General features: G+C 33.5%; 4 protein-coding genes and 1 long non-coding RNA gene across 6 annotated transcripts; 3 read left to right on the top strand and 2 right to left on the bottom strand.

Annotated features, from left to right (window-relative positions):
- Positions 1–9229: 9229 nt before the first annotated feature.
- Positions 9230–111255, bottom strand: LOC149987385 (uncharacterized). The gene is made up of 2 exons (XR_016498606.1): positions 111173–111255; positions 9230–11694 (listed from the first exon to the last, which is right to left on the bottom strand). It is a non-coding gene; the product is annotated as an uncharacterized LOC149987385 (long non-coding RNA).
- LOC112272844 (uncharacterized) lies at positions 80601–83735 on the top strand. The gene is made up of 7 exons (XM_024501000.3): positions 80601–81313; positions 81431–81547; positions 81722–81900; positions 82125–82218; positions 82378–82455; positions 82681–82782; positions 83079–83735. The coding sequence occupies exons 1-7, from the start codon at positions 80810–80812 to the stop codon at positions 83226–83228; spliced, it is 1224 nt and encodes a 407-aa protein (XP_024356768.1). The 5' UTR covers positions 80601–80809; the 3' UTR covers positions 83229–83735.
- Positions 95760–97867, top strand: LOC112272719 (caffeoylshikimate esterase). 2 transcript variants are annotated; one of them, XM_024500760.3, is made up of 3 exons: positions 95760–96497; positions 96847–97183; positions 97401–97867. In XM_024500760.3, the coding sequence occupies exons 1-3, from the start codon at positions 96180–96182 to the stop codon at positions 97463–97465; spliced, it is 720 nt and encodes a 239-aa protein (XP_024356528.1). In that variant the 5' UTR covers positions 95760–96179; the 3' UTR covers positions 97466–97867. The 2 variants fall into 2 exon arrangements, with proteins under 2 accessions (XP_024356528.1, XP_024356527.1); XM_024500759.3 differs by having other exon boundaries at positions 95769–96497; positions 97406–97867.
- LOC112272720 (uncharacterized) lies at positions 97978–100889 on the top strand. Its single transcript, XM_073529057.2, has 3 exons — positions 97978–98767; positions 98921–99236; positions 99604–100889. The coding sequence occupies exons 1-3, from the start codon at positions 98633–98635 to the stop codon at positions 100566–100568; spliced, it is 1416 nt and encodes a 471-aa protein (XP_073385158.1). The 5' UTR covers positions 97978–98632; the 3' UTR covers positions 100569–100889.
- LOC112272721 (uncharacterized) lies at positions 100866–102445 on the bottom strand. Its single transcript, XM_024500763.3, has 3 exons — positions 102005–102445; positions 101504–101567; positions 100866–101295 (listed from the first exon to the last, which is right to left on the bottom strand). The coding sequence occupies exons 1-3, from the start codon at positions 102311–102313 to the stop codon at positions 101126–101128; spliced, it is 543 nt and encodes a 180-aa protein (XP_024356531.1). The 5' UTR covers positions 102314–102445; the 3' UTR covers positions 100866–101125.
- Positions 111256–144179: the final 32924 nt, after the last annotated feature.

Consider the following 144179-nt stretch of genomic DNA (forward strand, 5'->3'; position numbering starts at 1 on the left):
ATGTCAGCACGCGTGTTGAATCGTCGTCAAGCTCGTTGGAGTATGTCTTTGTCAAGATTCGACTTCATTATCACTTATCGGCCAGGAAAACAACAAGGTTTGTCCGATGCCCTGTCTAGACGTTCTTATTTTGCACCAAAAGAAGGAGATGCAGCTTTTGAGCAACAAAGAACGGTCCTCTTGAAACCGGAGCAATTTCATCTCCGAGCAGTGAAATCAACATTGACTGTTGATTCAACTTTTCTCAAGCAAATCCAGTCCAGTATGTCCTCAGACCCTCTTGTTCATGATATCGAGAATAATTCTTCCAAGTCTCATGATTCTTCTAAGTTCGAGTTCAAGAATAATCTATTATATTTTGAAGGACGCCTATATGTTCTAGAAGGAAAAGCACGTTTGCGTGTTCTTCAAGCACGTCATGACTTTCCAGCAGCAGGGCACTTTGGATATAATAAGACTTTGGAACTCATATCAAGAGATTTTTGGTGGCCACAAATGTGGAAGTCAGTCAAAGACTTTGTACAATCATGTGATATTTGTTCAAGATCAAAAATTCCTCGACATCGACCTTACGGACTTCTTCAGCCATTACCTATACCAGAACAACCATGGTCTTCTGTTTCTATGGATTTCATCACAGATCTTCCAAACTCAAGATCTTATGATTCTATATTTGTGATAGTAGATCGTTTCACCAAGATGGCACATTTTATGCCATGTACAAAATCTATCACAGGTGAAGAAACAGCTAAGCTTTTCATTGATAATATCTATCGCTATCATGGATTACCTAAAGATATCATATCGGATAGGGAAACTCAATTTGTGTCGAGATTCTGGAGGACTCTTTTCAAGATTTTAAAAGTGGACATAAAGCTATCTTCAGCTTTCCATCCTCAAACTGATGGACAAACAGAGCGCGTAAACCAAGTCTTGGAACAGTATTTAAGGTGTACCATCAACTACCAACAAGATGATTGGACAAACCTTCTGCCATTGGCAGAGTTTGCTTATAATAATACGGTACATTCCTCCACGCAACAAACACCTTTCTTTGCCAATTATGGCTATCATCCACGACTTGATACTTTTGATTTTTCAAAAGTTGATAATCCTACAGCAGAAGATATGGCAAATCGGTTGTCAGAGTTACATGCAATAATGAAGGCGCAGTTGAAGAAAGCTCAAGAACGACAAAAGATAAATGCAGATGTATATCGTAAAGAGCAACCACAACTCAACGTGGGTGATAAGGTATGGCTACTTCGTCGCAATATCAAGACCACTCGACCTTGTGACAAATTGGACTATCGTAGGCTTGGCCCCTTTTCTGTTTCTGAACAGATCAACCCAGTTGCATATCGGTTACATCTACCGGAGTCAATGAAGATCCATCCTGTATTCCACGTGTCTCTTCTTGAACCATATAAGACAGTGGATATACAAGGAAGAAGACAAATGCCACCGCCTCCTATAGAAGTAGATAATAATGAAGAATTTGAGGTGGAAGAGATATTAGACTCAAGGCGACGCCGAAATAAGCTGGAATATCTTGTTCATTGGTGCGGATATGATATTAGTGAGCGCACATGGGAGCCATCCAAGAATCTAGCAAATGCATCAGCTAAAGTCAAAGTTTTTCATCAACGACATCCATCAAAACCAAGATGAAAACCTCTCTTATAAAAGAGACAAGATTGAGGCAAGATAACATTCAATTTCCTATCCTTGTTTGTAACTTCTTTGCATTTTGTGACGCTAATTAGATGGAGAGCCAACAACCAGCGGATTCAACTCAAGAACCTTCGTTTGCTGACTTACCGGATGAGACATTGCGATTGTCACAACCTTCAAGACGACGCAACCGAAATGAAGACCCTCAAGAACGACATGTTCTTCCTCGAATAGATGGTGAGATACAACGCGTTTGGTATCACGACCTTGGAAGAGATTCTCGATGTTTGGTGATATTATTGGAGATAGGAACGACTCCTGATGGTGTTTCGAATGTATTATTTGAAGGAAGTTATGAAGGCCTCAACAGTGATCAAATAACAGGGTGGTCTTCTCGCCCTGGAATGGGACACTATCGATGCCTAAGAAGACCCATCAACTATCTTCGAAGAGAACAAAGATCAGAGTATGTAGCAAATATAATTCGCCGCATATTAGATTTTCTCAATATATAATCACCGCTCCTCGTGGAACTCGTCCCTAGAAGGGGGGGTAATGTCACGGACATACATATAATTACCTATATGAATAGATAAAAGTATATAAAAGTAGGTTAATTGTGTAATATCTTCTAGAGAAGCTTCTTAGAAGCTTCATAGACGCTGCTTTGACTTTATAGGAGTCTATAGTTGACTTTTAGGTTAGAAACTTGGTCAACAAGTTAGCCATGTGCCACGCATGTTGGAAGCTTAAAGAACAAGCTAACTACGTGGTCCATCCATAGAAAACTTGCCTTGCAAGCAAAGGCATGTGGCCTAGAAAGTCAACATATATTGGAGGTCTTATAGAACATCGCCACGTGGCTTCTAGTTAGATAGTATATATAGAGGCAAGAGTGAAGCCCTCTTCACTCTTGTCAACTCCTTTCTTGCTTCTAGTCTAGTTTCAAGGGTCTCTAGTTTTCTTGTATTTTGGCAATAGCCATTCCAGTTTCTTTCTTAATATACATATTTCTATTTTGTCCTATTTCTTTTTGAGAAAAGTCTCACTTACTCTTTAGCTTTCATCGAGTTCTTGTCCCTGACAAAGGTAGAAGGGGCATTACAAAGCCCAAAAGACATAATTTAAAAAATAAAAGTAATCCAAAGAGTGGTAAAAGTTATTTTATGGTAATTTTTTGCAGCTGTAATAATTTGGTTATAATTCAAATATCCATCCATAAATTTATAGGTTTTGTAATCTACCACTTCATTTAAAATACTATTAATGAAAGAAATGATGGTCTTTTTGGATGTGTTTGTTGAATTTTCTATAATCTATACACATTCTTAATTTTCCATTCTTCTTCTTCACAAGGAGCATATGAAAGATTCAATCTGTTATTTCTACTAATTTAATAAAACTAGCTTGTAACAATTTTTTTAATTCTCCCTTAACAATCAATTAGAATTGAAGATTTATATGTCTTTTCTTTTGTCTAATTGCTTTAGCATCAAGAATAAGGAAAATATGGTATTAAGCCACTTTAAGTGGTATACCTTTTAAATCCTTGTAAGACCATGCTAAAACGTCTCAATATTTCATGTTCAAATCACAATATCTAGATACCTCTTCTTGATTTAAATGAACTCTAATTTTAATATTTTTGGACTCTTCTTCTTCTTCATAAAATATATCTATGAGTCTCCATTTGGATTCTCATATTAGAGATTGATTTGAAGAATTTTTATACCAATCTCTAGGTATAGGAAGATAGTTGGCAACTCCATTGCCAACCAAAATTTTTGATAAAATATTTTGAAATCTAAGAGGTGGAACTAAGTCATTATCTCTTTTAAGAACGTTAATTTCTTCTTTTAATGTCCCATCTATGTTAATGTTAAGAACTTGGATTTCTTCAACTTTTGCAATCTCCAATATACCTTTCAAAAAATTATTTATTTAAAAGTATCAAAATTAGAAAATAGATGATTATTTAGCTATTATTTAAATTTTCCTTCATCCTTCTAATGATAAAGTTTGGGACCAAGGCATTCTATTTTCTTTGAATCATAGTCAATTGAATTGACCACATTTGTTAATTTGCCTTATTTTTAAAATTATTGGATATCTTTCTAAGAGTCGATGGAATTATTTGGTCCATGATCAAATACAAGTCATATGGAGATTTTGGTTCTATATTTCTATATGCAAAAATAATATAGGATTTGTCTCTTTCCTAATTGACTATGGCTTTTGAATCCCTCAATTATGGCTTATTTAACAATAAAAATGAATCTTTTGACATATGCATTCAAATGACATGATATGTGAAGGCATATTCTTCTTTCTCAATCCAAGTCTTACAATTTTTTTATTTGGCCTATTGAGATAGATGGGCTTTGATTTGCCACCTTGATAACAAATGGAGATGGGCTAGTGACACTCAATTCTAATTTCTTCATAGTTATGAAGGGCATAATATTCACACCACTTCTACCATCTACTATAGTATAAGGTATTATTTTTTCCACAATACAACCTCAATTTTTATTGCTTTTACTTCACTTTGTTTAGTATAGGCATCTATTTTTGCCACCATCCTAATCTAATATCTTATTTGGTTTTTCATGAAAATGTGATTTTTTAATATCTTCTTATCTGTTGAAAAAGGTTCTAATTATTGAGTAAAAGTGATATTAGCCTTTAACTTGCTAAGATCATTTTATAATTTATATTCTTATATATTGGATTCTTCCACATCCTTGTATTGTTGGAGAACTTTAAATATAGAAATTTTGGAACTCTTCCAATTATGGTTGTTTGGATTAACACTTGACTTGTGTTTAACCTTTGGATTTTGGAATAATAAATTTTCTATCAAAAAATCAAATGTCATAGATTTAACTCTATTATTTTGAGTTGCTTTAATTATATCCCTAAGGCCTTGTTCTAAATCCAAGAAGCAAGGTATATTCTTTGAGACACTACTTTCTTCTTCTTGATGGACAAATAAAGATTTAGCCCTAAATCTAGTCATTATTGCTAGGATTAGTATCACAAGTAAGTTCTTTTTCTTTAATTGATTTTTTTCAAAGGTTATTATATTCAATTCAAAGATAGAGGCTTGATTGACACTAGATTGGGTGAGATTTTGAATAGTTTCCAACTCTCTTATGAGCTAAGTCACAAATCTCACAACTTGAGACTCTTAGCTATATCTTGGTTGGTTAGAAGGATTTTGACCTTATCACGTGATATGGTATCCAATGCCAAATCCTATCAAATGTATGTAGTTTAATTTACTTAATAGTTTTTCATCCATTGATAATTTTTTTGTTAATTGATTTGTTTATGTCAATTAGGGTTTGAGTACTTAAGAAGAAAAAAAACCCTTGACTTGACATTCTTGTTAAGTCAAGTCTTGTGAGTGATTTTGAGAGTGAGAGAACTTGTTGTAAGGATTTGCTTGGCTATGGTATTTTAGCCATTTTAGTAAAGCTTTAGGTTTCTCTTATTTTTACACTTGCACTCTTGGATTTCTCTTTTGTGGTGTGAGAGATAGCTTGACTTAGTTTGGTGTAAATTTCTAATCTTTTACTCTTGACAAGAATCTCTCTTCTCTTCAATTTGTGGTAGAGCAAATTAGAATGAAGTAGATTTAAAATAAATAAATAAATAAATAAAAAAATCCGGGTTGTGATTTGTGTTTTGCTATTGAGTTCTGGCTGCTGTTTTGCTGCGTGCAGGAATCCAGCCGGGATACAGTCGTTGCATTGGAGTAGCATACTGTATGCTGGGCACTAGAACCATGAGTACTAGGGCGGGATAGCAATATGGTTCGGCGCTGAGCGCGACGGCGAGACCAAGGAGTAGGAGAGCTCGTTGCTGCTGTTGCTGCGATAGGGCTAGACTAGGCGGAGTGCATCGAGGCGGAGCTGCTAGGATTCGGGTCGCGGAGCCCAGTCGCAAAGAACAGTGCGAGCTGGAGGCGATACTGGTACTGCGCAACGAGGCGGAGCTGCGAGGCGACACTGAAATCATGGCACTGGGCGATGACAAGGCGGTAGTAGAGCACAAGTGCTAGAACACAGGGTTGCGGCTCTGCGAGCCGGAACATTGCGAAACCAGAGTGGCGGCGGTGGGCGATCGCAACTGGTCTGTATCAGGTATGGGGTTGCGGTGATTGGGTTTAAGGTGCCGAGGTAGAGCTTGTGACGCGCGAGGATATTGCTGCAGAAATGCTTGGTAGTTAGCATTCGCACTTTGCGCAAGGGGTGTGACGCAGCTGTTTGAGATAAATTGTGACAAGAACAATAAGCATCGCGATGACAATCGGCGGCTAGCGGCGACCAACGACAGCTCAAGGCGTCAAGCCACAGCCTTAGGTGAGCACGGTCATAGGATTTCACGGTTACAAGGTATCTTCACGGCCATAGAATCCACGGTTACAGTGATATGCTATCCAGGGGTCGCGGTCATAGGTCCCACGATGACAGGGAGCGCAATCACAAGTTCCACGGTGGTGGGCTCTCCACAATCAAAGATCTGCGGTGATAGAAACTCTATGGTCATAGGCATCATTGCACAATTATAGGAAATAAAATCAAATAAAATAAAAACATTATCTATAATTCTTAAGTATCAAGTTTGGAAGTTCACTCCAAGTGCATATGGAGTCTAACTTTGATAATTTTTGAGTCAATTTTATGTAGAAGAGGCCTAAGATATTCATTGTCATACTTAATTTTTGGAGTGGAGGTCATTTGCAGCATTTAAATGGTAATATAAATATTTGTTGCTTTCTAAGTGAGTTTTAGATTTTCTTTTACTTCTCCACATTTCATTTATTCCAATTGTCTTTTAATCACAAATTCTACAATTTGTGACCATCAATTGCACGGGAGTGCCGGTTGCTTTGATTTACTTTTGATTTACGCTTATGTGTTTTTGGAGATGAGGATCTAATATAGATTTTTGGATTTTATTTTTGATACCTTCTTCTAGTTGCAAGTATTGTTCTCGAAAGTTTTTTGTGGTTATTCTATTTTGTGTTTGTACTAATTTTTGTTGACAAGCATATTATAGAGGTGAGGTCAATTGATGGCCAACAAGATCCTTTTGTTTGTGGATATATTAAATTTGTAGTGATTCAGGGGTGATTACTGGTGAATTACAAAGCTTAGTGGTTTTGCAAACGTAAGTTGCAGTTTTAGCCTTTAGATAGTTGCAAGTATCCAAATAGTCTTTTCATGGCGCATACTACAAGTTGGTATTATTAATCTCTTTCACTAGACTACTTTTATAGTAACTATACCAAGGACTTTAGGCCACATGCTAATACTAACAAGGCTTTTTAACTTGTTTTAGCATTTGATACTACTTAGAAGCTTTGGATCTTGGGTATGGATACATTTTATAAGTTGCAAGATGATCCTTGCAATATGATAAGAGATAGATTACTAGGAAGAGTTGGAGGAATTTCTTTGCCAAATTAGAAACTCAGATTTTAAACATAAATAAAAGAGAAGCGTTGTCGGGGTAAAGAGAACTTGCTTTAAGAAAATGCTGGGCTTCTGGCTATCTGTCAAGTACAAGGACACGATAAAGATAAATAAACGAGTGAGACTTCTTTCAAAGAAAGATGACAAAATAGAAATAACTTGATATATATATTAAGAAAGAAATTGGAATGGCTATTGCCAAAAAGCCAAGAAAACTAAAGATCCTTGAAACTAGATTGGAAACAAGAAAGGAGTTGAAAAGAGTGAAGAAGGCTTCACTCTTGTCTCTATATATACTATCTAACTAGAGGCTACATGGCGATGTTCTATAGAACATCCAATATGTGTTGACTTTGTAGGACACATGTCTTGACTTACAAGGCAAGTTTTTCTATGTGTGGGCCACATAGTTAGCTTGGTCTTCAAGCTAACAATATGCGTGGCACATGGCCAACTTGTTGACCACGTTTCTAATTCCAAAAAGTCAATTAAAGACACCTATAAAGTCAAAGTAGTGTCTATGAAGTTTTTAGGAAGCTTCCATACCAAATATTATAGAATTAACTTATTTTTACCTACTTTTACTTACTTCTACCTATTAATACATGTAATTATTGGCTTACATGCATATGATTGTGACATTACCCCTCATTCTAGGGACAAGTTCCACGAGGAGCGATAATCATATGTTGAAGAAATCTATGATGCAACGAATTGTATTCGCCACATACTCTGATCTTTGTTCTCTTCGAAGATGATTGATAGGGCCTCTCAACCATCGCTAGTGTCTCCATACCACGGCAGGAAGACCATCCAGTTATTTGATCATTGTTGAGGCCTTCATAACTTTCTTTGAATAAAACATTTGGAACACCATCAAGAGTTGTTCCTACCTCTAGTAAAATCACCAAACATCAGGAGTCCCTTCCAAGGTCGTGATACATAACGTGTTGTTGTATTGTAACACGAGTATACCGTGAAAATATAAAGAAAGGGAACTTTTATTAATGTTCAATTACATCGAATATTAGGAGCAATGATCGATTCCAGTGCCAATATTCAGGGGCCAGTTTCAGACACCCCGTCACAGTCGGTCAGGGCATACTTACCATTAACGAAATGCTCCATTCGAGTCCAATAGTGGGAGACAATAGAATCGAAAGGACTAAATCGATGACTAAGCGAGCCTGACGTGAAGGACCAATTTGACCCAATTATAGGAACATCCAAGTCTTACTACGGGCCTCTTAGCCAATATGAGACCTGATTTGGTCGGGCGACTCAATATAGTCCCGATTACGGGGGTTTCGATTTTGTTTCACGCTATCCTGTTCTCTGTGCCGTTTCAGAGAATGTTGTTTCTGAAAAAAGAACCTTTTAAAAAGCAAAAAATGGAGGAGAAAGATCTGACGGCGGAGCCCATTCCGGATCCAAGACGGAAGATTGAAGAAATTCAGAGGCTAGGGTTTGAAAAGAGGGGAGAATTAGGATTAAAGGGGAGGATAGGTTAAGAAATAAAGGGGGGAGAATCAGGGTTTTAAAGAGGGGAGAGCTAGCTTCATGCTTTCAGGGGGGGGGGGAGGGGGGAAGAAAGACAAAGAATTGGGGTCTTTTTTCTTCATAGGGTTTTAGGAAGACTGAGGCAATTGTTGCTGAAAGTCAGTGTTGTACTGGTGAATCGGAGTTTTAATGAAGTGGGTGTGTTTATTCTTAACTGTTTTGTGAAATCGAAGTTACGTCTGTGATTGAAGAATTAAAAGGGTGTCTACAGGATTGAGTATGCGGAGTGAATGAAATTTTTTGGATTAATCTAACAAGACAGTCAGTGGATACAAGGTCGTGAGTATAAAGCGGTATCGGAGATTAGCAGATTGGGTTGTTCTGGGTTCTATGTAACGTCTAGAGACCTACCGACTAGAGCAAAAAGGATTTTGGTGAGCAGTCGAAGGACATTCGTATAGATTTACGGTGTATTCTTGCGATCGTGTATCTTCCAACAGTCAAAAACCAATAGACTGCTTGAATATTAGCGAATCTCCATACTACCTCCTACAGCCAGACGCCCGGTGCGTTCTTAAGCAAGAAAAGCACGTCATACGACTCAAGTCGTGAATTCGACGTGAAAACTTGAGGTGAAAGGTATTGGATTTCGTTTGATTTTATTTTTATTTTTATGGAAAACAAAAATAAAAATTTTGAAGGATCTTTGGAAGGAGTTTCTAGTGGGGGTTCTTCTAAAGGACAAGGTATGCACATGGATCCGTCTATTGCTAGTATATTTCAAACCTTCTCATTATCAATGCAGCAACAACAAAGCAATGATCGAAAGGAAGCTTTGGCAACCAAAGCATTGCAAGCAGTGGTCAATAAAATTGATCAATTTGATCGAAGAAATATTTCAAGGTATTTAAGATGTTATGTTCGTGAAATAGAATTAAATCGGATTTCTGAGAAGAAAATGGTTGAATTATTTGGACTTGCCAGGATACCTGAGATAAGAGACCATATTACATCGATTACGGATTGTTATAGGAATTCATGGGAGGTTTTTTCACATGCATTGAAAGACGAATATTTCTTGGGGGATGTTGATCGTGTTACTAAGAAGCTGTTTCTGGAATGGATTGAACGGCCTAATAAGAATTTTCAAGCAACAGAGCTACTAAGGGAATTTGAGAGGCATTACTCTCAATTATCGAAGGTAGAAAAATTGACATTGGAGCCGAAGAAAGTTGATCTATTTCTTCAAGCTGCTGATGGAGAATTACAAGTGAAATTAGAACTCCTTCTTGAAGACAAAGAAGAAGATGAAGGATTGACAACAAAGTGGAAGAACGTTGAAGATGCAGTGGAATTGCTTGCAAAAAGAGAAAGGAGGAAGGATAGGAGTAATATTCCGAAAATAGTACAAGCACTCAAAACTCCAGTACGTACAACACCACCAACAATGCCTACAATTCAACCTTTGACATCCTTATCAAAGAAAGCAGATATGGAGATGGAAGAAATTATACGAGGAATGCGAGATCTTCAAATCAAATTGGCAAGACTTGAAGAGAATACTTCTACAAAAAATTTGAAGAATGTTTCAAAACAAAGATATGTACAAAGATGCATTTGGTGTGATGACGCTTCACACATTAAGAAAGATTGCAATGAATTTAATAATATGATATGGAAAGGAATTATTTACTGGAAAGATGGGAAGATAGCATTAAAAGATAGGGGAGATCTTCTTCAAACCAATTTTGGCAAGGGAGGAATGAAAGCATTGATTCAAGATTACTTAAAAGAGCATGAAACAGCAGCACGAGAAAGTGCAAGTTATGGTGCTAGAGTAGATGATGACCTTGTTGGAAGTACAGAAACTAGTGAGTTTTGGGCTTCTGCCATTTCTACAATGCAAGAAGGGAAATTATCTCAAGAAGCATTATTGAGGATTGCAGCTACAATATGAGGTGCAATAGGTTGGGAGAATCCTGTTGAGTCTCTTTCAGTTCATACATATACTTCTAAGAGCCAACATAAAGCTTTGATGGAAGAAAAGAGACGAGGAAATTTTGATGATACGAGAGAAGGAAATTCTTCTAAGAGGCAAACTCGAGGAGACAAGGCTCGGGAGGCAACTTCACAAGAATTGTCTATAAAGGATACCTCAGCATCATTGGAAGAGAAAACAAGGGAGACAAAAGATAAGGGCAAATCAATTGCTTATAAGCTACTTTCTGACATTGAAGTGGCAACAAATTTGAAAGAGATGTTGGAAGATTGTATATTAAATGCTAAGGTGGAATTTACATTGAAAGAAGTTTTGGAAATTGCAAAGAAGGAGTTTCATGATGTTACCATTGACAACATTAAGCGAAAGAGGCAATTAATGGGCGAAACTGGAATGAGTCATGCTATTGATGCAAGAATATATAAAGATGAAGAAGAGGTTGATATTGGTTACAAGCAACTAACAAATGAAAAAAATTGGTATAATGAACGAATATGTTTCAAAGATTATAATCATAAGGAAATGGAAACTTTGAGCCATTATACTCGAAAGCATTGGGCAATGGCAACTACAGAGGTATTGGTGAAAGTAGGAGATATAGAAGAACCAATTGTTGCTTTAGTCGACTATGGTTCTGAAATAAATCTTATGTCTAAAGATCTTTATAAGAAGCAAAAATGGCCAATTGCTATGGAATATGGATGGGCAATACGAGCAGCTAATAACACACAGGGTAAATTATATGGAGCTTATCGAGATGTCAAAATTCGGATTGGGGATGTTGCGACAGAGCAAATTTCTTTATTTAAGATACAACATCTTATCCGTTGATTTTAGGACAACCTTATATTACAACAACATGGATGGAAACAAAAGTACTTGATGATGGTTCTGCTTATGCAAGGGTACGTAGCGAGGATGGGAGGAAAGCTGTACAATTTCTAACAGTACCTCCTAACCATGAACGGAATCGAGATAGGTTGAGGGAGAAACCATTGCCAAAGATTGTTGAAGGATTTAAGGATTTTTGGGAGGTACCTCTATAAAAGGAGATTATAGAGGTTCAAAAGAGGAGGTACTCTCGCGAGATGAAGGTGCCTTTGATGCGAGTTTTATTGGTATTTTAGAGAATGGAAATATTATGTATAAGAAAGTTGATGATTTTAAAAGAAAAGAAAGAAAAAGATTATATAATATTGAAGGAAAATTATGCAAGTTAGGTACATTGCAAGAAGATGAAAGTGATTTGGATAATGAAAGTGATGAAGACGAACTGAACAAAGATGTAGAGAATATATTATAAATCAAATAGCAATTGGATAAATTGGTGCATACCGGAGGATGCACAGGTTCAGAGGGGGTGGATGTCGTGTTGTAACATGAGTATACCGTGAAAATATAAAGAAAGAGGAATTTTATTAATGTTGAGTTACCTCGAATATTGGGAGGAATGACTGATTCCAATGCCAATATTCAGGGGCTAGTTCAGAGACCCCATCACAGTCAGTCAAGGCATATTGACCAGTAACGAAATGCTCCGTTCGAGTCTAATAGTGAGGTCAATAGAATCGAAAGGATTAAATTGATGACTGAGCGAGCCTGACGCGAAGGATCAATTTGATTTAATTACGGAAACATCCAGGTCTTACTACGGGTCTCTTAGCCAATATGAGACCTGAATTGCTTGGGCGACTCAATGTGGTCCCGATTACGGGGATTTCGATTCCGTTTTAGGCTGTCGTGTTCTCTGTGCCATTTCAAGGAACATTGTTTCCAGAAAAAGAACCTTTTAAAAGGCAAAAAATGGAAGAAAAAGCTCTGACGATGGAGCCAATTCTAGATCGAAGATGAAAGATTGAAGAAATTCAGAGGCTAGGGTTTAAAAGAGGGGAGAATTAGGATTAAAGGAGAGGATAGGTTAAGAAATGAAGGAGGGAGAATCAGGGTTTTAAGGGGGGTGAGCTAGCTGCATGCTTTTGCAGAAAAAAGACAGAGAATTGGGGTTTTTTTTTCTTCATAGGATTTTGGGAAGACTTTTAGCGATTAATGCTGAAAGGTCGATGTGTTGTACTGGTGAATTGGAGTTTTAATGAAGTGGGTGTGATTACTCTTCACTGTTTTGTGAAATTGAAGTTACATCTGTGATTGAAGAAATAAAAGGATGTTTATAGGATTAAGTATGCAGAGTGAATGAAATTTTTTGGGTTAATCTAACAAGACAGTCAGTGGATACAAGGTCGTGAGTATAAAGCGGTATCGGAGATTAGCAGATTGAGTTGTTTGGGGTTCTCTGTAACATCTAGAGACCTACCGGCTGGAGCAAAAAGGATTTTGGCGAGCAGTCAAAGGACATCCATATAAATTTATAATATATTCTTACAATCGTTTATATTTCAACAATCAAAAATCGATAGACTACTCGAATATTAGCGAATCTCCATACTACCTCCTACAGCCAGACGGCTAGTGCGTTCTTGAGCAGAAAAGCACGTAATACGATAGTGTTGTATCTCGCCATCTATTCAAGGAAGAATATGTCGTTCTTGAAGATCTTCATCTCGAATGTGTCATCTTGAATGTTGTGATAATCATAATATTTTGTCCAGTAGATTAACAAATAAAGGCTCTTGAGTCGAATCCCTTGGTTGTTGGTTCTCCATCTCCTGAGTGTCACAACTACAAAGAAGCTACAAACAAAGATTGAAAGTAGAATGATATCTTGCCTAGATCTTATTTCTTTTATAAGAAAGGTTTTTATTTTGATTTTAATGGATGTCGTCGATAAAAAGCCTCCACTGCCTTTGCTACATTTACAAGATTCTTTATTGGCTCTCATATGCATTCACTAATATCATATCCGCGCTAATGGACAAGATATTCTAATTTATTTCGGTACCTCCTTGAATTTAAGACTTCTTCTACCTCAAACTCTTCATTATTATCCACTTCTATAGGAGGAGGTGAAGCTTGTCTTCTTCTTGGTATGTCCACTATCTTGTATGGTTCAAGAAAAAACACGTGGAATATTAGATGAATTTTCATTGACTCCAATAGATGTAAACGATATGCAACTAGATTGATTTGTATAGAAATAAAAACTGATCCAAGCCTTTGATAGTCCAACTTGTCACAAGGACGAGTGGTCTTGATGTTGCGATGAAGTAGTCATACCTTATCACCCATGTGGAATGGTGGTTGTTCCTTTTGATCAACATTTGCATTGACCTTTTGTTGTTCTTGAGCTTCTTTTAATTGTGCCTTCATCGTTGCATGTAGCTCTAATAAATGAATTGCCAAATCTTTTGCAATAGGATTATCCACTTTTGAAAAGTCAAAAGTATCAAGTCTTGGATGATAACCATAATTAGTAAAGAAAGGTGTTTGTTTTGTAGAAGAATATATTGTATTATTGTAAGCAAACTTTACCAATGGCAAAAGAGTTATATAATCATCTTGTTGGTAGTTAATAGTACATCTTAAATACTTCTCCAAAACTTGAATAACTGCTCCGTTTGTCCATCAGTTTAAGGATGGAATGCCAAAAATAGTTTTATATTCACTTTTAGAATCTTGAAAAGAGTCCACCAAAATCTTGATATAAATTGAATTCTCGTATTTGATATAATATCCTTGGATAATCCATGATAGTGATAGATATTGTCAAGAAAGAGCTTAGTTGTTTCTTCATCCGTGATAGATTTTATACATAGTACAAAATGTGCCATCTTGGTAAAATGATCTACTATCACGAATATAGAGTCATAAGAACGTGAGATTGGAAGGTTTGTAATGAAATCCATAGAAATAGAAGACCATGGTTGTTCTGGAATAGGTAATGGCTGAAGAAGTTCATAAGGTCGATGACGAGGAGTTTTTGAGCTTGAGCAAATATCTCAAGATTGTACAAAATCTTTAACTGCTTTCCACATTTGAGGCCACCAAAAGTCCTTGGATATTAGTTCCAAAGTTTTATTGTACCCAAAATGTCCTGCTGTTGGAAAGTCATGACGAACTTGAAGAATATGTAATCGAGCTTCACCATCTAGAACATATAGGCATCCTTCAAAATATTGTAGATTCTTCTTGAATTCAAACTTGGAAGTATCATGAAACTTTGAAGGATTTTTCTTGATATCATGAATAAGAAGATTAGAAGACATACTTGACTGAACTTGCTTAATGAAAGTTGAATCAACAATTAGTGTTGATTTCATTGCTCGAAGATGAAGATGCTCAAGCTTTAAGAGAATTATCTGTTATTGATCAAAAAAAGTATCTCCTTCTTTTGGTGCAAGATAAGATCGTCTAAAGAGTGCATCTAAAAAACCTTGTTGTTTTTCTAGTCGATAAGTGATCTTAAATTCAAATCTTGACAAAGACATACTTTAACGGACTTGGCCATGATTCAAAACATGTGCTGACATAAAATATTCAAGGTTCTTGTGATCCATATACACTGTGTCTGGGCTAGAAGGACCTTCTAGATAATGGCGCCATTCTTGAAACGAATCCATGATTGCAAGAAGTTCTTTGTCGTGGATCTCGTAGTTGATCTCGATTGCTAAAAATTTTCTAGAATGAAAAGCTATTAGGTGAAGTTTATCATCTGTTTCCATTTGTAACAATACGACACCCAAAGCAAAATCTGATGCGTCTGTTTTCATAAAAAATGGCTTAAAAAAATCGACGCTATACAAGATTGGTGCAGAAACAAAGGCTCTCTTTAAAGCTTCAAATGCTACTTTTGCTTCTTGATTCTATTGAAGTTTATTTTTACAAGTCAAACATGTAAGTGGAGTTGCAACTTGAGAGAAGTCTTTGATGAAGATCCGATAGTAGTTGGCAAATTCCAAAAAGCATTGGACATCTCTTACCATTTTTGGAATCTTTCAATCTATAATAGTTTGAACTTTCTTAGGATCCATCATAAGTGCATCATTTGAAATGATGTATCTTAAGAAGTCGATTTGAGTGGTGTGAAATACACACTTTTCTATCTTGGTAAAGAGTCCTGCATTTTTTAGTTTTTGTAATACTTGACGAACATGAAGTTCCTGTTCTGCTGGGTTTTTAGAATAGATTAAGATATCGTCTAGGTAACAGACACCATAATCATTTAAAAACTCGCAAAAGACATCATTCATTAGATGTTCGAATGCTACTAGTGCATTTGTAAGTCCAAAAGGCATGACGTTGTATTTAAAATGTCCATACCTTGTTCGAAACATAGTCTTCCATTCATCTCTTTCTTTGATGCATACCAAATTGTATTCTTCCCATAGATCTATTTTGTATAGATCTTAGCTTGATTCAATTAATCAAGAAGTCCAGATATCAAAGGTAGTGGGTACCTATTTTTTATAGTGATTTTGTTGAGTCCTCGATAATCAATACACATCCACAATGATCCATCTTTTTTCTTTACAAATAAAATTGGAGTTCCTTCTGGAGATTTGGAATGGTGTATGAAGTTCTTGGCCAAATTCTCTTTAATATACTCTTTGAGTTCAGCCAACTCATTTTGAGATAAATTGTAGATTGGTCCAAATGCCAGTTGTGCTCCTTCTTGAAGGTCAATTGAGTAGTCATAGGAACGATGTTCTGGAAGAGTAGCTGCATTTTTTTTCTCAAATACATCTTGAAAATCTTAATATTGGCTTGGAATGTCACTTGAAGTCTTTCCCCCAATAGAAACAGATGTGGCATAAATGACACAAGGTGATCCTTCTTTTGCATCATACAAGAAAGCACTTGTACCTACAAATATAGGTTTAATTACACTAAACTTATGACTTTTTATTTAATTAAGTACACTCTTAGTTATACTTTCAGAAAAGTCAAGACTAAGAGAAGTCCAATTTATTTTAAGATTATATTTTTCTAGCCATGATAAACCTAAAATGACTGCATTAGAAGAAGATCTAATGATATTAAATATTATAAAGCTATTATGACCATTAGTTGCTATTTCTATAAGAAGGGTTTTATGAGTAACATCTCCTGAAGACAACGGATGACCATCTATGACTTCTACATGAACAGGTTTAGTTTTCTTTATAAAAAATATGCTATATCTTTTAGCAATTTTTTCATCCAAGAAACATGCTGAGGCTCCTAAATCTAGCAAGGGAAAGGCTTTGAGATGTTTAGGTCCTAGAATAACATTCATCGTAAAACATGGAGAAGGTTTTGAGGAGAGGATAGGACCTTCACTAGGCATTGTACAAGGTTCCAGCCGCACGGTTCCTATTGTAACTTGACAAATTCGTTTTCCAACATGCTATCTTCTTTAATCGCCGTACTTCTTATTTTATGGTTGCGTTGCTTATTTGGACAATGTTGAGTATTATACTTAGGTTCTCCATAATATAAGTACAATCTTTCTTGACGATGACAAGTCTTTTCTTGCTTAGTAAGAAGTTTGAAATGTACTACATCAATTTACATATCTTCTACTTTGAAATGTATGTTTTGAAGAGGTGTTGGTGTTGTCATTGAATTATAGTAACGTTGAGGTCCACTTGTACGGTTCTCAGATCGAAATTCAAAAAGACGATTGTTGCAGTTCACAGCAAAGTCAATTGCTTGACTTAATGTTTGAGGATCAAGTAATTTGAGCATTAATTTTTTTTATCTCATATTGTAATTCGTAGAGAAATTTGCTAATGAGTGCAGCATCATCTCACTTGATATCAGTTGCAAGTTGTCAAAATTATGAAGCATATAACATTACTAGTCGATTTCCTTGTCATTAAATACAGATCTTATTAGTTGCAACACAAATTGCATCATGTTCTCCATACATGGATCAAAATTCTACCAAAAAAGCCTCTAGATTATCCAATATTGGATCTCATCATTCAAAAAAAGATGAAAATCATGATAATACTGAATCTGAAAGAAGCGTACCAATGAATCTAATTTGCAATCCTGGAGTTGAATAGCTTTGGGGTTGAAGTTCAATCACTAGTTGTACTTGATTGATAAATCCTCTAAACTTTGATCTGGTGCCATCAAACTTCTCAGGTAGGGTAATTCTTGGTTCCCTAAGACTGGAAGGGCTTTCCACCATAGAAGAAGGGACATGATTTGGTACAGATATTGAAGCAGCTCTAATAATTTCTATATCTTCACTTCTTGTCAATCTTGTTGCTTCTTGCGGTGGTAAATTGAATTGATGCATTGCAAGCATTAACTCCCTCAATTGCTCTTACATTTGTACCATTGCACTCTTCATTTGAGTAAGTTCTGCCATGATAACACTTAGAAAAGAGAAGATGTCTAACATCGCTCAAGACAAATAGAAGAGAGGACTTGAGAACAAAAAAAAACTAAGGACAATACCAGTTTAGAAGAAGGTAATCCGTAACTTTTAATATACTTATGTCTTATCAAAAAAAAGTGGTAATCTACTCTTAATCAAGATTAGACAAAGCTCTGATATTGTAAGTGTACTCTTGTCAATCTGTCAAGGACAAGAACATGATAAAGAAAAATAAACAAGTGAGACTTTTCTCAAAGAAAGATGACAAAATAGAAATAACTTGATATATATATTAAAAAAAAAAACTGGAATGGCTATTGCCAAAAGCCAAGAAAACTAGAGACCCTTGAAACTAGACTAGAAGCAAGAAAGGAGTTGATAAGAGTAAGAGGGCTTCACTCTTGTCTCTATATATACTATCCAACTAGGGGCTACATGGTGAAGTTCTATAGGACCTCCAATATGTGTTGACTTTGTAGGACACATGCCTTGACTTACAAGGCAAGTTTTTCTATGTAATGGCTACATAATTAGCTTGGTCTTCAAGCTAACAATATGTGTGGCATATGGCCAACTTGTTGACCATGTTTCTAATTCCAAAAATTCAATTAAAGATACTTATAAAGTCAAAGCAACATCTATGAAGCTTCTAAGAAGCTACCATATCAAATACTATAGAATTAATTTATTTTTATCTACTTTTACTTACTTCTATCTATTTATACATGTTATTATTGGCTTACATGCATATATCCATGACATTGTCACTAATTGCTCAATCAAGTCTCATGATTAAAAAAATATCAATTTTATATATAAAATTATCTGTGTAGGATCAATTACATCAATATGTAAGCCCTAAGTACCAAAGATCATAAAAAATATCATAAAAATATTATAAAACCTTATATATCCTTAAAGTTAATTTTTTCTCAAATTTCAATAGATCATATTTCACGATTGGAACTTCTAAACAAATCATAAAGTATTGATGTACTTTTAAAAACTATCACAATAAATTTTAACTGCAAATTCATTATGGATCTTGAGATTTTGCCAAAATCTTAACAATAGCGTGAAACCCTTGTGTATATACACTCGTATGCAAATTTCTTCATATCTCACAAACTAAGTATTCAAATACCATAAAATTTTGATATATAGATTTTTAACCTAATAACATGTACTTTTAGAAAATTTGAGCTGAAAATTCATTTGGAAACTCAAGATATGGCTCCAATCATTACTATCAACAAAATGACTAACTTACTGCCTTTGAATTACATGTATTGTCTTTAACACTCTATAACTTCTTCATAAAAACTTCAAATGTAAAAATTATTTTATAATAGATATAGATCTTGAAATCACCTTTATGCTTGCTTCTTTTAATCTCCAAAATCTATCATAAAACTCCTTGTATATTCAAAAGAACAATAGTATGTCTTAAAAATTCATCTTAACTTCAAACGGCTATAACTTCATCACCTTAATTCCAAATCCTCTAAAATTTGTATATAATTTATAATCTAAATTCTTAAACTTATAGCCTTTGATTTTTATTATTTTATGTCTCTCTAAAGTTGCCAAAATCCTTATTACGATCACAAACACCTTGCTGAATGTCTATTGGACATGACCTTTGACCAATAGGGATGAAGATCTTTATATTTTGCCTTCATCCATCCATGTCTTTCTTTTATTCCTCCATATAAGTTTTTTAGAGGTTTGAATCTTCATCTTTGAATTCCAATCTTTTTCTTAAATTTTATATTATATATCTAAATCTCATATAATTTAAATATTATAATCAACATAAGTAAATTTTAATATAAATTTTCTTATATCAAATCCTTTTAAATTAACTTACTAACTACTTTAATATATATTAATATTTATAAATATATTATAAATTTTAATTAATTTTTACATATTATAATTAATTATAATACAACAGCATTAAAGATCTCGTACTTCAATGAGTGGTATGCCTTTGAGTTCTCATTACAACACTTGGAGCATAAGACACTCCAAACCTATAAAAAATAGAGTGAAGGATACTCACTTGAGTTGCATGAAGTAGAGCATTATTGAGAGGTTGGCATAGAGTTTATTTTGATTCTTAAAGAAGGTACTACTTTAAATTTTATGCTTATAGTCAAAGAAGAAGTTTCAATCTAATAAGAAGTTGATACGTCTATGGAAGATATCAAAGAAAAAAGAGTAGCTACTTCTTTTATCAACACTCTAATTACTTTGTCTAACATGGCTTAAGTAGTGAAGGCAACTTTATTTATAGTAGAAGAGCTACCATCATTTGAACCATTCCAAATATTTATTAAGTACTTAGAGAATAAGTATGGAGATTTTAGATATAATAAAATGCAATGCATTCAATACTTCTATTGTGAAAAAGAAGATATTCCACGTACTATGTATACTTGTTTGACTTGATTTATGATAGAGTCAAGAGATGTATTTGCTCAAAGTCAATTTATTAAGATTTTCTTGTCTAATATTGACACAACATTCATGGATTTAGCTACACCGAGAATTATTCTTAACTATAACGGCAAGGCTACATTGACACAAGTTTTTGATAAAGTTGAAAGATGTAGTAAAGCATTTTATCAATATGATGCTATCGACATAGTAGCTTAAATGACAAATATTTCTAAGCCCAAGAAGATGGCAATTGCCATAAGTACCTTGGCAAAAATCCAACTTGAAAAGACTATGCATTGTTAGAAGTGTGGTAAATTTGGTCACACCAAAAATGATTCCAAATATCCCAAGAAGAAAAAAACCTTACATGTGGAGAAATCTAAGCTAAAAATTGAGATGACTAAAATAAGAGATAAATCTAAGAAGAAGCAATTGAAGTATATTCATTGTGATAATTTTAACTATAGTAAAAATAATTGCTTCATATTACATCTACACAAATGGCCTACTTTGGATAAACAAAAAACTTTTGAAGCAAAAATTGTTGAGTTAGAAAAGAGATTTCATAGTATGACTTCATTAGGCCAAGTCATCAAATCTCATGTAGCTTCTAGAAGTAGAATAAGTTTCTTTTCACCAAAAAATTATATGTTTGGTACATCGAAACAAATGGTGGTTGTAATTATGACATGTACCTAAACAACAAATAAGAATATGGTACATATGATAAGTGAGATATTAGAATCCTTGTCTAGTTGTCCAAGCAATTATAAAAATTATAATACTTATGTGAAATTATTTTTATCATTTAGATTTGTAAATATTAATTCTACAAGCAAGCCTTCTATTTCAACTTCAACACAAGATAAAGATATTAGTTTTGAAAACTCAATGTATACTTTGGCTTATAAAGTATAGAATATGCTTATATTTTTTAATGTTGACATATTAGCTTTAGAATTTAAATCAACAAGAATATTTTATTTGGCTAATAAAATGATAGAAGGCAAAGTACTTATGCCATTGTTATAGGAGGCCAAAGCAATAACAAAGCCTTCAATACAAGAAGATTTAGCTAAGTTATAAGTAAAACTTATAACTAAAGCTATTAGTATATTTGATGTAGATTAAAGATTACTTGAAGATTATAAACATAAATTCTATAAGTGAGGTGCCATTGACTACAAAGATAGTATTTTTATTTGATGTTGTAACTAAACTTACTTGAAAACATCAAAATTTATATCTAAGAGTTATATAATTAATTAATGATAGTAATATTGTCATGATATAACAAGACTAATAGGTGAAAAGGATAAAGAAATTATTATATTATAGAAGATCTTACTTCAAATATTATAGAAAATTATCTTAGAAAATAGACAATAATCTAAACGAAAGTAAAATTAAAAGTGTAAATACTACTTTTTTATAAAGTAGACTTTTACTTACTTTGTAAGGCCATAAATTAGGCAAAAAAATATAGATTATAAAAATAAAGAATATAAACATATGTAAAAAGAAGTTGAGAGTTGATCTTATTAACAATCAATTCAAAAGGAAAAAATTTGATATCCAAAGAGGACTAGTTATCAATCTGGATTGAAATCAGATCCCAAGGCACAAAACCAAGTACCTATAGAAACTTAGAGATTCTTTTGCAAATCAAAGAGTAAGATAAGAGAGAAAACTTAATAAGATTTATTTAAACTTTAAGTTTCAGTGATTTGAAAGTATAATAACTTTGCAAGAGTTTTACAAAGCCACAATTATTTTGGGTGATTCTAGAATTTATAAAATAAAAAAGATATTATGTTTTGGAGAATTTTATAAGTTTGATAGTAGATCTATAATTCAAATTTTGAAAACTTATAAAAATAATTATTTTAAGTATATATTATAAGTTTGAGCTTGATTAAATGGTTGAATTAAAGGTTATTGAATTTCAAGTAGGTTGAGGTCTTGGAAATTGGATTTGGAGAGGTAGTTAGGATTTCTAAGTTCTTTAATATTCTACTAATAGGATTGAAGTAAAACTTATGTATAAGAATAATAGACTTTATTTGCTAGATATATGTGAAATTTGAGAATAATTGAATAGTATAAAAAAGAGATGTTGGTGCTAGAATTCAACATTGAGATTGGAGTAGGAGGCCAGCCAACATCCAAGTGGATTTTAGGATTTTTTTTCCATTTGATAAGTGTGATTATCTTCAAATTTTGTATGCTTGTTGTTAACTAAATTTCTAAGAAGTTTGTAAATAATTAAGTAAAATCAATGATTTGATTGATAGATATTAAAGTTCTAATTAGTACTAAGTTTAAATTGAATTGGTTAAGATTTGGTTAGGATTTGATTTAAGATTAGGATTTGGTTTAGGATTTAGTTTAGGATTTAAAATTTATATAGGATTTTATTTAGGATATAAGATTTTTTTAAGATTTTATTTGAGATTTGATTAAATATTTAGGATTTGTTTAGGATTTGGTTTAGGATTTAGGATTTTTTTTAGGATTTAATTTAGGATTTAAGCTTTGTTTAGGATTTGATTTAGGATTTAGAATTTATTTAAGATTTAATTAAAATTTATTAGGATTTCAATGAGAGTTAAATTAGAACTTAGTTAAAATTTATTTAAAATATATTTGTGATTATTCTAATATTTTTAAAGATTTCTTAAGGATTCTTTTAAGATTTATTGTAGATTTTTTTTCAACTCCTTTAAGATTTCTTGTTGTTTTTCTTATAATTTATTTTTAATTTGATTAAAGCTTATTGAACATTATTAAAGTTTAATTAAATTTTATTTAGTATTCTTTTAGAGTTAAGATTTTGTTGTAGCAATTTCTATTCTACCTTCCATACCTAGGTTCCCGATGCACTCTCAAGCAAGACTTCATATAATACGACAACATGTTGGTTGTTACCTATATTAGTGGTAATATCACTTGTGCTATATCTTTGCATGTTATGCTAGATTTTGAGACTCAGCTAATTATGATTAATAAGCAACCTGCTTAAGAATTAGATCTCATTTCTACAAACTTAGAACCTTATTCTTTTATCATTGTTACTTCAATATAAGGCATGAAGTAAGTTATTGGCTACATTAGACAACCTTTGCAATTAATACTTTATACTAGATTTGATTTTTTTTATTTATACTTATCTCTAAAATATACAATAATTAGTGTAATCAACTATAATATTTTAATAAGTCAACAAGTCTTTTATCCATCTGATTTTGGCCTAGATAATTAGAGTGAAGAAGCATGGATTTGACTAAGATGGTCTATTGGTGATAAAAGAAAATAATTCATTTCAGCCACATTTGCAGTGACTACTTTGATTATGTCAATAAAAACCTTATTTGATTGTAGTACATTAGCATCTGATTTTTCTTATAGAATAGTTCTATTAAAAAAACATTAGTGTTTATGTCCTATTATATAGGACTAACTAATCTACCATCTTTAGAAGTTTATACAAAGGATAGAAAGAATCCATCTCTTCTTTAGAAAACACATGCAAATTTTTTTTACCAATGTGAAGAGATTGTATCTTCATTGGATATATTGAAGATATCAAAATTAACTTCCTTATCTTTCTTTGTCGAACCTATTCATTAGAATTTATCAAATGATGGTATTACCTTTAAAGAACTCATTGTAGGCATTGATATAAGTTTGGCAACAATATTTAAGGCTAGGCTTATGTCAAGGACAAGAACTCGATGAAAGCTAAAGAGTAAGTGAGACTTTTCTCAAAAAGAAATAGGACAAAATAGAAATATGTATATTAAGAAAGAAACTGGAATGGCTATTGCCAAAATACAAGAAAACTAGAGACCCTTGAAACTTAGACTAGAAGCAAGAAAGGAGTTGACAAGAGTGAAGAGGGCTTCACTCTTGCCTCTATATATACTATCTAACTAGAAGCCACGTGGCGATGTTCTATAAGACCTCCAATATATGTTGACTTTCTAGGCCACATGCCTTTGCTTGCAAGGCAAGTTTTCTATGGATGGACCACGTAGTTAGCTTGTTCTTTAAGCTTCCAACATGTGTGGCACATGGCTAACTTGTTGACCAAGTTTCTAACCTAAAAGTCAACTATAGACTCCTATAAAGTCAAAGCAGCGTCTATGAAGCTTCTAAGAAGCTTCTCTAGAAGATATTACACAATTAACCTACTTTTATCTACTTTTACATACTTTTATCTATTCATATAGGTAATTATATGTATGTCCGTGACATTACCCCCCCTTCTAGGGACGAGTTCCACGAGGAGCGGTGATTATATATTGAGAAAATCTAATATGCGGCGAATTGTATTTGCTACATACTCTGATCTTTGTTCTCTTCGAAGATAGTTGATGGGTCCTCTTAGCCATCGATAGTGTCCCATTCCAGGGCGAGAAGACCACCCTGTTATTTGATCACTGTTGAGGCCTTCATAACTTCCTTCAAATAATACATTTGAAACACCATCAGGAGTCGTTTCTATCTCCAATAATATCACCAAACATCGAGAATCTCTTCCAAGGTCGTGATACCAAACGCGTTGTATCTCACCATCTATTCGAGGAAGAACATGTCGTTCTTGAGGATCTTCATCTCGGTTGCGTCGTCTTGAAGGTTGTGACAATCGTAATGTCTCATCCGGTAAGTCAACAAACGAAGGTTCTTGAGTTGAATCCGCTGGTTGTTGGCTCTCCATCTAATTAGCGTCACAAATGCAAAGAAGTTACAAACAAGGATAGGAATTTGAATGTTATCTTGCCTCAATCTTGTCTCTTTTATAAGAGAGGTTTTCATCTTGGTTTTGATGGATGTCGTTGATGAAAAACTTTGACTTTAGCTGATGCATTTGCTAGATTCCTGGATGGCTCCCATGTGCGCTCACTAATATCATATCCGCGCCAATGAACAAGATATTCTAGCTTATTTCGGCACCGCCTTGAGTCTAATATCTCTTCCACCTCAAATTCTTCATTATTATCTACTTCTATAGGAGGCGGTGGCATTTGTCTTCTTCCTTGTATATCCACTGTCTTATATGGTTCAAGAAGAGACACGTGGAATACAGGATGGATCTTCATTGACTCCGGTAGATGTAACCGATATGCAACTGGGTTGATCTGTTCAGAAACAGAAAAGGGGCCAAGCCTACGATAGTCCAATTTGTCACAAGGTCGAGTGGTCTTGATATTGCGACGAAGTAGCCATACCTTATCACCCACGTTGAGTTGTGGTTGCTCTTTACGATATACATCTGCATTTATCTTTTGTCGTTCTTGAGCTTTCTTCAACTGCGCCTTCATTATTGCATGTAACTCTGACAACCGATTTGCCATATCTTCTGCTGCAGGATTATCAACTTTTGAAAAATCAAAAGTATCAAGTCGTGGATGATAGCCATAATTGGCAAAGAAAGGTGTTTGTTGCGTGGAGGAATGTACCGTATTATTATAAGCAAACTCTGCCAATGGCAGAAGGTTTGTCCAATCATCTTGTTGGTAGTTGATGGTACACCTTAAATACTGTTCCAAGACTTGGTTTACGCGCTCTGTTTGTCCATCAGTTTGAGGATGGAAAGCTGAAGATAGCTTTATGTCCACTTTTAAAATCTTGAAAAGAGTCCTCCAGAATCTCGACACAAATTGAGTTCCCCTATCCGATATGATATCTTTAGGTAATCCATGATAGCGATAGATATTATCAATGAAAAGCTTAGCTGTTTCTTCACCTGTGATAGATTTTGTACATGGCATAAAATGTGCCATCTTGGTGAAACGATCTACTATCACAAATATAGAATCATAAGATCTTGAGTTTGGAAGATCTGTGATGAAATCCATAGAAACAGAAGACCATGGTTGTTCTGGTATAGGTAATGGCTGAAGAAGTCCGTAAGGTCGATGTCGAGGAATTTTTGATCTTGAACAAATATCACATGATTGTACAAAGTCTTTGACTGACTTCCACATTTGTGGCCACCAAAAATCTCTTGATATGAGTTCCAGAGTCTTATTATATCCAAAGTGCCCTGCTGCTGGAAAGTCATGACGTGCTTGAAGAACACGCAAACGTGCTTTTCCTTCTGGAACATATAGGCGTCCTTCAAAATATAATAGATTATTCTTGAACTCGAACTTAGAAGAATCATGAGACTTGGAAGAATTATTCTCGATATCATGAACAAGAGGGTCTGAGGACATACTGGACTGGATTTGCTTGAGAAAAGTTGAATCAACAGTCAATGTTGATTTCACTGCTCGGAGATGAAATTGCTCCGGTTTCAAGAGGACCGTTCTTTGTTGCTCAAAAGCTGCATCTCCTTCTTTTGGTGCAAAATAAGAACGTCTAGACAGGGCATCGGACAAACCTTGTTGTTTTCCTGGCCGATAAGTGATAATGAAGTCGAATCTTGACAAAGACATACTCCAACGAGCTTGACGACGATTCAACACGCGTGCTGACATGAAATACTCGAGGTTCTTGTGATCTGTATACACAGTGACTGGACTAGAAGCGCCTTCTAGATAATGACGCCATTCTTGAAAGGAATCCACGATCGCAAGAAGTTCTTTATCGTGGATCTCATAATTGATCTCGGCTGCTGAGAATTTTCTTGAATGAAAAGCTATCGGATGAAGTTTGTCATCTGTTCCCATTTGTGATAAAACTGCACCCAAGGCAAAATCCGATGCGTCTGTTTCCATAAAAAATACCTTGGAAAAGTCAACACGATATAAGACTGGTGCAGAGACAAACGATGTCTTCAAGGCTTCAAATGCTGCTTCCGCTTCTTGATTCCATTGAAATTTATCTTTACTAGTCAAGCGTGTAAGTGGAGCTGCAACTCGTGAGAAGTCTTTGATGAAGATCCGATAGTAATTGGCAAATCCCAAGAAACATTGGACATCTCTTACAGTCTTTGGAATCTTCCAATCCATGATTGTTTGGACTTTCTTAGAATCCATCATGAGACCATCATTTGAAATGATGTATCCTAAAAAGTCAACTTGAGTAGTGTGAAATACACACTTTTCCATCTTGGCGTACAATCCTGCATCTCTAAGTTTTTGTAATACTTGACGAACATGTATTTCATGTTCTTCAACGTTCTTGGAATAGATCAGGATATCGTCTAGATAGCAGACGACAAAATTGTCTAAGAATTCACGAAATACATCATTCATGAGATGTTGAAAAGCAGCTGGTGCATTCGTGAGTCCAAAAGGCATGACATTGTATTCAAAGTGTCCGTACCTGGTTCGAAACGCAGTCTTCCATTCATCTCCTTCTTTGATCCGTACTAGATTATATGCTCCTCTTAGATCTATTTTTGTATAGATCTTAGCTTGATTTAACTGGTCAAGGAGTCCTGATATCAAAGGTAATGGATACCTGTTCTTGATTGTGATCTTGTTGAGTCCTCGATAGTCAACACACATTCGTAAAGATCCATCTTTTTTCTTTACGAATAAAATTGGAGCTCCTGCTGGAGATTTTGAATGACGTATGAAATTCTTCGCTAAATTCTCGTCAATATATGTCTTGAGTTCAGCCAACTCATCTTGCGATAAACTGTAAATTGGTCCAAATGGTGGCTGAGTTCCTTCCTTGAGATCGATTGAACAATCGTATGGGCGATGCTCAGGAAGAATATCTGCATTCTTTTTCTCAAAAACGTCTTGATAATCCTGATATTGACTTGGAATGCCACTTGAAGTCTTTACGCTTTCAGAAATAGGTGCAGCATAAATAGCAAAAGTTGATCCTTCTTTTGCTGCGTGTATAAATGCTTTTGCACCTATAGGTGCGAGTTTTACTATACTAGACTCATGGTTTTTTACTTGGTTAATAGAACTGTTACTAATGCTCTGAGAAAAATCAAGTTTACGAGAAATCCAATCTATTCGAGGATTATACTTTTCTAACCATGATAAGCCTAAAATTACTGGATTAGAGGGAGATCTAATTATATTAAAAATTACGCAACTACTATGACCATTTATTACTACATCTACAGGAAGTGTTTCGTGAGTTACATCTCCAGAAGACAACGGACGACCATCTATGACTTCTACGTGTACAGGTTTAGTTTTTTGTATTAATGATATTCTATGACATCTAGCAAATTCTTCATCTAAAAAACAAGATGAGGCTCCTGAATCTACCAAGGCAGAGGCTTTGTAATTATTAGGTCCTAAACGCACATCTATTATAAAACAAGGAGATGGTTTTGAGGAGAGGATAGGACCTTTATTAGAAGTTGTACAAGATTCCAGCCGCACGGTCCCTATTGTAGCTGGACGTACTCGTTTTCTGACATACTATCTTCTTTGACAGCCGTACTCCTCATTTTGTAGTTACGTCGCTTCTTTGGACAATGTTGAGCAGTGTGCTTAGGTTCTCCACAATATAAGCACAATCCTCCTTGTCGACGACGAGACTTTTCTTGCTCAGTAAGAGGTTTGAAACGTACCGCATCAATTTGCATATCCTCTACTTCCGAAGGTATGTGTTGAGGAGACGTCGGTGTTGCCATTGAATTGTAGTAACGTTGAGGCCCACTTGTACGACTCTCGGATCGAAATTCAAAAAGTCGATTGTCGCACTTCACAGCAAAGTCAATTGCTTGACTCAATGTTTGAGGATCAGGTAAATTAAGCATCAATTTCTTTACCTCATATTGTAATCCGTAGAGAAATTGACTCACAAGTGCGGCATCATCCCACTTGATATCAGTTGCAAGTTGTCGAAATTGCGAAGCATATAATGTTACTGATCGATTGCCTTGTCGCAAAATACGGATCTTGTTGGTTGCAACACGAATTGCATCATGTTCTCCAAACATGGATCGAAACTCCGCCAAAAAAGCCTCCAGATTATCCAATATTGGATCTCGTCGTTCAAGAAAAGATGAAAACCATGACAATGCTGAACCTGAAAGGAGTGTACCAATGAATCTAACTTGTGACCCTGGAGTTGGATAGCTCTGGGGTTGAAGTTCAATTACTAGTTGGACCTGATTGATGAATCCTCGAAACTTGGATCTGGTACCATCAAACTTCTCGGGCAAGGCAACTCTCGGTTCTCTAACACTCGAAGGGTGTTCCATTCTGGGAGAAGGGACATGGTTTGGTGCAGATGTTGAAGCAGCCCCAATCATCTCTATATCTTCACTTCCTACCATTCTTGTTGCTCCTTGTGGTGGTAAATTGAGTTGATGCATCGCAAGCATTAACTCCCTCAATTGCTCTTGCATCTGTGCCATTGCACTCTTCATTTCAACAAGCTCTGCCATAGTAGCACTTAGAAAAGAGAAGATGTCTAATAACGCTCAAAACAAATAGAAGAGAGGAATTGATAACAAAGAAAATACTAAGAACAATATCAGTTTAAAAGAGGGTAATCCGCAACTTCTAATGCGCTTATGTCTTATCAAGAAAAAGGGGTAATCCACTCTTAATCAAGAAAAGACAAAGCTCTGATATTGTAAGTGTACTCTTGTCAATCTGTCAAGGACAAGAACTCGATGAAAGCTAAAGAGTAAGTGAGACTTTTCTCAAAAAGAAATAGGACAAAATAGAAATATGTATATTAAGAAAGAAACTGGAATGGCTATTGCCAAAATACAAGAAAACTAGAGACCCTTGAAACTTAGACTAGAAGCAAGAAAGGAGTTGACAAGAGTGAAGAGGGCTTCACTCTTGCCTCTATATATACTATCTAACTAGAAGCCACGTGGCGATGTTCTATAAGACCTCCAATATATGTTGACTTTCTAGGCCACATGCCTTTGCTTGCAAGGCAAGTTTTCTATGGATGGACCACGTAGTTAGCTTGTTCTTTAAGCTTCCAACATGTGTGGCACATGGCTAACTTGTTGACCAAGTTTCTAACCTAAAAGTCAACTATAGACTCCTATAAAGTCAAAGCAGCGTCTATGAAGCTTCTAAGAAGCTTCTCTAGAAGATATTACACAATTAACCTACTTTTATCTACTTTTACATACTTTTATCTATTCATATAGGTAATTATATGTATGTCCGTGACAGCTTATTATTTGATGATACATTCACATGGATATTAGAGCTGTACTTAATTGAATTGTCCAACATCATCTCCAAAGATTATTGGTTATGTATCTCAAATAACTACAACTTCTTATAATTCTTTGTTGTTTAAGTCAACCTCTTTATGATGTCATTTTCATTAATAATGAAGATTTGAGGAGTTTAGGCCTTATAGACTTATTGATTACTATATGGCCTCATCAAGATTATTCACATATTGAAATAAGTCACGAGTTAGGTGATCCTCAATCTACTTTATTTATAGATTTGTTGTGGCTTATATAGTGGTAGTTTATGCATCAAATTATATCACATATGTATATTTTTAAAAATATACTACCATCAAGTAACATTCAAACTTAATTATTGGAGAGTTATCAACATATTAACCAACTCTTTGGTCTTTCAACCTTTGTAGATATCAAGGCTTTGGGCTCCTATGTCCATCAACTTTATTTGATTTGAATTAACTCAGCTTTATTTCATATGCTTACAAAAGCACTTTCTAGAGTTAAACAACCTTTTGGATGCCATATTGATGATATCTTGGATGATAATTGAATTTCTTTGGTTGTTACTAAGATTGATGAATCTCCTCTTGCCTTGATTAATAAGATGGAAGCATCTTGTTGTACATTTCCTACATTTGTGACATTTTCAGCATCTTTTGTATTTTGAGCACGTGAACTTGGTATAGTTTGAGATGTCAATTTACAAACCTATGAAGAACCTAACATTGATAAAAAAGAATGTACCATCAACTTTTTAACTAGCACTTCAACTGCTTATGATCTTACTAAATAACAACATCATTTTTTCCAAGGCCAAGCTAGGAATTTTAACACCTTGATATGAATTTTTGGCATATTCCTTACTATTTTAAAGTATTTTTATGATCATATTTATACTTTGAGATTAAAAAAAATAGTTAAAAAGTAGTGGATCTTGACTTACTTAGATTAAAGAATCCAAGTTATTTTTTGGTTGTAGAGGCATACAATGGATGAGCTATAAGTTCAAGGTGCCTTTGTGATTTTAGTTAAAGACTTAGAAAAAATAAATGATTAAGAGGTTCTCTCATGAGATTTGTTCAGAGAAGACATTCCATGTTCTACCAACATTTCTAATTCTTATAAATATTGTAGTGATGAAACCCTTCATTTAATAAGAAGTAAAGATATTAGAAGCATAGGAGTTATTTCTTTGAAAGATTAGGAATTGAAGGTTATTTTGGTATGTAATGGTATTCCATTGGTGAAAAAAGAGACTACAAAGTTTAATGATTGACTATTGGAATTAAGGCCACATCTTACTAATATCAAGTATGAAAGTTACTAGCTTTTATCCACTCATATTGTAATTATTTTACCTTTAATTTTAAAGATCTTGAAGGTTATAAAGGCAAATATATTCACATCCAATTGAAAGATGATCATCCAAACTTTCTACAATCTTATAGACTTAACAGCTCATAGAAAGGTGGTAACCAGTTCATTGCTAAGAATTATTGGCTGCAAGTTTGATTAAAATTTCTAATGATAAATATGCTTGTGCTATAGTCATTCCTTCAAAAAATAATTTTTTTGGAAATTGGATTAAAAAAAAAATGTGTGGAGACTACCATCCAATTAACTATAAGACTTAATTTGACCAATAATTAATATTAATACCAAAAGAATTATTTGATATAGTAGGATTTTTCCAAGTATTTAATACTTAAGATTTAAAATGTCATCATAACCAAATACCATTACTTATTGAAGATCAAGTGAAGAAAATATTTTAAAAAGTTGATCAAAATAAAAAAGATCAATTCTATCATTGGAAGTTCTTTCTATTTTGCCTTAAGATTGGACCTATTGAATTTTAATGGTTGTCGGGGTAGAGAGAATTTGCCTCAAGAAAACGTTGGGCTTCTGGCTATCACTAATCGTTCAATTAAGCTTCAAAATAAGAGAAGCCCTAAGTTTATATATAAATTTTCTATTTTGAGCAATTACACCAAATACACAAGCCTCAAGTAACCAACAACACCCAAAATATGATAAATCCTTTAAAACCTTGTATATCCTTATGTAGAAATTTTTCCGAGCTTTAATAGCTCATATCTCTTAATCCGACCGTCCAAACAAACTCAAATTTTACATGAGGTATTGATGTATTCTTATTAACTTCTTCAACAAATTTCAACTGCAAATTCATTGCAGATCTTGAGATATCTTGAAAATCCTAACAATCGCTTCAAATCCTTGTCTTTATATACTTGCGTGCAATTTTCTTTATATCTCACAAAATATAAGCTTAAATTCCACGAAATTTGTATTTACAGCTTCTTAACACAAAATTTTACATTCTCCAAAATGTTTGAGCCAAAATTTCATCCGAAAACTCAAGTTATGGCTCCAACCATTACTATAAACAAAACCGCTCACTTATTGCCTTTGATTTGGAAATGCCGCCTTCAACTTCTTACAACTCCTTCATATAAACTCCAAAAGGAATAATTTTTTCACGAAAGATGTAGGTCTTAAAAGCATCGTTCCGTTCGCACCTTCCGATCTTCAACAGGTGTTGTACAACTCCTCGTATTCTCAAAAGAGTAATAGTATATCTTAAATTAATACCTTAATTTCAAACGGCTATAACTTCTTCACTCTAACTCCAAATCCTCTAATTTTTATACACAAATTGTATTCCAAATTCTAAAATTTACAATCCTAGCTTCTAATCTCCAAATGCTCTCTTTGAAGTTTCTGAAACTCTTGTTAAGGTCGCAGGCAGCCTCCTCAAAGCCCATTGGACATGGTATTCGATCAATAGGGATGAAGTTTTCCATTCCTTGCCTTCATCCGACCATGCTTTGCTTTCATCCCTCTCAATTAGCCTCCTACTATTTTAGATTTTTATCCTTAGGTTTCTACCTTCTTCCAAGGCTTCATACTAAACATTTAGATCATATATATATATTTTTAATGTCAAAATCAAAACAAGTAAAGAAACAAAGTAAAGTTTCTTATACCAACTCCTTTTAATTTAATCTATTAGCTACTCTAACACACATCTAGATTTATTAACATATAATATATTTTAACTAATTTTTACATATTGTAAGTATTTACAGTATGACAATGGATGATGGACTAAGTTTTATCTCACTTGTTATTTGTTAGATACTACATTGATGATATTATTATTTTTAGTAGCATCCTAAAAGATCATGTGAAGCATTTATAAGCAGTATTTCAGTGATTACAATAATATGGATTATGCTTACATTGTAAAAAAGATTAATTTCTTCAACAAATAATTACCATATTTGAAGATTATGATTATTCTAGAAAGTTTTGGTATACAACAAGAAAAGATAGATGTCTTATAAAAAATCTTGAAGCCAAGCGATGTTTCACAACTTTAAGCTTTTTTAAGATTGGCAAATTACTACTAAAGGTTCGTTAAAAATTTAAGTATTATTACTAAGTCTTTAATTATTTTTGCTACTACAAAATAATTATAGACTTGTGTTTATGAACAATAACATATATTCAAGATATTGAAACAAAAGTTAGATTCAACTCTAATGCTTTGAGGTCTAAATACTAATAGACCTTTCTAATTATACATAGATTGGAATGTAATAGGATGGGAAGCAGTCTTAATATAAAAAGATGATATATAATAAGAATATGTTATTGCATTTTTTTCTAAAAGTACTAACAATATAGAGTCAAATTATTCTTCTTATAAAGAAGAAGCTTTGGTTGTAGTTTGGGCCATTGTTCATTTTTGACCTTACTTATATAGTCAATATTTTATATTGATAATTGACCATGAATCTTTAAAGTGACTTATGAAATATCAAAGACAAGAATACAACGAAAGTAAATAATCAAGTCAGATTTTTTTCAAAGAAATATGAAAAAATAAAAAATAAAAATATGTATATTAAAAAAAAACTAAAATGACTATTACCAAAAGATAAGAAAACTAAAAATTTTCAAATCTAAATTAAAGCAAGAAAAAAATTGACAAGAATAAAGAAGGCTTCACTCTTGCCTCTATAAATACTATCCACCTAAGGGTTGTGTGGAGACATTTTATAAGACCTCTAACTTATGTTGACTTTGCAAGCTATATATTTTAACTTACAAGATATGTTTTCTGTGTGTTTGCTATATAGTTAGTTTGTTCTATAAGCTTCCACACATATGATACATAGCTAACTTCTTGATCAAGTTTTTAACTTAAAAATCAACTATAAATACATATAAAGTCAAAACCATATTTATGAAGCTTTTAGAAAGCTTCTTCAAAAGATATTATATAATTAATTTATTTTTACCTACTTCTTCTTAATCATATAAATATCTATTAAAGTATATATATATATATATATATATATATATATATATATATATTCTTAATATTATCTTTATTTTTAAGAAGAAGTTCAATTAGGCACAATCATCATATCTTAAAAAAAATCTAAGATGTGATGAATTATGTTTGTTTTATATTATGATTTTTGTTTTCTTGTTTGAAGATGGTTAATAGGTCTTCTTAAGTATTGATAATATCCCATATAAGGGCAAAAAAACCACCTTATTATTTAATTATTATTGAAGCCATCGTAACTTTTTTTAAATAAAATATTTAAAATATTATTAGAATATATTCTTACCTTTAATAAGATCACAAAATAATAGAAGTCTCTTTTAAGGTTGTGATACCAAATACATTGTATCTTGCTATCCATTAAAAAAAAAAAAAAAAAAAAAACACATGTAATTTTTGAGAATCTTCATTTCAATTACGTTGTCTTAAAAGTTGAAATAATCACAACTTCTCATCCAATTATTCAAAAAACATTAGCTTTTGAGTTAAATCTGCTAGTTATTAATTATCCATCTTCTTAGCACTATAATATGTATATAAGCTATAATTAAAGATAGAAGATAGAATATTATCTTCTCTTCACCTTGTTTCTTTTATAGCAAAGATTTACTATTCTTCATTTAAATTTTGATAGATGTTGTTACTAAAAAGCCTCTACCTTCTTTGCTATATTTATAAGATTCTTTGCTATCTCTCATATAATTTTACAAATATCATATCTGTACTAATGAACAAGATATTTTAACTTATTTTGGTATTGCTTTGAGTCTAAAACTTCTTCTACTTCAAATTCTTTATTATTATCCACTTCTATAAAAAGGAGTGGTATCTATTTTCTTCTATATATATTTATTATCTTGTATGGTTCAAAAAGAAATATGTAGAATATGGAATGGATCTTCATTGACTCTGATTGGTGTAATCAATAAACATGTAAATTGATTTGTTCACAAATAAAAAAAGGTTTAAGCTTACAATTATCTAATTTGTCATAAAGATGAGTAGTTTTGATATTATAATAAAATAACCATATCTTATCATCCATATTGAATTATGGTTGTTCTTTGTAATAGACATGTACATTTATCTTTTGTTACTCTTGAACTTCTTTTAATTGCATCTACATTATTGTATGTAGCTCTGATAAACAATTTGTCAAAACTTTTGATGTAGGATTATTAATTCTTAAAAAGTCAAAACTATCAAGTTATAGATGATAAATATAAAAAATAGAGAAAGATATTCAATGAATAAAAGAATGTATCATATTATTATAGGTAAATTTTTTCAATGGCAAAAGAATCATCTAATCATCTTATTGGTAGTTGATGGTAAATCTCAAATACTGCTTCAAAATTTAATTAGTATGCTTTGTTTGTCCATCAAGTCGACAATGAAAGGCCAAAGATAACTTTATATTTATCTTTAAAATCTTAAAAATTATTCTTTAAAATCTTAATACAAATTCAATCTTTTTATCTAATATAATAATTTTAAATAATCTAAAATAGCTGTAGATGTTTTTAAGAAAAATTGAATTATTTATTCACCTATGATAGATTTTTTACATGGTATAAAATGTATCATCTTACTAAAATAATCTATAATCATGAATATAGATTCATATAAACCTAAGACTAAAAGATTCATGATAAAATCCATAGAAATAAAAGACAATGGTTGTTTGGATATGGACAATGGTTGAAAAAGTCCATAGGATTAATGATGAAGAGTTTTTAATCTTGAAAAAATATCAAATGACTAAATAAAGTTTTTTACTACCTTCTACATTTGCAACTACTAAAAATTTCTAGATATAAGCTCCAAATTTTAATTGTATCTAAAATATCTAGCCATTAGAAAGCTATAACATGCTTAAAAATATATAAATGTACTTTTCTTTCTAAAATATATAGATATCTTTTGAAATACACCAGGTTTTTATTGAATTCAAACTTGAAAGTATTATGATTTAGAAGAAAGATTCTTAATATCATGAATAAAAAAATCAAAAAATATACTTAATTGGATTTGTTTGACAAAAGTTAAATCAACAATTAATATTGATTTTATTACTCAAAGATGAAAATACTCTAGCTTGAAAAAAATCATTCTTTGTTAATTAAAAAATATGTTTCTTTCTTTTAGTATAAGGTAAGAACATTTAAAAAGGGCATTTGATAAACCTTGTTATTTTTTGAATTGTTAAGTGATCTTGAAATCAAATCTTAACAAAGATATGCTTCAATAGACTTAGCAACAATTCAAAATATGTACTAACATAAAATATTTAAGATTCTTGTGGTTCATATAAATAATGACTTGATTAGAAGTGCTTTCTAAATAATGGCGGCATTCTTGAAATAAATCCATAATTGTAAGAAGTTCTTTATCGTAAATTTTAAAATTGATCTTTGCTACTAAAATATGATCTTGAATAAAAAGCTACTTGATGAAGTTTATCATCTATTTCTATTTATGATAATATGGTATTGTGTTGTAGTTTGGCTACTATGTAAAAATATTGTGTTTATATATTTGATATATAATTTACTAAATAACATGATAAAAGCCATGTTAGTGGATTTTAATTGATTATAGATTATAATTAGATTACTACTTTAAAAAGAAATTATTTTAAAAAATTATTATTAGAACTTATATAATTTTTTTTTTTTTTTGATAGTCGCTTTTAAGATTAATTTTGGTTGATAGTGGCGTTTACATATTCAAAGTCACCTTTGTTAGACATTGGTGACTCTTGAAGTTTTATTTTGTTTTTCTTATTTGATGTTTAGGACATATATTATATAAATCTTATTAGAAAAAGAGTTAGAGAAGGATCTTGGTAGCAAAAAGAAAAGTTAGGAAACTTATATGGATGAATGGAGATGGATGATAAAAATATCCATTCTTTTTGGTCAAAAATCATGACCAATGGGCTTCAAGAATGCTGCCCGAGGCCATACTAGGAATTAAGATTAATCTTTTGAGGGATTTGATCATTAGAGGCTAAGATTAGAAAGTTCAAATTTTTGGCTATGGTGTTGGTATAAATTTTGAGTCATTTAGAGTTTTTATGAAGGAGATATAGGTGCTCAAAGTTAAGATATCAATTTTGCATCTATTGTCACTCTTTTGGATATAACACATGCATATTAAAAGTAACAAAAAATCAGCAATAGGAATTAGAGAGAAATTTTTTTTGGCTATATGTGACATATATTACTTTATGAATTTTAAGCTAGAAAGAAGGAGATATTGGAAGTTGAAGTCAATGCTTGGAATCTAAGGAATAGTAAGTGATTTGAATTGTTAGTGGTTGTGTTTTGAGCTATATCTTGTATAACTTGATAAGATTTTGACTAAATATTTCTAAAAATGTGTATTTTCATGGTACTAAATTTTATACATAAGTTTTATGGTATTTAAGTTTTGGATTTGTGAAATATAAAGAAAATAGTACTTGGATACTTGTAAATTAGGATTTTAGAGTACCTGCTAGGGATTTTAAGATATAAAACGATTTGTAGTAAATTTATAGTTAAATTTTTTTATGGTAAAGCTTAAGAATAAATTCTATAATATTTGTGAATTTAAAAAAAATTAAATTTTAGGATCAAGAGATATGAATTTTTGAAGTTTGGAAAAAAAAAATCCTTTGTAGGAAAAATATGTTTTGAAGGGATTTTATTATAATTTGAAAATTTTATACAAAATAAAAGAGTTTTTTGGAATTCAAGACTTTAAATATATGTCAAAGATGGATATATAGAGATATGATTAAAATTTGATATAAAGATGAGTTTTGAGAGGAAATTATGGATTTTCTTTAGAATTATTAAAAATCTAACTTATTAGTAAATGGTTAGTTATGATTTGGTATAACCAAGAATGTTGAAGAATTTCTAGATATTTTAGAAAGCCTTATGTATAAACCTTCTTAAATATAAAAGGTTTTACTAGTGTAATATTTTTTTGATATTGTAATATTTATTTATCTTCTATCTTAAAAATTAAATAACTTATTGAAGCTTAGCCAATAAGTTTAAACTAAACTCTCTACAACTAGATACCTAGTGTATTTTTACATAGAAAATCAAACAATACAACAACAGCACCTAAAGCAAAGTTTGATGCATCTATTTTTATAAATAATGGCTTAAAATAATTAACATAATATAAGATTTTTTTTAAAAAAAAGGATATTTTTAAAGCTTCAAATGCTTCTTTTTCTTGATTCTATTAAAGTTTGTTTTTACAAGTCAAATATTGTCAAGAAGGCAAGCCTCCTCAAAAAAATATAAGGTCTTTGATTACAAGTGGATTATAAGAAGCAAAATATTATCCAAATGAAGTCAAATATAAAAGAATAGCTAAAGGCTAAGAATAGAATTTAGACTTATTTCTTTCTTGTGCCAAAATGTATCTAATTCCTAATTCAAATCTTAAATTTAAACCTCATCTTATTAAAATACCTATAATTTACTTGGAAAAAATTTATCTTCTTGATCTTAACTTAAGTCACAAACTTCAAATTGTCAAAATCCATAAATAAAGTCTTAAAAAAATGAGAGCCAAACTAAAGAAAAAAAAATTTGCTCTTTTTGTAGTAGCTATTATTAAAACCTCCATCTACAAATTCATTTGGATCTCCCTTGTCACAATTCTTCTTCTTACTTACTAAAGCTTATTGGAAAGCTAACAATACGATCTAATTTTTTTCAAAATTTTAAAATAAAAAAATAAATATTCTGTAAGTGACTTTCAAAACTCCAAACCAAGCTTGAATCTTGCTCTTTCCAAAAAATATAGTGATCTCTCTTTTCACTTCTTTCAACCTTAGCCCTTCTTGCAAAATATTAAAATCCTTGATACCAAAAATTCCTATCTTTGACTTTCTTCTAATATCCATCTTCAACCACTATAGAATTAGGTATCTATCCTAAAAGAAAATACCTTCAAGTTCAAATAATTCATTTAAGACAACAATTTTATATTCTAAACTCTATTCAAATTTATAAATGTATTAGCATTATATTCCTCTTTATCTATAAGTAAAATTAATTATCTTCTAAATATCTTTGATGTATTTAAATTAAGTGCATCACGACAATATATAAGTGGAAGTGCAACTTGAAATAAGTCATTAATGAAGATATGATAGTAGATGACAAATCTCAAAAAATATTGGACATCTCTGATTATTTTTGAGATCTTCTAATTGATAATAGTTTGAACTTTTTTAGGATCTATTATAAGTCCATCATTTGAAATAATTTATCTTAAGAAGTCAACTTGAGTAGTGTAAAATATATACTTTTCTATCTTTGCATAGAGTTTTATATTTTTTAGTTTTTGTAAGACACAACAAACATGAAGTTTATGTTTTTTTTGTATTCTTAGAATAGATTAAAATATCTTGTAGATAAAAGACAAAAAAGTCATCTAAAAATTCTTAAAAGACATCACTCATTAGATGTTGGAAAGTTGCTTGTGTATTTATAAGTCTAAAAGACATTTGAAATGTTCATACCTAATTTGAAATGTTATCTTTTATTTATCTCATTCTTTGATGCAAACCAGATTATATGCTCCTCATAGATCTATTTTTCTATAGATCTTAACTTGATTCAATTGATCAAAAAGTACAAATATCAAAGATAGAGGTTACTTCTTCTTGATGGTGATTTTATTGAGTTGTTGATAATCGACATACATCTATAATGATCTATCTTTTTTCTTTACAAATAAAATTAAAGCTCTTACTAGAGATTTGAAATAGCATATGAAGTTCTTGGCCAAGTTTTTTTCAATATACTCTTTGAATTCAACTAGCTCATTTTATAATAAACTATAGATTGGTCCAAATAATGGTTGAATTCTTTCCTAAAGGTCAATTGAGTAGTCATAGGAATGGTGTTCTAGAAGAACAATCACATTTTTTTTTTCAAATACATCATAAAAATCTTGATATTGGCTTAGAATGCCACTTGAAATCTTTTCACTATTAGAAATAAGTACACTTTAAATAACATAAGATAACCTTTTTTTTGCAGCATGCAAGAAACCTCTTGTATTTACAAATATAGGTTTAGTTGGACTAAATTTATAACTTTCTACTTGATTAATCACATTCTTAGTTATACTTTTAGAAAAATCAAAACTATAAGAAATGTAATCTATTCTATAGGATTATATTTTTCTAGCCATGATTAATTTAAAATGACTAAATTAGAAAGAGATTTAATGATATTAAATATCACAAAGCTATTATGATCATTAATTTTTATTTTTTTAGAGAGGATTTCATAAATAACATCTTCTAAACACAATAAACAACCATATATAACTTCTACGTAAACAAGTTTAGTTTTTTTTATTAAAGATATACTATATTTTTTAGCAATTTTTTTATTTGAAAAATACATTAAGGCTTTTGAATCTAATAAGGTAGAGATTTTGTGATATTTAGGTCCTAAAATAATATTTATTGTAAAATAAAGGGAGGGTTTCAAAGAGAGAATAAGACCTTTACTAGATATTGTATAAGGTTTCAATCGCATTGTCTCTATTGTAGCTAGACATACTCGTTTTTTGTACATATGATCTTCTTTGATAGTCACACTCTTTATTTTGTTATTGCATCATTTTTTTGGATAATGTTGAATAGTGTGCTTAGGTTTTCTATAATATAAGCACAATCTTTTTTAAAAACAATGAGTCTTTTTTTTCTCTCAATAAGAAGTTTAAAACATATCACATCAATTTGCATATCTTCTACTTTCAAATGTATGTGTTGAGGAGATATTGATGTTTTTGTTGAGTTATACAAATGTTAAGGCATACTTATAAAATTTTTAAATCAACATTCAAAAAATTGATTGTTATACTTCATAGCAAAGTCAATTATTTAACTCAATACTTAAAATTAAGTAAATTGAACATCAATTTTTTTACTTCATATTATAATCCATAGAAAAATTAGCTAATAAGTGCAATATCATCCTACTTGATATTAATTACAAGTTATTAAAACTATGAAGCATATAATATTATTGATCAATTATTTATTACAAAATATGGATCTTATTGGTTGCAATACGAATTTCATTATGTTCTCTATATATGGATCAAAACTTCACTAAAAAGCCTTTATATTATTCAATATTAGATCTCATTGTTCAATAAAAGTTAAAAACCATAATAATGTTGAATCTGAAAAAAATGTACTAATGAATCTAACTTGCGGTGCTAGAATTAGATAGCTTTGAAATTGAAGTTTAATCACAAATTGTATTCGATTGATAAATCCTTGAAACTTAGATTTTGTGCCATCAAACTCCTTGAGAAATACAATCCTTAGTTCTCTAATACTAGAAGGATGTTCCACTATAAGAGAAGGGATATAATTTGGTACAGATGTTGAAACAGCTCCAATCATTTCTATAACTTTGTTCCTTGCCATTCTTATTATTCCTTATGGTGATAAATTATGTTGATGCATTGCAAGTATTATTTATTTTAATTATTCTTACATTTATGCCATTTCACTCTTCATTTTAAGAAGTTCTATTATGATAACACTTAGAGAAGAAAAGATGTCTAATATTACTCAAGACAAATTGAAGAGAGGATTTAAAAACAAAAAAAAATACTAAAAATGATATCAGTTTAGAAGAGGATAATTTGTAACTTCTAATATGCTTATGTCTTATTAAAAAAAAAGAATAATCTACTTTCAATGAAAAAAAGACAAAACTTTGATATTATAAGTGTGTTCTTGTTAATTTATCAAAGACAAGAATCTAATGAAAGCAAATAATCAAATGAGAATTTTTCAAAGAAATATGATAAAATTAAAGTAAAAAATATATATATATTAAAAAGAAACTAAAATGGCTATTGTAAAAAGATCAAAAAATGAAAGACTCTTGAATCTAGACTAGAACAAGAAAGAAGTTGATAAGAGTGAAAAAGGCTTCACTTTTGCTTCTATATATACTATCTACCTAAGAGCTATGTGGTAATATTCTATAGTACCTCCAATATGTGATGACTTTGCAAGCCACATGTTTTAACTTGCAAGGCAAGTTTTCTATGTGTGCATCACATAGTTAGCTTGTTCTACAAGCTATCTATATATGTGACATGTGGCTAACTTATTGATCAAGTTTCTAATCTAAAAATCAATTATAAATACATATAAAGTCAAAATTATATCTATATAGTTTCTAAGAAGCTTTTCTAAAAGATATTATAAATTTAATTTATTTTTATTTATTTTTATCTATTTCTTTCTAATCATATAGGTAATTATTAGAATAAGTATATATGTCCATGATAATATGTCTATGACATGGAGTCAGATAAGCTTACAAACAAGCTTGCAAGATGGACTTTATTGCTTCAAAAAAACAACTTTGAAGTTGTATATTGGACAAGTATTATCAATTTAGATGCCAATGGACTTTCTTATAATCTATGTCTTTCAAAAGAAGCCTTAATCACAGGTTGGTGGCATGGCAATTGTAATTGAGAGGCAATTTTTGGATGGCATGTAGCTACATACTTGAATTTAATGTTAGATTTTGCAACTATGGTTATTGATTAGAATTCAAATGAAGAATTAAATAAGAATCAAGTAATTAGTAATATATGACAAGATCTTAAAGTCTTATTCATACTTCAATAAGGAACATTTCTTTTCACTATCTCTAATATGAAAAGAGATAGAATTAGTCACCAAATAACAAGATTTTATTGGAAGAACAATTTATTATTTTGAGTATGGTCTGATGGAACTAGGTGCATAGTTCTAAGTTCAAATCAAAGAACCTCTTTAATATGCTAAGTACATAAAGAACTTAGATATTTTTGAGTGTGTAAGATATATTCTATATTAAATAATCAATATTAGTGGAGTTTTATATATCAACAAGTGGCCACATATATTTCTTGGTATGAAATGTGAAATTGAGTTAGATTAAGCTTTAATACTATATCATCTTAGTTGAAGCCATTACTTATTATGGATTTGGATTATTTTTAGTCTCTGGACTTTGCTAGACTACTTATTATTACTTCATATGAAGCTAAATATATGTTGATAATGGTAGAGCATTTTAACAAATGGATTGAACTTGTAGCTTTATGACAAAATTCTTCAAAACTAGCAGCTATGGCTTTTCTTGATCAAATATTGATATATTTTGGAGCCCTTGTTGAAGACTTAATAAATCAAGGAATATAATTATTTGAAAGTTTTGAAGCTTTATATACAAAAGATTTGATAGATCATTGTACTACATCTAGAAATCATCTTGAGATAAATGGCCTAGTTGAACAAGTTCAAATTATCAAACATGGATTATAAAAGTATAAATTATTTTATAGCAACTATTGTGATTTAGACTTGATATTACCAAAGATTAAAATGGATTATCGCTTCAATAGATAAAACATCTTTAGTATCTTATAGTCCTTATTAGTTATTGTATAAATATGATCCAATTCTACCTAGCTCAATATGTGAGAAATTAATTCCAATTGTAGACTTAGATAATCTTGATGCTTGTACTCAATGTTTACGTAATCAAGCAAAGTGATTTAAATAAGCCATGCTTATAGTTATAGAAAACTTATCTATTGTTCAACATTGCAATACTTTGTGATATGCTTGTATTTATAGTGGAGCTTAATAATCCTAGTTGTAAAGATTTTTTAAATGAGATTATGTATATTTGCAATATGAGGTACCAACAATACTTGATGTTAAGCTTTGATGCACAATTTTACATGTAAAGAATGTGTTGTTCAATGATATTTTGTTGTTAAAAGGCAAAGATGGAGAAGAGTGTTGAAAGCATTCAAAAGATTGTGCTCTTTATTATCTTCCTATTGATGACTTTATATATCATAAATTAGCAATTGTGTTAATTAGTCTTTTTTTTTTTGTATATAGTGAAAAAAAAAAAGATGCTATCATGTTTTTATGTAATCAATGTCAATATATAAAAATCAAAAGAAAATTATAGGATGTAGTAATAGCTATGAAAAATAAAAAATATTACTTAATTGATACACAAATAGTTATAGAAATAAATTTTCTACCTTTATTAGATATAATTAAAAGTTATTTGATTCTTAATATTACTATATTAAAATAGATAGCATATATCAAATTTATGAATTTAGAATTTAAACACATTATAGAGGAAGAAATTTTAATCAAAGATATGTTATTAAGAGCAAGGTATTATAATGAAAAAAAGATGATTGATTTGTAAAATGATGTCAATATAAATTTTTATACTAATGCATTATTAAAAAAAGAAGGTGCATATTTGAATATACCATTGAAAACACTTTTAAGAGATTTATATGAAGGAGAATGGAAAGATATTGCGAATTGTGAGTGTAAATTTCACTCCTCAATCCCAATTACAAGATGGCCTCAATTAAGAGTTGCTTGTAATTGGTGGTATGAATGGAAGTAAGCAATTAACATGAACAAAAGTTTAACAACCACAAAATAATTGAAATGAATGACATGAAACAAGTACATAATCAAAAACTAAATCACAGTTTGTTCACTATATTTTTATCTAATAAAAAGTAAAAATAAAAAGTAAAAAGTAAATTTTTAGATAGATAATTTTATTATATTTCCAATGACTTAAGAAAAATATAAATCCAAATTACTATGAATAAGTTATGAAGTTTTAAAAAATAGGAAATAAATAATTAAAAAATGAAGTAAAAATATTTTACCTCAAGGATAACTTGTTTATAGATCAAGGATTCGAGCCTCACCAAGGCTCACATGTAGTGTATATCAGTTGCCTAAAGAGGCCTTGAGGCCTTAGTCTTATCTTCCTACCTACATCCAAGGTGCTACAACCCATATGGAACTTGTGCACCTCCCTTCTTATAAGGACTATACTAGCTGTTGGTCCTCCTGTTTTCTACTAGTAGAATTAATATTTTTGAATTTTTGACTTCACCATGGTGTTCAAAAACATCCAATTAGCCTAGAAACATTGATTGACCTTCAAACCTTGCTCCATTTCTTCATAATGGCTCCCCAAGTGGTAAAACTCAATTTTACCAAGGTCTTAAAAATTACCCTAAAAATTCATAGAAAATTCTAAATAAATTATAAATAAATTCTAAAAATTTCTATAATATTTTTATAATTCTAATATCCATTTAAATATATAATTCCCTATATTGATAATTTTTTATAGTAATAAAAATCAATTTGAATCTACTAAAAATTCTAAAAATTTCTATAATATTTTTATAATGTTAATAGCAATTTAAGCATATAATTTCCTATATTATTGATTTTTTATAGTAATGGAATCAATTTAAATCTACTATAAATTCTACTTTCTATATAAATAATTAAAAAGACATGAGGTTCTTTCTCATGCTTCTTTTAACTACTAACTAATATTTATAGTTTTTGTATAAGTAATATATATAGATATAAGATCAATATAAATATTGATTTTAGTAACTAATCCTTACTTCTCAATAATAAGTAAAAATACTAAATCAGCTAAAATAATTTCCTCTAAGACTTACTAAGACTCCATTTCTTCTCCACTAATACTATTCTTCTTTCTTTAATATTTTCTAAGCACATCTTTATCTAATAATTATAATTATGGCACTCTACATGCATTCTTTTGTCCTAAAACAACTAGTGATTTAATTTGATGACTCATAGGAATTATTTAAGTATATTATAGTGACAAAGGAATTGAAAAGATTAAGAATTTAAGAAAATCCATAAGAAAGCCTCTAGATATTTTTACATAGTAGATATTTATGGGAGTATCCAAAAAAAGAAAAAAATATCACAACTACTTATATTTGGTTTAGAAGCTCAATAAAAGATTATTAAGGAATTTCATAAAATTTTATGGATAAGAAATTAGAATAATTAAATAACATTTATTAAATTAAAAGAAAAATATTAGTCAAAAGATATATACAAAGCTATAGCAAATTTTGTAGGATCTTATGAAACTTGCCAAGTATATTTAAATATTTTGCATTGAGATGGATTACATCTAACATATCTTTTAACTTTATATTATAAGTTGGTCATGGATTTAGTGGCAATGCCTATAAAACTTAGACAAATGAAATATTTGGTACTTACATAAGAAGATTTATCAAATATGGTTGATAGACAAGCATTAATAAGAAAGGATACAAAAGATGTATGTTGATTTTATTGAAAGTTGTTAAGATGCTATAGTTGTATTGAAAAATTTACAACAAAAAAGAATAAATTGGATACGAGAGAAGCACAAGAATTCTTTAGTAGAATAGGAATTAAAAAATTTTTAACAATAGAATAGTAAAATTGAGCTTAGATATTTATCTATTATTAAGGCATTAATAAAAGCATGCAATAGAAAAATACATATATAGCCAAGACTACTATCATTTGTACTATGGATAGATTATACAACTCATAGTTTAGTAACAAGTTATATGCCTTTTAAATTAATGTATGGGTAAAAATCAATAATGCCAATTGAAGAAGTAATACCTATATAAGATGTATTACCTTGGAAAGATAATCTCAATAAAAAGGAATGTTTAGTATTATGGATTCAATAACTAAAAAGAAGATTAAATGATATTGAAGCCGGAATAGAGAAGATGAAAGAAGCAAGAAATAAGAATAAAAAAAAATTTGATCAAAAATATTGACTACAATCTATGGCAATTAAAGATAGCAATTGGATATTAATTTATGATAGTAGCTTAGATAATCAACATAGTACGATAAAGAAGTTTACAAAAAGATGGTTTGGACCTTATATTATCAAATAAGTATATGATAGTATGGAATAAACTTATTACAAGAACTTAATGGTAGAAAATTAAAAATACCTATAGTATGCAAGTTAATCAAGTTATTTATATAAAGAAGTGAAGATATTATTTTAATGAAGAAAAAAATCTATTGTAAGAAATTGAAATGGCAATAGAAGAGAAAATTAAAGATCAAGAATTTGATAAAGATAAAAAATAATCTACATTGATGTAATGAGGAAATTTGGCACATGCCGATGGATGCAAAGGTAATAATGTATACTGCTAATAGATAAAAGAATAAAAAAATATTATATTTTAAAAGATCTTATTTCAAAATATTATAAAAAATTATCTTAAAAATTGTCATAGATATATATATTTATTCCAAGAATTACTTATATGATTAGGTAGAAGTAGGTAAATATAGATTAATTTCATAAAGTCTTTTAGAATAGCTTCTTAGAAGCTTTATAGATGCAATTTTGACTTTAGGTATATTTGTAGATTAGAAATTTGGCCAACAAGTTAACCACGTGTTGATAGCTTGTGGAACAATTTAATTCCATATAATAACTTGTAGAAAAAACTAAATATGTGGAGCATACATAGATAACTTGTCTTGCAAGTTAAAATATGTGATTAGCAAAGTCAACACATTTTGGAGGTCTTATAGGACATTGTCACATAGCTCCTAATTAAGAACATATATGGAGGTAAGAGTGAAGCCTTCTTTACTCTTGTGAATGTCTTTCTAGTCCTTAGTCTTATTTCAAGACTTTCTAGTCTTCTTGTATTTGGCAATAGCCATTCCAGTTCAATATTTTATCACCTTTGAGTGACGTTCTAGTTCTTTTGAGTGACACAAGAGTGTATTGAGGATTTTCTTTCTTCAAGATTTATGTTCTTGATTATTTAAAAAGCATGCTAAAATATTATTTTTATCTTATTTTAGATGTAAATGGATTACTTCACTTCTATTGTTGTATTTTGAAGGTTATAGACTACTTATATTTTTTAAAAAAATCTTATTTTTTAATATTAATTTTTTTCTTAAAAAAAAGTGGATTATCCTACTTTGTGGAAATTTTTATTAGAGGTTGCGGATTGCCTTCCTCTAATTTAACTTTTTGGATTTGTTTGAGTTGTCTATAGATGCTACTTTTAGTAGAAGTGAGAATAGATTTGTAACTATTGTGGATCTTCACGAGCTTGTAAAGACTCTTAGGGTAGAAATTTCATGCATCACCAATACCAACCATAGAAGCACTACTTCTATACCTATGGAAAAATTCCAAAGTCTACAACAAGAAATTGTGTAATTGGGAGAAACAAGCTAATGAGCCTCACAACCAAATTCAAATGATCTTACTTTCACAAACTTAAGAGAGACAAGAATTAGTATGCTTGAGAATTTTGATGGAATAAGATCAAAATTTTGAGGATTTTCATAAGAAGTTAAGCTCTACTTAAGGTTATATCCTTTCCAATACATAGATGGATTTATTCAAGTTTACTTTATAGGTGTACTTCTATTTGGAAGTGCTCTTTCTGGATTTGCTCTTTAGGTAGAAAAGGATTCATGACTTTTTTATAATTTAAATTCATTCTTATAAGTGTTCATGGTTACATTTTGAAAAAGTGATCGAGAATGAGTAGTAGAAATCAAATTCTTATCTCTATGACAAAGATCAAAATCAACCATGATATATACTACTAAAATCCAAAATCCTGCTTATAACATGGAATGGAATGATAAAACACTTATCAATCAATTTCAATATATGTTAAAGAATAGCATGAAAGATTTGTTATTAACAATGCCTAAAAGTAAAATCTTTAGAATAATTTATTGCTCACACCATTGCATATGATAATTGATTATTTAAAAGGCATGAAGAATAAAAACTTGGATAGAAAGAAATAAGTCAAGTAATAGTGGTAGCTTCCAAGTTTTTTGAAACATATTCATCAAGGCCAGAATTAATGTTCTTTGATATGATGCATTTAAAATCTCTCACGAAGTAGGAAGAGATTCAACATTTTCCAAAGAAGCAATGCAATTACAAAATGAGGAGCACAATTACTAAAGAAGGTAATGTATCAAAAAACAAGTTTCTCCATCTGTAATAAGGACTGTGCAGTTGGAATTATATGCAATACCTAGTAAAGGTTCTATTCTCTCCTCAAATCCATTATATTATTTTAGAATAGATGTATGTTTAAGATCTAAAAATCACAAAGTCTTTACTTTATTAGATTCAAGAGCTTTAGCCTATTTTATTCACAAAGATTTTGTTAAAAATTAAAAATACTTTTAGTCAAGAAAACTAAACCTATATATGTAGAAGTCATAGATGATCATTCATTGTCCTTTGAAAATATTATCCATGAGATTAATCCTTTAGATATAGCAATTAAAGATCATAACATCGTAGTAGTATTTAATATAATAAGAACTTCTTCAAATATAGTTATTTTAGGATTATTATGGCTAAAAAAATATAATCTTCAAATAGATTGGATTTCTTGTAAATTTAACTTTTTTCATAATATAATCCAAGATTGAGTTAGTAAAATAGAAGTATATAAGTCTAATACATCCAAATCTTTATTGATAGATGTAAGAGCTTTCATGCATGCTATAAAAGAAGGATCAACTTTTCCTATATATCCTACGCCCATTTCTAATAGTGAAAAAACTTCAAGTAGTATTCCTAGCCAATATCAAGAACACCAAGATGTTTTTGAAAAGAAAAATGAGGATATTCTTTCACAACATTAATTTTATGATTGTTCAATTGATTTGCAAGAAAGAGCTCAACCACCATTTAGACCAATCTACAGCTTATGAGTTGGTTGCATTAAAGGAATACATTAATGAGAACTTGACAAAAAACTTCACACACATTCTAAATCTCCAATTGGGACTCCTATCTTTTTTGTGAAGAAGAAAGATAGATCTTTATAGATATATGTGGATTATTGAGGATTCAATAAGATCACCATCAAAAATAGGTATCCTTTACCTTTGATTTTAAGACTTCTTGACCAATTCAATCAAAGAAAGATCTATACCAAAATAGATCTACAAGGAGTATACAACTTAGTTCGTATAAAAAAAAAAGATGAATAGAAGATTTCTTTTCAAACAAGGTATGGATATTTTGAATAAAATATCATGTCTTTTGGACTCACCAATACACTAGCCACTTTTCTATATCTTATGAATGATGTTTTTTATGAGTTTTTAGATGATTTTGTCATTTTCTATTTAGACGATATTTTAATCTATTCTAAGAAAATAAAAGAATATGAACTTTATGTTTGCCTCATGTTAAAGAAACTTAGAGATGTAGGATTATATGCCAAGTTGAAAAAGTGTGTATTCTACACTATTTAAGTTGATTTTTTAGAATACATCATTTCCAACGAAGGCCTTATAATGGATCTAAAAAAAGTTCAAACTATCATAGATTGAAAGATTCCAAAAATAATATGAGATGTGTATTATTTTTTGGGCTTTGCTTATTACTACCAAATCTTCATCAATAACTTTTCTCAAGTTGTAGCTCCATTTACACATTTGATTTGTAAAAACAAACTTGAGTGGGCTAAAGAAGTAAAAGCATTATTTGATGCTTTAAAAAAAGAGTTTATTTCTGCACCAATCTTATATTGTGTCGACATCTTCAAGGCATTTTTTGTAGAAACAAACATGTTAGACTTTGCAATGGGTGCCGTATTGTCACAAATGGAAACAAATGACAAACTCTACTCAGTAGCTTTTCATTCCATAAAATTTTCTATAGCCAAGATTAGTTATAAGATCCATGACAAATAGCTCCTTGCAATTGTGAATTCATTTCAAGAATGGCATTGTTATATAGAAGGCACTTCAAATCCAATCACCATTATCGAGGTAGAAAAAAATTGCCTCAAAAAAAAACTAGGCTCTTGGCTATCACTAATTACTCAATCAAGTCTTGAGATAAAAAAGACCCAGTTTATAAATAAAATTTTCCTTTTTGAGCAATTACACCAAATACATAAGCTTCAAGTAACCAACAATATCTAAAATATCCTTGTGTATTATATATCTTTATATAAAAAAATTTCCGAACATCAACAATTCATATTTTTAAATCCAACTGTCTAAATAAAATCAAATTTTACATGAAATATTGATATATTCTTATTAACTTTCACAATAAATTTTAATTACAAATTCATTGCAGATCTTGAGATATCTTGAGAATCCTAATAGTCACTTTAAACCCTTGACTTTATACATCCACGTGTAATTTTCTTCATTTCTCACAAAATAAAAGCTTAAATTCTATGAAATTTGTATATATATAGCTTTTCAATACAAAATATTATATTTTCCAAAAATTTTGAACCAAAAATTTGTCCAAAAACTCAAGTTATGGCTCCAATCAATACTATAAATGAAACTGTTTACTTACTGCCTTTGATTTGGAAGCATCACCTTCAACTCCTTATAATTCCTTCATATGAACTCTAAAAGCAATAATTCTTTTATAAAAGATGTAGGCCTTAAAATCGTTGTTTCAATTACATCTTCCAATCTTCAAAAGCTGCTGTACAACTTGTTATATCTTCATAACAATATATTTTAAATTAACAACTTAATTTCAAACGGCTATATCTTCTTCATCTTAACTCCAAATCCTCTAATTTTTATATATAAATTACAGCCCAAATCCTAAACTTTACAATCTTGGCTTCTAATTTCCAAATTCCTTCTTTGAAGTCACTAAAATCCTTCTTAAGGTCACAGGCAACCTCTTCAAAGCCCATTGGGCATGATATTTGATCAATAAGAATGAAGTTCTCCATTCCTTGCCTTCATCCGACCATGCCTTGCTTTCATCCCTTCCAATTAGCTTCCTACTAGTTTAGATTTTTTTCCTTAGACTTCCACCTACTCTCAAGGCTTTATACTAAACACTTAAGTCCTATATTTTTTTTAATGCTAAAATCAAAATAAGTAAAAAAATAAAGTTAAGTTTATTATATCAATTCTTTTTAATTTAATCTACTAACCATTCTAACATATATCTAGATTAATTAACATATAATATATTTTAATTAATTTTTATATATTATAAGTATTTATAATACAAAATTATATATACGGATTATAAGAATCTCAAGTACTTTATGTCAACACATGTTTTGAACCATTGTCAAGCTTATTAGAACATATCTTTATTTAGATTCAATTTCAAGTTCACTTATCGATTCAAAAAAAAACAAGGTCTATCAGATGCCTTTTTTAGATATTCTTAACTGTAGAATAAGTAGTTATCTTCAGAATATAGATATCTAGTGTATACTGAAAACAGGGATAGATAATTGCTGAAAAGATGGTTCAGCAAGTAGAATGGATGAATAGTCAGGAAAAGTAGTATAAGAGTTAGTATCTTGGGGTAGTATAAAGAGGATGGGAGAGAGGAAGAAAATGCCAGACTATAATAGTACTGAGCTGGGATAAGCTTGGTGCTATCTCTTCTTCTTAATTTTTTTGTTTTTTTTTGTGTTAGTGTTGATTCTAGTGAAAAGAATTGATTTAATGAATCAATGTTTGATTTACGGAGTTATTTATGGATTAATGTTTATCAATTATTGTAAAAGATTGATGATGTATGAAAGTTTTCAATCACTGTTTATCGCAAGGTTGTGAGTTCAGTGGAGAGGAATTGTAATCGAAGGAATTGTCTTGATCAGATTCTGTGGATTGGAAGTTGTTCATTCCAAGGTTTGGGTTATGCTTGTGTATTTGTGAATTACATAGGGTATTGAAATTGATGTCATGGTTGTTATAATATTGATATGAGAGAGTGGATAGTAGGAGGAAAAATTAAGTGTTCTTCGGTATTGTAAGCATTCAGCAGTAGCGGTTAATTGTATCACCCTAATAATTGGAGCTCATATACATGGTCTTTCCCTATGTTCGAATTGCCTTATATGGTTTTATTCTGGGAGGTTTCTTCCAGAATAAGTAAAACGACAATCATATTAACTTACACCAAAAGAAAGAAATATATCTGTCGATCAACAAAGAATAATTTTTTTGAAATCTAAGCATTTTCATCTTTGAGGAATAAAATCAACATTGACTATTGATTCAACCTTTATCAAGCAAATTCAATCAAGTATTTCCTTTGATCTTCTTCTTCATGATATGAAGAATATTTCTTCTAAGTCCTAAGACACTTAAAAGTTTGAGTTCAAAAATAATCTGTTATATTTCAAAGATTGCCTATATATTCTAAAAAGCAAGGCACAATTACGTGTCCTTCAAGCTCATCATGATTTTTCAACACCCAAAATTTTTGGATACAAGAAGACTTTGGAGCTAAAATCAAAAGATTTTTGGTGGCCTTAAATGTGAAAGGCAGTTGAAGACCTTGTACAATCATGTAATACTTGTTGAAGATTCAAAACTCCTTGCCATTGACCTTATGAACTTCTTTAACTGTTAGTAATTCTAGAGCAACCGTGGTCTTCTGTTGTCGTATTACGTGTTTTCCTACTCGAGAACGTGCCGAGCATCTGGCTGTAGAAAGTAGTATAGAGATTCGCTAATATTCAAGCAGTCTATCAGTTTTTGACTATTGGAATACAAATAATTGCAAGAATATACCGTAAATCTATATGGATGTCTTTCGATTGCTCGCCAAAATCTTTTTTGCCCCAGCTGATAGGTCATTAGATAATACAGAGAATCCCGAACAATCTGATCTGCTAATCTCAAATACCGCTTTATACTCATGATCTTGTATCCACTGACTGTCTTGTTAGATTAACCCAATAAATTTTATTCACTCCACATACTCAATCCTATAGACACCTTTTTAATTCTTCAATCACAGACGTAACTTCGATTTCACAAAACAGTCAAGAGTAATCACACCCACTTCATTAAAACCTCGATTCACCAGTACAGCACTGACTTTAGCAACGATTGCCTCAGTCTTCCCAAAATCCTATGAAAAAAAACTCCAATTCTCTGTGTTTTTTTTTCGCTCGAAGCATGAAGCTAGCTCTCCGACCCTTAAAAAACTTATTCTCCCCTCTTCCATTTCTTAACCTATCCTCCCCTTTAATCCTAATTCTTCCCTCTTTCAAACCCTAGCCTCTGAATTTCTTCAATCTTCCATCTTGGATCCGGAATTGGCTCCTGCCGTCAGAGCTTTCTCCTCCATTTTTTGCCTTTTAAAAGGTTCTTTTTCTAAAAACAACATTCCCTGAAACGACACAGAGAACAGAACAGCCTGAAATGGAATCGAAATCCCCATAATCGGATCCACATTGAATCGCCCGACCAATTCAGGTCTCATATTGGCTAAGAGGCCCGTAGTAAGACCTGGATGTTCTCGTAATTGGACCGCATTGGGTTGCCTGACCAAGTCAGGTCTCATATTGTGTAAGAGGCTTGTAATAGGACCTGGATTGTATGTCTTGAAATTGGATCCAATTGGCTCTTCGAACGAGGCTCACTCGTCGTTGAATTAGTCCTTTTTCTTTCTGCTGACTCTTGTTATTGGAATCGAATGGAGCATTTCAGTATGCCCCAGCTGACTGTAATGGGCTGACTGAACCAAGCCTCTCAGTATTTGCACTGGAATTGGTCGTTGCTCCCAATATTTGAGGTAATTGAATATTAATAAAAGTCCTCTTTCTTTATATTTTCACGATATATTCATATTACAACACGACATCCATCCCCTCTGAACCTGTGCATCCTCCAGTATGCACCAATTTACCCAATTGCTGTTTGATTTAGAATATATTCTCTACGTCTTTGTCCAGTTCGTCTTCGTCACCTTCATTATCTAAATCACTTTCATCTTCTTGCTGTGGAATCTCTATACCTTTATTAAGGTCTTCCATATTCATCTCCGCGTGTCTTCGTTTAAATATTTTTACTCGCTTCCCTATAATTGATATTTTCAATTTTGTACTATCTAACTCTCGTAATGAATAAGTCGCATTATCATGAACAGTTGTTACTACATATGGTCCAAACCAATGTTTTAAAAATTTTCGTAAAGTGCTATATTGGTTTTCAAGACTATTATCATAAACTAGTACCCAATCACCTTCTTCAATTGCTTTAGGTCTCAATCGATGTTGCTTATCGAATCGCACCTTATTTTATAACCTTGCTCTTTTTAACCTTTTCAATATTATCTGCACATCTTTCGATCTTTGTTCCAATTATTAAATCCTAATAGCCAAAAGTTCTTCTCTTGTCAATCCATCTTCCCATGGTAGCATACTCCAAGTAAGTACCTTTTCTTCAATCGGCATAATTGATTTTCGACCTGTCATAAGTTCTACTGGCATATATCTTGTCACTGAACTATGTGTTGTTCGATCAGCCTATAATGCAAATGACAAAAGTCATGGCCACTCTTTAACTATCCCATTACAAGTTTTAAGTAATGCTTTCACAATCGGTGGGTGACCACGTTCGCTTTTTGCATTCCCTTCCAGATTATAAGTAGTAGTAAGTGATAGTTTAACTCCACATCTTTTAAAGAACATACGAGCTTCTTGTGCATTTAATTCTCCACGATCTGCAGTGATTTTTCCTACGCATCCGTAACAGCAAATGACATCTTCAAGCAAAAACCTACAAATCCCCTCTGTAGATTTTGTCCTCAATGTTCTTCCTTCTACTTGATTTGATAAATCTTCACGAGCTAAAATCAAATAACTCATCTGCCATAATCCAACTGGCATAACAACCAAATCAACAATTCATTTAAAATGAATAGCCAGAAGATACATAGGATGAAGACCATCTCAATGTCGGATATTAGAATACGATTGATAGATTTCACATGACTCTACAAATGAGAGCACATCTCGATATATATTTTTCCACCAATATCGTTCCTTGAGTTTAGCAAAAGTAGCCCAGATTCCTCTATGCCCTGCCCATAAACTATCATGGAACTCCTTTAATAATTTTAGTTTTTCTTCCTTTTTGCCTATCACTCGTTGTCGCATCTCAATTCCTTTCTTTGGTCTCTTCCATAAGAATCCATCTTGAAGCAAAAATCCACATGCTTTTTTTCTTATTTGTTTGAATTTTTCTTTAGACCAATTCCCGTGCTTAGTCAAAGTATTCAAGTAATGATCAATATCCAGTAATTCTCCTTTATAAGATTCTTCAAGAAATAGCTTGTCTTCTCTGTTGAGATTTGATATTGAATAGAATTTCAATCCGACATCATCAATGTCTTCAACTATTTCGTCCTCCCTCTTGTATCTTGCTCAAGATAGCATGTCTGCTACTAAATTGTCCTTCCCAGTAACATGCTTAAATTTTGGATTTAGTGACTTAATATAAGCAATCCATCTCAACATTACAATATCTGGCGTTGAACAGTTAGTAATCATTCCAAGCAATGGCAAGCAATCTGTTTCAATAACTACTACTGCCCCAATCAAATAGTCCTTTTCAGCTTTCATAGCCGAAAGAACTCCCCAAAGTTCTCTTTTGACTTGCGAATATACACGCTGACGAATACTTAAAACTTTAGCTCCAAATCAAACTGCAAATCTATTTCCACTTGAATCATCTTGACCCACAACCCATCCAATGGCAATTGGACTAGCGTCCATAGTAAGAATCACTGGTCTATTGCACTTATAATCAACCTTCCTCAATATTGGAGGTGACATTAATAATTTCTTCAATCTTTGCATTGCCTGAATATGCTTTTCTTTCTATTTAAATCGATAGCCCTTGCATAACAATTCATATAATGGATCCGCTATGTGAGCATAATGAGGGATTAATGTGAGCATAATGACGAATCCAGAAAAAGACTATGCCTTTTCTGGATCGGTACTAGAATCGGTCTTAGATTCCAAGGTACATGCACTATAATGAAAATAACCATAAGTGTTATAATATTTGGATCTACACACCTAATTTCATAAAATTCAAAGGCAAACGATCTACCTTGTTTAGCCAACATCTTTTTAAAGCAAGTAATTTTCTCTGGCAATAAAGAACCATCAAAACCAATCTTCAATTCTTCAAAAGTATCTTTAGTAAACTTATGTCCAATTCTCATTGGAACTCTTAAACTTGCTTCTTTTGATGCTCCTCCCATTTGTTCCTTAGAATCTTCTGGTAATGGTCCGGCAATAGGCTTTACCTTCTTATCTGCCATTTTATATCTCATATCTACAGTGACTTCTGGTGCTTGAAAAGATTCAAGTATGGTATAAATCTCTTTTGAATGAATCTCAACAATCTTATCATTATCCCCTAACCCAATAGATGTAATCAATTCCAATGAATCTTCTAGTCCATTTTCTTCATAAACACCTAAAATCCTCTCATTATCTTGCAATGTACCTAACTTGTATAATTCTCCTTCAATATTATATAATCTTTTTCTTTCTTTTCTTTTAAAATCATTAACTTTCTTATACATAATATTTCTATTCTCTAAAATACCAATAAAATTCGTATCAAAGGCACCTTCATCTCGCGAGAGTACCTCCTCTTTTGTACCTCCATAATCTCGCTTTTTAGTGGTACCTCCCCAAAATCCTTAAATCCTTCAACAATCTTTGGCAATGGTTTCTCCGTCAACCTATCTCGATTCCGTTCATGGTTAGGAGGTACTATTAGAAATTGTACAGATTTTCTTCTATCTTCGCCACGTACCCTTGCATAAGCAGAACCATCGTCAAGTACTTTTGTTTCCATCCATGTTGCCATAATATAAGGTTGTCCTAAAATCAACGGATAAGACGTTGTATCTTAAATAAAGAAATTTTGCTCCATCGCAACATCCCTAATCTAAATTTTGACATCTAGACAAGTTCCATATAATTTGCCCCATGTGTTATTAGCTGCTCATATTGTCCATCCATATTCCATATCAATTGGCCATTTTTGCTTCTCAAAAGATCTTTAGACATAAGATTTATTTCAGAACCATGGTCGACTAAAGCAACAATTGGTTCTTCTATATCTCCTACTTTCACCAATACCTCTGTAGTTGCCCTTGCCCAATGCTTTTGAGTATAATGGCTCAAAGTTTCCATTTCCTTATCACTATAATCTTCGAAACATACTCGTTGATTATATCCATTCTTTTAATTTGTTGGTTGCTTGTAACCTATATCAACCTCTTCTTCATCTTTATATATTCTTGCGTCAATAGCATGACTCATTTCAGTTTCACCCATTAATTACCTCTTTCGCTTAATGTTGTCAATGATAACATCATGAAACTCCTTCTTTGCAATTCCCAAAACTTCTTTCAATGTGAATTCCACCTTAGTGTTTAATATACATTCTTCCAACACCCCTATCAAATTTGTTGCCGCTTCAATGTCAGAAAGTAGCTTATAAGTAATTGATTTGTCCTTATCTTTTGTCTCCCTTGTTTTTTCTTCCAATGACGTTGAGGTATCCTTTATAGGCAATTCTTGTGAAGTTGCCTCCCGAGCCTTGTCTCCTCGAGTTTGCCTCTCAGAAGAATTTCCTTCTCTAGTATCATCAAAATTTCCTCGTCTCTTTTCTTTCATCAAAGCTTCATATTGGCACTTAACAATATATGCATGAACTGAAAGAGACTCAATAGGATCCTCCCAACCTGTTGCACCTCGTATTATGACTGTAGTCCTTAATAATGCTTCTCGAGGTAATTTTCCTTCTTGCATTGTAGAAATGGCAGAAGCCCAAAACTCACTAGTTTCCGTACTTCCACCAAGGTCATCATCTACTCTAGCACCATAACTTGCACTTTCTCGTGCTGCTGTTTCATGCTCTTTTAGGTAATCTTGAACCAATGCTCTCATTCCTCCCTTGCCAAAATTGGTTTGATGAAGATCCTCCCTATCTTTTAATGCTATCTTTCCATCTTTCCAGTAAATAATTCCTTGCCGTATCATATTATTAAATTCATTGCAATCTTTCCTAATGTGTGAAGCGTCATCACACCAAATGCATCTTTGTACATATCATTGTTTTGAAACATTCTTCGAATTATTTATAGAAGTATTCTCTTCAAGTCTTGGTAATTTGATTTGAAGATCTCGCATTCCTCGTATAATTTCTTCCATACCCATATCTGCTTTCTTTGACAAGGATGTCAAAGGTTGAACTGTAAGCATTGTCGGTGGTGTTGTACGTACTGGAGCTTTGGGTGCTTGTACTGTTTTCGGAATATTGCTCCTATCCTTCCTCCTTTCTTTTTTTGTAAGCAACCCCACCGCATCTTCAACGTTCTTCCACTTCGTTGTCAATCCTTCATCTTCTTCTTTGTCTTCAAGAAGGAGTTCTAATTTCACTTGTAATTCTCCATCAGCAGCTTGAAGAAATAGATCAACTTTATTTGGCTCCAATGTCAACTTTTCTACCTTCGATAATTGAGAGTACTGCCTCTCAAATTCCCTTAGTAACTCTGTTGCTTGCAAATTCTTATTAGGCCGTTTAATCCATTCCAGAAACAACTTCTTAGTAATGTAATCAGTATCTTTCAAGAAATATTCGTCTTTCAATGCATGTGAAAAAATCTCCCATGAATTCCCATAACGATTCGTAATCGATGTAATATGGTCTCTTTTTTCAGGTATCCTGGCAAGTCCAAATAATTCAACCATTTTCTTCTCAGAAATCCGATTTAATTCTATTTCACGAATATAACATCTTAAATACCTTGAAATATTTCTTCGATCAAATTGATCAATTTTATTGACCACTGCTTGCAATGCTTTGGTTGTCAAAGCTTCCTTTCGATCATTGCTTTGCTGTTGCTGCATTGATAATGAGAAGGCTTGAAACATACTAGCAATAGATGGATCCATGTGCATACCTTGTCCTTTAGAAGAACCCCCACTAGAAACTCCTTCCAAAGATCCTTCAAAATTTTTATTTTTGTTCTCCATAAAAATAAAAATAAAATCAAATGAAATCCATTACCTTCTACCTCAAGCTTTCACGTCGGGTTCACCACTTGTGTCATATTACATGCTTTCCTGCTCGAGAATGCGTCGGACGTCTGGCTATAGAAGGTAGTAAGGAGATTCACTAATATTCAAGCAATCTATCAGTTTTTGACTGTTGGAATACAAACGATTGCAAGAATATACCGTAAATCTATATGGATGTCCTTCGACTGCTCATCGAAATCTTTTTTGCCCCAGCCGGTAGGTCTCTAGACATTACAGAGAACCCCGAACAACCCGATCTGCTAATCTCCAATACCGCTTTATACTCATGACCTTGTATCCACTGACTGTCTTGTTAGATTAACCCAATAAATTTCATTCACTCCACATACTCAATCCTATAGACACCCTTTTAATTCTTCAATCATAGATGTAACTTTGATTTTACAAAACAGTCAAGAGTAATCACATCCACTTCATTAAGACCCTGATTCACCAGTACAGCACTGACTTTAGCAACGATTGCCTCAGTCTTCCCAAAACCCAATGAAAAAAAACTCCAATTCTTTGTCTTTTTTTCCCACTCGAAGCATGAAGCTAGCTCTCCGACCCTTAAAAAACTTATTCTCTCCTCTTCCATTTCTTAATTTATCCTCTCCTTTAATCCTAATTCTTCCCTCTTTCAAACCCTAGCCTCTAAATTTCTTCAATCTTCCGTCTTGGATCTGGAATTGGCTCCTGCCGTCAAAGCTTTCTCTTCCATTTTTCACCTTTTAAAAGGTTCTTTTTCTAAAAACAATGTTCCCTGAAACGGCACAGAGAACAGGACAGCCTGAAATGGAATTGAAATCCCCGTAATCAGGACCACATTGAGTCGCCCGACCAATTCAGGTCTCATATTGGCTAAGAGGCCCATAGTAAGACCTGGATGTTCTCGTAATTGGACCGCATTGGGTTGCCCAACCAAGTCAGGTCTCATATTGGATAAGAGGCCCATAATAGGACCTGGATTGGATGTCTTGAAATTGGATCCAATTGGCTCTTCGAACCAGGCTCACCCGTCGTTGAATTAGTCCTTTCTCTTTTTGTTGACTCCCATTATTGGAATCGAATGGAGCATTTCAGTATGCCCCGGCTGACTGTAATGGGGTGACTGAACCAAGCCTCTCAGTATTTGCACTGGAATTGGTCGTTGCTCCCAATATTTGAGGTAATTGAAGATTAATAAAAGTCCTCTTTCTTTATATTTTCACGGTATACTCATGTTACAACACAATACCGTGTCTATGGATTTTATCACATTATCAAGGTAGAAAGAATTTCCCTCAAAAAAACACTAAGCTCCTTACTATCACTAATTGCTCAATCAAGCATTAAGATAAGAAAGATCAAGTTTGTGTAAGTATATATATATATATATATATATATATATACATCACTTTTTGGAGCAATTATACCAAATATATAAATTTTCAGTTCCCAAAAATATCCAAAATATGATAAAAAATTCTAAACCCTTACATATCCTTGTAAGGTATTATTTTCAAACTTCAATAAGTCATAACTTTCAATCAGATTATTCAAACACATTCAAATTTAATATGAAATATAAACATACTTCTAAAAACAATCATTACAAATTTTAACAACAAATTTGTTATGGATCTTAAGATCTAGCTAAAACCCTAACAATAGCTTCAAACCCTAGTTTTTACATACTTGTGTATAATTTTCTTCATATCTCACAAATTAAGCACTTAAATGTAACAAAATTTATATATATAGCTTTTTAATACAATAATCTAACTTTTTTAAAAGTTTTGAGCTAAAAATTCATCCAAAAATTCAAGATATGGCTTCAACCATTACTATGAATAAAATCACTCACCTGTTGGCTTTGATTTGGATGTGCTGACTTCAACTCTTTAAAGCTTCTTTATTCAAACTCTAAATTTATCAAAAAATCTAGAAAATATATAGTTGAGAAAGTGCTCTCTCCAACTTTAATTGTCGATCCTTCATTACTCTCTATAAGCATATATTATATTCCAAATGATGATAGTAGATACAAAATTGATATCTTAACTTTGAGCTCAAATAATTCCTTCATAAAAAATCGAAATCACACAAAATTTGCATCCAATCCGTATCTAAAAAGCTAAACTTGCTTATCTTAGCCTCCAAAGCTTGAATGACCTCAAAAGAGAAACCCCAATCTTTTGTAAGACCTCAAGCAACCTCCTTGAAGTCCATTGGGCATGACATTCGACCAATAGGGATGAAGATCTTCATCCCTTGCCTTCATTCAACCATACCTTACTTTCATCCTTCCCAATAAGCCTCCTAATAGTTTAGACTTTCATTTTTGGGCTTCAATCTCCTCTTAAGGCTTCATATTAAATATTTAGATTCTATAATTTTTTAAATGCCATAATCAAAATAGATAAAATTTAAAATAAAGTTTCTTATATCCTCTTTTTTTAAATTAATTTATTAACCATTCTAACACACATCAAAACTTATGAAAATATTATATGTCTTAATTAATTTTTATATATTATAAGTAATTACAGTACAACAATAGATCTTCTAATTTTAGATTCATATGATTCTATATTCATAATTGTAGACTACTTCAATAAAATGATATATTTTGTACTATATACAAAATCTATTACAGATAAAGAAAAAACTAAGCTTTTTATTGATAATATCTATTGCTATTATGGATTGTCAAAAGATATTATATCAGATATGGAGACTTAATTTATATTAAGATTTTAGAGAATCCTAATTAAGATTGTAAAGATGGATATAAAGCTTTCTGTGGCTTTTCATCTTCAAATTAATGGACAAACAAGATTGGTGAATTAAGTTCTAGAGCAATATTTGAGATGTACCATCAACTATCATCAAGATGATTGGACAACTCTTTTGCCATTGACAGAGTTTATACAATAATTTGGTACATTCTTCTACTCAAACAACACTTTTTTTTGCTAATTATGGTTATCATCCATGTTTGGATATTTTTTACTTTTTAAAAATTGATAATCTTGTGGCAATAGATTTAACAAATTGTTTGTCAGAGCTACATGTAACAATAAAGACACAATTAAAGAAAGCTTAAGAACAACAAATGACCAATCCAGATGACTATTACAAAAAATAATTACAATTCAAATTAGGTATCAAGGTATGGATACTTTGTCACAATATCAAGTTTATTCGTCCTTGTGATAAGTTGGACTATCGTAAGCTGGGACCTTTTTCTATTTGTAAATAAATCAATCATGTTGCTTATTAATTACATCTACTGGAGTCTATAAAGATCCACCCTGTATTTCATGTGTCCCTTCTTAAGTCGTATAAGACAATGAATCTCTTGAGAAGAAGACAAATGCCACTTCTTCTTATAGAAGTAGATAATAATCAAGAATTTAAGGTGGAAGAAGTCTTAGACTTAAGGCAATATCGAAATAGATAAAATTATCTTGTTCATTGGCGTGGATATGATATTAGTGAATATACATGAGAGTCATCAAAGAATCTTACAAATATAGCAAAGAAAATTGAAGCCTTTCATTAATGGCATCCATCAAAACTAAGATGAAGAATAACAAATCTTTGTTATAAAAGAAACAAGATCAAAAGAAGATAACATTCCACCTTCTAACTTTCTTTGTAGCTTCTATATATTTGTAAAACTAAAGAGATAGAGAACCAACAACCAAAAAATTTAACTCAAGAGCTTTTATTTGTGGACTTACAAAATGAGACATTATGATTATCTCAATCCTCGAGACGACAAAATTGAGATGAAGATCCTCGAGAATGACATGTCTTTCTTTGAATAGATGGCAAGATATAATATGTTTGGTATCATGATCTTGAAAGAAATTTCTGATATTTGATGATTTTATTAGAGGTAAGAACAACTCCTAGTAGTGTTCTAAATATTTTATTGAAAGAAGTTACAAAAGCTTCAATAATGACCAAATAACAAGGTAATTTTCTCATCGTAGTATGAAACACTATCAATGGCTGAGAGGCCCTATCAACCATCTTTGAAGAGAACAAAGATCAAAGTATGTCGCAAATATAATTTGCTATATCTTAAACTTCTTCAACATATAAAGACTGCTCTTCATGGAACTCGTTCCTAGAAAATAAGATAATGTCACAAATATATACATTTATCCTAATATTTACTTATAAGATTAGATAGAAGTAGATAAATATAGATTAATTTCATAAAAACTTCTAGAATATCTTTTTAAAAGCTTTATAGACGCAATTTTGACTTTAGGTGTATTTGTAGCTTAGAAACTTGACCAACAAGTTAACCACATGTTGGTAGCTTGTGGAATAAGTTAACTCTGTATAGTAGCTTGTAGAACAAGCTAACTATGTGGCACATATATAGATAATTTACCTTGCAAGTTAAGATATGTGGCTAGCAAAGTCAATACATTTTAGAGGTCTTATAGGACATTGCCACATAGCTCCTAATAAAGAGTATATATGGAAACAAGAATGAAGCCTTGTTTACTCTTCTCAATGCCATTCTAGTCAATAGTCTTTATATAAATTGAAGAATGGAATTTAAAAAAAGACTTTATAGGATTTTATACAGTATTGATTTTGAATAATTTGAGTTTGTAATAACTTTATAAGACCTTTGCAAAGTTAAGGTTGTTTTGGATGACTTTGATTTTAGTGAAATAAAATATGATTTATAATTTCGGCAATTTCATGAGTTTTGTAGTAGATTTATGAATAAAATTTAGTAAATTTGTGAGTATAGTTTTGCTAAATTTATGCTATAAATTTGAACTTAGTCAAATTGTTGGATTAGAGATTATTAAAGTTCAAGTGGATTAGGATCTTAAAAATTAGATTTTTAATTATCTTCAATTTTTTTGTGCTTATTGTTAATTAAGATATTGAGAGATTTATAAAATTATAAGCAAGATCAATAATTTAATCAATAAATATTGCAGTTCTAAAATTATCTTAAGATTAATTTGAATTGGTTAGGTTTTGGTTAAGCTTAGTTTGAATTAATTCGGTTTTGATTAGGATTTATTTAAGAATTTTTTAGAATTTGATTTAAGATTTAGAATTTGATTAAGATTTAGAATTTGATTAAGATTTATTTAAGATTTAAAAACTAATTAAAGTTGGTTTAAGATTTAGAATTTAGGATTTCTTTCAAATTATTTAAAGATTATTATATATATATATATATCGATATATATATATAGATTTCTTTTAGATTTTTTTAGGATTTTTTAGGACTTTATAAGGATTTCTTTAAGATTCTTATAGATTTCTATTAGATTTCTTTAGGATTTCTTTAAAGATTGTTTTTTATTTTTTTTATTATTTTTTATTTTCTTTTAGATTTCTTTAGGTTTTTTTAAGATTTCTTTATGATTTCTTTATGATTTCGTTATAATTTCTTTAAAAATTCATTAAAATTTCTTTAAGTTTCTTTTATAATTTATTTTAAAATTTAATTACACTTAATCAATATTTAATTATATTTATTAAGCTTTAATTAAAATTTATACATGATTCTATTAGAGTTTTTAGAACTTATTATTGTAAATTTCTTTTATGTTCCATAGCCAAGTGTTTGGCATATTCTCTAATAAGACTTCATATGATACAATATTATACTATTATTATGGATAATATACAAAAATAATAGTTGATTTTATTCAAAGATTTTGTCATTGAGTTGGCTATCAATCAAGTTAGATATTAGTTGATCATGCTAGAGTAGAAGTTGTTATAGGTAGAACTTAGAATAAAACTATAGATTGGCCTATATACTATGATTGTGTTTGCAATCAACTTATAAATATGCTAAATATCTAACACTATAAAGAATCTAATATCCTACTATATACTCATATTGATGCTTGCAATGAGTAAAAGTATATACCATTTCAAAAGTATTATTCAAAAAAAGTGACCAAAAAATTAAAAAAAAATATAAAATAAATTCTCATTTTTTATTGAAATTGTAAATTCCAATAAATAAAATATTACTCATGTGACTAAAATTTCATCTATGGCCTATCTCACTATCTTAGATTCTTACAAAATAAAACTAAAAATAATATTACTTACATCATGATTTGGTGTATCTAAATGACAATTCTTTTTATATAAACAAAAATGGTAGAGTCATCAACATTGCTAAGAACCTTCAAATTTTGAGCATCAAATCTTTTGCTTGAAAAACCTTCGAGCACTTTAAAAAATAATCACTTGAAGAAAAATTCTTTGATGTTTATTAGCTCTAGAAGAATCATGCAATTGAATCCTAACAATTTCTTGAAGATTACATGTTCTAATAATGCTTCATCAATTTTAAGAATGCTTATGAAGAAATAGGTCCTTCTTTTCTTTTTGACTTGAAATTAATTCGGATTAGATCTTCATGGAGTAAAAAACTAAAAATCAATATTCCTTGCAATCATGTTAGAAAAAATTAAGTTGCTGAAGAGACTAATAGCTTTTTAATTTTCAACTTAATTCTTTTTTTTCTAAGCTTTTTTTGCATCTTCATAGGCCTTGTTCAAAGTAGGAGGTTGAAATTAGTAGATTGAAATAGCTATTTGAACTATGTATTGATAAGGAAAAACTTGCAAACTTACTTAAGCTATTTAAAAGAATGTATACAATATATCTCTAAGAAAAAATTGATTTAATTCTTAAAATGAAAAAAAATAAACACTTGATTATTGAACATGTAATTTTTAATATTTATAAAATACTAAATTTATAAGATTTTCAAAAGTTATATAAAGCCCCACAATTGAAAATACTTTTAAAATCATTTTAATGAATAAAAAACTTACATTTATCATGAAAATATCACCTTCTCATTTTTTGGATATCAAATCATGGAAAGAAAGCTCATGCATCACAACATCTAGATTTACTCTATTTTTTTCAAACTGATGAAATTACAATAATTCCAATGATAAGAACTAGAATAGCACATACAATGTATATAGTATACATCTATGCATGTTTGTCTTTTTCATAAATGGATGGATGGATAAAGGGATACATGAATGATATTGAATATATACACATATAGAGATAGATAGACAAATAAACATATCAATATATCATCACATACAATTTCATTGACAATGATGTCATCTTATATTTGGATCAAATGTGAGTCAATACTCGCTTATTGCACTCAATTGCATGATCTGATATTGGTCTTGTAGTAGAATCTAATTAAGGTTGGCATGTCTCATGTATGAGAATAAATCACATGCAAGGCAATCTACTATTATATTGGTTTTTTGGATGCATCAATGCTAATTCATCCAAAAAGTTAATACATCAAAATTAAATTGAACAAAATTAACATATAAACTCTAATTCAATTAGAGGTAAGAGTTAATTAAGAGAGTTGTTTCTTCATTGTTAACTAACTCAAGGAGAACTAAGAACTAATGAAAACTTTTGATAGAAACGTTTGACAAAAAAAATAAATGCATGCAGCCAATTATATGAGGTTTTTGTCTCTTTTAAGTTGCCTCCAAAAAACATGAAGTCTATATGAACATAAATTCTATATGAACTCCACAAAAACTCTACAAAACATAAATCTTTTTGATGAAAATGAAGGCTCATCCATATGGTGAAGGAAAACTACTACTAGTCTTCTTGAGCAATCTTAATATATAGATCTTTCTAACTAAAAGATACATTTTTATTAAGGACTTCTTTCTTTTTTCTTAACTATATATAAATACATACTTATTAATTAAATATATATATATATATATATATATATAGATATATATATATAGATATATATATAATATTTAAGACTATTTTAACATAATAATAAAAAAATTGACTACCTTAAGTAATGAAGGTGTTTGTAGAAAGAAAATAAGATAGAATAGAATAGATACTAGTATACTTGTTTCATAGGTAGATGTAATTCTTTAGAATATTTTTTTAATTATTGTATTTTGTAATAAGTATCTTTTGAATGCATCAACTATTATTTATCTAGATCATATTATGTAAGTATTTTAAGAAAAATAAGCCATATAATTTATATTTTTGGCTATTATAATCAATTTATAATAACTTGAGGTTATTTATATACTATGGTTAATGGTTAAGATACAAGATTTATTGAATTATTAAATTTGAAATTTTTCTTACATTACATATTAATAAATTATAATAGAGACCAAAACAAAAAAAAATAGAAATTATTGTTTAATTTTAAATTAATGAATTTTATAAAATTTACAAATTTTTTAAAGATGTTTATCTTATTAGAGCTACACCATTTGCTATTAGACTGATGCAATATTTATAGATTTTTCTTATTAATAAGAATATAAAATTAGCTAAAATAATCGAGTAATTTTTTATTATAGACAATAAGATCTTATATGAATTTAAATTATATTAAATTATTTAATAATACTTTTCATATCAACTATAATAATTTATAAATTTTACTTATTTCTTGTGGAAATTTGACATGATTATAAGTAAGATTTTAAAATTAGATTTTAAATAGAAAGATTTACAAGAACAAGTTCTAATGTTTTTTTTAAAGATTAGCTATACATAAGTCACAAAAGAAACCATAAAAAATTATAACTTATATGAAAAAGCTTTCTAATATTACTGTAGAGGTGATTTAAAAAAATAATATAAAATTTTTAGCTATAATTTATATATTTTAAAAAAAATTAGAATTAACTAAATAAGAAATTAATATTATTTTAAAACATAAAATTTTGATACAAGTAAAGTAGCGACTATAATAAATCTAAAAATTTACTAAATTAATATTTTTTAGATGATTTAAAAAATTGTTTGTAATTTAATTTTGGTCATAGTAATTTTAAAGTTTCTAAGAATTTTTATTGACTTTTAGAAGCTTTTACAATCATACATGACCATTCATAAACTTTTGCATTCTTCTAAGAGTTTAAATAAAATATTCTTAATACTTCTAAAATATTTCTAAATCTAAAATTTGAAAAACCTTAATCTTTTTAATATAAGATTTGAAATAGTAAAAATAAGTTTTTTTATATTTTTTTATAATCTTCTTTCTAATCTAGTTTTTTTATAATTATTATTATTTCTTGGTTTTTTATTTTCTATTATATATATATATGTATATTTTTTTAATAAAATATAGATCAATAAATTTTTCTATCTTCTAAAATAATTTTAAAAATTAATTAAGATATATTTATTAAATTCATTTATTACCATAAGAAATTACTTAAAATATTACAAATAGTAAGCATTATATATGATTTGGGACTAAAAAAAATTGACTTCAAAAATATTTTATACTAGATAAATCAATTCAATTTTTTTAAAAAAACATATACTTTAAAAGAGGTTTAAGTTGTTGAAAGACTTGTTATAATATAAAAGAGACAAAAGTTAAAATAAGTTCAATAGATAGTGCAATCTTATATAAAATAAATCAAGGATGAAGTATTTATTAAGAATAATTTATCTATATCAAAAATAATCTCTTTAATTCAATTATTATCTAAAGACTTTTTTTTATTTAGGTCTATTATCTTATAATTAGTATATACTAAGATATTATTAAAAATAAATAAATAAATAAATAAATAAACATCATCAATTTTTATATTAATTAATTATAAAGACTGTAACAAAATATAGATAAGATATTTGTATAGGAATAGATAGTTAGAACCATAGAAGTTTTTAGAATTGGAGTTAGATTAGTGGACTATGTAGGATCTATTATAGAATATTCTAAAAAGACGTTAAGGTGGTTATTTAGGTAGAATCCACCATAAAAACTTCTAGAAAAGACTTAGGGTGGTTATCTAGATAAGATCTACTACTTAGAATCATTCTAAAAAGTCTAGAATGATAGAACAAAGTATAAATAGGACTAGTCAGGGCCTTTTGGAATATCTGGTCAAATATGGCTTTGGACCCTTTTTCTTAATACAATTGGATTTTATATCTTCTTGTTTTGTTTTGTTCTATCTTAATTTTGGTTGTTCAATTTTTTCTTCTATGTCTCATTTTATTTAGTTCTATTCAGTTATATTTTGATCCAGTTTGTCCTATCTTCTGATGAGGTTTTACATTGCTATGGATTAGAAGGATTTTGGTCACTTGAGATAGACCGGTCCTATTTCATTGATATCAAAGCAAGTGTTAAACTGTTTACTTTTGGTAGTCCATGAATAGTCATCATCTAATCTAAAGTTAATTATTATGGTCACACTAGGTACTGTATTAAAGCTACCATGAACTACTCTTAAAAAGTCAATTAAGAGGTGAGAAGGAATTACAATAGTGTAGTCTAGTGGAGAAATTATAACACGGAAAATATAATATAATAATTCCAGATGAAGGCTCAAATACAACACCTTTTAAACCAAATAGCTATTTTACAAGAGCAAATAGAAGCCTTAAGGATAAGAGAGTTGACATGTGCTAGGCTGAAATTGAGTAAGCCTAGTATATACTTTGGAACTTCAAGAAAAGAAGATGTATGTCAATGGTTCTTTAACATGCGACAATACTTCCAACTATCTGGAGCAAATATCACTGAAAGAATTATATATGCAACCAACTATTTGAAAGATGCGGCAGCCATTTGGTGGTGACATGAAGTTCAAAGCTATAGAGCTCAAGGTAGATTTTGTGATTGAGAGGAGTTTTAGACCGAGTTTAAGAATCAATTTTGACCCATCAATATAGAGAAGATATTATGCGATTAGTTGGTAAGTCTTACACAATTAAGGTCAATGTAAGATTATGTCTTCCAATTCAAGTCCCTATATCTCCAAATTAGCAATATTTTGGAGGTTGAAATGATGGATTGATTCCTACAAGTTTTGAAACTTAAGATTTAGCAAGAAGTAGAGCTAAGGAATCCACAAATATTTGAAGAGTCAATTTGGATTGCATACAAGGTTGATGCTATAGATTTTAGAAATTGTAGAATATGACTTATAGCACAAAGTCCTATGCTGCTACTTTATACTATAGCACAACAACCAACACTAATGGAGATTGATATCCTACAAGGATTATTGATACTACAAAGATGACAAATATTGGTACAAAAAAAATTGTGTTTTCATTGTCGAGAGCCAAGCCATTAGATTGAAGATTTGTCGGGAGTCAAACTATCAAGTCAACCAATTTATTGCTTGACATAAAAAAAACTTGAAGAGCTATGAAAGACATTGTACAAATTCTTAGAGAAAGGCTTCATTTGAGAAAGGACATCACCATAGAGAGCACATGTATTCTTTGCGCCTAAGAAGTATGGTGGACTTTGCCTTTGTATCAACTATTAAGGCCTCAATAAGTAGATTGTTAAAAATGCATATCCACTTTCATGCGTGGATGATCTTCTTGACCAATTCAAGGTGCAATCATCTTTAATAAATTAGATCTTTGAAGCAGAATTGGCAAACACATATTGTAAAAGAGGATATAAAAAAGATAGTATTTTATACATGCTATAAACATTTTGAATGGCTTGTTTTATCTTTTGGCTTCACCAATGCTCTAACATCTTTCATGAATTATATGAACATGTTGTTTTGGGACTTTAAGATAAATATGTAGTCGTCTTCATTGATGATATCCATCTATATAGTAAAACCCTTAAAGAGTATGAACAATATCTACAAAGAGTGTTGTGTCAGCTATAAGATAGTTGCTTCTATTATAAGCAATCAAAATATGAACTTTGGAAGAAAAAAGTCATGTTTTTGGGACATGTAGTATCATCCTAAGGCATATATATATAGCAAGATAAGATGAAAGTAGTTGAGAATTAGCTAACCTCTAAAGTTTGCTTCTGAAGTTTGTTCATTTTTAGACCTTGTGAGCATAATTAAAAGCTCCAATGATTATTTATAATTCATTTTTTAATTTTTAACATATTTTTATTAATTTTAATATTAATATAATTAATTAATAGATCTAAATTAATTTTTTAGTTAATTATGACTTTAATAATATTTTTAGATTATTAATTAGATAGATACTTCTAATTAGTAGATTGATTAACTATTTTAAAACTCAAAAGAAAAAATAGTAAATTTAGAAGGTCTATGATTTCTTTTTCTTGAATTACTTTAAATCTTTCTTTTAGTGATAAAACTATAATTTTAGTAGAATTATTCTTCTAATTTTTAAGAATTATATCTTAAATTAATCCACAATCTTAATTTTCAATCCAAAAGCTAATTTCTAATTTGACTATAGTTAGAAAGTCCCTTAAACCTAATTATTCTATCTTCTTAATTAATTTTAAGATTTTTAAGTTTAAATTTTATTTTATAATTTAATTGGATTAAAAATATAAGGTCTAATTGTTAAATCAATAACGATCTTACAAGGATAGAGACAAGCTAAATTTTTTGGTGGAGTTTCCTCTCATAGTGATTTTAATCACTACTTGAAGCTAAAAAAAAGAAAAATTGGAAAAAATCACAAGCATATTAATTTAAGGCCAATTTGTAATTAGGTTTTAGATTTGTCAAGAGTTCATGCTTAAGGAAGTTTAAATTGAAGAATGGTGATTATGAAGGCTTTGACAAAAAGAATCCTTGCTGATTTCTAAGTAGACTAATTAGAATTAGAATTGTAGTTGAAATTTACAACCAAATTAGCAAATTAATTCGTTCTTCTGATTTAGAACTCAGATTTGGGCTTGTGAATAATTGGTCTAAAAATAAAAATATGTTTTAGAGATAGTAGTGGTGTTAGTTTCACCAAAAAGATGTTAGTTTTTGATTTCTAGGCATTTCCAACCGAAATTAGGTTGAGAATTATTGAGGATCCTTCATCTTCATTAGGAATTTTCCAATTTTGATGGTGGAGATGTGTCCACTACTTTTGGGCCTCTTCCCACTTGGTTGAGAGGGCTTAGGTGGCCGAGCACCCTCTTTCTCTCCATCTTCTTGTAACGAAGCCATGGCAAAATGTCCCCCCATCTTATGAATGCAAATCTTCTTCTCTAAACTTATATAGCCTTGGTTTTGACTCGCTCAGTCTATCTCTTTTTTTTTTTTCTTTTTGTAAAACTTTGTAATCAGTTTCCACTCACTCTTAGCTTTGTAACTGCATAAGGCAAGCTTGTTTTGAAGTTGTGGCAAATTTTTGGCAAGTTTTTAAGATGGCAGGGATCTACTACCTTGGCAGAGTAGGAGCATTAGCTTAAAAAAACTATTACTCGTTGACCTCTAACTCAATTTGATGTGGATTGCTGAAATAGATGCAATCTAAATTTTAGTTTACTAAAAATTTAAATCACAAATTTCCGAGCTATATCAAATTTTTAATAAATTTTTAAATTCAAAGGAATCTGCTGCCTCAACAATTTTGAACAACTAGCTTTGAAATTTTTTATCTTAGTACTTACCTACATTTTTGTGCTGAAATTTATTGGAGAAATAACCCTACTAAGTTTAGTTTTAGGAAAAATTATACTTATCAATTTTAAACTATTATCCATATTTTTAGTAAATTTTTAAGTAGAAGGGGATTTCTTGCCTAGGCAGCTCAAGTCACCTTGCTATGAAAACACATATCTCAAATGTTAAACATTGGATCACCATGAAATTTGGTAGATAGGAGCAAATCTAAGTCAACTTTAAGTACAAAAAATTTTAAGTACATAGAAGTTGTAGGAGAATGTTGGAAAATTTCCAAACGACAAGGGATGTACTGCCCTCAACTCGACATACTCTAAGTAAGTTTTCCTTCCCTAATCACCCTCTTATCACATCCTTGAGCACCTAAATTGCTATATCATCACTCATTCAATTTATTATCTTTAATTAATATTATTTAATAATTTCAAAGAACTTTTTACTTCACTCTGGAAATTAATCTTAAATTCTTATCTTTCCATCCATTTTTAGTTTTTAAGGATAAAATAAAATAAAATAAATTAATCTGATCTTTTAATTTTTTTCTTGTTTCTTTTAATCTTAACCTTTAAAATTTTACTTTTAACCTTCAAATTTTACCTCTATTACCTTTTAACTTTCACTTAACTTTTAATTATTAATTCTAACTTTAATTTTAATTTCATTTTTTACTTTTTGTTTTCAATTTTGTAATCTTCCAACTTTCATTTTTTATCTTAAAAATCTTAAAATCATGTTTTTGCTGAACTTAAATATTTAAGGCTATTTATTACTGAATTTCCAATTCTAAATGAAGTTTTGTCATCACAACTTTATATGTAGATAACTTCCTATATATAATTACAATTTACATGGTTAATACCATCTTGGAAAGCCTTAGACTAGCATTCTAGCGTGATATTCATTTTTATGATTTAATTTTATTCTAATTTGTAATTTTCAGAGTTTAAGTTTGATGGAATAAGTCTTGGAAGGTACTTTACTAAATGAATTACAAATGCTAAAAATTAAATCATAAAAATGTGTAACTAACTTGTTGTGTTGTTGGATTAATCTTGATTATTATAACATTTTTTTTCCTATCTTATATATGATTTGCATCTTCACATCAATTAATATTGGACTCTAATCTAAGTTATAATCTAATTAAATCAAATTTAAGTGAGGAGAGAAAAATCCACTTACAAACCTTGCTAGATATTATTGTTGTTTTGTTTGGCGATTTACTCTCATTACTGCCTCATTGACAAACCTATTAGAGAAGGGTACTTTATTTGAATGGAAACTAGAGAAACAAAGTGCCTTTGATAAGTTGAAGGAGGCACTTATTACTCTTCCAATATTGCAACCATATGATTCTAACATTTCTTGTATGTTTGACATTGATGTTTTTGACTTTGCTATTAGAGTGGTCCTTCAACAAGACTTTAGTAGGGGTCTTCAACTTCTAGCATATGAATCACACAAGTTCAAAAGAATAGAACACAATTACTCTACATGTCATCAAGAGCAATTAGCAATTGTACATACCACAAAGGTGTGGCGACATTATCTATTGGGAAAGCCAATGGTGGTTCAGATTGACCTTTGATCCTTGCTACATAATTTGCATTTTAAAAATATGTAAACTAGACATTATCGTTGAGAAGAATAGTTGTAGCTTTTTGATATTCAGCTTGAGTACAAACAAAAGTAATAACATATTATACCACAGAGCTTATTATGGAGACCAGACTTCAAAGGCAAATCAGAAGATAAGATAGAAGTCGCTAACCTTAGTAGTGTTATTTCAAACCTAACCAAAGAAGAAAAATGGAAGAAAGCTATGTATCGAGATGTTTATTTCAAAATAGTTAGTGATCAACTGAAGGTGAAAAATATATAGTATTAAGATTATACTCTTAATGATAATTTATTCTATTTTAAGAAAAAGATTTATATATCTAATAATGCTATACTTTGACTATACATACTTCAAGAGGGACATGACATCCCAATATTTGGACATTTGAAATGAGATAAGATTCTAAAACAGATTTCAAGGATATGATTTTGGATAAGTTTGAATCATAATTTTGAACCTTTGTACACTCCTGTAAATCATGTCAACATAATAAAGCATGCAACATAATATCTCTTAGACTATTGTAGGTAATTTTGCTACTTATAGCATGTGTCAAGGATAAGAACTCGATGAAAAAATAATTCAGACAAGTGAGCCTTCACTCAAAGAAAGGTAACAAAATATAAATAAACAAGTATGTATATTGAAAGAGAAATTGGAATGGCTATTGCCAAAAGACAAAGAAACTAGAGTCCCTTGAAACTAGACTGGAAGCAAGAAAGGAGTTGACAAGAGTGAAGAAGCCTTCATTCTTGTCTCTATATATACTATCTAACTAGGGGCTACGTGGCGACGTTCTATAGGACCTCCAATATGTGTTGACTTTGTAGAACATATGCCTTGACTTACAAGGCAAGTTTTTCTATGTGCGGACCACATAGTTAGCTTGATCTTCAAGCTAACAACATGTGTGGCACATGGCCAACTTGTTGACCACGTTTCTAATCCAAAAAGTCAATTAAAGACACCTATGAAGTCAAAGCAGCATCTATGAAGCTTCTAGGAAGCTTTCATATTAAATACTATAGAATTAACTTACTTTTATCTACTTTTACTTACTTCTACCTATTTGTATATGTAATTACTAGCTTACATGATTATATCCGTGACATCATGATAGAAGTATGTGACTATAGATCTCAATACATGTTTCTTACAAATGCTACATAATCATACTACAATTGCTATCTTTGTAGATCAATTCTTAAAGAAACTTTACTTGGCTGTAGTGTGCTTGGATATTAATGCCTCATTGCTTATACGAGTCTTTTTTGATATTGCCTTTTGTCACCATAGATTACTTTGTGTCATCATTTCAGATCCAGTTCCATTCTTTATGAGAAGTTTTAGCAAGCATTGTTCAAGATACTAAGTACACAACTTGTCATGCCTACAGCCTTCTATTTCCAAACAGATGGATAAATAAAGTGTACAAATTAGACCTTAGAGGATATATTGTGGATATTTGTGGTGGTTCATTATAATGATTGGAATGAATACTTGAGGCCCTTGGAGCTTGCTTACAATGATAGTATTCAAGCAAGTACCAGTCATTCACCATTTTTCTTTAATATGGATCAACATCTGATTACGCTAGTAATTCTTCATCATTTCATTGACACCAACAACCTGACAACAGAAGAATTTATACAACAGCCTTATTAGAAGCATGGCACTACTTCTTTATTGCATAGAATTGATAGAAGTAGTTGCGGATAATCACTGGCAATACAAGATCTTCCAAGAAGGTGATCAGGTGTTATTTTTCAATTCCATCTTGCCACTTGCTAATCCAAATCTGTAAATTAGCACCTCAATGGCTTAGACCTTTCTACATTTCTACAGTGATTTTTGATGTCGTATACCGCCTTGAGCTTCAGCTACATTTTCGGGTCCATCCAATCATCCATATTTTACAAATGAAGAAATTTTATACCAAGCCAAAGCACTTTTTGGATTGACACCAACCACTACCACCACCAATTGTAGTTGATGACCAACAAGAATATGAAGTAGACAATATTTTGGAGTATCACTACCTTTAATGTGGCAGTCGACATCCACAGCTTCAATACAAAGTTCTTTGGAAGGTTATCCCATTCACGATGCAATATGAGAACTTGCATAAAACCTCACACATTGCCAAGAAACAATTTTGGAGATACCATCAGGAGCGAAACAAGGACATTCTGCATTACTAGAAAAAGATTAACTATAACATGATATAGATAAGATAATTTAATAGGCATAGATAGTTAGAACTATAGAAGTTTTTAGAATTGGAGTTAAGTTAGTGGACTAGATAGGATCTATCATAGAACATTCTAAAAATAAATTAGGATAATTATTTAGGTGGGATCTACCATAGAACCTTCTAAAAGGAATTTAAAGTGGTTATCTAGGTGGAATCCACTACCTAAAAATATTCTAGAAAGTCTAAGGTAGTAGAACAAAATATAAATAGGACTGGCTAAGGTCTTTTGAGGTATCTAATCAAGTATGGCTTTGGACCTTTTTTCTTAATACAATTGGATTTTGTAGCTTCATGTTTTTTTTCTATTCTATCTTAATTTTGGTTGCTTAGTTTAATCTTTTGTATTCCATTCTGTTTAGTTCTATTCAGTTTTGTTTTGATTTAGTTTGTCCTACCTTACAATGAAGTTTTATATTGCTATGGATTAGAAGGATCTTAGATACTTTAGATAGACTGGTCATGTTTTAAAGACATTCTTCACTAATTAACATCCTTATATCTATTATCTAATAATCACAAGTCAAATATGCATTTATTTGATTCAACTTCTAATAGGATTGTTATAGAATTATGGCTAGATCCTTTAAAACAAATACAAGAAATTTAGTCTTAATCAAAGACAAAAACATAATCATTTTTAAAGAAAACATCATGCTTATCAAATTTCCACCTTTAATTTATATGACATACTAGTAAAGAAGATATAAAATCTAAATTAATATATTAAGATGCTAATTAAAAATGCTAATATAAATATACTTACAATCTTAAAATGTGTAATTTTTAATTATTTAAGAAAATAACTACAAATAAAAATAATAAAAAAATACTCTCTAATAAGATTTGAAGATAAAATATAAAAAAGAGCACCTCACATGTTATATTAGAATTGCTTGTAGAAGGTAAAAATAGCAAAATAAATGCACCTTCAACTAATTGTTAATTTGGATTAAGCAATCCTTATTTGCCAAATAATACTTAAAAGTGTCACAATATCATCTCAACAACACCCTTCCTAAAATTGGAATTTGCAACAAGAAATAAAATACAAATATGATACATTATACGAAAAACTGTTTGGGATTTCAGAGAAGGGTTTCAAGAGCAACTCTAGACGTTTAACAGAATCATGCATCAATCACTTAAAACTCCCTTAAAAGAGATATTTCCAATTAAAAAATAACAATAATAAAAAAGAAATCTAATTGAAACCTAATCAACCCCTTTCTAATTGTACTTAACAGCAAACACCAAGGGACAAAATGGTCATAGAATTGATACGCAATCCAAGATTGGCAATTCATATCACTACCTCACCAACAAAACACGACCGAACACATTTCTGAATTGAATCCCTTAAGGAACAACAGACATTATTCTACAAAATCATGACACTATCTACATCAACGTATACTGCAATTATCGAGGAACTACTACATCATCAAAAAATGAGACAAACAAAACAGCCATAATGAAAGGTCGAACAAAGAATCTATTTCACCTTTAAGCCCCAAAAGTACCCAACCAAGGCCCAAAAACGACACCTTCAGCACAGCACATCAGCCACCCAACAACAATAAAAAGAACTAGCCATACCAAAAGCCACCATGCACATATCTCCTGAAATGAAAACACTTCTGAACAACCGAGGATGCTCCCTACAAAAGCACAGCAAGAAAGGCAGGGCAATCTTGTGTCCAGCAAACTAGTTGGAGATCCACAAGCTAAAAACAAGTCGGATGAATTCCATTTGTCCATAACTAATACTTGCCGAATACACAAAAGCCGAGAAATTGCATAAGCGATGTCAAAAAGAGATGTTGATCTTCATCTGAAATCGGAAAAGCGAAGTTCCTGTCACAGTGCGATTCATCTACCCCACGCTGGAGTAATAAATTGCTATCAATTCTGCAAGTCCCTTTCAATTAGACGCAACATCCACACAACTCAGATCCAAGTGGGCAGGGCGAATTCTCCTGCATATCATGCACCTCAGAAGACACTCTAAACGCCAGCTTCGATGAGGCGCTGAGTCGATCTCCTGGTTGTTGCGCTGCTTGTGCTCCCACATTGCTGCATTGTCGCTGGAGGCGGTATAGCTTCTGCAACCCGCCAGATTAAGTGCTGTCGACTCGTGGCTGTGAGGTTTTGTGGAAACCCTAGTTCCGGTTGCAAGCTTGTCTTGGGTCTGCGCAATCCGTGGGTATTTCCCGCAGTTGTTCGGTAGCTAAGTGCGATTCTAGGGTGGCCAATCGCAGTGACACTGTGAATTGGATCCGCGCTCTGATGGTCAGCCCCAGGTTGGGAAGAAGCGTTAATGCTGGCCGCATTTCTTGAAAGGACCAAGACTGCCGAGTTTGTGAGCGCCAGTCTCGTGTTGGATGGCAATGTAGGCTTGTGAAACTCCAGAAGCAGGTCGCTGGGGGCGTTCTGACACTCCGCACATTGGAGTAGGGCTGGCATTGCAGCAGCATCGAGCAGTTTGGTCCCCGATGGAGGGGACTGCACCAAGCGATCGAAGTGCAAAGCGAGGTGCGATCGAATGCTGTTAGATGCAGAAGTAGGGGGACTAGATCAATCGGGGCTGGGGGGGAGCTGGAGGGAGACGGGAGTGTGTGTGGATGGGGGACAGGGGGGGTTTCAGGCGCAGATGCTGCGATCTAGAAGCAGAGGCAGGGCAGCGTGTGATTGCGCCGCGGAGAAGCCAGAGTTGAGGCTGTCGTGGGTGTCGACAGAGAAGAAGGTCGTGGGAAATCTAGAATTGTTAGAACCTTGTGAGCACGTCTCGGAGGCGGAGACGCACAGAGCACAATGCAGAACGGCAGGGGTGCTGTCGGCAGGGTTGCTCGTTCGCCTGATTCAGAGCAGGGGGGGGAAAGCATGACTCAGTCGAGTAGATCCATGAAGAAAACGAACACTGTGAAGGTGACGGATCTGTATGCGTTCGTGCTGGAGGTATCGCGAGAGGACGCTGCGGTTCTGAACCAGGTGACGGAGAGGGTGAAGGAGGCGGGTATGGTGTGGTGGGCTGTGGAAGCCAACAAGGGGTCGGACTGGTACTTGCAGTCGGACATCTCGTCTCAGTCGCAGACCGGTCTTGTGTCGCAGCTGTCAGGGTCTTTCTCCACTCTGACGGGGTCTGGGCAGTTGCGGAGTTTGATCCGGAAGGGCATTCCTCCGGCTCTGAGACCGAAGGTGTGGCGAGCTGTGTCCGGGGTGATGAAGAAGCGATCCACGGTTCCCGATACTTACTATCAGGATCTAATCGATGCTGTGTCGGGGAGAGAGACGTCTGCCACCCGGCAGATAGATCATGTACGGGGTTACTTTTGTCGTGATCGAATTGGTTTGCTGCTTCTTGTGATCGTCCCGGGCATTGTGGAGGCGTTGTGAATGGGGAGGCTGGTCTGACGAGGTTTCACTGGTTTGCAGGATTTGGGGCGCACGTTCCCAGGTCACCCGGCCATAGATTCACCTCAAGGGCAGGCAACACTTCGGCGCATTTTGACAGGATACTCGTTTCGGGATTCTCGAGTAGGGTACTGCCAAGTAAGCTCTCGAAATGACATGGTAGTCGTGGTTTTCACGAGGAGTCGTGGCGGAGCATTGCAGTGTTTGTGGGGCAGAGCGGTGAAATCCGAAGGGTGCAGAGGTGGGTGCGGTGGGCGGACCCCACGCCTGGTGGACGCGAGTCGCTAACCCATTGAGGTCGCAATTGTGCAGGGCATGAACTACGTGGCTGCGTCGTTGCTGTTGGTGATGAAGAACGAGGAGGAGGCGTTCTGGATGCTGGCGGTGCTGCTGGAAAACATTCTGCTTCACGACAGCTACTCGGAGAATTTGTATGGGTGTCATGTGGAGCAACGTGTGTTCAAGGACCTGTTCAAGAAGAAGTGCCCAAGGTTGTTACCTGGGGCTGTGTTTAGTGTGAAGCTTGTGTCTCCTACGTGATGCAATGCCTTGCGGTTGTGGCATGGGGGGGGGGGGGGATTGGGGGCAGGAATTTGAACAAGGCATGGTACTGCGAACGCGGGTGAGGTGTGGGTTGTGTGGTGGACAGACGAATTGAGCGAGGTTTGAGATGTTGTGCAGGGTTTTGAGGGTGTGGGCGGTGTGTTGTTGGCAGGCTATCTGCCCACTTGGACAGCATCGACTTCGACGTGTCGCTGGTGACAACGGAATGGTTTCTATGCCTGTTCTCGAAGAGCTTGCCATCGGAGGTAAGGACTGTGAAGCTGGATTGGTGGTTAGCAGTAGATCGCGGGTGAGGGTGGCCAGTGTGGAGGCGTGTTGAAGCGTCCATGATTGGGGAGTTTTGCGAGTGAGGGTGGTGGACTTTGGTGGGATGGGTGTGCTGACGAGAGGGCTGGTTTGTGCAGTCGACAATGCGAGTATGGGACGTTCTGTTCAATGAAGGGGCCAACACGCTGTTTCGAGTGGCGCTGGCATTTTTCATGGTATAGTCACTGTCCTTTTCCCTGGAATAGAGAAAAGTGTGGCCGCGCATGGACGAGTAACCAGAAAGCAAAGGCCGTGCGGTGTGGACGTTGTCGGGCGCGTGATGAAATGTGTGGAAATGGGGGTAGAAGGAGTTGGGTGGGAGGTGTGTTTGCTTGTAAGTGAGGGGTGGCTTCGGTGTTGGCACGGTTTTTGCGAGGTCTGAGGGTGATGTTGTGGTACAGATGAAGGAGGAGGATCTGCTGCGAGCAAGGTATGTAGGCGAAGCGATCAAGATTTTACAGGAAGCGACGCGCGTGGCTTACGACCCGGAGGAGTTTCTGAAGGTGATTCCGGCATCATGGGTTGAGGTGTTTTGGTGTGCCGAGTGGAATGATGTGTACTATGTGGTTCTCAGTCCAAGCATTGAGCAACGATGGCTTTCACGGGGTGACTCATAGGATGTTGTCGGTGCAAGCATTGAACAGCGGTGGCTGTCATGCGGTCGGTCGTGGTTTGAGTGGGCGGGCGTTGCCAAGAGAAGCAAGAAACCGGATGGCGACGGTCGGGGACAAACTGGTTGAGAGGATTTCATTTTGCATGGCGGAGAGGCTGACAGAGTTGTGAATGCGTGAACCTGCAGGTGGCGTTTGAGAAGGTTGGAGCGGTTTCTACACAGACCATATCGAAGCAGCGGAAGAAGGAGCAGCCAGCCGTGATGGCGGAGCTTTCGAGACAAATCAACCGGCTGAGCTCCTTCGAAGGGGACCTGTCTCCATCGCCGAGAAAGTAGGTGGTGCTGTGATGCGGTTGCGGAAGTCCTTGGGTGGTGAAACATGTAGGTCGACGTGACTTGGTGTTGAGGTGGTGCAACGAAGGTGTGCACTTGGACAAGCGTGGATGGGTGCATGTCGGGTGGATCAATGGAGCAGTGAGCCGTTGGGCGCGGGTATCTAGGGGTGGGGTGAAACAGGGCCGTATGGCATGGGCGTGCGTAGGTGAAGCAGGGATGGGTTTTCCTTGCGAGGAGGTCAGAGATGAAGGCACCTGACATGGACGATCGTCGATGCATGGGTTTGCAATAGTAGGTGTCGAGGAGGACTGGTAGGTTCCAGGTTGTAGTGTATAGCGTAAAGTAGGAAGACACGAATTGTGAAGCGGTAGGATAGTTAATGCGGTTGATCCTGTGAGCGGTGCTTTCAAATCAAGCGATGGTCATCGAGGTGGGATTGAATTGATCAGGTGAACAGAGTGTGTGGTGTCGTGCATAAATTGAAGTTGTGGATAGTCTTTCACAGCAGTGCACGGATTGTTGGCGAGTGTGTGAATTGTTGTGTGTGTGCGGGTGGTATGAACGTGATGAGTAGGTCCGGGTTGGAAGTGGAATGCAACACGCGGAACGGAGAAGGACGGACGTGGGATGTGGTGTGGGGGTAAAGGGGACCGTTTGGCACGCGGCAAAGTGAGGTTGGATGATGTGATGACAGATGTGGAGCACCTTGAGCGTGAGTGGTTGGGCAGAACAAGCAATGTTGGTCTGGGGTCACGTGGTGGGTGTTTGCAGATGGCGTGGCCGCATGATGTGGAAGCGTAGTGGGAAATCAGTGGTGCGGAATGTAAGCTTGTCGCAAGAGAGGGAAGTGGAGAGAATGTGATGTAATGTCTCCATTGCGCACGCATGTTTTACAGGGGATGGTGAGGACGAGGGCTCATAGTTCGGGTGAGGGGTATGTTTCACAGTTGGTGCGACTAATGCGTATTCTTGAAACCAAGTGGGCGGGTTGCATTGCGGGTGTCTGGAATTGCGGTTGAGCGTGTCGATTTGTTATTGTTGGAAGCGTGGTTTGATTTCCGGAGTGGGAAGTGAGGCATTCGGGACAGAGTGTACAAGGGAGCTAATAATCATCGATCGGCAAGCGCTGCATGGCACCTGCATGCTGTGGATGGAGCGGAACAGCAAGGGCAACTGTGAAGAATATTGGCACGGGAATTGCAAGGACGGAGGCGGGAATGGCGATGAGAGGACAAGAAAGAGTGTTCGTAAAAACCAAGGCTACGATTGCCAGTGCTACATTCACTGAGGCCTACTGCAATTTCACGTCATTGTGCTGAGAATGTCCCCGGTCGATTTTGACAGGACACACCATCATGAATCAAAACGGCGACCAGCTGGAATAACAATGGGGAAACCCAGTTGCCAGTGCAACAGTTGGTGATGGGCGTGAGAAGTGTTTAGTAGTGTGCCTTGTCTGCGTATTTGCAAACAGTCGAGGCACTTGGTCTTTGGCCAAAGCGCCTCACATGTTGGTCCACCATGGAATTGGAGGGTCGTGGATGAATTTGGTAAGATGAGGGCCGTGCGGGTTGTTTGTTGCACATCTTGCATCGGAGTTGTCCGCAGTTGAACAAACGATGATGGCAAGGTGTTTGGTTGGGCACAAGCTAGTTATGCACGTAGCTGTTGTTGGGTCCATCACATCTTGCCTGAAAAGAATTTTAGGCAGAGGAGTAGGTGATTGTGGCGACGACACCGAATGAACAGAAATGGGATGCATCCCAGACATGACTGTAACTTCCTGCAACGCAATTTCCATTCCTTTCGATTCGAAACGTAACTGAAAGCAGTGGGTGGCTGGTACTTACTACGCACACTTCGTATGACCCCGGCATACTATTTGGAGACAGCGAGGGATGCGCATTAATGGTTTCCTATGTGACTATGACTTTGGAGATAATTGGAGACTGGCTAGGACGCGTCGATGAGGTTGAGCGCGTCGAGTAAACCATCGGAAGCAGTGGAAGTCACGTAGTACTCCATAGAACGTGGCAAGCACAGTTGGGGGACTGGGGAGCTATGGATTGCGAAGGCTGCTCAACGATCACTTCGTGCGCGTCGTGACTCCTCCTAACTGTTTATCGTCGGTGAAGCGTCTGGTTTATAAACAGGCGGTGAGTGCGCCCATGGTTAGGATAGGATTCATTTGACATGGCAGTCTGTTTGTCCTTGCTGGCAATCGAACTTGGAATGCGATGGAATCGTTTTCCATTGCATCTTAGATGCGACTAGCCTAGTTCTTGAAGTCGTTGTTTGTGAACCTGTGGCAGATTTTAACTTTCACGCCAGCGTAGAGGGGTTGCTTAGTCATACCACTATCGAAATTCAATTCCGTTAATTTTCATGTCTTATTATGGAATTTGTACTTTTTAGCTTCGTAATCCAAACTTTGAATTTAAGGAACAAGAAGGCTGTGTAGGGACTGGGAATGTTAGAGTTTTGAGTTAAATTACAAAAAATGTACTTGACAAGTTTAAATGAGTTATGTCTCATATTGCAACTAAATCAGGCTATGTTGTTGCGATTGATTCAAATAATTATAGAATTTTGGTATCCAAATTTTGGGTGGCAATTTAAATCAAAGATATTTAAGATAGAAGTTGTTCGTACAATCTAATCATTGAAAGAAAGAGAAAAGAAAAAAAAAGACTTTTTTGTTTTAAAATCATAGACTACAGCCATCTACCAATTTGATTTGCTTTTCAGTGGAGAATAAAATACAAAAATATTCTGTATTAAAATTTCTAAAAAAAGCATGACTGATGATAGTGCAAGATAGAATAGTTCTTGATATTTGAACCACATAATATTCATAAAGTAGAAATGGAAAAAAGTCAATGACTAGAATTAATAATCAGATAAGGAAGTCATAGATAAAGAAAGAAAGGGTTAATATGATAATATGAAAAAGGTCAAAACAATAGTCTATATATAACATAAGCACAAAGAAGAGATCAAATTCAAATCTTACAGGTGTTGTATTAAATAAAATTATTAAAAAAAGTCAAAATAATAAATTAAATAGAATTGATACACTTTAATTGTGGTTAGATAATAATGCACAGATTAATTAAAAAGAGGTTGGATAAGAAAGAAAAGTTGTTTAATAGATGCAACTTGTATGTAAGCTGTCTCTATATAATAAACCTCATATATTGATTTTTATTTATAAAAAGATAATATAATGAGAAAAGACTTTGTAGATTATATACAAAAATAAATGCAACAATCACCAAGCACATCAATAATGATTGTATTCAAGTATTATAGACATATCAACTTTAGTAATTACTTTGATAAGATAAAAAAATAGAAGTGAAAATATGTAAATTTGATAATATCTTGTGGAGAAGCTTTATAGATACAGATTTGACTTTCATTCCACTTGATATTGGTTGCAAGTTGTCATAATTTTGAAGCATATAATAATAAGAAGCAATTGTCTTGATGCAACATATACATTTTATTAGCTGCAATACAAATTATATCATATTTTTTATATATAGATTAAAAAATTTGTTAAAAAAACCTCAAAATTATTTAATATTGGATCATGTTATTTGAAGAAAGATAAAAACCATGATAAAGTATAATTTGAAAGTAATATTCTAAAAAAACCTAACTTAAGATTTTGAAGTTAGATAACTTTGTGGTTAAAGCTAAATTATCAATTAAACTTAAATGACAAATCTTTGAAACTTTGATCTTATACCATCAATCTTCGTAAAGAAGGAAATTTTTAGTTCTCTAATACTTATAGTAATGCTTCAATGATGTTCCACTTTTATAAAAGTATTATGATTTGATGTAGATATTGAAGCAATTCCAACCACCTTTATATCTTTTGTTTCAATCTATTTTATTACTCCTTATAATAGTAAATTGAATTGATGCATTGGAAGGATTGGCTCTTTTATTTATTTTTTTATATTTCTGCTATTACATTATTTATTTTAACAAGTTGTGCCATAATAACATAATAAAAAAAATATGTCCAATATAACTTAAGATGAATAGAAGAAAATACTCAAAAATAAAGATATTTCTTAAAATAATATCAATTTAGAAGTAGATAATTCACAACTTCTAATATACTTGTATCTTAATATATATATATATATATATATATATATATATAATCTATTCTTAATAAAAAAAATCTATAAAGTCTTGAAAGATTTTTTGATAGATTCAAAAGCTTCAATTTTGTTTTTAAATAAAGACTTTCTTTAAAAAATATAAATCTTTAATTAAAAAAAAAAAAAAAAAAAAACATATGCATGCAAAAGACAAAGATGGCTATCTTTTGCCTTTTTAAAATATTATCTGTGAAACTATTTCTACAAATGTAGTAATAAATAGTCATAATAGCTTAATAATATTTAATATTATTAAATTTTTATCTAATTCAATTATTTTAGGTTTATAATGGCTAAAAATATGTAATTCTTTGATAAATTAGATTTTTTATAATATTAATTTTTTCCATAATATAATTGAGATTTTTATTAACTAAGTAAAAAGACATAAGTCTAATACAACCAAACTTTGATTTGTAGGTATATCAAGGATATGAACTGAAAGAAGATGTATAAATCTGAAAAATATGTATTAAAAGAAAAGTGACAAAATAGAAATAAAGTAGTATGTATATTAAAAAGAAAGTAGAATAGCTATTGCCAAAAGACAAAGAAACTATAGACTCTTAAATCTAGACTAGAAGAAAGAAAATAGTTGACAAGAATAAAGAGGGCTTCATTCTTATCTCTATATATACTATCTAATCAGGGATTATGTGGCAATATTCTACAAGACCTTCAATATGTGTTGACTTCATAAGACACATGCCTTGACTTACAAGGCAAGTTTTATCTACGTGTGGGCCACATAGTTAGCTTGGTCTTCAAGCTAACAATATGTGTAGTACATGGCGAACTTGTTGACCACGTTTCTAATCCAAAAAATCAATTAAGGATACTTATAAAATCAAAGCACCATCTATGAAGCTTCTAGGAAGCTTTTACAGAAGATATTATAGAATTAACTTATTTTTACCTACTTCTACTTACTTCTATCTATTTATACAAGAAATTATTAGCTTACATGCATATGTCTATGATATTATCCTCCTTTCTAGGAATGAGTTCTACAATGAGCGGTCATCATATGTTGAGGACATCTATGATTTGACAAATTATATTTGCTACATACTCAAATCTTTGTTCCCTTCGAAGATGGTTGATAGGACTTCTCAACCATCAATAGTCTTTCATACTAGGGCAGGAAGACCACCCTATTATCTGATCGTTTTTGAGGCCTTCATAACTTCCTTCAAATAAAATATTTGGAACATCATCAAAAATTGTTCCTACCTCTAATAAAATTAACAAATATTGAGAGTCTCTTCTAAGATGGAGATACCAAATGCATTGTATCTCGCCATCTATTCAAGAAAAAATATATCGTTCTTGAAGATCTTCATCTCGATTTTGTTATCTTGAAGGTTGTGACAATTGTAATGTTGCATTTGGTAGGTCAGCAAACAAAGGCTCTTTAGTCGAATCTACTCGTTGGTTCTCTATTTTTTTAGTATCACAATTACAAAGAAGCTACAAATAAAGATTGAAAGTAGAATGTTATCTTGTCTAAATCTTGTTTCTTTTATAAAGAAGGTTTTTATCTTGATTTTGATGGATATTGTCCATAAAAAGCCTCCACTGCCTTTGTTGCATTTGTAAGATTTTTTACTGGTTCTCATGTTCATTCACTAATATCATATCTATACTAATGGACAAGATATTCTAATTTATTTTGGTGTCGCCTTGAATCTAGAACTTCTTCCATTTTGAACTCTTTATTATTGCTCACTTCTGTAGGAGGAGGTGGAGCTTGTCTTCTTCTTGGTATATCCACTGTCTTATATGGTTCAAGAAGAGAGACATGGAATATTGGATGGATTTTTATTTATTCTCGTAAGTATAAACGATATACAATTGGATTGATTTGTGCAGAAATAGGAAATGGTCTAAGCTTACATTAGTCCAACTTATTGCAAGAACAAGTAGTCTTGATATTGCGATGAATTAGCCATAACTTATCACCCATGTGGAATGGTGGTTGTTCCTTTTGATAGACATCCGCATTCATCTTTTATTGTTCTTGAGCTACTTTTAATTGCGCCTTCATTGTTGTATGTAACTTTGATAAATGATTGGCCAAATCTTCTGCCACATGATTATTAGCTTTTGAAAAGTCAAAAGTATCAAGTCATGGATGATAACCATAATTGGCAAAAAAAGATGTTTATTTTATAGAAGAATATATTGTGTTATTATAAGCAAATTCTACCAATGGCAAAAGAATTGTCCAATCATCTTGTTAGTAGTTGATAATACATCTTAAATATTGCTTCAAAACTTGATTAACACGCTCTATTTGTCCATTAATTTGATGATGGAATGCCGAAGATAGTTTTATATCTACTTTTAGAATCTTGAAAAGAGTTTGCCAAAATCTTGATATAAATTGAGTTCTCCTATCTGATATAATATCTTTGGATAATCCATGATAGATGTTATCAAGAAAGAGCTTAGCTATTTCTTCACTTGTGATAGATTTTATACATGGTACAAAATGTACCATCTTGGTATCATAATCTACTATCACGAACATAGAGTCATAAGAACATGAGATTAGAAGATCTGTGATGAAATCTATAGAAGCAAAAGACCATGGTTATTCTGGAATAAGTAATGGTTGAAGAAGTCTGTAAAGTCGATTAAAAGGAATTTTTAATCTTGAACAAATGTAGCATGATTGAACAAAGTCTTTTATACCCTTCTACATTTGTGGCCACTAAAAATCTCTAGATATAAGCTCCAAAGTCTTATTGTATCCAAAATATCTTGCTGCTAGAAAGTCTTGACGTGCTTGAAGAACACGTAATTGTGCTTCTCTTTTTGGAACATATAATCGATCTTTGAAATAGAGTAGGTTGTTTTTTAACTCAAACTTAAAAATATCTTGGGACTTAGAAGAAGGATTCTTAATATTGTGAGAAGAAGATCAGAAGACATACTTGATTGGATTTGTTTTATAAGGATCGAATCAACAGTCAACGTTGATTTCATTATTCAAAGATGAAAATACTCTGGCTTCAAGAAAATTATTCTTTACTGATCAAAAGATGCATCTCCTTCTTTTAGTGCAAGATAAGAACGTCTAGAAAGGACGTCTGACAAATCTTATTATTTTCCAGGTCAATATGTGATCTTGAAATCAAATCTTGATAAGGACATGCTTCAATGGGCTTGGCGACTATTTAAAATACATGCTGATATGAAGTACTCGAGATTCTTGTGATTCATATATACAATGTTGTATTGTGGTTTGTCTATTATATAAAAATAATATGTTTATATATTTAATACATAATATACTAGATAACATGGTGAAAGCCATGTTAGTAGATTTTTATTGGTTGTAGAATGTAGATAGATTACAACTTCAAAAAGAGATAATTTAAAAAGATTTCTATTAGAATTTATATAACTTTATTTTCTTTATATAGTCACTTTGAAGTTGATCTTATTAGTAGTAACTTTTAAATATTTAGAATCACCTTTATTAGATATTGGTGATCTTTAAAGTCTTATTTTGTTTCTTTTATTTGGTATTTAGAGCATATATTATATAAATATTATAAGAAAAAAGATTGAAAAAGGGTCTTGGTAGCAAAAAAGAGAAGTTAGGGCATCCATATAGATGAATGGAGATGGATGATAAAAATCTCCATTCCTATTGGTCAAAAATCATGACCAATGGACTTCAAGGAGGCTGCGAAGACCATATTAGAAATTAGGGTTAGTTTTTCAAAGGTATTTGAGCTTTGGAGGCTAAGATCAAAAAATTTAGGTTTTTGGCTATGATTTTGGTGAAAATTTTCAGTCATTTAGAGTTTTTATGAAGGAGATATAGGCGCTCAAAGGTTAAGGTGTTGATTATGTACCTACTGTCACTCTTTTGGATATAACAAACGCATACAAAAAGCAACAGAAGATCGACGACTAGGATTGCAAAGAGCACTCTCTTGGCTACAGTTTTGGCATATTGTTGATGGATTTCAAGTTTGAATAAAGGAGATATTGGAGGTTAAAGCCAGTACTTGTAAATCTAATGATAGTAAGTGACTCGAATTACTAGTAGTAGATTTTTGAGCTATAGCTTGTACAATTTGACAAGATTTTGGCTAAGAATTTCTAAAAATGTGTGTTTTTATGTTGCTAAAATTTATACTAAAGTTTTGTGACATTTAAATTTTGGATTTGTGAGATATAAAGAAAATAGTACTTAGGTGCTTGTGAATTAGGGTGTTGGAGCACTTGTTAGGATTTTTAAGATGCCAGATGATCAGTAGCGAATTTATAATTGAATTTTTGTAAAATAAAGTTTAAAGGTGAATTCTATCATATCCATGAACTTGGCAAAATCTGAATAGTTGGATCAAGAGATATGAATTTCTAAAGTTTAGAAAGAAAAAATCTTTTGTAGAAATATTATATTTTGAAGGAATTTTGTTATAACTTGAATATTTTAGACAAAATAAAGGAGTATTTTGGGAGCCAAGACTTTATATATATATTGAAGATGGATATATGGAGCTATGGTTGAATTTTTGTATAAATATGAGCTTTTGAGAGGAGATTGTGGATTTCCTATGAAGTTATTGAAAACCTAATTTACCACAAAATGATTAACTATGATTTTGTATAGCCAAGAATATTAGAAAATTTTAGATATTTTAGAAAGCCTTATGTACAAACCTTCTTAAATATAAAAAGATTTATTAGTACAATATCTTTTTGATATTGTAGTATTTATTTGTCTTCTACTTTTAAGATTAAATAACTTATTGGAGCTTAGCCAATAAGTTAAAACTAAATTCTCTACAAATAGGTATGCAGTGTATTCTTAGATAGAAAACCATGCAATACAACAATGGTGATTGGATTAAAAGTGCCTTCTAAATAATGATGCCATTTTTTAAATGAATCCATAATTTTAAGAAGCTCTTTGTCGTGGATTTCATAGTTAATTTTAGCTACTGAAATATTTTTGGAATGAAAAGCTATTGAGTGAAGTTTATCATTTGCTCCCATTTGTAATAATACAATACTCAAAGCAAAGTCTAATGCATCTATTTTCATAAAAAATGCCTTAAAAAAGTTGATGCAAAACAAGATTGGTGCAAAAATAAAGATTGACTTCAAAGTTTCAAAAGATGCTTCAGCTTCTTTGTTCCACTCAAATTTGTCTTTGCAAGTCAAATGTATAAGTGGAGGTGCAATTTGAGAGAAGTCTTTGATGAAGATCTCATAATAATTGGTAAAGCCTAAAAAATATTGGACATCTTTTACTGTTTTTAAAATCTTCCTATTCATAATTGTTTGAACTTTCTTAGGATCCATCATAAGTCCATCATTTAAAATGATGTATCCTAAGAAGTTGACTTGAGTAGTGTAGAATATATACTTTTCTATCTTCGCATAGAGTCCTCCATCTCTTAATTTTTGTAATACACAACAAATATGAGATTCACGTTTATCTGTGTTCTTAGAATAGATCAAGATGTCATCCAAATAACAGACAATAAAATCTTCTAAAAACTCTCAAAAAACATCATTCATTAGATGTTGAAAAGTTGCCGATGCATTTGTAAGTCCAAAAGGCATGACATGGTATTCAAAATGTCTATACCTAGTTCAAAATATAGTCTTCTATTCATCTCTTTCTTTAATATATATTAGATTGTATGCTCCTTGTAGGTCTATTTTTGTGTAGATATTAGTTTGATTCAGTTAATCAATAAGTTCAGATATTAAAAATAAAGGATATATATTCTTGATGGTGATCTTGTTGAGTCCTCGATAATCAACATACATCTGCAATGATCTATCTTTCTTCTTCATAAATAAGATTGAAGCTCCTATTGGTGATTTAGAATGGCATATGAAATTCTTAGCTAAATTTTCTTCAATATATTCCTTGGATTCAGCTAATTCATTTTGTGATAAACTAAAGATTGGTCCAAATGGCGGTTGTGTTCCTTCTTAAAGGTCAATTGAGTAGTCATAAGAACAATGTTTTGGAAGAGTATCCGCATTCTACTTTTCAAATACATCTTGAAATTCTTGATATTAGATGAGAATGCTACTTGAAGTCTTTGCATCATTAGAAATAGGTGTGGCATAAATGATAGAAGGTGATACTTCTTTTGTAATATGCAAGAAAGCTCTTGCACTTACAAACATAGGTTTAATTGTACTAGACTTATGATTTTCTACTAGATTAATTTCACTCTTAATTATGCTTTTAAAAAAGTCAAGGCTATGAGAAATCCAATCAATATAAGGATTATACTTTTCTAATCATGATAAACCTAAAATAACTAAATTAGAGAGAGATCTAATTATATTAAAGATTACACAATTATTATTATCATTTATTGCTACATCTATAGGAAGTATTTTATGAGTGACATCTCCATAAGACAACAGACGATCATCTATGACTTCTACATGAATAAGTTTGATTTTTTATAGTAACGGTATTTTATAACTTTTAACAAATTCTACATCTAAAAAATAAGTTGAGGCTCTTGAATCTATTAAGGCAGAGGCTTTATAATTATTAAGTCCTAATAAATACATATCTATTATAAAATAAGAAAATGATTCTAAAAAGAGGATAGGACCTTCATTACAAATTTTACAAGATTCCAGCCATACAGGCCCTATTGTAGCTGGACAAATTTGTTTTTCAACACATTGTATTTTTAGACAAATGTGCTCCTCATTTTGTGATTTTATTGCTTCTTTGGACAATATTGGGCAGTATATTTAGGTTCTCTATAATATAAGTACAATCCTTCTTGATGGCAACAAGTCTTTTTTTGCTTGATAAGAAATTTAAAATGTACCACATCAATTTACATATCCTTGACTTCTGAATGTATGTGTTGAGGAGATGTTGGTATTGCCATCGAATTGTAGTAATGTTAAGGCTCATTGTACAACTCTCAGATTAAAATTTAAAAAGTCTATTGTCGTATTTCATAACATAGTAAATTGCTTGACTCAATGTTTGAGGATCAAGTAAGTTGAGCATCAATTTCTTTACTTCATATTATAATCTATAGAGAAATTGGCTAATAAGTGCAGCATCATCCCACTTGATATTAATTACAAGTTATCAAAACTGTGAAATATATAATATTATAGATTGATTGTCTTGTCGCAAAATATGGATCTTATTAGTTGTAACACGAGTTGCATCATGTTTTTCATACATGGACCAAAATTTTGCCAAAAATGCCTCTAAATTATTCAATATTGGATCTTATTGTTCAAGAAAAGATGAAAATCATAATAGTGTTGAACTTGAAAGAAGTATACTAATAAATCTAACTTTTGATCCTGGAGTTGGATAACTTTGAGATTGAAGTTCAATCATAACTTGTACTTGATTGATAAATCCTTGAAATTTGGATCTCATATCATCAAACTTCTCAGACAGGGCAACTCTTCATTCTCTAACACTTGAAGGATGTTCGACCATGGATAGAAGGACATGATTTGGTGTAGATATTGAAGCAGTTCTAATCATCTCTATATCCTCACTTCCTGCTATTCTTGTTGATCCTTGTAGTGGTAAGCTAAGTTGATGCATCACAAGTATCAACTCCTTCAATTGCTCTTGCATTTGTGCCGTTGCATTCTTCATTTTAACAAACTCTGCCATAATAATACTCAAAAAAATATCTAATCTCACTTAAGACAAGTAGAAGAAAGGACTTGAGGACAAAGAGAATACTAAGAATAATATTAGTTTAGAAGAGAGTAATCCGTAACTTCTAATATACTTATGTCTTATCATGAAAAAGGAATAATCTATTCTTAATCAAGACAAGATAAAGCTCTGATACTGTAATTGTACTCTTATCAATCTGTCAAAGACATGAACTAAAAAGAGATGCATAAATCTAGAAAATATGTATTAAAAGAAAAGTGATAAAATAAAAATAAAGTAGTATTTATATTTCGTAATTTCTAGAATAAAGAAATGAGTAGATACTTGTGGATTCGTAATAAAATGAAATAAAATTTTGTCCATTTTCTATCCTCGTTTCATTTTATGCTATGTTCAAAAAGCAAGACCTACAAAGAAGAGTTTTATCTTGTACCAGTCTTTTTTTTTTATGTAATTTGTGACATGAACTTTTCAAATTTGTCTATCAAAGCGGGTTTTTAAAATGGGCTTCTTGGTATATAATGTCTGAGCAAACTTTAAAAATCACAAAATCACAAAAGCTCGAAGTGGTTTGTGTGGGGTGGCGTTTACACGGGATCCAATTCAATGCCTCGATTGCGATCACGTCCCTCCCATGCGCCGTCGATGCTTGAACTGCGACGTCGGTGGTTCCGATCGGAAGTCCCATTCGCTGCGCTGGATTCTAATTGATGCCTGTCACCAACTAGCCAATTCCTCCTGCATGACACACCAAGAGGCATGTACCATTGAAATTATGCTTGCCTACTTCGTCGCAGAAAGATATCAGTAGTGTGGGCTTCGTTATTTTATTTTGGCAATATTCCAAGTAATTTCAACATCGCATTGAAGTGGTCATCGTTTAAGGATTTTGGGTTTAGTCCTGGCTATCGGTGAAATCCTCGCGTGCAACAGCGGATAATTTTGGACAGGATCATGCGAGTTGTAGTGGGGCCGAGAGATTAGGGGCGCTGTGGGGTTTATTGTTGAGGGTGAGTGTTTTAAGTGTCGATTGAGGGTCCGTTGCTGGAAATTGATGTTGTGTGTTGTGTCTGCGAGTGGCTCGGCGGACTCAGCGACAGAATGTCGTTGAAAGTTGACCTGCTGAATTTCTGGGGTGATACCCCTGAGGATGAGTTCTACGCGTCGCAGGGGATGAGGAATAAGAATGACTTCTTCAAGACGCCACATGGAACGATCTTCACACAGGAGTTTTTGCCTATTGAGCTGCAGCCGAAGGGCATTTTGTGCATGACACATGGCTACGGCAGCGACACGAGTTGGACGTTTCAAATATTAGCCTTGGAGGCGGTCAAATGGGGTCATGCAGTGTATTGTGCGGACATGCTTGGCCATGGTCGGTCTGATGGTATTTTGGGTTATATCACGGACGTAGAGAAGGTACCCACAGTGCTTGCTCTTTCCTGAACCCCAGCACTTAAATTCTAGAAGCTGTTACGCAGCACCTGTCTACAACTCCCATGTTTGAAATCAGTCAATTATGAGATGAGCTCTTCGTCTGAAACTGAGGATTGTCCATAAGTTCTTCGTGCCTATCATCTAGCTGTAAATGATATCAGCTTGTTATGTGATCAGGAATTTAGAATCCTGTGCAGAAGAATTTGTCCTGCTGGTTGTAAAAGTGAGTTGTTTGATTTCAAGTTTTCCTAATTTTTGAATGCTTATGACGCAGCCTTGATTACGTGCGTCGTATATGAACAGTAACCTCTTCTGTGTGGCTGGCCCACAGATGGCTGCAGCTTCGTTAACATTTTTCAAGGAAATGCGGGACAGTGATGTTAACAAGGGGCTCCCTACATTTTTGTTTGGTGAATCCATGGGAGGAGGTGTCACATTTCTGATGCACTTTCAAGATCCCAAGGGATGGGATGGCTTCATATTTGCATCGCCTTTGTTCAAGATGCCTGATCTAATGAGACCAACACGTCTAGAAATTATAGGTTTCTCACTTCTACGGCGCTTCGTGGACACTTGGGCCCTCTTTCCCGATAGATTCAAGGGCAAGAGAGTAGTCGGTGATCCCATCAAAGGAGCAACAATCTTCCGCAATCCACGACGATACACAGGTAGTCAGTCCACTTTTACTATATTCCACAGATGTCGCACCAGGTAGATTCAACTTGCAGACATGCAACCTTCTCTTTCTGCAAGAATGTGATGCGGCTAGGGTTTTGGGTTGACCATCTGCTGTGTGACGATACAAGCTCCCATCTCTTCGCCCATGTTGGAGAACATGGTTTCCTAGCACTCTCTTTCTTACTGGACGTTCCTGTTGTGAAAAAGTCCAGGCAAGCCCCGCGTTGGCACGATGCTTGAGCTCTCCAGAATGGTCGACGACATCTGCATGAGAATGGACAAATTCAATGCCCCCTTCCTCACCCTGCGTGGCACTGCCGATGAAATCACGGCTCCTGAAGGCAACCAGGCGTTGTTTGAGATGGCCGCCACCCCTGACCGAACCTTGAAGCCTTAAGACGGTGCATATCATCTGCTGGTTCAAGGAGAGAGCGATGAGACTAGCGCCGCGGTGTTGAATGACATCAGAAAGTGGCTCGCTGCGAGGGCAGAGCGGATGCAACGAGGTCGCGCGTGATTGGAATTTTCAAATTATCGAAAGTGCTGTTGGAGCTATTTCCCAAGCTCTCACAGAATTAGGTCAATCTTTGATTGCCACGAGATTGTTGCAAGGATGGATTCATGGTTAAGATTAAGTTTATGTGCAAGTAAAATAAAAAATAAAATTAACTGTCTACGTCAGGTTTCATGCTGCATTTCCCCTGCTTCGTTTTTTAATGTCTATCAAGGTGTGTGTCCCTCTTGCGGGTAGTTTTCATGAGTGTACATTAAAAAAAAAGAAAAAGAAGTGAGGATACTCTTTATTTTATTTTATTAATGTTTGGACAATAGTATTTGAATGTAAGCCTAGACTGTGTTCATAGTGGAAGAAAATATTAATAATTATAATAAAAATATAAAAATATAAAGAATTCAAATCCTTATATTTAAATCTCGTCATATATTGACGCTTTTATGGATTCTATTGTGAGCATGATACATTGGCACCCAAAGTTTGGGTCCGGTGTGAATCCGGTGTAATCCCCCTGCGTCGGTGGTGACCAAAGTCGCACAATGGCGGCGAAGACGCCGCCTTGCTATGATCTTCCCGACCTATTCACCAGTTGCGAAAAGTTGTGGCGCTTGATCCGTCTTATTGAATCCTTCGTGCTGTTTCCTTATTAGCATATCATTTGGGGGTAGACCGATACAATATCTGGAGCAGAACCAGACAATACTTACGCCTCTTCGTCCACAACGCTTACTGAACGTGGAGCTAAGACAGATTCAGTAATGGAATGTTGAGATCTTTACTCCAGAACAGATTCCAAAGAAATTTTGATCCCTGGGCACCCACATTCCGACATGACGAGCAATTGTGCGGATAGCGATGGTCCTGGTCCATCATATTGCTTTGATAGTCTGATTTTATTCGCTTGAAGTGCGACCTAGCCATCACGATGGATGACGAGAAGGGAGAACCGTCGGGATCCGATCCTTGCGAGGATGACAGTGAAGAAAATATCTTTGAGATAATTCTCGATGCTAAGCAAAGGGATCTCTTGTCAGCGGAAAATCTTGGTCATCTTCTAGGGGTACGCTTCATTCACTTCTCTTGTCCGATTTGCCAAGTCTGCTTGTTGCAAACAAGATGAGAAGTGAACTGAGATGTGGGGTTCTAGCTCAAGCAATTCAATGTAGGAATTGCAGAGTTCGTGACTAACCTAACTAAAAACAGAAGCGTTCAGACATGCCCCGTTTTTCAATTAGAATCAGCATGGGGTAGTATATCATCGCCCTGCAAGTTTCCTGCAACGCCAGAAGATGTTTCCAAGAACTTGTGGCTCAGGCAATGGTCTCCTCTCAACTTCAAGGACGATACCCAGAAGGCTTACTACCGCTACCAGCCGTGCCTTCTAGAGACAGGCACCAAATTGTATTATGTCGTCTGCTTGGAACCAGGAATCTCTGACTACAAGTACATAGGGACCCATAGCTGGATCGCTCTTCCGCCTTTGAACTTCCTTCCTCCGGGTTGTGATAGGGTCATCGCTGGCTCAGCCGGTAACTTCTGATCACCTAGACTATCTTCTCCTTGTTTTCGTGCACTTTTTCGTTCTTACCTAGGTATCCATCATTGCATGCTCCTCTCTGCAGCTATCACAATGGTGACGTTCTCACAATCCGCGGATCTGCAACACACTCGTACAATGTCGTTGCCGTAATTAGTTTTAGGATTATCTGAATGATTTCATGGGTGTAAGACACTCGACAAGGAGGATACATGAGATTTCAAGAGCACGATATGCAGATCAATACTTGGCTAGAAAGCTGTTGCATGTGAGGCCCTTCATTCACGAAAGGGTAGGGTATGAATCGTGTGACTCCCTGCATTGCCTCGGATGCTGAGCCGCCCACTTTTTGATGCTAGGTTTGTTAGTTTTGGACGGAGGTGAACAGCCGGGGGCAATGCCTATTACGCTCTGGGGACGACCAGCAGTTCCTAATGATAAATTCTGGAAAGACGGCAAGGCGAGAAAGCAAAGCGGGGGACAATCTATTGTGTGCGTTGCTAACCCTCTCACTCGTGAATTTGTTCTCCTGCCACCTATCCCTAAACGCAGAGTCCACGGCAAAATTGCGAAGTTCGTGTTTAGCGACTTGAGCCGCAAGAAGTATCATCTGGTGATCGCCGGTTGGGATACCATGAGAAAGAAAGGTAAAATTGCAGACATCATGTGCGTAGTTGTGTATTCCTCAGAGAAGCAGTGCTTTGTCCATGCGAACTCCATAGAGAAAGCTCGACCGATTCCGTATCACGAATGTGGTCGATCAGGGATGGCCGTCGTCAACTTCGGCGTCTACTTCGGGGGCGTTAAGATTTTAGAGAGGATAAATGATGAGGATATTGACATACCTGCAATCTACTACTTTAACATTAGTGACAGCAAAAGACAGTGCATGTGTTTCGACTTCAAATTGGACTACATGGCGGGCCGGGAAGTGCAGCCTCCCAAGGTGTTACAGGCAGGGCCGACTCAAGTGTTCGCAGTAACACGATACGCCACAATTCCTACCATAATCTGGATTGTAGAGGTTGAATTGCACCCTGACGGAATGCCAACAGGCAAATATAAGAAGGTGCCGGGTGGAGTGATGCCCAGTCTGCTGTATCTGCGACTTTTCCCCTCCGAAGACGAAGCGTTGCTTCCATATGAATGTACTGGTGTGGATGGAAAGATTACATTTAAGGTGAATAATGAACAAAATGTACTTGTTACTTATGACAGCATCAGGTGTATGTGGGGGATTTTTGAACATCCCAAATACGAAGATCAAAGGAATTTCCAGCTGTTTGACGGTTGTTACGAACCTGACTTCACCGCAAGACCGTGAGAAAAGGTGTGTGCATCAAATCAGATGTACGGCGATTGTGTGAACTGATTTTTGTCTCTCAAGTCTTTCACTCCACTTTGATTCAATCATCCAGCAACGGAGTTATAACTTCTTTGGACGTGAAACCCTGTGAGGGAATTCGGTGTTGTTGACGTTGAAAAGTCCGCAAGCTCACACGCTTATTTCAGATTTTCTGTGAATCATGAGACTGCTTCTTTTAGTGTTTGTCAGAAACAGAAACAGAAACAGCAACAGGGCTCAAGTTCATTGAGTGCAAGCAACAAACGGATAGAGGAATAAAAAAATTGCTTGAGATGATCACTCAAATTAGTACTATAACTGTTGGATATGATACAAAAAGTCAATTCGAAACTAACTACGCTCTGAGATGACGAGATACTTTATGATCAAACGAAGAATGTCAGGTATGTCATTCTAAATTGTTCCAATTATATACCAAATGACTGCCTCGAGCAATTGAATGAATCATTTCGGAGTGAGAAAGAGTGTGGCGTCATGCAATGGTGGAATCGAATATAGCTTGAGACCGGCATCAGCTACTGGCCGAAGAGCCTTGAAAAGAAATTTCCCTTGGGAGCATTTTCGGCGCAGGCAACGTGTGCGTAGCGTCCACTTGAGTCCTTAGTTCGGGGAGCACCTTTCGTGTCCTTCTTGCAGTATTTGCAGGTTTTGTCGACCCAACCTTCGTCCACGTACGCCCCATCAACTGCAGCAGTCAATCGGGCAATTGTAGGTATGAAACGAGTCGTTCAATCGTTGAGTAATCGGATATGATATTATTGTAACATACGCTACTGTGACTGTTGGAGTTATTTACCAACCCAGAAAGGGCCATGGCACAAACAACTGCATGCAGTTTGATACCTAGGTTGCACTTCTATCAATTCCAACAAAATTCTGAAAATTGTGCATACCTTCTACGTAGCCTTTGAAAAAGTCTCCATAAGTTCCTCCAATTTTGCGCCTCAATGCTCCGTACTGAAGCAACACGAAAAGTTTCAATTCAGCGCACCTCCCGTCGATCGGTATCAAGTTACTAAGCTCTACTCCGCGGTAAGGTCGTAGTACGAGGACAGAGTATCACATATTGTAGAGTTTGCAACATGGTGTAATTTCAGTAATTGCGTGCCTCAAAGGAAATCGGACGACAGCTAATTCGATTGGGAATCAGAGACGTAGAATTGAGCGCGCCAATCGCAATTATACTCTCTATTCCCATCCCACAGGATAGGTCGTGAGAGCGCTCCGGAACCCAGCAGCTTTTAACCTCACCCCCAACCTCACAGCTAAACAAGCAGACTGAGAGAAGGATACATATTCATTCCGACAATTACAGCGATTCACCACACACGACCACGCAGATTCACACAGTTAGGGGTCTACATTCAAGCATAGAAAAGATACGCATCACTGACTTGTTCGCGGGACATTTTCTCGCCGGATTTGGTGGCTTGCCGCGCGTCCTGAAGAAGCTCAGCGTCTTTCTCCGACCTCACCGCCGCGAAATCCAACGCATCCGTAAGACTAGTAAACAATGACTTCTTGTCTTCTTTGTCTTCGCCTCCCTTCCCAGGCTTGCCCTTCGCAGCCGCGCGCACCGCAACGCACCTACGAGACCCACTTCGCTCCGACGTCTCACACGACTGCGGTTTCAACCCTTCAATGCCATAGGAAGAGGCAGCCAGTGCGCCCGCTCCACACAGAGAGCACGTTGCAGACGCCATCACAGTGTTCCCTACAGCACCTCCCACAATTCACCACTCGCAACAAAAGGGCCCCAACTTGAGATTCACTCAACTACAGATTCCACTCGAGGTGCAAACCTGTTGGATTCAATAAAAAAACAGTTGGATCGGTCATATTCGTTCGCAGCACTGCAATTCTCCGACCCATATAAAATGCGCAGGATCGGACGCGGCAGAGCAGTGGGCCGAGGGTGGCCACAAGTGTGAGGGCGAGTGAGGTGGACGGGGCGTGTCCGAGTATGCGCCTCCGATACCCCTCGTGGCCACAATCCCTTCAACCGCCATCGCCCATCTACAACTCTTCGACCTTCAGCCCTTCAAGTCACGGACGGTTTTGCTTTCTTATCCGCCGAGGTAAAATTCTAATCGTGGATATTTTGTTTGGCAGAACGCAGTTTGCTGCGACGATTCTCGTGTCGGTGTTCTGTATGCTTTAGACTTGGTTCACAAGACTTTGTTTACTGTATTATGTTTAGATGAATTTGCTTATGTCAAATTTTGTTGTGGGGGAATAAAAATTGTGAATGGAGTGTATATTTTGAATGTGGCTGTAATGTATTATTAATCTTTGCTATAATTTTATATTTTCTTGTTACCATTCGTACCAGGGAATATGTGTAATGAAATATTTGATATAATTTAGTTCTATTGTCTTTATTTTACATCACAAAAATCGTAAACGATGCAATTGTTTAATGGTGTATGGCAAGACAATGTCAAAGATAATAATTTATAATTGAATATCCAGTTAAACAATATTCAAAAAATTAATATATTGATTGAAAAAAACCATAAATGATATTATGTAGATAAAATTTTCTAAGTTTAAAAGCTAATAAGTTTCAAAAGAGAATTTAAGAGGTACACAATGGCTTATGTTATGATACTATATATAGTAACTAATACCAAGCTTTTACAAAATATTGTAACAATTTTTATTTTTATTATTTAATCAATCATATATATATATTATATATATATATTATATATATTATATATATATATTATATATATATTATATATATATATATATTATATTCATAAAATACATAAAAATCATATATACATAAAATTCTAGATTGGTTTCTATATTCAAAATATATATATATTTTTTATCTTATTAAATTAATAAAGAATAAATTGTATAGATTTTATTAAGAAAATATAAATTATTTTATTTATATTTTTTATTCTTCTAAATTCAATTGATTAGTTTTTTTAATTCTTAATAATTATTCATATAATATAATGATTACCCTTGTACTCTTTGGTCATCAATCAAATCCTCAAAAAATCTTAAATTATGATTATTACAACTTTATTGATGTGTATACCAACTTCTATTAATAATGTTACACTTTAATTATTAGTTGCAATATCATTTGTTTATCATTAAAAAAATACAAACTTTCAGCAAGAATTACCTAATATTAAAAATGGAAAATTTTTATCTTTTAAATATAATAATAAGAAATGTTATAGAAGTTAAAATTATATTTTAAACTATTATTCATATAATGATGCTTAAGATAAGAATTATAGTATATATATATATATATATATATATATATGTACACACACAAATATACATATAATTTTTTTCAAGAACTTAATTATTTAACTTTTAAATTATATAGATATATAATGTCAATAGATGATATAATTATATTTATATAAAAATGGTTTTTTAAAGTTATTTTTTTTTATTTAAAATACAAGAATAATTTCATATATATATATATATATATATATATATATATTATATTCATTCATTTAAAGTATTAAGAAAATATCTTTTTAGGAAAAAAAACAAAAAAAAAAAACGATATAAAAATATCAAAATATACCAATATATATTTATATATATATATATATATATATATATATATAGCTTAAAAATATTAAAATAATATTTTTATAAAAAAACTTTAGCATTGACATAGGTGCCATCAAAGTTTTTTGCATCTAAACAATACAACCAATCTAATACAACAAATTTTTATCTCAAGAAAAAAAATGTAATTAAGTTTTTTCATAAAATAAAGAAGAAACAACTGCCATCTTGTGAAATATAATAATTCTTTCTTTTTATCACCTAATATTTTTTGATTATGTAAAACTATCTTAAAATGTTCTATAATAGTTAATAGTAAAAATAATATATTATATATGCATATTGTATACATATTTGAAAGAAGATAGTTGGAGGGTAAAAAAATTAGTAATAAATAAACCATTGAAATGGATCTAGCCAGATAAAATACTATGAATGCCATTGTGTGCGTTTATTGATAAGGATTTTTATTCACTTTGGCTTGAATTATAGAGTCACATGCTTTGTTAAGGTGTTGGACAACTGTTGAACTTAGTTATGAACTAAGTTTTTTTGGGGGATTTTTTTTAGTTAGGATATTACTTGATTTAATTTTGTATGTTTTTTTCATTTTTTTAGATTGGTAATATAGAATTTTTCTATGGCTCAATGTTTATATTATGCATAATGTGAAAATTTCTCACTAATTATGGATGTCTATTTTTATTATTGGAGAATATTACTATTTTTGAATTATAGAAATAATTTATTTTTTATATGCTTAAAAATATATATTATATTAAATCACTTTTAATATTAATATATTGGATCTCTTAAACTTGCTTCTTTTGATGCTTCTCCCATTTGTTCCTTCGAATCTTCTGGTAATGGTCCGGCAACAGGCTTTACCTTCTTATCTACCGTTTTATATCTCGTCTCTACTGTGACTTCTGGTGCTTGAAAAGATTCAAGTATGGTATAAACCTCTCTTGAATGAATCTCAACAATCTTATCATTATCCCCTAACCCAATAGATGTAATCAATTCCAATGAATCTTTCGGTCCATTTTCTTCATAAACACCCAAAATCCTCTCATCATCTTGCAATATATCTAACTTGCGTAATTGTCCTTGAATATCATATAATCTTTTTCTTTCTTTTCTTTTAAAATCATCAACTTTCTTAAACATAATATTTCCATTCTCCAAAATACCGATAAAACTCGCATCAAAGGCACCTTCATCTTGCGAGAGTACCTCCTCTTTTGTACTTTTATAATCTCGCTTTACAATGGTACCCCCCCAAAATCCTTAAATCCTTCAACAATCTTTGGCAATGGTTTCTCCCTCAACCTATCTCGATTCCGTTCATGGTTAGGAAGTACTGTTAGAAATTGTACAGCTTTCCTCCCATCCTCGCTACGTACCCTTGCATAAGCAGAACCATTGTCAAGTACTTTTGTTTCCATCCGTGTTGCCATAGTATAAGGTTGTCCTAAAATCAACGGATAAGATGTTGTATCTTGAACAAAGAAATGTTGCTCCGTCTCAACATCCCTAATCTAAATTTTGACATTTAGACAAACTCCATATAATTCGCCCTGTGTGTTATTAGCTGTTCGAATTGCCCATCCATGTTCTATATCAATTGGCCATTTTTGCTTCTTATAAAAATCTTTAGACATGAGATTTATTTCAGAACCATGGTCGACTAAAGTAACAATTGGTTCTTCTTTATCTCCTACTTTCACCAATACCTCAGTAGTTGTCCTTCCCTAATGCTTTCGAGTATAATGGCTCAAAGTTTCCATTTTGTTATCACTATAATCTTCAAAACGTACTCGTTGATTATACCCATTCTTTTCATTTGTTGGTTTCTTGTAACCAATATCAACCTCTTCTTCATCTTTATATATTCTTGCATCAATAGCATGACTCATTCCAGTTTCACCCATTAATTGCCTCTTTCGCTTAATGCTGTCAATGATAACATCATAAAACTCCTTCTTTGCAATTTCCAAGACTTCTTTCAATGTGAATTCCACCTTAGCATTTAATATACGTTCTTCCAACACCCCTTTCAAATTTGTTGCCGCTTCAATGTCAGAAAGTAGCTTATAAGCAATTGATTTGCCCTTATCTTTTGTCTTCCTTGTTTTTTCTTCCAATGATGTTGAGGTATCTTTTACAGGCAATTCTTGTGAAGCTGCCTCTCGAGCCTTGTCTCCTCGAGTTTGCTTCTTAAAAGAATTTCCTTCTATATTATCATCAAAATTTTCTCGTCTCTTTTCTTCCATGAAAGCTTTATGTTGGCTCTTAGCAATATATGCATGAACTGAAAGAGACTCAACAGGATCCTCCTAACCTGTTCTACCTCGTATTGTAGCTGCAGTCCTCAATAATGCTTCTCGAGGTAATTTTCCTTCTTGCATTGTAGAAACGGCAGAAACCCAAAACTCACTAGTTTCCGTACTTCCACCAATTTCATCATCTACTCTAGCACCATAACTTGCACTTTCTCGTACTATTGTTTCATGCTCTTTTAAGTAATCTTGAACCAATGCTCTCATTCCTCCCTTGCCAAAATTGGTTTGAAGAAGATCCTCCCTATCTTTCAATGCTATCTTCCTATCTTTCTAGCAAATAATTCCCCGCCGTATCATATTATTAAATTCATTGCAATCTTTTATAGTGTGTGAAGCGTCATCACACCAAATGCATCTTTGTACATATTCTTATTTTGAAACATTCTTTGAATTGTTTATAGAAGTATTCTCTTCAAGTCTTGCTAATTTGATTTGAAGATCTCGCATTCCTCGTATAATTTCTTCCATCTCCATATCTGCTTTCTTCGATAAAGATGTTGAAGGTTGAAGTGTAGGCATTGTTGGTGGTGTTGTACGTACTGGAGCTTTGGGTGCTTATACTGTTTTTGGAATATTGCTCCTATCCTTCCTCCTTTCTCTTTTTTTAAGCAATCCCATCGCATCTTTAGCGTTCTTCCACTTTGTTGTCAATCCTTCATCTTCTTCTTTGTTTTCAAGAAAGAGTTCTAATTTCTCTTGCAATTCTCCATCAGCAGCTTGAAGAAATAGATCAACTTTATACGGCTCCAATGTCAATTTTTCTACCTTCGACAACTGAGAGTACTGCCTCTCAAATTCCCTTAGTAGCTCTGTTGCTTGCAAATTCTTATTGGGCCGTTCAATCCATTCCAAGAACTGCTTCTTAGTAACGCGATCAGCATCTTCCAAGAAATATTCGTCTTTCAATGCATGTGAAAGAACTTTCCATGAATTCCCATAACGATTCGTAATCGATGTAATGTGGTCTCTTATCTCCGATATCGTGGTAAGTCCAAATAATTCAACCATTTTCTTCTCAGAAACCCGATCTAATTCCATTTCACGAACATAACATCTTAAATACCTTGAAATATTCTTCCCATCAAATTGATCAATTTTATTGACCACTGCTTACAATGCTTTGGTTGCCAAAGCATCCTTTCAATCATTGCTTTGCTGTTGCTGCATTGATAATGAGAAGGCTTGAAACATACTAGCAATAGACGGATCCATGTGCATACCTTATCCTTTAGAAGAATCCCCACCAGAAACTCCTCCGAAAAATCCTTCAAAATTTTTATTTTCGTTTTCCATAAAAATAAAGATAAAATCAACCGAAATCCAATACCTTCCACCTCAAGCTTTCACGTCGGGTTCACCACTTTTATCATTTTACGTTGTCGTATTACGTGCTTTCCTGCTCGAGAATGCGTTGGGCGTTTGGCTGTAGAAGGTAGTATGGAGATTCGCCGATAGTCAAGCAGTCTATCAGTTTTTGACTGCTAGAATATAAACGACTGCAACAATGTACTGTAAATCTATACGGATGCTCTTCGACTGCTTGTCAAAGTCTTTTTTTTGCCCCAGCCGGTAGGTCTCTAGACGTTACAGAGAACCCCGAACAACCCAAACTGTTAATCTTCAATACCCCTTTGTACTTACGATCTTGTATCCACTAACTGTCCTGTTAGATTAACCCAATAAATTTCATTCACTCCGCATACTCAATCCTATAGACACTCTTTTAATCCTTCAATCATAGACGTAACTCGATTTTACAAAACAGTCAAGAGTATTCAAACCCACTTCATTTAAAAATCCCGATTCACTATTACAACACTGACTTCAGCAACGATTGCCTCAGTCTTCCCAAAACTCTACGAAGAAGAAAAATCCAAATTCTATGTCTTTTCTTCCCCGACCCGAAGCATGAAGCTCCTCTCTCTAATTCCCTTGATCTTCAAAACCCTCCAATGAAAACCGAACTAGTAACCTTGCAAAAGCTTGAAATTAGCTCCCCCCCGATTCCCCGAAGAAAAAAAAAAAAAAAAAAAAAAAACCTCCCTCCCTAAAACTATATTCTCCCCTAACCTTATCCTCTGAATTTCTTCAATCTTCCATCTTAGATCCGGAATTGGCTCCCACCATTAGAGCTTACATCCGAAATTGGCTCACGTCATCAAGGCCTTCTCCTCCGTTTTTATCTTTAAGAGATCCATTTACCGTAAACAACGTTCCCTGAAACGGCACAGAGAACAAGACAGCCCAAAACAGAATCGAAACCCCGTAATCGGGACCACATTGAGTCGCCCGACCAATTCAGGTCCCATATTGGGTAAGATGCCCATAGTAACCTGGATGCTCGCGTAATTGGGTCAAATTGGTCTTCGCGTCAAACTGGCTGAGGCCCGTAGTAAGACCTGGATTTTCCCGTAACTAGACTGCATTGGGTTGCCCCACCAATACAGGTCTCATATTGGGTAAGAGGACCCGGATTGGATTCTCGAAATTGGATCCAATTGGCTCTTCAAACCCGTCGTGTGAATTGGTCCTTCTCATCCTGCTAACTCCCGTTATTAGAATCGAATGGAGCATTTCAGTATGCCCCGGCTGACTGTAACGGGGTGACTGAACCTGACCACTCAGTATTTGCGCTGGAGTTGGTCGATGCTCCCAATATTTGAGGTAACTGAATATTAATAAAATTCTCCCTTTTTTTTTTTTTTTTTTATTTTCACTGTATACTCGTATTACAACACAACATCCACCCCCTCTGAACCTGTGCATCCTCCGGTATGCACCAATTTACCCAATTGCTATTTGATTCAGAATATATCCCCTATGTCTTTGTCCAGTTCGTCTTCATCACCTTCATTATCCAAATCACTTTCATCTTCTTGCTGTGGAATCTCTGTACCTTCATTAAGGTCTTCCATATTCATCTCTACGTGTCTTCGTTTAATTATTTTTACTTGCTTCCCTGCAATTGATATTTTCAATTTTGTACCATCTAACTCCCGTTCGAATCATCTTGACCCACAGCCCATCCAACAGCAATTGGACTAGCATCTACAGTAAGAATCACTAGTCTATTGCACTTATAATCAACCTTCCTCAATATTGGAGGTGACATCAATAATTTCTTCAATCTTTGCATTGCCTGAATATGCCTTTCTTCCCATTCAAATCGGTAACCCTTCATAACAGTTCATATAATGGATCCGCTATGTGAGCAAAATGAGGGATCCAGATTCGATAAAATACACATGCACCCAAAAACCTGCGAACCTCTGTTAAAGAACCACAATCCTCTTTCATCCTTCCAATTGCATCAACTTTAGTCGGATCTGGTTTTCTTTCGTAAGATCCGCATAAATGTCCAACAATTACAACCTCTCGCACTCCAAATACAAACTTCATACCCGATAATGTAAGATGAACTTCTCCAAGCCGAGTTAAAATCTTTTCACAATCTTGTATATGATCAACAACATATCTGCGACACCCCCCTCGTATCTAAAGTTTCATCCTTGTCTCCTTCTCTGCACCCTTTTATAGGAACATCATCTAGAAAAGGCATAGTCTTTTCCGGAATAAAATCTCTCAATACCTTATTCATCCCATTCATCATATGCGCAACTGAGTTGGTCGCGCCTTGAGGAAGAGTGCACATTCTAACCAATCCAAGCGGTGTCCTCATTGTTGTCATATCTCTACTTCCTTCGGCAAGTTGAAATTGATCATAACCTGAATACAAATCACCCATTGAATACATCGCCCTTCCAGCAAACGCCTCAACAAATTCATCCACAATAGGTCCAATTCCTGCAATCCTGATAGTTACAGCATTCACCGGCTGCATATCTTGAATAAACCGTAGTGACCCATTCTTCTTAGGTACCGTAAACCATCGACTAGAATACGGCGCAAATGAAGGTTCTAATATTTTCATCTTTATCTTTTCTTTCAATAGTTCGACCAATTTAGGTAAATGTGCCCTCGGTACTGGAATCGGTCTTAAATTCCAAGGTACATGTGGTACAGTGAAGATAACCATAGGTGTTATAATATTTGGATCCACACACCCAATTTCATGAGATTCGAAGGCAAACGATCTACCTTGTTTAGCCAACATCTTTTTGAAGCAAGTAATTTCCTCCGGCAATAAAGAACCATCAGAACCAATCTTCAATTCTTCAAAAGTCTCTTCAGTAAACTGATGTCCAATACTCATTGGATCTCTTAAACTTGCTTCTTTTGATGCTTCTCCCATTTGTTCTTTAGAATCCTCTGGTAATGGTTCGGCAACAGGCTTTACCTTCTTATCTGCCGTTTTATATCTCGTCTCTACTGTGACTTCTGGTGCTTGAAAAGATTCAAGCATGGTATAAACCTCTTTCGAATGAATCTCAACAATCTTATCATTATCCCCTAACCCAATAGATGTAATCAATTCCAATGAATCTTCTAGTCCATTTTCTTCATAAACACCCAAAATCCTCTCATCATCTTGTAATGTACCTATCTTGCGTAACTGTCCTTCAATATCATATAATCTTTTTCTTTCTTTTCTTTTAAAATCATCAAATTTCTTATACATAATATTTCCATTCTCCAATATACCAATAAAACTCGCATCAAAGGCACCTTCATCTCGCGAGAGTACTTCCTCTTTTGTACCTCCATAATCTCGCTTTACAGTGGTACCTCCCCAAAATCCTTAAATCCTTCAACAATCTTTGGCAATGGTTTCTCTCTCAACCTATCTCGGTTCCGTTCATGGTTAGGAGATACTGTTAGAAATTGTATAGCTTTCCTCCCATCTTCGCTACGTATCCTTGCATAAACAGAACCATCGTCAAGTACCTTTGCTTCCATCCGTGTTGCCGTGATATAAGGTTGTCCTAAAATCAACGGATAAGACGTTGTATCTTGAATGAAGAAATGTTGCTCCGTAGCAACATCCCCAATCCGAATTTTGACATCTAGACAAGCTCCATATAATTCGCCTCGTGTGTTATTAGCTGCTCGTATTGCCCATCCATGTTCCATATCAATTGGCCATTTTTGCTTCTTATAAAGATCTTTAGACATGAGATTTATTTCAGAACCATGGTCCACCAAAGCAACTATTGGTTCTTCTATATTTCCTACCTTCACCAATACCTCAGTAGTTGCCCTTGCCCAATGCTTTCGAGTATAATGGCTCAAAGTTTCCATTTTCTTGTCACTAGAATCTTCGAAACGTACTCGCTGATTATACCCATTCTTTTCATTTGTTGGTTGCTTGTAACCAATATCAACCTCTTCTTCATCTCTACATATTCTTGCATCAATAGCATGACTCATTCCAGTTTCGCTCATTAATTGCCTCTTTCGCTTAATGCTGTCAATGATAACATCATGAAACTCCTTCTTTGCAATTCCCAAGACTTCTTTCAATGTGAATTCCACCTTAGCGTTTAATATACGTTCTTCCAACACCCCTTTCAAATTTGTTGCCGCTTCAATGTCAGAAAGTAGCTTATAAGCAATTGATTTGCCCTTATCTTTTGTCTCCGTTGTTTTTTCTCCCAATGATGCTGAGGTATCCTTTACAGGCAATTCTTGTGAAGCTGCCTCCCGAGCCTTGTCTCCTCGAGTTTGCTTCTTAAAAGAATTTCCTTCTCTAGTATCATCAAAATTTCCTCGTCTTTTTTCTTCCATCAAAGCTTCATGTTGGCTCTTAGCAATATATGCATGAACTGAAAGAGACTCAACAGGATCCTCCTAACCTGTTCTTCCTCGTATTGTAGCTGCAGTTCTCAATAATGCTTCTCGAGGTAATTTCCCTTCTTGCATTGTAGAAACGGCAGAAGCCCAAAACTCACTAGTTTCCGTACTTCCACCAATTTCATCATCTACTCTAGCACCATAACTTGCACTTTTTCGTACTACTATTTCATGCTCTTTTAAGTAATCTTGAACCAATGCTCTCATTCCTCCCTTGCCAAAATTGGTTTGAAGAAGATCCTCCCTATCTTTCAATGCTATCTTCCCATCTTTCCAGCAAATAATTCCCTGCTGTATCATATTATTAAATTCATTGCAATCTTTTCTAGTGTGTGAAGCATCATCACACCAAATGCATCTTTGTACATATCCTTGTTTTGAAACATTCTTCGAATTGTTTATAGAAGTATTCTCTTCAAGTCTTGCCAATTTGATTTGAAGATCTCGCATTCCTCGTATAATTTCTTCCATACCCATATCTGCTTTCTTTGACAAGGATGTCGAAGGTTGAACTGTAAGCATTGTCGGTGGTGTTGTACGTACTGGAGCTTTGGGTGCTTGTACTGTTTTCGGAATATTGCTCCTATTCTTCCTCCTTTCTTTTTTTGTAAGCAACCCCACCGCATCTTCAACGTTCTTCCACTTCGTTGTCAATCCTTCATCTTCTTCTTTGTCTTCAAGAAGGGGTTCTAATTTCTCTTGCAATTCTCCATCAGCAGCTTGAAGAAATAGATCAACTTTGTTCGGCTCCAATGTCAATTTTTCTACCTTCGATAATTGAGAGTACTGCCTCTCAAATTCCCTTAGTAGCTCTATTGCTTACAAATTCTTATTGGGCCGTTCAATCCATCCCAGAAATAGCTTCTTAGTAACGCGATCAGCATCTTCCAAGAAATATTCGTCTTTCAATGCATGTGAAAAATCCTCCCATGAATTCCCACAACGATCCGTAATCGATGTAATGTGGTCCCTTATCTCCGGTATCGTGGCAAGTCCAAATAGTACAACCATTTTCTTCTCAGAAACCTGATTTAATTCCATTTCATGAACATAACATCTTAAATACCTTGAAATATTCCTCCCATCAAATTGATCAATTTTATTGACCACTGCTTACAATGCTTTGGTTGCCAAAGCTTCCTTTCGATCATTGCTTTGTTGTTGCTGCATTGACAATGAGAAGGCTTGAAACAAACTAGCAATAGACGGATCCATGTGCATACCTTGTCTTTTAGAAGACTCCCCACCAGAAACTTCTCCCAAAAATCCTTCAAAATTTTTATTTTCGTTTTCCATAAAAATAAAGATAAAATCAACCGAAATCCAATACTTTCTACCTCAAGCTTTCACGTCGGGTTCACCACTTATGTCGTATTACGTGCTTTCCTGCTCGAGAACGCTTTGGGCGTTTGGCTGTAGAAGGTAGTATGGAGATTCGCCGATAGTCAAGCAGTCTATCAGTTTTTGACTGCTAGAATATAAACGACTGCAACAATGTACCATAAATCTATACGGATGCTCTTCGACTGCTTGTCAAAGTCTTTTTTTTGCCCCAGCCGGTAGGTCTTTAAACGTTACAGAGAACCCCGAACAACCCAAACTGTTAATCTTCAATACCCCTTTGTACTTACGATCTTGTATCCACTAACTGTCCTGTTAGATTAACCCAATAAATTTCATTCACTCCGCATACTCAATCCTATAGACACTCTTTTAATCCTTCAATCACAGACGTAACTCGATTTTACAAAACAGTCAAGAGTATTCAAACCCACTTCATTTAAAAATCCCGATTCACTATTACAACACTGACTTCAGCAACGATTGCCTCAGTCTTCCCAAAACTCTACGAAGAAGAAAAATCCAAATTCTATGTCTTTCCTTCCCCGACCCGAAGCATGAAGCTCCTCTCTCTAATTTCCTTGATCTTCAAAATCCTCCAATGAAAACCAAACTGGTAACCTTGCAAAAGCTTGAAACTAGCTCCCCCCCGATTCCCCGAAGAAAAAAAAAAAAAAAAAAAAAAACCTCCCTCCCTAAAACTATATTCTCCCCTAACCTTATCCTCTAAATTTCTTCAATCTTGAATCTTAGATCCGGAATTGGCTCCCGCCATCAGAGCTTAGATCCGAAATTGGCTCACATCATCAAGGCCTTCTTCTCCGTTTTTACCTTTAAGAGATCCATTTACCGTAAACAACGTTCCCTGAAACGGCACAGAGAACAAGACAGCCCAAAACAGAATCGAAACCCCGTAATCGGGACCACATTGAGTCGCCCGACCAATTCAGGTCCTATATTGGTAAAGATGCCCGTAGTAACCTGGATGCTCGCATAATTGGGTCAAATTGGTCTTCGCGTCAGACTGGCTGAGGCTCGTAGTAAGACCTGGATTTTTCCGTAATTAGACTGCATTGGGTTGCCCCACCAATACAGGTCTCATATTGGGTAAGAGGACCCGGATTGGATTCTCGAAATTGGATCCAATTGGCTCTTCAAACCCGTCGTGTGAATTGGTCCTTCTCATCCTGCTAACTCCCATTATTAGAATCGAATGGAGCATTTCAGTATGCCCCGGCTGACTGTAACGGGGTGACTGAACCTGACCACTCAGTATTTGCGCTGGAGTTGGTCGATGCTCCCAATATTTGAGGTAACTGAATATTAATAAAATTCTCCCTTTTTTTTTTTTTTTTTTTATTTTCACTGTATACTCGTGTTACAACATGACAACGTACTTTCCTGCTCGAGAACGCGCCGGGCATCTGGCTGTAGAAGGTAGTATGGAGATTCGCCAATTGTCAAGCAGTCTATCAGTTTTTGACTGCTAGAATATAAACGACTGCAAGAATACATGGTAAATCTATACGAATGCCCTTCAACTGCTCGCCGAAGTCCTTTTTGTCCCGGCCGGTAGGTCTCTAAATGTTACAGAGAACCCCGAACAACCCAAACTGTTAATCTTCGATACCGCTTTGTACTTACAATCTTGTATCCAGTGACTGTCTTGTTAGATTAATCCAATAAATTTCATTCACTCCGCATACTCAATCCTATAGACACCCTTTTAATTCTTCAATTTCAGATGTAACTCGATTTTACAAAACAGTCAAGAGTAATCAAACCCACTTCATTAAAAATCTCGATTCACCATCACAACACTGACTTCAACAACGATTGCCTCAGTCTTTCTAAAACCCTATAAAGAAAAAAAACCCAATTCTCTGTCTTCTTTTCCCGCCCGAAGCATGAAGCTCCTCTCCCTCGATCTTCAAAAACCTCCCAAAAACTTATTCTCCCCCTAACCTTATCCTCTGAATTTCTTCAATCTTCCATCTTGGATCCGGAATTGGCTCCCACAGTCAGAGCTTAGATCCGAAATTGGCTCCCGCCGTCAAAGCTTTCTCCTCCATTTTTACCTTTAAGAGATCCATTTACCGAAAACAATGTTTCCTGAAACGGCACAGAAAATAGGACAACCTGAAATAGAATCGAAACCCCGTACTCGGGTCCACATTGAGTTGTCCGACCAATTCTGGTCTCATATTGGGTAAGATGCCCATAGTAACCTAGATGTTTACGTAATTGGGTCAAATTGGTCCTCGCGTCAGATTGGCTAAGAGGCCCGTAGTAAGACCTAGATGTTCCCGTAATTGGATCAAATTGGTCCTTCGCGTCAGACTGGTTAAGGCCCGTAGTAAGACCAGGATTTTTCCGTAATTAGACTGCATTAGGTTGCCCGATCAATGCCGGTCTCATATTGGGTAAGAGGACCCGGATTGGATTCTTGAAATTGGATCCAATTGGCTCTTCGAACCAGGCTCACCCGTCATGTGAATTGGTCCTTTCTCTTCCTGTTGACTCTTGTTATTAGAATCGAACGGAGCATTTCAGTATGCCCCGGCTGACTGTAACAGAGTGACTGAACCTGGCCACTCAATATTTGCACTAGAGTTGGTCGTTGCTCCCAATATTCGAGGTAACTGAACATTAATAAAAGTCCCTTTTCTTTATATTTTCACGGTATACTCGTATTACAACATGACAACGATATGATTTTTTAAAAGATTTGGACACCATACAGCCCATGATCTCTATGAAGCAACTATTGGCGGTAGCACCTAAGTGCCAAACTATCTTGAATTCCTCATTAATTCGTTGCAGATCTCAAAATAAAGAAATCTAAGAAGTAAGTTTGAATCCCGATCCAGTGTCGTATTACGTGCTTTCCTGCTCGAGAACGCGTTGGGCGTGTGGCTGTAGAAGGTAGTATGGAGATTTGCTAATATTTAAGCAGTTTATCGGTTTTTGATTGTTGGAATATAAACAACTACAAGAATATATGGTAAATCTATACGGATGTCCTTTGACTGCTTGTCGAAATCCTTTTTGCCCCAGCCGGTAGGTCTCTAGATGTTACAAAGAACCCTGAACAATCCAAACTGCTAATCCTTGATACTGCTTTATACTCACGATCTTGTATCCACTGACTGTCTCGTTAGATTAACCCAATAAATTTCATTCAGTCCACATACTCAATCCTATAGGCACCCTTTTAATTCTTCATCACAGACGTAACTGGATTTCACAAAACAATCAAGAGTAATCACATCCACTACATTAAAATCTCGATTCACCATTACAGCACTGACTTCAACAATGATTGCCTCCGTCTTCCCAAAATCCTATGAAGAAAAAAAATCCCAATTCTCTGTCTTTTCTTCCTTGAAGTATGAAGCTATCTCTCCGATCCTTCTAAAAAACTTCTTCTCTCCCCTTTATTTCTTAACGTATCCTCCCCTTTAACCCTAATTCTCTCCTCTTTCAAACCCTAGCATCTGAATTTCTTCAATCTTCCATCTTGGATCCGAAATTGGCTCCTGTCGTCAGAGCTTTTTTCTTCGTTTTTATCTTTAAGAGATCCTTTTACTGAAAGGACGTTCCCGGAACGGCACAAAGGACGAAATAGCCTAAAATGGAATCGGAGCCCCGTAATCAGGACCACATTGAGTCGCTTGACCAATTCAGGTCTCATATTGGCTAAGAGGCCCGTAGTAAGACCTAGATGTTCCTGCAATTGGACCGCATTGGGTTGCCTGACCAATTCAGGTCTCATATTGGAAAAGAGGCCCGTAGTAAGACCTGGATTGGATGTCTTGAAATTGGATCCAATTGGCTGTTCGAACCAAGTTCACCTATCATTGAATTGGTCCTTTTCTTTTTTGCTGACTCCCATTATTGGAATCGAACGGAGCATTTCAGTATGCTCCGGCTGACTATAACGGGCTGACTGAACCTAGCCTCTCAGTATTAGCACTGGAATTGGTCGTTGCTCCTAATATTCGAGGTAACTGAACATTAATAAAAGTCTCATTTCTTTATATTTTCACGGTATACTCGTGTTACAACACAACACCGGGTGCACCAACGATTGATTTTTCAATTGATGGAGTGTTAGTATCAAGAGTGCAAGTAGATGGACGATCTAGTATAAATCTTATGAATATCGCTACAATAGAGGAGTTGAGTTTTATCACTTATTACCTATTATAGTAGTTTGAGAATGACTAATTCCAGTCTAGTTTAACCTATAGATATTTTATGAAGTATTAATATAGTAATTATAAGAATTACCTATGAAATTGATTATATTATTTTTCGATTGCAAAGTTCTATATTATCAAATCTAATTTTATTGGGGCGACCGTGGTTGTATCAAGCTAAAGCTCAAAATGATTGGGGCCATGGTATATTGGCAATTGAGAAAGGTAATGATAAAATTGTACTTCAAATGTACCCTGTCCAATATCACGGTGTCGTATTACGTGCTTTCCTGCTCGAGAACGCGCCGGGCGTTTGGCTGTAGAAGGTAGTATGGAGATTCGCCGATAGTCAAGTAGTCTATCAGTTTTTGACTGCTGGAATATAAACAACTGAATAATGTACCGTAAATCTATACGGGTGCTCTTCGACTGCTTGTCGAAGTCCTTTTTGCCCTTGCCAGTAGGTCTCTAGACGTTACAGAGAACCCCGTACAACCCAAACTGTTAATCTTCAATACTGCTTTGTACTTACGATCTTGTATCCACTGACTGTCTTGTTAGATTAACCAAATAAATTTCATTCACTCCGCATACTCAATCCTATAGACACCCCTTTAATCCTTCAATCACAGACGTAACTCGATTTTACAAAACAGTCAAGAGTATTCAAACCCACTTCATTTAAAAATCCCGATTCACCATTACAACACTGACTTCAGCAGCGATTGCCTCAGTCGTCCCCAAAACTCTACGAAGAAGAAAAATCCAAATTCTATGTCTTTCCTTCCCCGACCCGAAGCATGAAGCTCCTCTCTCTAATTCCCTTGATCTTCAAAAACCTCCAATAAAAAAAACCGAACTAGTAACCTTGCAGAAGCTTGAAAAAACTCGCTCCCCCCCCCGATTTCCCCTTCAAAAAAAAACCACACTCCCCAAAACTATATCCCCTCTAACCTTATCCTCTGAATTTCTTCAATCTTCCGTCTTAGATCCGGAATTGGCTCCCGCCGTCAGAGCTTAGATCCGAAATTGGCTCACGTCATCAAGGCCTTCTCCTCCGTTTTTACCTTTAAGAGATCCATTTACCGTAAACAACGTTTCTTGAAACGGCACAGAGAACAGGACAGCCTGAAACAGAATCGAACCCCGTAATCGGGACCACATTGAGTCGCCCGACCAATTCAGGTCCTATATTGGTAAAGATGCCCGTAGTAACCTGGATGTTCCCGTAATTGGGTCAAATTGGTCCTCGCATCAGATTGGCTAAGACCCGTAGTAAGACCTGGATTTCCCGTAACTAGACTGCATTGGATTGCCCCACCAATACAGGTCTCATATTGGGTAAGAGGACCCGGATTGGATTATCGAAATTGGATCCAATTGGCTCCTCGAACCCGTCGTGTGAATTGGTCCTTCTCTTCCTGCTGACTCCCGTTATTGGAATCGAACGGAGCATTTCAGTATGCCTCGACTGACTGTAACGGAGTCACTGAACCTGACCACTCAGTATTTGTACTGGAGTTGGTCGATGCTCCCAATATTTGAGGTAACTGAATATTAATAAAATTCCCCTTTCTTTTTATTTTCACTGTATACTCTTGTTACAACACGACATCCACCCCCTCTGAACCTGTGCATCCTCCGGTATGCACCAATTTACCCAATTGCTGTTTGATTCAGAATATATCCCCTACGTCTTTGTCCAGTTTGTCTTCGTCACCTTCATTATCCATATCACTTTCATCTTCTTGCTGCGGAATCTCTGTACCTTCATTAAGGTCTTCCATATTCATCTCTGCGTGTCTTCGTTTAAATATTTTTACTCTCTTCCATGCAATTGGTATTTTTAATTTTGTACCATCTAACTCCCGTAATGAGTAAGTCGCATTATCATGAACAGTTGTTACAACATATGGTCCAAACCAACGTTTTGAAAATTTCCGCAAAGTACTATGTTGATTATCCAGACTATTGTCATAAACAAGTACCCAGTCACCTTCCTCGATTGCTTTTGGTCTCAATCGATGTTGCTTATCGAATCGCGCCTTGTTTTGTAACCTTGCTCTTTTTAACCTTTTCAATGCTATCTGGACATCTTCCGTTCTTTGCTCCAATTGTCGAATCTTAATAGCCAGAAGTTCTTCTCTTGTCAATCCATCTTCCCATGGTAGCATACTCCAAGTAAGTACCTTTTCTTCAATCGACATAATTGGTTTTTGACCTGTCATAAGTTCTACTGGCATATATCCTGTCACCGAACTATGTGTTGTTCGATCAGCCCATAATGCAAATGACAAAAGCCGTGGCCACTCTTTAACCTTCCCATTACAAGCTTTAATCAATGCTTTCACAATCGGCGGGTGACCGCGTTCGCTTTTCGCATTCCCTTCCGGATTATAAGCAGTAGTCAGTGATAGTTTAACTCCACATCTTTCAAAGAACTTACGAGCTTCTTGTGCATTTAATTCTCCACGATCTGCAGTGATTTTTCCTACGCACCCGTAACGGCAAATGACATCTTCAAGAAAAAACCTACAAATCCCCTCTGTAGATTTTGTCCTCAATGCTCTTCCTTCTACTTGATTTCATAAATCTTCACGAGCTAAAACCAAATATCTCATCTGCCATAATCCAACCAACATAATAACCAAATCAACAACCCATTTAAAATGAATAGCCAGAGGATACGTAGGATGAAGACCATCTCGATGTCGGATATTAGAATACGATTGACAGATTTTACATGACTCTACAAATGAGAGCACATCTCGATACATATTTTTCCACCAATATCGTTCCTTGAGTTTAGCAAAAGTAGCCTTGATTCCTCTATGCCCTGCCCATAAACTATCATGAAACTCCTTTAATAATTTTAGTTTTTCTTCCCTTTTGCCTATCACTCGTTGTGGCATCCCAATTCCTTTCTTTGGTCTCTTCCATAAGAATCCATCTCGAAGTAAAAATCCATATGCTTTTTTTCTTATTTGTTTGAATTTTTCTGTAGATCAATTCCCTGCTTAGTCAAGGTATTCAAATAATGACCAATATCCAATAATTCTCCTTCATAAGCTTCTTCAAGAAATAGCTTGTCTTCTCTGTTGAGATTTGATCTTGAATAAAATTTCAATCCGACATCATCAATGTCTTCAACCATTTCGTCCTCCCTCTCGTATCTTGCTCGAGATAGCATGTCTGCTACTAAATTGTCCTTTCCAGTGATATGTTTAAATTTTGGATTTAGTGACTTAATATAAGCAATCCATCTCAACATTGCAATATCTGGCGTTGAACAGTTAATAATCATTCCAAGCAATGGCAAGCAATCTGTTTCAATTACTACTACTGCCCCAATCAAATAGTCCTTTTCAGCTTTCATAGCCGAAACGACTCCCCAAAATTCTATTTTGACTTGCAAATATGCACGCTGATGAATACTTAAAACTTTAGCCCCAAATCGAACTGCAAATCTACTCCCATTCGAATCATCTTGACCCACCGCCCATCCAACGGCAATTGGACTAGCGTCTACAGTAAGAATCACTGGTCTATTGCACTTATAATCAACCTTCTTCAATATTGGAGGTGACATCAATAATTTCTTCAATCTTTGCATTGCCTGAATATGCCTTTCTTCCCATTCAAATCGGTAACCCTTCATAACAGTTCATATAATGGATCCGCTATGTGAGCAAAATGAGGGATCCAGATTCGATAAAATACACATGCACCCAAAAACCTGCGAACCTCTGTTAAAGAACCACAATCCTCTTTCATCCTTCTAATTGCATAAACTTTAGTCGGATCTGGTTTTCTTTTGTAAGATCCGCATAAATGTCCAACAATTACAACCTCTTGCACTCCAAATATGGACTTCATACTCGATAATGTAAGATGAACTTCTCCAAACTGAGTTAAAATCTTTTCACAATCTTGTATATGATCAACAACATATCTGCGACATCCCCTCGTATCTAAAGTTTCATCCTTGTCTCCTTCTCTGCACCCCTTTATAGGAACATCATCCAGAAAAGGCATAGTCTTTTCTGGGATAAAATCTCTCAATACCTTATTCATCCCATTCATCATATGCGCAACTGAGTTGGTCGCGCCTTGAGGAAGAGTGCACATTCTAACCAACCCAAGCGGTGTCCTCATCGTTGTCATATCTCTACTTCCTTCGGCAAGTTGAAATTGATCATAACCTGAATACAAATCACCCATTGAATACATCGCCCTTCCAGCAAACGCCTCAGCAAATTCATCCACAATAGGTCCAATTCCTGCATTTCTGACAGTTACAGCATTCACCGGCTGCATATCTTGAATAAACCGCAGTGACCCATTCTTCTTAGGTACCGTAAACCATCGACTAGAATACGGCGCAAATGAAGGTTCTAATATTTTCATCTTTATCTTTTCTTTCAATAGTTCGACCAATTTAGGTAAATGTGCCCTCGGTACTGGAATCGGTCTTAAATTCCAAGGTACATGCGGTACAGTGAAGATAACCATAGGTGTTATAATATTTGGATCCACACACCCAATTTCATGAGATTCGAAGGCAAACGATCTATCTTGTTTAGCCAACATCTTTTTGAAGCAAGTAATTTCCTCCGGCAATAAAGAACCATCAGAACCAATCTTCAATTCTTCAAAAGTCTCTTCAGTAAACTGATGTCCAATACTCATTGGATCTCTTAAACTTGCTTCTTTTGATGCTTCTCCCATTTGTTCTTTAGAATCCTCTGGTAATGGTTCGGCAACAGGCTTTACCTTCTTATCTACCGTTTTATATCTCGTCTCTACTGTGACTTCTGGTGCTTGAAAAGATTCAAGCATGGTATAAACCTCTCTCGAATGAATCTCAACAATCTTATCATTATCCCCTAACCCAATAGATGTAATCAATTCCAATGAATCTTCCAGCCCATTTTCTTCATAAACACCCAAAATCCTCTCATCATCTTGCAATGTACCTATCTTGCGTAACTGTCCTTCTATATCATATAATCTTTTTCTTTCTTTTCTTTTAAAATCATCAACTTTCTTATACATAATATTTCCATTCTCCAATATACCAATAAAACTCGCATCAAAGGCACCTTCATCTCGCGAGAGTACTTCCTCTTTTGTACCTCCATAATCTCGCTTTACAGTGGTACCTCCCCAAAATCCTTAAATCCTTCAACAATCTTTGGCAATGGTTTCTCCCTCAACCTATCTCGATTCCGTTCATGGTTAGGAGGTACTGTTAGAAATTGTACAGCTTTCCTCCCATCTTCGCTCCGTACCCTTGCATAAGCAGAACCATCGTCACGTACCTTTGTTTCCATCCGTGTTGCCGTGATAAAAGGTTGTCCTAAAATCAACGGATAAGACGTTGTATCTTGAATGAAGAAATGTTGCTCCGTAGCAACATCCCCAATCCGAATTTTGACATCTAGACAAGCTCCATATAATTCGCCTCGTGTGTTATTAGCTGCTCGTATTGCCCATCCATGTTCCATATCAATTGGCCATTTTTGCTTCTTATAAAGATCTTTAGACATGAGATTTATTTCAGAACCATGGTCCACCAAAGCAACTATTGGTTCTTCTATATCTCCTACCTTCACCAATACCTCAGTAGTTGCCTTTGCCCAATGCTTTCGAGTATAATGGCTCAAAGTTTCTATTTTCTTGTCACTAGAATCTTCGAAACGTACTCGCTGATTATACCCATTCTTTTCATTTGTTGGTTGCTTGTAACCAATATCAACCTCTTCTTCATCTCTACATATTCTTGCATCAATAGCATGACTCATTCCAGTTTCGCTCATTAATTGCCTCTTTCGCTTAATGCTGTCAATGATAACATCATGAAACTCCTTCTTTGCAATTCCCAAGACTTCTTTCAATGTGAATTCCACCTTAGCGTTTAATATACGTTCTTCCAACACCCCTTTCAAATTTGTTGCCGCTTCAATGTCAGAAAGTAGCTTATAAGCAATTGATTTGCCCTTATCTTTTGTCTCCGTTGTTTTTTCTCCCAATGATGCTGAGGTATCCTTTACAGGCAATTCTTGTGAAGCTGCCTCCCGAGCCTTGTCTCCTCGAGTTTGCTTCTTAAAAGAATTTCCTTCTCTAGTATCATCAAAATTTCCTCGTCTTTTTTCTTCCATCAAAGCTTCATGTTGGCTCTTAGCAATATATGCATGAACTGAAAGAGACTCAACAGGATCCTCCTAACCTGTTCTTCCTCGTATTGTAGCTGCAGTTCTCAATAATGCTTCTCGAGGTAATTTCCCTTCTTGCATTGTAGAAACGGCAGAAGCCCAAAACTCACTAGTTTCCGTACTTCCACCAATTTCATCATCTACTCTAGCACCATAACTTGCACTTTTTCGTACTACTATTTCATGCTCTTTTAAGTAATCTTGAACCAATGCTCTCATTCCTCCCTTGCCAAAATTGGTTTGAAGAAGATCCTCCCTATCTTTCAATGCTATCTTCCCATCTTTCCAGCAAATAATTCCCTGCTGTATCATATTATTAAATTCATTGCAATCTTTTCTAGTGTGTGAAGCATCATCACACCAAATGCATCTTTGTACATATCCTTGTTTTGAAACATTCTTCGAATTGTTTATAGAAGTATTCTCTTCAAGTCTTGCCAATTTGATTTGAAGATCTCGCATTCCTCGTATAATTTCTTCCATACCCATATCTGCTTTCTTTGACAAGGATGTCGAAGGTTGAACTGTAAGCATTGTCGGTGGTGTTGTACGTACTGGAGCTTTGGGTGCTTGTACTGTTTTCGGAATATTGCTCCTATTCTTCCTCCTTTCTTTTTTTGTAAGCAACCCCACCGCATCTTCAACGTTCTTCCACTTCGTTGTCAATCCTTCATCTTCTTCTTTGTCTTCAAGAAGGGGTTCTAATTTCTCTTGCAATTCTCCATCAGCAGCTTGAAGAAATAGATCAACTTTGTTCGGCTCCAATGTCAATTTTTCTACCTTCGATAATTGAGAGTACTGCCTCTCAAATTCCCTTAGTAGCTCTATTGCTTACAAATTCTTATTGGGCTGTTCAATCCATCCCAGAAATAGCTTCTTAGTAACGCGATCAGCATCTTCCAAGAAATATTCGTCTTTCAATGCATGTAAAAAATCCTCCCATGAATTCCCACAACGATCCGTAATCGATGTAATGTGGTCCCTTATCTCCGGTATCGTGGCAAGTCCAAATAGTACAACCATTTTCTTCTCAGAAACCTGATTTAATTCCATTTCATGAACATAACATCTTAAATACCTTGAAATATTCCTCCCATCAAATTGATCAATTTTATTGACCACTGCTTGCAATGCTTTGGTTGCCAAAGCTTCCTTTCGATCATTGCTTTGCTGTTGCTGCATTGACAATGAGAAGGCTTGAAACAAACTAGCAATAGACGGATCCATGTGCATACCTTGTCTTTTAGAAGACTCCCCACCAGAAACTTCTCCCAAAAATCCTTCAAAATTTTTATTTTCGTTTTCCATAAAAATAAAGATAAAATCAACCGAAATCCAATACTTTCTACCTCAAGCTTTCACGTCGGGTTCACCACTTATGTCGTATTACGTGCTTTCCTGCTCGAAAATGCGTTGGGCGTTTGGCTGTAGAAGGTAGTATGGAGATTCGCCGATAGTCAAGCAGTCTATCAGTTTTTGACTGCTGGAATATAAACAACTGCAACAATGTACCGTAAATCTATACGGATGCTCTTCGACTGCTTGTCGAAGTCCTTTTTGCCCTTGCCAATAGGTCTCTAGACGTTACAGAGAACCCCGTACAACCCAAACTGTTAATCTTCAATACTGCTTTGTACTTACGATCTTGTATCCACTGACTGTCCTGTTAGATTAACCAAATAAATTTCATTCACTCCGCATACTCAATCCTATAGACATCCCTTTAATCCTTCAATCACAGACGTAACTCGATTTTACAAAACAGTCAAGAGTATTCAAACCCTCTTCATTTAAAAATCCCGATTCACCATTACAACACTGACTTCAGCAGCGATTGCCTCAGTCGTCCCCAAAACTCTACGAAGAAGAAAAATCCAAATTCTATGTCTTTCCTTCCCCGACCCGAAGCATGAAGCTCCTCTCTCTAATTCCCTTGATCTTCAAAAACCTCCAATAAAAAAAACCGAACTAGTAACCTTGCAGAAGCTTGAAAAAACTCGCTCCCCCCCCCCCGATTTCCCCTTCAAAAAAAAACCACACCCCCCAAAACTATATCCCCTCTAACCTTATCCTCTGAATTTCTTCAATCTTCCGTCTTAGATCCGGAATTGGCTCCCGCCGTCAGAGCTTAGATCCGAAATTGGCTCACGTCATCAAGGCCTTCTCCTCCGTTTTTACCTTTAAGAGATCCATTTACCGTAAACAACGTTTCTTGAAACGGCACAGAGAACAGGACAGCCTGAAACAGAATCGAACCCCGTAATCGGGACCACATTGAGTCGCCCGACCAATTCAGGTCCTATATTGGTAAAGATGCCCGTAGTAACCTGGATGCTCGCATAATTGGGTCAAATTGGTCTTCGCGTCAGACTGGCTGAGGCTCGTAGTAAGACCTGGATTTTTCCGTAATTAGAGTGCATTGGGTTGCCCCACCAATACAGGTCTCATATTGGGTAAGAGGACCCGGATTGGATTATCGAAATTGGATCCAATTGGCTCCTCGAACCCGTCGTGTGAATTGGTCCTTCTCTTCCTGCTGACTCCAGTTATTGGAATCGAATGGGGCATTTCAGTATGCCCCGGCTGACTGTAACGGAGTCACTGAACCTAACCACTCAGTATTTGTACTGGAGTTGGTCGATGCTCCCAATATTCGAGGTAACTGAATATTAATAAAATTCCCCTTTCTTTTTATTTTCACTGTATACTCGTGTTACAACACGACAACGGAAAAATTCAATTTGCGAGTTCAAAATTCACGTTGAATTGTGAAGATGAATCTATAGAAGAAGAAATTGGTGCAATCGACTCAATTTATGCTGATAAAAGGTAAGTTGTCGAGCACACTAGAATGAAATACCAGTGCAGGAAATAGGGAGAGTTTTTAGTTTCTCCAGATGTTATTGATGATTTTGATCGTATGATTGCATATTGGATGAATAGACTGAATGTTAATCACATTAGTGCTATAGAACTGGAGTTGGAAAGTTCTAATTTGTTGGATTTTATGAAAGATTTTGGAATTGAGCAGAATATTATTCCAAAGACTCCTGAAATTCCATGATGTCAACTAATTAATTTAGTTACAGAGGAGGCTCCCCAAATCATTCAGATTTATTACCGTATAAAAGGCAAGGAGAAAGAAATTTGGGTGGATTACTTCTTAATGCATAAAACTGTATTTGCATAATCGTATGTGGATTTGAAAGGAATTTCAGCTGAAGTTTGTGAGTATCGAATTATATTGGAGGAGAACGCTACATCAATATGCCAAAGACAACATTGACTCAATCCAAAATACTCACTTCTAGTAAAAGAAGAACTGAATAAACTCTTGGAGGTTGGATTTATCTATCCAGTTCCTTTCAGTGAATGGATTTCACCAATTGTTAGGATACCAAAAAAATAGAAAAATTCGCATCTGTCAAGATTTCTGTAAATTAAATGTGGCTATCAAGAAGGATTATTTTCCTTTACCATTCACGGATAGTATATTGGATGTTGACGCTCGACATGAATGTTATTCATTTCGTGATAGATTCTCTAGTTATAATCAAGTTAAAATTATAAAAGAAGACCAATTAAAATCTACTTTTACTATGGATTGGGGGACCTTTGCCTATAAGATTATGTCATTTGGGATTTGTAATGCACCAACTACATTTCAAAGGGTTATGATGCAAGCATTCCAAGATTATCTACAAATTTCAATTGAAATATTTCTAGATAATTTTTATACATTTAGTATGAGAGTCAGGAATTTAGAATATATTGATCAATGTTTACATCAATGTGCCAAATATGGAATTTTTTTAAATTCAGAAAAGTACTAATTTGGTGTGCCTTCTCGTAAACTATTAGATCATATAGTTTCGATGGCAGATATTGCTACAGATCTGGATAAAATAAAGATTATAGTACAATTAAAGCAATTAGACATTGTTACAGGTGTTCGAATAATTTTTGGTCATGTCAGTTATTATTAGTAATTTATCTATCTATTTATAGTTATATACCTTTTCTTGACAAATCTCTTGAATTAACCACCAATCAATGAGACTAGTCCATTTTGGACAAAGAAATGTACAATTGCATTTGAAACATTGAAATAGAAATTGATTTCAATACCAATATTGGTAGCACCTTGTTGAATAAAACCATTCCAAGTTTATGTGGATGCATCTAATATCACGATTGGTTCTGTGCTAAGCCAGAAAGATGACCAGGGTTATCATCATCCTATTTATTATGCAAGTTGTCAATTAGTAGCAACTAAAAGAAATTATACAACAACCGAAAGAAAAGCATTGAAGATGATTTATTCCATACAAAAGTTTCAACATTATCTTCTTAGTTATAATTTTTTTTTCCATGTCAATTATGATGCTTTAAAATATATGATTAATAAGCCTCAATTGAGTGGTCGTATTGCATGATGGATTTTACTCTTGTAGGAATTTGACTTTACTATTCAAGTAAGATCAAAAAAATCACATTCCAATACAAACCATTTATCTTGGTTATCCAATATAGTGAGTAATGAATCCATTAACGATGCACTACCTAATGTGGAACTGTTTGTGATAGATATAATTACTCCAGAGTATAGTAAAATAATTCAATACTTGATATTTCAAACCTTTCGATCCAATTTTAATGAAAAGGTTAAACGATGCTTAATATTAAAATATGCACTTTATACGATGATTGGTGAAGCTTTATATAAAAAAGGCAAGGATGGAGTTTTGCGACACGGTATTTATTAGACTGAAGTGAGTACTATATTGAAAGGTTGACACTTGGACAGTTATGGTGGACATTTTACGAGGGACAGCATGGCTGATAAAGCTTTACAGTTTGGTTATTGGTGGCCAACAATGTTTGTAGATGCCCATCAATTGATCCGTCATTGTAACCCATGTCAGAGAACGGGTTGACCTATTGGAATTTTAGCAATGCCATTGGTACCAATTTTGGCTCAAGCACCTTTTGAAAAATGGAGAATTGATTTTGTTAGACCAATTGCACTTGCCTCAAGAAATGGACAAAAATTATATATATTGATAGCAACGAATTACATAACAAAATGGGCTAAAGCCATAGCTACAAAAACAGATAGTGTAAGTACTGTAGCAACCTTTTCGTATGAAAATATTATTACATGGCTCAGTTGTCCACGAGAATTGATTAGTGATCAAAGAACTCATTTTATAAATAGTATAATCGAAGCACTTATGGCTAAATACGAGATAAAATATCGTAAGACTACATCGTATCATCTTAGAGCCAATGGACAAACGAAAAAAACTAGTGGGATTTTATATAAAATCTTAACAAAAACATTTTTAAGAGCGGGAATAGATTGGAACACTAAGTTGTTCGCAGCTTTATGGACATACCATACTGCGTATAAAGTTACTACCAATGCTACCCCTTTTCAATTGGTTTATGGCCAGGAAGTAATATTATGTATTGAATTGGAAGTCCAAAGTTTACGCATTGCTATAGATAATAGATTGGGAGATCATGATTCATTACGGCACCGTTTAGAAGAATTAGATTGAATTAGATGAAACTAGAGCCAATGCATTAATAATAATGGAAACTATAAAAAAACAAAGGAAGACTTATTATAATAGTAAGCTTAGACCAAAGGCTTTTATGCCAAATAATTTGGTACTTCTTTATGATAGTTGATTTAAAAAATCTTCAAGAAAATTTCAAGTTTGATGGCATGGTCCATATCGAGTTATTAATGGATTTCCAAATAATTTAGTACAATTGGAAGATTTTACAGGTACTAAATTTATGACACGGATTAATGGCAATCAGCTTAAACTTTAGTATACATAAATTCAAGACAGATTTTTTGTTACAAAAGGGAGAGTCGACCTAATTGATTGGACCATAGTAAGAAGTAGGAGGGAGGCTCTTGACAAGCATCGTGTTTTCTTTTGTGTAAGCAACCATGTATGTGTGTTTTGAGAGATTAGTTGTGAGTGCTTGCTTGTGATAGAATACAATGGCGATTGAGAAGACTAAGAGGCAGTTGAATAGGGAGAGAAATGGCGCAATGTAAGGCACAAGGATGAATTGCCATGATTGGGATGTATTATTGTGACTAATGTAGAGCCGATCCGATTGGATGTTTGTTGGACTAAGAAGAAGTAGTAAGATTTTTGAGGAGTGCATAGGCATTGGTCTTTGCGCATTTCACAAAATTTACCACTAATTGGCGTTGTGCTAGTGGAGGTTAGGATTAAGGAGAAGTGGATGGCAGAAAAGGAGAAGATGGCAAATATGGTGTCTGAGAAAGCAAGGATAGAGACCGATTGGAAGAAACGGCAACAGCGACTACAGGTAGAGGTTGCGATGTTGCAAACTAAACTAGCCGTATTAGCGAAGGAGGCCAATAATTTAGTTGGACCAATATGCCAGTTTCAGTAATAACACCTTCAAAGTTACCTTTGAAACCGACAAAAGAATGTCAGAAGATGTTGAAGGAGCGCAACAACCAAATTACATGTCTTAAGTCTCAAGTATGGGAATTGGATTTGTTGAATGAAGAACTGACGACATGTTTAAATGAAAAACCCTTGAATATCTAGGCAGACGACAAAGATGTAGTAGAGGAGAAGGTCACCAATTCAAAGGGTGGTAAAGCAACGCCATTGTCTCAAGAAGCCTACATTGCTACGTCTTTATAAATTGAGGCTAAATAATATTTGCGAGGATGCTACACAGATAAGAGTGAGACTATATAGAATAGGTAAATAAATTTTGTGATAAGTTACTGATTAGTTATTGATAACCTTGAGAATTAGACTTATGGTTAGGGAGTTTAGTTAGTAACAGTAGGATGTTAGTAGAACAAATGCTTAAGAATTCAAAAGATTATAACCTATGGAATCTTCTGGTCGACGGTCCATCTTTTGGTAGGATAAAGAGGTTGAAAAAAAGGAGATCAGGGCTAGACTATGAGAGTCATAAGTCGGTGTCGTATTACGTGCTATCTTGCTTGAGAATGCATCGGGCGTCTAGCTGTAGGAGGTAGTATGGAGATTCACTAATATTCAAGTAGTCTATCAGTTTTTGACTGTTGGAATATAAACGATTACAAGAATATATCGTAAATCTATACGAATGTCCTTCGACTATACGCCAAAATCCTTTTTGCCCTAGTCGATAGGTCTCTAGATGTTACAGAGAATCCCAAACAATCCAATCCGCTAATCTTCGATACCGCTTTATACTCACGACCTTGTATCCATTGACTGACTTGTTAGATTAATCCAAAAAATTTTATTCACTCCGCATACTCAATCTTATAGACACCCTTTTAATTCTTCAATCACAGACGTAACTTTGATTTCACAAAATAGTCAAGAGTAATCACATCCACTTTATTAAAATCCCAATTTATCAATACAACACTGACTTTCAGCAATGATTGCCTCAATCTTCCCAAAATCCTATGAAGAAAAAAACCCCAATTCTCTATCTTTTTTCTCCCGAATCATGAAGCTAGCTCTCCCCCATTAAAATCCTTGATTCTCCCCCCTTCATTTCTTAACCTATCCTCTCTTTTAACCCTAATTCTTCCCTCTTTCACGCCCTAGCTTGTGAATTTCTTCAATCTTCCCTCTTGGATCCAGAATTGGCTCCGTCGTTTGAGCTTTCTCCTCTATTTTTTGCCTTTTAAAAGGTTCTTTTTCCAGAAACAACGTTCCTTGAAATGGCACAGAGAACAGGATAGCATGAAATAGAATAAAAAACCCCCGTAATCGGGACCACATTGAGTCACTCGACCAAATCAGGTCTCATATTGGCTAAGAGGCCCATAGTAAGACCTGGATGTTTCCGTAATTGGGTCAAATTGGTCCTTCGTGTCAGGCTCACTCAGTCATCAATTTAGTCCTTTTGATTCTGTTGACTCCCACTATTGGACTCGAATGGAGCATTTCGTTATTGGTAAGTATGCCCTGACCGACTATGACGGGGTGTCTGAACTGGCCCCTGAATATTGGCACTGGAATCGATCGTTGCTCCCAATATTCGAGGTAATTGAACATCAATAAAAATCCCTTTTTTTTATATTTTCACAGTATACTCATGTTACAACATGACACCGGAGTAAGTTTGGTGCTACCTCTTTGTTTTCTTTGCTTTTATTATTTGCTTATGAAGAATTTTGATTGAGAGAAGTATTGTTGAAACTGTGATTAGAATATTGTGGAATATGACTTTGGACTGACCGTTTTGGAGAAAATTTGTGACCTTGAATATTGAGATTATCGAATTGTGTTGTGTTAAGTAAAGATATTGAATTCTATGTGATGAATTAAAAAACTGAATATAATAAGTAAGCTAGAGATCAATAATTGGATATATATAAATCGCAAAGAGAGTAAGTGGGAGATGAACTAATAAGAATATGGAAGCATTGTTGAATAGGTATTCGTAGAATGGATTATGTGTTGAATTAAGATAGAAGTAGTAAACCTTGATATTTTGTAGTTTGATAATTGATTTCTGATAGCTAGAGTACAATCAATTGTGACACTAACAGACCCAATTCATATAACTAGTCTTTCCCTGTGTTCAAAGCCACCTCTATTAATTCAATTGCTTTGGTATATTGAAGCTTGAATACAACGAGAACAACAAAAATCAAGCTAAATACCTTCATAAAAAAAAGTACTTCAATCTAACTAGCAGATTGATAGATATCTAAAAAAACCTCACTGGTCTTTAAAACCCTAAATTTTGAGACCATAACCTATAAAAACCTTTATGCTTTTCAATCTAATTATTTAATCAAATCTAAATTCTCAATATACATTTAGTACAACTACACTTATAAATCCAAAAAAAATCACTTATAGATCTAATATTAAATTCTTGAAATTATCTAAAACCTCAATCCTATTTTATTTTTTAAAAAATCAAAGTCACTAAAAAAAACATCAACTTTGTAAAGCTCTTACTAAGTCATTATCCATCCAAAATCTATAAAATCAATGCTTGTAGAAACATTATCAAGTCTTTTTTCAAATTCCACTCTTTGATCAACTATAAACCCTAGAATCATCGTCTAGGCTTGATTTTGTGCCATGGGATCTGATTTCAATCCTAGTTGATAACCGGTCTTTTCTAGGTATAAATTTTTGTCTATTTTGAGGTAAATTTTACTAAAACCAACTCTTAACTCCGTCTTACATATGCCTATATCTTTTTCTTTTAATCTACCTTATTTTGCCTTATGTATGGTCCTACAAAGTAAGTAGAAGCCACTTTTAAAAAAAAATAACATTACTATTAAAAGTTTTATTATCTTCCTATCTTTTATCTATATTTTTCTAATTTATTTTTTAACTTGGCTCTTCTATAATAAAATCTATATTATTATCTTTCACCACATAGTCATGTTATTATACAACAACGCCTTCATTATTCCATGTAGCTCTAAGAAATAATTTATCAAATCTTCTATAATAGGATTATCAAATTTTAAAAAGTCAAAAATATTAAATCATAGATGATATTTATGGTTGGAAAAAAAGGTGTTTGTTGAGTAAAAGAATATTTCAAATTATTGTATGCAAACTTTGCCAATGATAAAAGAATTGTCTAATCATCTTGATGATAATTGATGATATACCTCAAGTACTATTTTTAAACTTAATTCTCTTGCTTTGTTTGTACATTAGTTTGAAGATGAAAAATCAAAGAGAGCTTTATATCTACCTTTAAAATCTTAAAAAAGAATCTCCAAAATCTTGATATAGAATGAATGCCTCCATCCAATATAATATTTTTAGATAATTTCTAATAAGAACAGATGTTGTTAAGAAAAAATTTAGCCATTTTTTTTATCTATGATATATTTTATACATGATAAAAAATATGCCATTTTAGTAAAATAATCTATTACTAAAAATATAGAATCATACAAATCTGAGACTAAAATATCCATGATAAAATCCAAAGAAATAGAAGTTGTTGATTGTTCTATAATAGATAGAGGTTGAAAAAGTCTATAAGGTCGATGGCAAGGAATTTTGGAACTTGAACAAATATCACATGATTGTATAAAGTCTTTGACTACCTTCTATATTTGAGGCCACCAAAGATCTCTTGATATTAGCTCCAAAGTCTTATTATATCCAAAATGTCTGGTTATTAGAAAACCATGATAAATTTAAAGGACATGTAATTGTACTCCATCTTTTAGAATATATAATTATCTCTTGAAATAAAGTAGGTTATTATTGAACTTGAATTTGGTCATATTACAAGTTTTCTTGTTTGAGAATGCACTACGCATCTGGCTATAGAAGGTAGGATTGTGTTTTATAAGTATCTAAGAATTTTAATATATTTTATCCTTTTAAGAAGAATGAAATTTTAATTTTAATTCAAAGTATTTAAATCCAATACAAAGTACTCAAAAACACTCTTCTTAGTAATTTCAACTATATATAAACTTCAATTTTCTTATTACTTTCATAATTAAGTAATTTTGATTTTTCTTTGTAAGCCCTAATCCTAATCAATAAGCTTTAGCAAGGTATAGCTCCTAATCTAATTGTCCACTTGGAGCAAAACTTTGTATACTAATGCCACTATAAGTCTTTTATGTATTTTAAAGAATTCATCTCAATCCAACATATGAATCGTGAGAAAATTCCCAAAAACCACATTAATGTTACTTATCTACAAACTTAAAAGTTGATGCAAATATTCCTATAGTAATTTCTTCTTCTCCAATTATTAACTTCAACTCAAAGTTGATATATATCTTGATTATTAAGTCTTCTAATATCTTGTAAAATATCACTTTGATCTAACTTAGAGATCTTCAAATATCATAGAAATTCTATTTAACACCAAACTTCCAATTTTCAATACCTTCTTGTACCAAAATCCACATTTCTTTCAACTCCACTATTAGATTATCATAAAATTTTACATAAATTTAGCACATCTAATTAACTAAGCATTATCAAATTTTGAATTATAGATGTAATACCAATTTTATGAATAATTCAAGAATGCTAGCCTTAATTGTTGTATAAATTCCAACTAACTAATATAAACCTTAATTTTGAACAATAATTACAAAGTCAAATAAAATCCTATAAAAACAAGCCTTATATCTTTCAAACAAGCTCTAAATTAGCTCTCTAATTCTAATTTCTGATCTTCAAATACCTTCCTATTTTGTCTTAGGTGGTCATTTTAGTACCTAAAAGTCTGATTTTATTCTTGTTATACAAATGGTCAATCCTTAGATATCAATCTAACCTATCTAAGGGATTTTTTAGCCCAACTCTACCTTCAATTTAATCCTAGTATCAACCATACTAATTATTTATCTATTTTAATTTAATTTTATTAGTTTATGATCTTTCTAAGGTAATAAAAGTATCTCTACAGCTTAAAAAATAAAATTATTAATCAACTGTCATAGACATACACATGTAAACTAATAATTACCTATATGATTAGATAGAAGTAAGTAAAAGAAGCTTAATTTTATAATATCTTTTATAAAAGCTTTTTGGAAGCTTCATAGATGTTGCTTTGCTTTATAAGAGTCTATAATTGATTTTTTAGATTAGAATTATAGTCAATAAGTTAGTCATGTACCACACATATTGGTAGCTTGAAGAACAAGCTAACTATATGGCACGCTATCGTATTACATGCTATCTAGCTTTTGAACACATCAGACATCTGGCTGTGGATGATAAAACGATGTTTTGCAAGTACCCAAGTAGTCTAGTAGGTTTCAACTATCTAAACACAAGCTATTTCAAATTTCAATGTAAAAGCTTAATCCCAATACAAAGTATTTAGAATACTATTTTTAATAGCTTTTGGATATTATAAGCACAGATTCTTTTGTTATTTATTATTTTTATTTTAATTCTATTTATTTTTATTTATTTATTTATTTATTTATTTTTAAAAATCATAATCCTAGACAGCGAGCCTTGGCAAGCTGTAATTTATAATCTGACCATCCGATTGTTGTGAGACTTCTACCACTACTGTCTTTATAAGTCTTTTAAATGCTCAAGAAGTTCAATCCAATCCAACTTACAGATTGCAAGAAAACACCGTAAATCTACGCTGAAGTCCCTTGATCGTCTCCTAAAAGGTCAATAATGAGCTTTAACTTGCAATTTTTCCTTCTCTGACTATTAATTCTCATTCAAACTTTGTGAGCAGCTCCACCGTTAAGTCCTCGACTTATCGTGTCAAAATTCATCTTATTCCATTGGTAGATCTTGGATATTACAAAAATGCAAAACAACTCTAATATGCCAACTTTTGATATGTCTTTATACTAATCATCAAATATCCTCTAACCATATCATAAGATTAATACAAATTTTTACATGTACTTAATATACTCAATCATCTAGACACCTCTAAAATTTCAACCACAAATGTTTCTCAAATTTTATAAAACAGTCAAGAATACTAGCCTTTACTTTATTGTAAAAATCCAATTTACCAATACAAATACCAACTTTGAGCAACGATTGCAAAGTCCTCCCAAATCCTATGAGATCTAATTCTACACCTTTTGAGGGAGCTTGAAGCTAGCTCTCTGACCCCAAAATCCCAATCTCCGAATGCCCCCTTCTTTTTCCTCTCCTCTCCTTTAATTCCATGAGGTCTCTTATTCTTCCGCCCTAGACTCCGAATTGAAACATTAGACCCGCCTCCATAGAATTCTCGCCTCTAAGAGGATCTTTCCACAGAAAGGACTTTTCTCTCAAAGCGGCATAGAGAATGGAACAACTTGAAATAGAACTGAAGCCTTCGTATTTGAGACCTCATTGGATTGCCCAACCAAGTCAGGTCTCATACTAGATAAGAGGCCCATACTAAGACCTGGATTGGATGTCCCCGTAATTGGGTCAAATTGGTCCTTCACATTAGATTCATTTAAATATTGAATTGGTCTTTTTTTCTTTTGTTGATTCTTGGTAAGAACGGCTCGAACTTATTCCACCCAATTTACTAGAGAATCTTGAGGACCTCGATTTATTCCCTTAATTTTTTCCTAGCTTTAGATCTGCTAATTCCAATTATTGAAATTGGACAGAGCATTACATTGTTGATAAGTATGCCCCGATTGCTTGCTATTTCCTTACACTGGTGCATAATTGTCATTGACTCTAGAATTGGAACATTCACTAGTATAATGACCAATATGTCTGCAATAGAAATAACGAAGTGATCTTCTTGCACTCCAATCAGGCATATTGGGTGTCTCCACTGGTATATACCTACTAGGCTTGTTCCATGTAGGATTAAAAAATGATCTTGGTCGTCCCATTGGTATGGAGGGTACTTGGTTCAATGACGTCAGTGGAGCATATGCTCTTGTCACGTTTGGTAGTACAGCTTACAATGGGGTGACAGTAATTGACCCCTGAATATTGGCACTAGAATTGATCATTGTTTCTAACATCCAAGATGACTAAATATTAATAAATATTTTCCATTTATATTTTCACCATAAACTTGTGTTGCAACACAACATCCTCCCCCTCTAAACCTGTCCATTCTTTGGTATGTACCAAATAACGTAGTTGTTGTTTGATTTATAATATGTTCTCAAAGTCTTTGTCTAAATCTTCTTCATCACTTTTGATATCCAAGTCAATTTCATCTTCTTGTTGAGGAATATATATGTCTTCACCAAGATTTTTTATATTTATTTCTGTGTATCTTTGTTTAAATATTTTTACTCGCTTCCTTACAATTGGTATTTTTAACCTTATTCAATCTAACTCCCGTAATGAGTAAGTTGCATTATCATGAACAGTTGTTACTACATACAATCCAAACCATTGCTTAGAAAACTTCCTTAAAGTACTATGTTGATTGTCTAAGCTACTATCATAGACCAAAATCCAATCACCTTCTTCAATTGCTTTAGGCCTCAATCGATGTTGCTTATCAAATCGTGCCTTGTTTTGTAACCTTGATCTTTTTAAACTTATAATGCTATTTACACATCTTTTGATCTTTGCTCTAATTGTTGAATTTTAATAGCTAGAAGTTCTTCTCTTGTCAATCCATCTTCCCAAGGTAGAACACTTCAAGTAGGTACTTTTTTTTCAATTGTCATAATTGATTTTTGACCTCTCATAAGCTCAATAGACATATATCCCGTTACTGAGCTATCAGTTGTTCGATCAGCCTATAATGTAAATGACAAAATTCGTGGCCATTCTCTAACCTTCCCATTACAAGCTTTAACTAATGCTTTTACAATCGATAGATGTCCACGTTTACTTTTTACATTTCCTTCAAGTTTATAAGCAGTAGCCAATGATAGTTTAATTCTATATCTTTCAAAGAATTCATGAACTTCTTGTGCATTTAATTCTCCTCAATCTATAGTGATTTTTCCTACACATTCGTAGCGGCAAATGACATCTTCAAGCAAAAATCTACAAATTCTTTCTATAAATTTTATTCTCAATGCTCTTCCTTCTACTTGATTTGATAAATCTTCACGAGCTAAGATCAAATATCTCATTTGCCATAACCCGATTGGCATAATAACCAAATCAATAACCCATTTAAAATGAATAGCTAGAGGATATGTAGGATAAAGACTATCTTGATGTCGTATATAAGAATATGCTTGACAAATTTCACATGACTCTATAAATAAGAGCACATCTCGATACATATTTTTCCACCAATATGATTCCTTAAGCTTAGCAAAAGTAGTCCAAATTCATCTATGTCCTGTCCATAAACTATCATAGAACCTTTTTAATAATTTTTGTTTCTCTTCTTTATTGCCTATCACTCTTTGTCGCATTCCATTTCCTTTCTTTGGTCTCTTTCATAAGAATCTTTCTTGAAGCAAAAATCTAGATGTTTTTTTTCTTATTTCTTTAAATTTTTTTGTAGACCAATTTTCTTGCTTAATCAAGTAATGACCAATATCCAATAATTTTCCTTCTTAAAATTCTTCAAGAAATACCTTGTCTTCTTTGTTAAGATTTGATACTGAATAGAATTTTGATCCAACATCATCAATATCTTCAACCATTTTGTCTTCTCTTTCATATCTTGCTCTAAATAGCATTGCTGCTACTAAATTATCTTTTCTAATAAAATACTTAAATTCTAGATTTAATGATTTAATATAAGCAATCCATCTTAACATTGCAATATCCGGTATTGAATAATTAGTAATCATTCCAAGTAATGGCAAGCAATCCGTTTCAATTACTACTGCTGTACCAATCAAATAATCCCTTTCAGCTTTCATAACTAAAACAACTCCCAAAAGTTCTCTTTTGACTTACGAATATGCACATTGACGAGTACTTAAAACTTTAGCTCCAAATCAAACTACAAATATATTTCCACTTGAATCATCTTAATCCACAGCCCATCCAATAGCAATAGGACTAGTATCCACAATAAGAATTACTTATCTATTACAGTCATAATCAATTTTTCTTAAAATTGGAGGTATCATTAATAATACTTTTAGCTTTTGCATTACTTCAGTATACTTTTTTTTCCATTTAAATCGATAATCCTTACGTAATAATTCATACAATGGATCCGCTACATGAGTATAATAAGGAATCCATATACGTTAAAATACACAAGCTCCTAAAAACCTACGTACTTCTATTAAAGAGTCACATGAATCCTTCATCCTTCCAATTGCATCAACTTTGCTTGGATCTGGCTTTCTCTTGTAAAACCTACACAAATGCCTAACAATAAGAACTTTCTTGTTCATCCCATTCATCATATGTGCAACTGAGTTAATAGCATCTTATGGGAGAGTACACATTTTAAGCAATCTAAGTGGCATTCGCATTGTTATTAGATCTCTACTCCTATGCGCAAGTTAAAATTGATCATAATGTGAATATAAATCATCCATTGAATAAATTTCTCTTTCCGCAAACGCTTCTGTAAACTCGTCTATTAAAGGTCCTATATCTACATTTCTTATAGATACTGCATTCATTGGCTGCATATCTTAATTAAAACATAACAATCCATTTTTCTTAGGCACAATAAATCAAGGACTAAAATATGGAGCAAAAGAAGGTTCCAAAATTTTCATTCGCATCTTTTCTTTCAATAATTCCACCAATTTAGGTAAATGTATCCTAGGTACATGAATTTGGCTTAAGTTCCAAGGCACATGAGGTATTGTAAAGATAACCTTAGGAGCAACAACATTAGGATCTACACATTCTATTTCACAAGACTCAAAGGTAAATGATTTACCTCATTTGATAAGCATTTTTTCAAAATATTCAATTTCTATTGGAAATAAAGAACCATCACATCCAATCTTCAATTCTTCAAAAGTCTCCTTTGTAAACTGATGTCCAATCTTCTTTGGATCTCTTAAACTCTCTTCTTTTGATACTTCTTTCATTTGTTCCTTAGAATCTTTTGGTAAAGGTCCTGCAACATGTTTTACCTTTTTATCTATTATTTTATATTTTATTTCTATAATAACTTTTGATACTTAAAAAGATTTAAGTATAGAATAAACCTCCCTTGAATGAGTTTTGACAATCTTATCATTATTTCCTAATCCAATAGATACAATTAATTCTAAAGAATCTTCCAATCCATTTTCTTCATAAACATCTAAAATCTTCTCATCATCTTCTAATGTGCCTAACTTGCATAATTTTCTTTCAATACTATATAATCTTTTTCTTTCTTTTCTTTTAAAATCATCAACTTTCTTATACATAATATTTCTATTTTCAAAAATACCAATAAAACTTACATCAAAGGCACCTTCATCTTGCGAGAGTACCTCCTCTTTTGTACCTCCATAATCTCGCTTTATAGTGGTACTTTCTCAAAATCCTTAAATCATTTAACAACCCTTGGCAATAGTTTCTCCCTCAACCTATCTCGATTCCGTTCATGATTAGGAGGTACTATTAGAAATTGTATAGCTTTCCTTCCATCTTCATTACGTACTTTTGCATAAGTAAATCATTCTCAAGTACTTTTGTTTCTATCTGTGTAGCCGTAATATAAGGTTGTCCTAAAATCAATGGATAAGACGTTGTATCTTGAAAAAAAAAATGTTGTTATGTCGCAACATCTCCAATTCAAATTTTGATATCTGGACAAGCTCCACATAATTTGCCTCATATGTTATTAGCTGCTCGTATTGCCCATCCATGTTCCATATCAATTGGCCATTTTTGCTTCTTATAAAAATCCTTAGACATAAGATTCATTCCAGAACCATGGTCAATTAAATCAACAATTTGTTCTTCTACATCTCCTACTTTCACCAATACTTCAATAGTTGTCCTTGTCTAATGTTTCTGATTATAATGGCTTGAAGCTTCTATTTTCTTATCACTATAATCTTTAAAATATACTTTTTGATTATATCCATTCTTTTCATTTGTTGATTTTTTGTAACCATTATCAACCTCTTCTTCATCTTTATATAATCTTGCATCAACAACATGACTCATTCCAGCTTTGCCTATTAATTGCCTCTTTCGCTTAATGGTGTCAATGATAACATCATGAAATTCCTTCTTTGCAATGCCCAAAATTTCTTTCAATGTCAATTCCACCTTAGCATTTAATATACGTTCTTCCAACATCCTTTTTAAATTTGTTGCCGCTTCAATATCAGAAAGTAGCTTATAAGCAATTGATTTATCTTTTTCTTTTGTCTCCTTTATTTTTTCTTCCAATAATACTGAAATATCTTTTATAGGCAATTCTTGTGAAGCCGCCTCATGGGCCTTCTTTCCTCGAGTTTACCTCTTAGAAGAATTTCCTTCTCTTATATCATCAAAATTTCCTCGTCTCTTTTCTTCCATCAAAGCTTCATGTTAGCTCTTAGCAATATATGCATGAACTAAAAGAGACTCAGCAGGATCTTCTCAACCTGTTGTACCTCGTATTGTAACTGCAATCCTCAATAATGCTTTCCGAGGTATTTTTCCTTTTTGTATTGTAGAAATGGCAGAAGCCCTAAATTCACAAGTTTTTATACTTCCACCAAAGTCATCATCTACTCTAGCACCATAACTTGCACTCTTTTCTGTTGCTATTTCATGATCTATTAAATAATCTTGAATCAATGCTCTCATACTTCCTTTACCAAAATTGATTTGAAGAAGATCCTTTGTATCTTTTAATACAATCTTTCCATCTTTCCAGTAAATAACTCCTGGCTATACCATAATATTAAATTCATTGTAATCCTTTCTAGTATGTGAAATGTCATCACATCAGATACATCTTTGTACATACCCTTATTTTGAAATATTTTTCAAATTATTTGTAGAAGTATTTTCTTCAAATCTTGCTAATTTGATTTGAAGATATTTCATTCTGCATATAATTTCTTCAATCCCCATCTCTTCTTTCTTTGATAAAGATATTGAAGGTGGAACAGTAGACATTGTTGGTCATGTTGTATGTACTAGAATTTTAGGTGCTTGTATTGCTTTTGGAATATTACTCCTATCCTTCCTCCTTTCTCTTTTTGCAAGTCAATCCACCACATTTTTAATATTTTTCCACTTTGTTGTCAATCCTTCATCTTCTTCTTTGTTTTCAAGAAGCAATTCCAATTTTCCTTGTAACTCTCCATCAGCAACTTGAAGAAATAATTCAACCTTGTTCAGCTCTAATGTCAATTTTTCTACCTTCGATAATTGAGAATACTGCCTCTCAAATTTCTTTAGTAGCTGTGTTGCTTGTAAATTCTTATTAAGTCACTCAATCCATTCTAAAAATAGTTTCTTAGTAACACAATTAGTATCCTTCAAGAAATATTCATCTTTTAATGCATGTGAAAAAATCTACCATAAATTTCCATAATGCTCTATAATTGATGTACTATGCTTTCTTATTTTTGATATCATAGTAAGTCTAAATAATTCAACCATCTTCTTCTCAGAAACCGGATTTAATTCCATTTCCCGAATATAACATCTTAAATACCTTGAAATATCCCTTCCACCAAATTGATCAATTTTATTGACCATTGCTTGCAATACTTTGGTTGCTAAAGCTTCTTTGCAATCATTGCTTTGTTGTTGCTGCATAGATAGTGATAAGGCTTGAAACATATCAGCAATGGACGGATCCATATACATACCTTGTCCTTTAGAAGAAGCTCCACTTGAAGCTCCTTCAAAATTTTTATTCTCGTTCTCCATAAAATAAAAATAAAAATAAAAAAATTCCAAAACTTCCCACCTCAAGCATTTCACATGAGATTCACCACTTATGTCATATTACGTGCTATCTAGCTTAAAAATGCAACAGACGTCTCGCTTTGGAAGATAAAATGATGTTTTGCAAGTATCCAAGTAGTCTAGTAGGTTTCAACTATCTAAACACAAACTATTTCAGATTTCAATGTAAAAGATTAATTCCAATACAAAGTACTTAAAATACTATTTTTAATAGCTTTTGGATATTATAAGCACAAATTATTTTATTATTTGTTATTTTAATTTTATTTATTTATTTATTTTTTTATTTTTATTTTTATTTTTATTTTTTTAAATCGTAATCCTAGACAGCGAGTCTTGGCAAGCTGTAATTTGCAATCTGACCATCCGATTGTTCTGAGACTTCTACCACTAGTGTCTTTACAAGTCTTCTAAATGCTCAAGAAGTTTAATCCAGTCCAACTTACAGATTGCAAGAAAATACCGTAAATCCACGCTGAAGTCTCTTGACCGTCACCTAAAAGGTCGATGATGAGCTTTAACTTGTAATTTCTCCTTCTCTGACTATTAATTCTCATTCAAACTTTGTGTGAAGCTCCATCATTAAGTCCTCGACTTACCATATCAAAATTCATCTTATTCCAGTTGGTAGATCTCGGATATTACAAAAATCCTAAACAACTTTACTATGCCAACTTTTGATACGTCTTTATACTAATGATCAAATATCCTCTAACCATACTGTAAGATTAATACAAATTTTTGCATGTACTTAGTATACTCAATCATCTACACATCTCTAAAATTTCAACCACAGATGTCTCTCAAATTTTACAAAATAGTCAAGAATACTAGCCTTTATTTTATTATAAAAATCCAATTCACCAATACAAATACCAAC

This window comes from Physcomitrium patens, chromosome 19, assembly GCF_059467195.1.
Source record: "Physcomitrium patens ecotype Gransden chromosome 19, ASM5946719v1, whole genome shotgun sequence".
NCBI lineage: Eukaryota > Viridiplantae > Streptophyta > Bryopsida > Funariales > Funariaceae > Physcomitrium > Physcomitrium patens.

Bases quoted from the DNA above. Each gene is read 5' to 3' on its own strand.
- LOC112272720 (XM_073529057.2), top strand. From the start codon at position 98,633: ATGGATGACGAGAAGGGAGAACCGTCGGGATCCGATCCTTGCGAGGAT. The intron at 98,768-98,920 runs GTACGCTTCATT...AGAAGCGTTCAG, and splicing joins ATCTTGGTCATCTTCTAGGG to ACATGCCCCGTTTTTCAATT. The intron at 99,237-99,603 runs GTAACTTCTGAT...TTTTGATGCTAG, and splicing joins GGTCATCGCTGGCTCAGCCG to GTTTGTTAGTTTTGGACGGA.
- LOC112272844 (XM_024501000.3), top strand. From the start codon at position 80,810: ATGCAGAACGGCAGGGGTGCTGTCGGCAGGGTTGCTCGTTCGCCTGAT. The intron at 82,219-82,377 runs GTAAGGACTGTG...TGGTTTGTGCAG, and splicing joins CGAAGAGCTTGCCATCGGAG to TCGACAATGCGAGTATGGGA. The intron at 82,783-83,078 runs GTGATTCCGGCA...GTGAACCTGCAG, and splicing joins ACCCGGAGGAGTTTCTGAAG to GTGGCGTTTGAGAAGGTTGG.
- LOC112272719 (XM_024500759.3), top strand. From the start codon at position 96,180: ATGTCGTTGAAAGTTGACCTGCTGAATTTCTGGGGTGATACCCCTGAG. The intron at 96,498-96,846 runs GTACCCACAGTG...GCTGGCCCACAG, and splicing joins ATATCACGGACGTAGAGAAG to ATGGCTGCAGCTTCGTTAAC. The intron at 97,184-97,405 runs GTAGTCAGTCCA...GAAAAAGTCCAG, and splicing joins CAATCCACGACGATACACAG to GCAAGCCCCGCGTTGGCACG.
- LOC112272721 (XM_024500763.3), bottom strand. From the start codon at position 102,313: ATGGCGTCTGCAACGTGCTCTCTGTGTGGAGCGGGCGCACTGGCTGCC. The intron at 101,568-102,004 runs GTCAGTGATGCG...GTGTTGCTTCAG, and splicing joins AGAAAATGTCCCGCGAACAA to TACGGAGCATTGAGGCGCAA. The intron at 101,296-101,503 runs GTATGCACAATT...TGACTGCTGCAG, and splicing joins TTTCAAAGGCTACGTAGAAG to TTGATGGGGCGTACGTGGAC.